General features: G+C 46.8%; 1 protein-coding gene across 1 annotated transcript; it reads right to left on the reverse strand.

Moving 5' to 3' along the window:
- Positions 1-32,943: 32,943 nt before the first annotated feature.
- On the reverse strand, positions 32,944-120,741 carry MXD4 (MAX dimerization protein 4). Its single transcript, XM_038745571.1, has 6 exons — positions 120,550-120,741; positions 116,560-116,659; positions 74,585-74,614; positions 44,987-45,101; positions 36,430-36,589; positions 32,944-33,115 (listed from the first exon to the last, which is right to left on the reverse strand). Exons 1-6 carry the CDS (start codon positions 120,611-120,613, stop codon positions 32,973-32,975), a joined length of 612 nt encoding a protein of 203 aa, XP_038601499.1. The 5' UTR covers positions 120,614-120,741; the 3' UTR covers positions 32,944-32,972.
- Between the last annotated feature and the right edge of the window lie 1,155 nt (positions 120,742-121,896).

Below are 121,896 nucleotides of genomic sequence, written 5' to 3' on the forward strand. Positions count from 1 at the left end.
CAGTTCTTATTTTCTGACCCAATTGCTTTAATATATGCTCTCAAAATACCTGGTACTTATCACATTTTTTCCATTTTTTTTTCTTTTTCCAATTTCTCTTCCTCCTCCTACAGCCCAGTCTGACCACGTCATTCCTTTAACCTTTTCACTTTGCCTCCATCTCATCTATCTTGCCGCCGGTCTCTCGCCCACCTCCTCCCTCTGGTCTGGAATCCCCTCCCTCCTCATATCAGACAGATAATTCAACTTGTACTTCTCAAGCGCTTAGTACAGTGCTCTGCACACAGTAAGCGCTCAATAAATACGATTGAATGAATGAATGAATGAATGAAGTGACTCGTCCAACATCACACAGCTGACAATTGGCAGAGCCGGGTGCTTTTTCCACCGAGCCACGCTGCTTCTCTATTTCTGCTACTTGTTTTGTTTTGTTGTCCGTCTCCCCCTTCTAGACTGTGAGCCCGTTGTTGGGTAGGGATTGTCTCCATCTGCTGCCGAACTGTGCTTTCCAAGCGCTTAGTAAAGTGCTCTGCACACAGTAAGGGCTCGATAAATACGATTGAATGAAAGTTAAAGCGTAGATCCGTGGTCCCGTCACACCCAGCTGCGGATGGCCGACAAGTCCCGGGGCCCAGTGCAGCCGGAGCTGCGGGAGCCCGGTTGTGCCCGGACCAAAAAGGGAATATTTTTCCGCAGGAAGGGTAACCGTGGCATTATTCAACCACAACAACAAATCTTTACAAGACAATAGGTCTTTGATTCATTTCATTTCCCGGGTCGGACTTGAAATGTTGGATGTGAAACTGCTTAAGGGTCACTCACTCTTTGCACGGTCTCCGCAACCGTCCGCCTCGACGGCCTCGGCTGAGCGCAGAGCCGACAGGATCCTCTGAGCGATGTCTGATAGAGGTGTCTCGCTGAGCTCCGAGCTTCTGCGCGCCCCGGAGTTTTCCATCTTTTTCAATTAAATCCTAAACACGAGGCAGGACCAAGGAGACACTGGGATCTCATGCCCAATAGGTTACATCACCATTATGTCTTCAAGTGCTCCATCTTTTGTCCCCAACCCGATCCTCCCCAATGCCCACAGAGGGTTGAGGGCTAACTTTAAAGCTGTCCATCCCCTCTCCCCCTCCTACTTATAATAATAGCGATGGCATTTATTAAGCGCTTACTATGTGCAAGGCACTGTTCTAAGCGCTGGTGAGGTTACAAGGTGATCTGGTTGTCCCACAGGGGGCTCACAGTATTAATCCCCATTTTACAGTTGAGGTAACTGAGGCCCAGAGAAGTTAAGTGACTTGCCCAAAGTCACACAGCTGACAATTGGCAGAGCCGGGATTTGAACCCATGACCCCTGACTTCAAAGCCCGGGCTCTTTCCACTGAGCCACGCTGCTTCTCTCCCTTCTACTTCACCTCCCTTCTCTCCTTCTCCAGCCCAGCCCACACCCTCCGCTCCTCTGCCGCCGCTAACCTTCCCACTGGGCCTAATTCCCGCCTGTCCCGCCATGGACCCCTGGCCCCCGTCCTGCCTCTGGCCTGGAACGCCCTCCCTCCTCAAATCCCATGGACAATTATTCTCCCCCTGCTTCAAAGCCTTATTGAAAGTACATTTTCATCATCAATCATCATCATCAATCGAATTTATTGAGCGCTTACTGTGTGCAGAGCACCGTACTAAGCGCTTGGGAAGTCCAAGTTGGCAACATATAGAGACAGTCCCTACCCAACAGTGGGCTCACAGTCTAAAAGTGGGTGACAGAGAACAAAACCAAACATACTAACAAAATAAAATAAATAGAAAAGATATGCACAAGCAAAATAAATAAATAAATAAATAAATAAATAGAGTAATAAATATGTACAAACATATATACAGGCGCTGTGGGGAAGGGAAGGAGGTAAGATGGGGGGGATGGAGAAGGGGACGAGGGGGAGAGGAAGGAAGGGGCTCAGTCTGGGAAGGCCTCCTGGAATAAATAAATAAAATTATAAATATGTACATATTTACTCAAGTTCTGTTTGGTGGGGAGGGGGGTAGAGCAAAGGGAGCGAGTCGGGGTGAGGTGAGGGGGAGCTGATTCATTCAATCATATTTGAGCGCTTACTGTGTGCAGAGCACTGTACTAAGCGCTTGGGAAGTACAAGTTGGCAACATATAGGAACGGTACATCTCCTCCAAGAAGCCTTCCCAAAGCAAACCCCACTTTTCCTCATCTCTCCCTCCCTTCTGCGTCGCCCTGACTTGCTCCCTTTTCTCTTCTCCCCTCCCAGCCCCACAGCACCTATGTACGTATCTGTAATTTTATTTATTTGTATTGAGGTCTGTCTCCCCCACTCTAGACTGTGAGCTTGTAGTGGGCAGGGACCGTGACTGTCTATTGTTGTAGTGTAGTTTCCCAAGCGCTTAGCACAGTGCTCTGCACACAGTAAGCGCTCAATAAATACAACTGAATGAATGAAACATTAGCCCCACTTCTCAGCCAAGTAAGGTGGCAGAGAGGCAGGCATTCAGACAAATAATAAATCATTCTTCTAAGACAGGAACGGGTATACCAACTCTGTTGAATGGTCCCCTTCCAAGTGCCTAGCATTTATTATTATTTAATATTCTCATGATTGTGTATTCATTCTCATTATACAATTGAGGAGCAGCGTGGCTCAGTGGAAAGAGCCCGGGCTTTGGAGTCAGAGGTCGTGGGTTCAAATCCCGGCTCCACCACTTGTCAGCTGTGTGACTTTGGGCAAGTCGCTTCACTTCTCTGGGCCTCAGTTCCCTCATCTGTAAAATGGGGATTAAGACTGTGAGCCCCACGCGGTACAACCTGTTCCCCTATTTATTTTATTTTGTTAGTATGTTTGGTTTTGTTGTCTGTCTCCCCCTTTTAGACTGTGAGCCCACTGTTGGGTAGGGACTGTTGCCAACTTGGACTTCCCAAGCGCTTAGTACAGTGCTCTGCACACAGTAAGAGTTCAATAAATACGATTGATTGATTGATTGATTGATTGTAACCTCCCCAGCGCTTAGAACAGTGCTTTGCACATAGTAAGCGCTTAATAAACGCTCTCATCTGTAAAATGGGGATGAAGCCTGTGAGCCCCCCGTGGGACAACCTGATCACCCTGTAACCTCCCCAGTGCTTAGACCAGTGCATTGTACATAGTAAGCGCTTAATAAATGCCATTATTATTATTATTGAGGAAACTGAGGAAGAGAGAACTAAAGTGTCCTGTCCAAGGTCGCAGGGAAATGGTGGAGCTGGGATGAGAACCCAGGCCTATTGAATCCCAGTCCTTTGCTCTTTCCACTAGGCTAAAAAGATTCTCCAAATCAATCAATCAATCAATCAATCGTATTTATTGAGCGCTTAGTGTGTGCAGAGCTCTGTACTAAGCACTTGGGAAGTACAAGTTGGCAACATATAGAGACAGTCCCTACAACAGTGGGGCCACAGTCTAAAATGTTCCCATTACCAGAAATGTACGTTTTAAGATATCAAATTAGCAGTGGAATTAGCGAACATCCAATCGTTGCCTCCAAACGTGGTAGCAGAAAAAACAATGGGCCTCACAGATGAACTTAAGCTCGGAAAAATCTCATTTTAAGGAGCATTTAATCTTCAACATTAAAGTGGATTCATCATGAGAGGATTATTTTTAATTCTCCATCTTTGAAAAATGAATCTCCAAACATAATTCTATTTGATGTTAGTCCCTTGTCCCCAAGGTGTTTCTCTGCCTTCAGGTCAGCAAGGATGCCTATCAGGAAAAGGTTTTGCTCTTTCCTGGAGAATCGACTGGAAACTGCAGTGCCAAATCATGGTTGTGGGTTCTAATCCTGACTTAATCCCCATTTTACAGATAACTGAGGCCCAGAGAAGTGAAGTGACTTGCCCAAAGTCACACAGCCGACAATTGACGGGGCCGGGGTTTGAACCCATGACCTTGGGCAAGATAACTGAGGCTCGGAGAAGCAGCGTGGCTCAGTGGAAAGAGCACGGGCTTTGGAGTCAGAGGTCATGGGTTCGAATCCCAACTCCACAACATGTCTGCTGTGTGACCTGGGGCAAGTCACTTAACATCTCTGCGACTCAGTTACCTCATCCGTAAAATGGGGATGACGACTGTGCGCCCCACGGGGGACAACTTGATTACCTTGTATCCCTCCCCCAGCACTTAGAACAGTGCTCTGCACATAGTAAGCGCTTAACAAATGCCATCATTATTATTATAATTATTTTTATTAAAATAGTGCTTGGCACATAGTAAGCGCTTAACAAATGCCATCATTATTATTATTATTTTTATTATTACAACAGTGCTTGGCACATAGTGCTTAACAAATGCAATCATCATTATTATTATTATTAGAACAGTGCTTTGCATGTAGTGAGCACTTAACAAATGCCATCATCATCATTATTATTATTAGAACAGTGCTTGGCACATAGTAAGCACTTAACAAATGCCATCATCATTATTATTATTATTAGAACAGTGTTTGGCACGTAATAAGTGCTTAACAAATGCCATCATCATTATTATTATTATTAGAACAGTGCTTTGCACATAGTACGTGCTTAACAAATGCCATCATCATTATAATGATTATTATTAAACAGTGCTTGGTACATAGTAAGCGCTTAACAAATGCCATCATCATTATTATTATTAGAACAGTGCTTTGCACATAGTAAGCACTTAACAAATGTCATCATCGTTATTATTATTAGAACAGTGCTGGGCACATAGTAAGCGCTTAACAAATGCCATCATTATTATTATTATTTTTATTATTAGAACAGTGCTTGGCACATAGTAAGTGCTTAACAAATACAATCATCATTATTATTATTATTAGAACAGTGCTTTGCACGTAGTGAGCACTTAAATGCCATCATCATCATTATTATTATTAGAACAGTGCTTGGCACATAGTAAGCGCTTAACAAATGCCATCATCATTATTATTATTATTAGAACAGTGCTTGGCACATAATAAGTGCTTAACAAATGCCATCATCATTATTATTATTATTAGAACAGTGCTTTGCACATAGTACATGCTTAACAAATGCCATCATCATTATAATGATTATTATTAAACACTGCTTGGTACATAGTAAGCGCTTAACAAATGCTATCATCATTATTATTATTAGAACAGTGCTTTGCACATAGTAAGCACTTAACAAATGTCATCATCATTATTATTATTAGAACAGTGCTGGGCACATAGTAAGCGCTTAACAAATGCCATCATTATTATTATTATTTTTATTATTAGAACAGTGCTTGGCACATAGTAAGTGCTTAACAAATACAATCATCATTATTATTATTATTAGAACAGTGCTTTGCACGTAGTGAGCACTTAAATGCCATCATCATCATTATTATTATTAGAACAGTGCTTGGCACATAGTAAGCGCTTAACAAATGCCATCATCATTATTATTATTATTAGAACAGTGCTTGGCACATAATAAGTGCTTAACAAATGCTATCATCATTATTATTATTAGAACAGTGCTTTGCACATAGTAAGCACTTAACAAATGTCATCATCATTATTATTATTAGAACAGTGCTGGGCACATAGTAAGCGCTTAACAAATGCCATCATTATTATTATTATTTTTATTATTAGAACAGTGCTTGGCACATAGTAAGTGCTTAACAAATACAATCATCATTATTATTATTATTAGAACAGTGCTTTGCACGTAGTGAGCACTTAAATGCCATCATCATCATTATTATTATTAGAACAGTGCTTGGCACATAGTAAGCGCTTAACAAATGCCATCATCATTATTATTATTATTAGAACAGTGCTTGGCACATAATAAGTGCTTAACAAATGCCATCATCATTATTATTATTATTAGAACAGTGCTTTGCACATAGTACATGCTTAACAAATGCCATCATCATTATAATGATTATTATTAAACACTGCTTGGTACATAGTAAGCGCTTAACAAATGCTATCATCATTATTATTATTAGAACAGTGCTTTGCACATAGTAAGCACTTAACAAATGTCATCATCATTATTATTATTAGAACAGTGCTGGGCACATAGTAAGCACTTAACAAATGCCATCATTATTATTATTATTTTTATTATTAGAACAGTGCTTGGCACATAGTAAGTGCTTAACAAATGCAATCATCATTATTATTATTATTAGAACAGTGCTTTGCACGTAGTAAGCGCTTAACAAATGCCATAGTCATCATTATTATTATTAGAACAGTGCTTGGCACATAGTAAGTGCTTAACAAATGCCATCATCATTATTATTATTATTAGAACAGTGCTTGGCATGTGGTGCTTAACAAATGCCATCATCATTATTATTATTATTAGAACAGTGCTTTGCACATAGTACGTGCTTAACAAATGCCATCATCATTATAATTATTATTATTAAACAGTGCTTGGTACATACTAAGCGCTTAACAAATGCCATCATCATCATTATTAGAACAGTGCTTTGCACATAGTAAGAGCTCAATAAATATGACTGATTGATTGATTAACAAATGCCATCATCATTATTATTATTAGAACAGTGCTTGGCACATAGTAAGCGCTTAACAAATCCCATCATCATTATTATTATTAGAACAGTGCTGGGTACATAGTAAGCACTTAACAAATGCCATCATCATCATTATTATTAGAACAGTGCTTTGCACATAGTAAGCACTTAACAAATGCCATCATCATCATTATTATTATTAGAACAGTGCTCGGCACGTAGTAAGCGCTTAACAAATGCCATCATCATTATTATTATTATTAGAACAGTGCTTGGCATGTAGTAAGTGCTTAACAAATGCCATCATCATTATTATTATTATTAGAACAGTGCTTTGCACATAGTACGTGCTTAACAAATGCCATCATCATTATAATGATTATTATTAAACAGTGCTTGGTACATAGTAAGCGCTTAACAAATGCCATCATCATTATTATTATTAGAACAGTGCTTTGCACATAGTAAGCACTTAACAAATGCCATCATCATTATTATTATTAAAACAGTGCTGGGCACATAGTAAGCGCTTAACAAATGCCATCATTATTTTTATTATTTTTACTATTAGAACAGTGCTTGGCACATAGTAAGTGCTTAGCAAATGCAATCATCATTATTATTATTATTAGAACAGTGCTTTGCACGTAGTAAGCACTTAACAAATGTCATCATCATCATTATTATTATTAGAACAGTGCTTGGCACATAGTAAGTGCTTAACAAATGGCATCATCATTATTATTATTATTAGAACAGTGCTTGGCACGTAGTAAGTGCTTAATAAATGCCATCATCATTATTATTATTATTAGAACAGTGCTTTGCACATAGTACGTGGTAAACAAATGCCATCATCATTATAATTATTATTGTTAGAACAGTGCTTGGCACATAGTAAGCGCTTAACAAATGCCATCATCATTATTATTATTAGAACAGTGCTGGGCACATAGTAAGCGCTTAACAAATCCCATCATCATTATTATTATTAGAACAGTGCTGGGTACATAGTAAGCACTTAACAAATGCCATCATCATCATTATTATTAGAACAGTGCTTTGCACATAGTAAGCACTTAACAAATGCCATCATCATTATTATTATTAGAACAGTGCTGGGCACATAGTAAGGGCTTAAAAAATGCCATCATCATTATTATTATTAGAACAGCGCTTCGCACAAAGTAAGCGCTTAACAAATGCCATCATCATTATTATTACTAGAACAGTGCTTTGCACATAGTAAGCGCTTAACAAATGCCACCATCATTATTATTATTAGAACAGTGCTTGGCATGTAGTAAGTGCTTAACAAATGCCATCATCATTATTATTAATAATAAATAATAATAATGGCATTTATTAAGGGCTTACTATGTGCAGAGCACTGTTCTAAGCGCTGGGGAGGTTACAAGGTGATCAGGTTGCCCCACGGGGGGCTCACAGTCTTCAACCCCATTTTACAGATGAGGGAACTGAGGCACAGAGAAGTGAAGTGACTTGCCCAAAGTCTCACAGCTGACAATTGGCAGAGGCAGGATTTGAACCCATGACTCCAAAGCCCGGGCTCTCCACTGAGCCATGCTTATTAGAACAATGCTTCGCACATAGTAAGCGCTTAACAAATGCCATCATCATTATTATTATTAGAACAGTGTTTGGCACGTAGTGAGCGCTTAACAATTTCCAGCATTATTATTGTTATTATTATTAGAACAGTGCTTGGCACGTAGTAAGCGCTTAACAAATACCCCCTGTCCATCCCCCCCATCTTACCTCCTTCCCTTCCCCACAGCACCTGTATATATGTATATATGTTTGTACAGATTTATTACTCTATTTATTTATCTTACTTGTATCTATTCTATTTATTTTGTTAGTATATTTGGTTTTGTTGTCTGTCTCCCCCTTCTAGACTGTGAGCCCGCTGTTGGGTAGGGACTGCCTCTATGTGTTGCCGACTTGTACTTCCCAAGCGCTCAGTACAGTGCTCGGCACACAGTAAGCGCTCAATAAATACGATTGATTGATTGATTATGATCCTATTATTATTACTACGATTGAATGTGAGCCCGCTGTTGGGTAGGGACCGTCTATGTTGCCAACTTGTACTTCCCAAGCGCTTAGTACGGTGCTCTGCACACAGTAAGCGCTCAATAAATACGATTGAATGAATGAACGAATGAGTGAATGAATGAGTGAATGAGTGAGTGAATGAGTGAGTGAATGAATGAATGAATGAGTGAGTGAGTGAATGAGTGAGTGAATGAATGAATGAATGAGTGAGTGAATGAGTGAATAATAATAATAATAATAATAATAATAATGTTGGCATTTGTTAAGGGCTTACTATGTGCAAAGCACTGTTCTAAGCGCTTGGGGGGGATACCAAGTGATCAGGTTGTCCCACGTGGGGCTCACAGTCTTAATCCCCATTTCACAGATGAGGTCACTGAGGCTCAGAGAAGTTAAGTGACTTGCCCAAGGTCACACAGCAGACATGTGGCGGGGCTGGGATTCGAACCCATGACCTCTGACTCCAAAGCCCAAGCCCGGGTTCTTTCCACGGAGCCACGCTGCTTCTTCTCTATGAATGAGTGAGTGAGTGAATGAATGAGTGAATGAGTGAATGAAGGAGTGAATGAAGTGCTTTGCACATAGTAAGCGCTTAACAAATGCCATTATTATTATTATTATTATTATTATGAATGAATGAACGAATTCCCTTCCTAACTCTCCCCCTCGTCCCCCTCTCCATCCCCCCATCTTCCCTCCTTCCCTTCCCCACAGCACCTGTATATATGTATATATGGTTGCACATATTTATTACTCTATTTATTTATTTATTTATTGTGCTTGTACATTTCTATCCTATTTATTTTATTTTGTTGGTATGTTTGGTTCTGTTCTCTGTCTCCCCCTTTTAGACTGTGAGCCCACTGTTGGGTAGGGACTGTCTCTATGTGTTGCCAATTTGTACTTCCCAAGCGCTTAGTACAGTGCTCTGCACATAGTAAGCGCTCAATAAATACGATTGATTGATTGATTGATTGAATGAATGAACGAATGAGTGAGTGAATGAATGAATGAGTGAATGAGTGAATGAAGGAGTGAAGTGCTTTGCACATAGTAAGCGCTTAACAAATGCCATTATTATTATTATGATGATGATGAATGAGTGAATGAATGAATGAGTGAATGAAGGAGTGAATGAAGTGCTTTGCACATAGTAAGCGTTTAACAAATGCCATTATTATTATTATGAATGAACGAATGAATGAATGAACGAATGAGTGAGTGAATGAATGAGTGAATGAATGAATGAATGAACGAATGAGTGTGTGAATGATTGATTGAATGATTGATTGATTGAATGAATGAATGAATGAATGAATGAATGAATGAATGAAGCCCGGGCAGGCCCCGCCCCCGGCCCGGTGTCCCCGGGGAGCCAGGCTGATGGACCGGAAACGACCCCCCCCCCCATCCAGTGGTGTTTAGGCGCTAACTACAGTACTCCGTCTGCCCCACAGATCAATGGGTTGGTAGGGGAGGCGCTCAGTACAGCCCACTCACCCAGGTTGCCCTCCCGAGCCCTAAAATGGCCCCCCTCGCGTTGCATTCTGGGAGGTGAAGTCCCCGCGGCCGGCCGCCTCAGCCAATGGGAGAGGGCCGGGGGCGGGCTCTCGTGCGCCCGCTCAGACCGCCGACCAATCAGAGGGGTGCGCGGCTGGCGGAGCGGTGCATTCTGGGAGTTGTAGTCAACCCTACGGCCCACCAGCTCGAACCAGCTCAGGCCGGCCCAGTCACGGCCCTGCTCAGTGGGGGCGCCGTCACCATGGTAGCCGCAATCAAGCAATCCCTGTCATTCATTCAATCGTATTTATTAGAGAAAAATAATGATAATAATAATGTTGGTATTAAGCAGCGTGGCTCAGTGGAAAGAGCACGGGCTTTGGAGTCAATCAATCAATCAATCGTATTTATTGAGCGCTTACTGTGTGCAGAGCACTGTACAGAACAGTGCTTTGCACATAGTAAGCGCTTAACAAATGCCATTATTATTATTATTATTACCAAGCGCTTGGGAAGTCCAAGTTGGCAACATCTAGAGACAGTCCCTACCCAACAGTGGGCTCACAGTCTAAAAGGGGGAGACAGAGAACAAAACCAAACATACTGACAAAATAAAAGAAATAGAATAGATATGTACAGGTAAAATAAATAAATGAATAAATAGAGTAATAAATATGTACAAACATATATACATATATACAGGTGCTGTGGGGAAGGAGGTTAGATGGGGGGATGGAGAGGGGGACGAGGGGGAGAGGAAGGAAGGGGGTCAGGGGTCAGAGGTCATGGGTTCAAATCCCAGCTCCACCAACTGTCAGATGTGTGACGGGTAGGGACCGTCTCTATATGTTGCCAACTTGTACTTCCCAAGCGCTTAGTACAGTGCTCTGCACACAGTAAGCGCTCAATAAATACAATTGAATGAATGAATGACTTTGGGCAAGTCACTTCTCTGTGCCTCAGTTACCTCATTTGTAAAATGGGGATTAAGACTGTGAGCCCCCAGTGGGACAACCTGATCACCTTGTAACCTCCCCAGCGCTTAGAACAGTGCTTTGCACATAGTAAGTGCTTAATAAATGCCATTATTATTATTATTAAGCATGGCTCGTGGGAAGAACCCAGACTTTGGAGTCAGAGGTCATGGGTTCAAATTCCCTCATCTGGAAAATGGGGATGAGGACTGTGAGCCCCACGTGGGATAAACTGATCACCCTGTATCTACCCCAGCGCTTAGAATAGTGCTTGGCACATAGTAAGCACTTAATAATAATAATAATAATGGCATTTATTGCCAGTCAATACCCACTTTACAGATGAGGGAACTGAGGCTCAGAGAAGTTAAGTGTACATATTTACTATTCTATTTATTTTATTTTGTTAATATGTTTTGCTTTGTTGTCTGTCTCCCCCCTCTAAACTGTGAGCCCGCTGTTGGGTAGGGACCGTCTCTATATGTTGCCAACTTGTACTTCCCAAGTGCTTAGTACAGTGCTCTGCACACAGTAAGTGCTCAATAAATACGATTGAATGAATGAATGAGTGAAATGCTGGCTCTGCCAATTGTCAGCTGTGTGACTTTGGGCAAGTAACTTAACTTCTCTGGGCCTCAGTTCCCTCATCTTGTAAAATGGGTATTGACTGGTAATAAATGTCATTATTATTATTATTATTATTATTATTATTATTATTATTATTATTATGTGCTTATTATGTGCCAAGCACTGTTCTAAGTGCTGGGGTAGATACAGGGTGATCAGGTTATCCCACGTGGGGCTCACAGTCTTCATCCCCATTTTCCAGATGAGGGAACTGAGGCCCAGAGAAGTGACGTGACTTGCCCAAGATCACACAGCTGACAAGTGGCAGAGCCGAGATTAGAACCCACGAACTCTGGCTCACCATCCCGGGCTCTTTAAGCAGCGTCGCTCAGTGGAAAGAGCCGGGGTTTGGGAGTCTGAGGTCATGGGTTCGAATTCTGGCTCCCCCACATTCATTCATTCAATCGTATTTATTGAACGTTTACTGTGTGCAGAGCACTGTACTAAGCGCTTGGGAAGTACAAGTCGGCAACAGATAGAAACGGTCCCTACCCAACACCGTGGGCAAGTCACTTCACTTCTCAGAGCCTCAGTTCCCTCATCTGGAAAATGGGGATTAATAATAAATAATAATGATGACATTTATTAAGCGCTTACTATGTGCAAAGCACGGTTCTAAGCACTGGAGAGGTTATGAGGTGACCAAGTTGTCCCACCGGGGGCTCACAGTCTTAATCCCCATTTTACAGATGAGGGAACTGAGGCCCAGAGAAGTTAAGTGACTTGCCCAAGTCACACAGCTGACAATTGGCGGAGCCGGGATCAGAACCCACGTCCTCTCCCCCTCGTCCCCCTCCTCATTTCCCCCATCTTTCCTCCTTCCCTTCCCCACAGCACCTGTATATATGGATATATGTTTGTACAGATTTATTACTCTATTTATTCATTTATTTATTTATTTATTTATCTTACTTGTACATATCTATTCTATTTATTTTATTTTGTTAGTATGTTTGGTTTTGTTGTCTGTCTCCCCCTTCTAGACTGTGAGCCCGCTGTTGGGTAGGGACTGTCTGTATGTGTTGCCGACTTGTACTTCCCAAGCGCTTAGTACAGTGCTCTGCACACAGTAAGCGCTCAATAAATAGGATTGATTGATTGATTGATTGATTGACCTCTGACTTTTAAGCCCGTGCTCTATCCACTGAGCCACGCTGCTTCAAGACTGTGTCAAGATTAAGACTGTAAGCCCCACGTGGGACAACCTAATCACCTTGTATCTCCCCTGCCCCCCGCAGCGCTCAGAACAGAAGGCCCTGCTGAGAGCTCACCTCCTCCAGGAGGCCTTCCCAGACTGAGCCCCTTCCTTCCTCTCCCCCTCGTCCCCCTCTCCATCCCCCCCGTCTTACCTCCTTCCCTTCCCCACAGCACCTGTATATATGTATATATGCTTGTACATATTTATTACTCTATTTATTTATTTATTTATTTATTTATTTATTTATTTTACTTGTACATTTCTATCCTATTTATTTTATTTTGTTGGTATGTTTGGTTTTGTTCTCTGTCTCCCCCTTTTAGACTGTGAGCCCACTGTTGGGTAGGGACTGTCTCTATGTGTTGCCAATCTGTACTTCCCAAGCGCTTAGTACAGTGCTCTGCACATAGTAAGCTCTCAATAAATACGATTGATTGATTGATTGATTGATTGATTGCTTCCCACATAGTATGCGCTTAACAAATGCCATCATCATCATCATTAAGCACTTACTGTGTGCAGAGCACTGTACTAAGTGCTTGGGAAAGTACAATACAACAATAAAGAGCGATGATCCCTGCCCACAATGAGCTCAATCATTCATTCAATCATTTATTGAGCACTTGCTGTGTGCAGAGCACTGGACTAAACGCTTGGGAAGTACAAGTTGGCAACATATAGAGACGGTCCCTACCCAACAATGGGCTCACAATCAATCAATCAATCGTATTTATTGAGCGCTTACTGTGTGCAGAGCACTGGACTAAGCGCTTGGGAAGTACAAGTCGGCAACATAGAGAGACGGTCCCTACCCAACAACGGGCTCACAATCTAGAAGGGGGAGACAGACAACAAAACAGGTAGACAGGTGTCAATACCGTCGGAATAAATAGAATTGGTGGGGAGACAGACATCAGTACAAATGAACAGACAACGATACAAATAAAGTGACAGATATGTACATAACTGCTATGTATATATACCTGTATATATGCATAAATGTTTGTACATATTCATTACTCTATTTATTTTACTTGTACATAATCAATCAATCGTATTTATTGAGCGCTTACTGTGTGCAGAGCACTGTATTAAGCGCTTGGGAAGTACAAGTTGGCAACATAGAGAGACGGTCCCTACCCAACAGTGGGCTCACAGTCTAAAAGGGGAAAAACCCAGGAGACAGCAATATAAAGATCCTTGTTGGAGAGAAGAATAGAATAGAATAGAATAGAATAGAATAGAATAGAATAGAATAGAATAGAATAGAATATCTATTCTATTTATTTTATTTTGTTAGTATGTTTGGTTTTGTTCTCTGTCTCCCCCTTTTAGACTGTGAGCCCACTGTTGGGTAGGGACTGTCTCTATATGTTGCCAACTTGTACTTCCCAAGCGCTTAGTCCAGTGCTCTGCACACAGTAAGCGCTCAATAAATACGATTGATTGATTGATTGACTGTCTCTATATGTTGCCAACTTGTACTTCCCAAGCGCTTAGTACAGTGCTCTGCACACAGCAAGCGCTCAATAAATATGATTGATTGATCAATCGATTGCTATGGGGCGGGGAGAGGGGGGAAGAGGAAAGGGAGCCAGTCAGGGTGATGCGGAAGGGAGAGGGAGATGAGGAAAAGTAGGGCTCAGTCTGGGAAGGCCTCTTGGAGGAGATGGGCCTTCAGTAAGGCTTTGAATGGGGGAAGGAGTGATTGTTTGGTGGATTTGAGCAGGGAGGACGTTCCCCTTCCTTCCTCTCCCCCTCGTCCCCCTGTCCATCCCCCCCATCTTACCTCCTTCCCTTCCCCACAGCACCTGTATATATGTATATATGTTTGTACATATTTATTACTCTATTTATTTATTTATTTTACTTGTACATATCTATTCTATTTATTTTATTTTGTTAATATGTTTGGTTTTGTTCTCTGTCTCCCCCTTTCTGACTGTGAGCCCACTGTTGGGTAGGGACTGTCTCTATATGTTGCCAATTTGTACTTCCCAAGCGCTTAGTACAGTGCTCTGCACACAGTAAGCGCTCAATAAATACGATTGATGATGATGATGATGATGAGGGCGTTCCCGGCCAGATGCAGGACATGGGCCAGGGGACGACGACGGGACAGGCGAGATGGAGGCCCAGTGAGAAGGTCAGCGGCACCAGAGGAGCGGAGTGTGCGGGCTGCGATGGAGAAGGACAGAAGGGAGGGAAGCCCTACTGAGAGCTCACCTCCTCCAGGAGGCCTTCCCAGACTGAGCCCCCTCATTCATTCATTCATTCAACCGTATTTATTGAGTGCTTAACTGCGTGCAGAGCACTGTACTAAGCGCTTGGGAAGTACAAGTCGGCAACATAGAGAGACGGTCCCTACCCAACAACGGGCTCACAGTCTAGAGGGGGGTGACAGGTAACAAAACATGTGGTCAGGTGTCATCAGAATAAACAGAAGTAAAGCTAGATGCACAGCACTGACAAACTAAATAGAATAGTACATATGTACAGGTAAAATAAATAGAGTAATAAATCTGTACAATCATATATACAGGTGCTGTGGGGAGGGGAAGGAGGTAGGGCGGGAGGGATGGGGAGGGGGAGAGGATATGTGCCGAACACTGTTCAAACTGCTGGGGGGGGGATACAAGGCGATCAGGTTGTTCCACGTGGAGCTCACAGTCTTAATCCCCATTTTCCAGATGAGGTAACTGAGGCCCAGAAGAGTGAAGTGACTTGTCCAAAGTCACACAGCTGACAAGTGTCCTTGAAGTGTCCCTTCAAGGCCCTACTGAGAGCTCACCTCCTCCAGGAGGTCTTCCCAGACTGAGCCCCTTCCTTCCTCTCCCCCTCTCCCCCTCTCCATCCCCCCGATCTTACCTCCTTCCCTTCCCCACAGCACCTGTATATATGTATATATGTTTGTACATATTTATTACTCTATTTATTTATTTATTTATTTTACTTGTGCATATCTATTCTATTTATTTTATTTTGTTAGTATGTTTGGTTTTGTTCTCTGCCTCCCCCTTTTAGACTGTGAGCCCACTGTTGGGTAGGGACTGTCTCTAGATGTTGCCAATTTGTACTTCCCAAGCGCTTAGTACAGTGCTCTGCACATAGTAAGCGCTCAATAAATACGATTGATGATGATGAAGTGGCGGAACCGAGATTAGAACCCGCGGCCTCTGGCTCCCAAACCCGGGCTCTTTCCACTGGGCCACTCCCCCTCCTCATCCCCCCGCTTTACCTCCTTCCCCTCCCCACAGCACCTGGATATATGTATATATGTTTGTACGGATTTATTACTCTATTTATTTGTACATATTTATTCTATTTATTTTATTTTGTTAATATGTTTTGTTGTCTGTCTCCCCCTTCTAATCAATCAATCAATCGTATTTATTGAGCACTTACTGTGTGCAGAGCACTGTACTAAGCACTTGGTGAGCCCGCTGTTGGGTAGGGACTGTCTCTATATGTTGCCAACTTGTACTTCCCAAGCGCTTAGTCCGGTGCTCTGCACACAGTAAGCGCTCAATAAATACGGTTGAATGAATGAAGGTAGGAGAGGGCAATGGTGAAGAGTTTTTGTTGAGCGCTTTTTTTTTTAGCACTTACTGTTTGCAGAGAGTAGTACTAAGCGCTTGGCAGGAGATAATCCAACAATAAAACAGACATATTCCCTGCCCACAATGAGCTTACAAGTCTACGTGGGGAGAGAGAGACATTAATATAAATCAATAAATTATGGCTAGGTTCAGAAGTGCTGGGATGAGGGGATAAAGGAAGCAAATCGGGGTGATGCAGAAGGGAGTGGGAGGAATAATAATAATAAAAATCATAATTCTGTTTTTGTTAAGCGCATTCTGTGTGCCAGGCACTGTACTAAGCACTAGGGTGGATACAGGCTAATTGGGTTGGACACAGTCCCTGTCCCACATAGGACTCAGAGCCTTAATCCCCATTCTAAAGATGAGAAAACTGAGGCACCCCGAAGTGAGCTGACTTGCCCAAGGTCACACAGCAGACAAGTGGCAGAGCCAGGATTAGAACCCACAACCTTCTGACTCCCAAGCCAGTGCTGGACGGTGGCCAGTGTGCCTCTGCCCTTCTTCAACCATTTACGTTCTTATCTTTATAGTCAGTTGCTCCACCTCTCTGTAACTTTTTTAAATGGTATTTGTTAATCAATCAGTGATTTTTTTGTGTGCACCCACTTTGTGCCCCGCACTGTACTAAGCACTGGGGTAAATCCAAGCTAATTATCTTGGACATAGTCCCTGTGCCACAAGGAGATGATCTCCATTTCTCAGATGAGGTAACTGAGGCATAGAGAACTTAAGTGACTTTCCCAAAGTCACACAACAGACAAGTGGCAGAGCCAAGATGCTGAGATTATTATTATTAGTAGTAGTATTAATAATCTCATTTATTAGGCACTTACTGTGTGATGATGATGGTATTTGTTAAGCGCTTACTATCTGCCAAGGACTGTTCTAAGCGCTGAATAATGATTATGGTATTTGTTAAACGCTCACTATGCGCCAAGCATTATTCTAAGCACTGGGGTGGATACAAGGTAATCAGGCTGTCCCACGTGGGGCTCACAGTCATAATCCCCATTTTCCAGATGAGGCACAGAGAAGTTAAGTGGCTCGCCAAAGGTCACACAGCAGACAAATGGCAGAGGCGGAATTAGAACCCACGACCTCTGACTCCCAAGCTGACTCTGACTCTTTCTGCTAAGCCATACTGGTTCGGGAGAGTTCACTATAACAACAAACAGACACATTCCTGCCCACAACAAGCTCACAGTCTAGAGGGAGTGACAGATATTAATACAAATAAATAAATAGATGAATAAATAAATTACAGATATATACAGATACAGAGACACCTGTCTACATGTTTTGTTTTGTTGTCTATCTCCCCCTTCTAGACTGTGAGCCTGTTGTTGGGTAGGAACGGTCTCTATATGTTGCCGACTTGTACTTCCCAAGTGCTTAGTACAGTGCTCTTGACACAGTAAGCGCTCAATAAATATGATTGAATGAATGAATGAATATATATACAATAACCACATCCTTCTGAGTCCCAGGCCCGTGCTCTATAATAAAATAATAATGATGGCATTTATTTATTACTCTATTTATTTATTTATTTATTTTACTTGTACATATCTATTCTATTTATTTTATTTTGTTAGTATGTTTGGTTTTGTTCTCTGTCTCCCCCTTTTAGACTGTGAGCCCACTGTTGGGTAGGGACTGTCTCTATATGTTGCCAATTTGTACTTCCCAAGCACTTAGTACAGTGCTCTGCACATAGTAAGCGCTCAATAAATACGATTGATGATGATGATGATGATTAAGTGCTTACTATGTGCAAAGCACTCTTCTAAGCCCTGGGGAGGTTATGGTCGGGTTGTCCCACGGGGGGCTCACAGTCTTAATCCCCATTTTACAGATGAGGGAACTGAGGCCCGGAGAAGCGTAGTGACTTCCCCAAAAGTCACACAGCTGACAGTTGGCAGAGGTGGGATTTGAACCCGCCACCTCTGACTCCAAAGCCCGGGCTCTTTCCACTGAGCCACGCTGCTTCTACTCAAGTGTGAAAATCTGTTTTTAGTATTTGTCTTTCCCTCTAGATTGTAAGCGCCTTGGGGGCTCACTTCAGTTGCTCTATTACACTCTCCTAAGCACTCAGTACAGCGCTCTTTTCTCAGTAGACATCCAATAAATAACATCGACGGACCAAGTCCTGTACTCGGCTACCGGAGCATTTCCAGCAGGCGGGATGGGATGTCTGAGATCCCTGGTTCGGAGTAACAGCTTGTATTTTCCCAGGGAAACACTTTGTTTCACAATATTTATAGTCTGCAGGAGTCGGAGCTTCGAAATAGCTTTTTGCGTTCGCTTTGTAAAAGCTGTGCTTCAGTTAAAATAATCCAGTTTCGGGAGGTGGTGCGGGGTTTTTGCGGGCTGCCTTAACTTTCATTTGAAACAGAAAAGACTTTTCTGCCCCATCATCATCATCAATCGTATTTATTGAGCGCTTACTATGTGCAGAGCACTGTACTAAGCGCTTGAGTAGTAGCCCCATCTGAGGGGGCTCCCCATCTTATGGAGCTACTGAGACATAACAGCTGACACAGATTCAGTCACTCCGGGCCTGCATTTTTGAAAGTCTGGGGTCACCTACCTTTTGGGTTCCTCCCTGCTTTAAATTCTCCCACCAGTCCTAGAAACCATCTCCTCCTCCCCTTCCCCCTGCCCTATCAATCAATCAATCGTATTTATTGAGCGCTTACTGTGTGCAGAGCACTGTACTAAGCGCTTGGGAAGTACAAGCTGGCAACATATAGAGACAGTCCCTACCCAACAGTGGGCTCACAGTCTAGAAGGGGAAGACAGAGAACAAAACCAAACATATTAACAAAATAAAATAAATAGATATGTACAAGTTAAATAAATAGAGTAATAAATATGTACAAACATATATACATATATACAGGTGCTGTGGGGAGGGGAAGGAGGTAAGATGGGGGGATGGAGAGGGGGATGAGGGGGAGAGGAAGGAGGGGGCTCAGTCTGGGAAGGCCTCCTGGAGGAGGTGAGCTCTCAGTAGGGCCTTGAAGGGAGGAAGAGAGTGTAATGAATGTGTGTAATGAATGAGTGAATGAATGCTTAGCATGTGCCAAGCACTGTATTAAGAGCTGGGTAGATACAAGCAAATCGGGTTCATTCATTCATTCATTCATTCAATCGTATTTATTGAGCGCTTACTACGTGCAGAGCACTGTACTAAGCGCTTGGGAAGTACAAGTCAGCAACATATAGAGACGGTCCCTACCCAACAACGGGCTCACAGTCTAGAAGGGGGAGACAGACAACAAAACAAAACATATTAACAAAATAAAAGAAATTGACTAGTAAATATGTACAAGTAAAATAGAGTAATAAATCTGGAAAAATATGGAACGCTTCATGAATTTGCGGGTCATCCCATATCAGTAGACACAGTCCCTCTCCCACGCGGACACGCTCCACGCTCACAGTCTCAATTCCCATTTTGCCGATGAGGTCACTGAGGCACCGAGAAGTGAAGTGACTTGCCCAAAGCCACGCAGCAGACAAAGAGCCGGGATTAGAAGCAGCGTGGCTCAGTGGAAAGACCACGGGTTTTCGAGTCAGAAGTCATGGGTTCAAATCCCGGCTCTGCCAATTGTCAGCTGTGTGACTTTGGGCAAGTCACTTCACTTCTCTGGGCCTCAGTTACCTCATCTGTAAAATGGGGATGAAGACTGTGAGCCCCCCGTGGGACAACCTGATCACCTTGTAACCTCCCCAGCGCTTAGAACAGTGCTTTGCACATAGTAAACGCTTAATAAATGCCATTATTATCATTATTATTGTTATTATTATTAGAACCCACGAACCCATGAATTTCTGATTTCTAGGCCCAGGCTCTGTTCACTACTTGTACCGTCTTGTACGTTCCCATGCGCTTAGTACAGTGCTCGGCCCATAGTAAGTGCTCAACAAATACCTTTGGTTGATTGATGCATGCAATGCATTGATTGATTGCTACTACTGCTACTACTACTACAGCTATTATTAATAATAATAATGGCATCTGTTAAGCACTTACTATGTGCAAAGCGCCTAAGCGCTGGGGAGGAAACAAGGTGATCAGATTGTCCCACGTGGGGCTCACAGTTTTAATCCCCATTTTACAGATGAGGGAACTGAGGCACAGAGAAGTTAAGTGACTTGCCCAAAGTCACACAGCTGACAAACAGCGGAGGCGGGATTAGAACCCATGACCTCTGACTCCCAAGCCCGGGCTCTTTCCACTGAGCCACGCTGCTTCCCTAATTACTACTACCTTAATTAGTACAGGAGCTGTAGACACTCCTTATTTCGGCAGCAAAATGAAGCACCCATGAACAACCTACCTGCAAACTCCCTTGAGCATCGTAACAGTTGCTGAGGAGATCCAAACTGGAAGACAACAACTAATAATAACAATAATGATGGTGTTTGTTAAGCGCTTACTATGTGCCAAGCACTGTTCTAAGCATTGGAATGGATTCAAGGTAATCAGGTTGTCCCACCTGGGGCTCACAGTCTTCACTTGACACCTGTCCACGTGTTTGGTTTTGTTGTCTGTCTCCCCCTTCTAGACTGTGAGCCCATTGTTGGGTAGGGACCGTCTCTAGATGTTGCCAACTTGTACTTCCCAAGCGCTTAGTACAGTGCTCTGCACACAGTAAGCGCTCAATAAATACGATTGTATGAATGAATGAATGAATGAATCCCCATGTTACAGATGAGGTAACTGAGGTACAGCGAAGTTAAGTGGCTTGACCAAGGTTACACAGCAGACAAGTGGCCGAGGTGGGATTAGAACCCATGTCCTCCCACTCCCAAGCCCCCGCTCTTTCCTCTAAGCCGCACCGCTTCTCATCAAATGAGATGCTTCTCAGTGCTTAGAACCGTGCTGGGCACATAGTAAGCGCTTAACAAATACCAACATTATTATTATTCTCATCTCAACCACGCTGATCTCTCATTTTATGTCACCGGAGTCAACATTCATTCATTCAATCCTATTTATTGAGCGCTTACTGTGTGCAGAGCTCTGTACTAAGCACTTAACATAATGGTGGCATTCCTTAAACCCTTCCTACGTTCCAAGCCCTGTGGTAGATACAAGGCTATCGGAGTGGACACAATTCCCGCCCCGCACAGAGCTCACAATCTTATTCCCATTAAGGACGAGGAAACCGGGGCCCAGAGAGGTCAAGTGACTTTCCCAAGGTCACAGATTAGGCCAGGTAGAACTAGGAAGTCACACAGCTGACACAGATGGCAGAAGAATCTAATCCAGGAAGTCAGGAAAAACGTAGTAATTATTATTAAATTTAATCCCGCTTTCCAACCCCAACCCCCCCCACCCCCATCCCCTCCGCACAGCACCTGTATATATGTTTGTACAGATTTATTACTCGATTTATTTTACTTGCTCATATTTACTATTCTATTTATTTTATTTTGTCAATATGTTTTGTTTTGTTGGCTGTCTCCCCCTTCTACACTGTGAGCCCGTTGTTGGGTAGGGACCGTCTCTATGTGTTGCCAACTTGTACTTCCCAAGTGCTTATTACAGTGCTCTGCACACAGTAAGCGCTCAATAAATATGATTGAATGAGTAAATGAATGAATGCAAAACCCAGATATCCTGACTCCCCATCCTGGGCCTTTTCTACTAGACCACGCCATCACCCCGAGAAGTCATTAAAGGAGATAGATAAACAGTGATGCTTCCCTTCTCTTTTCATTCATTCATTCATATTTATTGAGCACTTACACTAAGTGCTTGGGAAGTACAAGTTGGCAACATATAGAGACAGTCCCTACCCAACAGCCGGGCTCACAGTCTAGAAGGGGGAGACAAACAATAAAACAAAACATATTAACAAAATAAAATAAATAGAATGAAAATGTACAAGTAAAATAGAGTAATAAATCCGTACAAACATATATACATATATACAGGTGCTGTGGGGAGGGGAAGGAGGTAAGATGGGGAGGATGGAGAAGGGGACAAGGGGGAGAGGAAGGAAGGGGCTCAGTCTGGGAAGGCCTCTTGGAGGAGGTGAGCTCTCAGTAGGGCTTTGAAGGGAGGAAGAGAGCTAGCTTGGCAGATGGGCGGAGGGAGGGCATTCCAGGCCAGGGGAAGGACGTGGGCCGGGGGTCGACGGCGGGACGGGCGAGAACGAGGCACCGTGAGGAGGTGAGCACAGAGGAGCAGAGGGTGCGGGCTGGGCTGGAGAAGAAGAGAAGGGAGGTGAGGTAGGAGGAGGCGAGGTGATGGGCAGCCTTGAAGCCGAGAGTGAGGAGTTTTTGCCTGATGCATAGGTTGATTGGTAGCCACTAGAGATTTTTGAGGAGGGGAGTTAATATGCCCAGAGTTTTTCTGCACAAAGACGATCCAGACAGTGGCATGAAGTATGGATTGAAGTGGGGAGAGACAGGAGGATGGGAGATCGGAGAGGAGGCTGATGCAGCAATCCAGTCAGGATAGGATGAGAGATTGAACGAGCAGGGTAGCCGTTTGGATGGAGAGGAAAGGGTGGATCTTGGCAATGTTGCGGAGGTGAGACCGGCAGGTTTTGGTGACGGATTGGATGTGAGGGGTGAACGAGAGAGCGGAGTCGAGGATGACACCAAGGTTGCGGGCTTGTGACCCGGGAAGGATGGTAGTGCTGTCAACAGTGATGGGAAAGTCAGGGAGAGGGCAGGGTTTGGGAGGGAAGATAAGGAGTTCAGTCTTGGACATGTTGTGTTTTAGATAATGGGCAGACACTCAGATGGAGATGTCCTGAAGGTAGGAGGAGATACGAGCCTGGAGGGAGGGAGAGAGAGCAGGGGCAGAGATGTAGATTTGGGTGTCATCAGCGTAGAGATGATAGTTGAAGCCATGGGAGCGAATGAGGTCACCAAGGGAGTGAGTGTAGATAGAGAACAGAAGGGGACCGAGAACTGACCCTCGAGGAACCCCTACAGTAAGGGGATGGGAGGGGGAGGAGAAGCCCGCGAAGGAGACTGAGAATGAACGGCCCGAGAGATAAGAGGAGAACCAGGAGAGGACAGGGTCTGTGAAGGCAAGGTCGGATAGCGTGTTGAGGAGAAGGGGGTGGGCCACAGTGTCGAAGGCAGAGGTCAAGGAGGATTAGGATAGAGTATGGATTTGGCAAGCAGGAGGTCATTGGTGACCTTTGAGAGGGCAGTTTCCGTGGAATGAAGGGGACGGAAGCCAGACTGGAGGGGGTCGAGGAGCGAGTTGTTGTTGAGGAATTCTAGGCAGCGCGTGTAGACAACTCGTTCAAGGAGTTTGGAAAGGAATGGTAGGAGGGATATGGGACGATAACTAGAAGGTGAGGTGGGGTCAAGAGAGGGTTTTTTTAGGATGGGAGAGACATGGGCATGTTTGAAGGCAGAGGGGAAGGAACCAGTGGAGAGTGAGCGGTTGAAGATGGTAGTTAAGGAGGGGAGAAGGGATGGAGCGAGAGATTTAATGAGATGAGAGGGAATGGGGTCAGAAGCACAGGTGGCCGGAGCAGCACTTGAGAGGAGGGAGGAGAGCTCCTCTGAGGATACTGCTGGGAAGGATGGGAGAGTAGCAGAGAGTGTTGAGAGCCGGGGGGGATTGAAGAAGGGGGGGAAGAGACTTTGGGGAGGTCGGACCTGATGGATTTAATTTTGTCAATGAAGTAGGAGGCCAGATCGTTGGGGGTGAGGGAAGGAGGAGGGGGAGGAACCGGGGGCCTGAGAAGGGAGTTGAATGTACGGAAGAGCTGGCGGGGGCGATGGGCATGGGTGTCAATAAGGGAGGAGAAATAGTTGTGTCTGGCAGAGGAGAGGGCTGAGTTAAGGCAGGAAAGGATAAACTTGAAGTGAACGAGGTTGGCATGGTGTTTAGACTTTCGCCAGCAGCGTTCGGCAGCTCGAGCATAAGAGCGAAGGAGGCGGACAGTGGCAGTGATCCAGGGCTGTGGGTTAGTGGTGCGAGAGCGGCGAAGGGAAAGGGGAGTGAGGGAGCCTAGCTGAGTAGAAAGGGTACTTGTCAGCTGTGTGACTTTGGGCAAGTCACTTAGCTTCTCTGGGCCTCAGTTCCCTCATCTGTAAAATGGGGATGAAGACTGTAAGCCCCTCGTGGGACAACCTGATTACCTTGTATCCTCCCCAGCGCTTAGAACAGTGCTTTGCACACAGTAAGCGCTTAACAAATACCAACATTATTATTATTATTATGATAAAGTAAGGGTTCAACAAATACCATCATTATTATCTTTTTTAAAGGATTTTGTTATGGTTAACCACGTGCCAGGCACTGTATTAAGCGCTGGGGTGGATACAGGCAAATTGGATGGGACACAGTCCCTGTCCCACGTGGGGAACACATCTTAATCCCCATTTTATAGATGAGGTAACTGAGGCCCAGAGAAGTGAAGTGACTTTCCCAAGGTCACACAGCAGACAAGTGGCAGAGCTGGAATCAGAGCCTATGACCTTGTGATTCCCAGGCCTGGGTTCAATTCACTACGCCATGCCGCTTCCCATAAAAAAATCAATCAATCGTATTTATTGAGCGCTTACTGTGTGCAGAGCACTGTACTAAGCGCTTAGGAAGTACAAGTTGGCAACATATAGAGATGGTCCCTACCCAACAGTGGGCTCACAGTCTAAAAGAAGGACCAGAATACTGGCGAGAGTCTCTGGGATAGAGGGGCCATCAACTCTGTTGTTCTGTGTTGTTCCTTTTCGACTGTGAGCCCACTGTTGGGTAGGGACTGTCTCTATATGTTGCCAACTTGTACTTCCCAAGCGCTTAGTACAGTGCTCTGCACATAGTAAGCGCTCAATAAATACGATTGACTGATTGATTGATTCTGTGCTCTCCCAAGCACTTAATACAGTGCTCTGCACACAGTATAGAGAAGCAGCGTGGCTTTGTGGCAAGAGCCCGGGCTTAGGAGTTAGAGGTCATGAGTTCTAATCCTGCCTCCGCCACAGGTCAGCTGGGTGACTTTGGGCGAGTCACTTCTCCGTGCCTCAGCGACCTCATCTGTAAAATGGGGATTGAGACTGTGAGCCCCACATGGGACAACCCGATTACCCCGTATCTACCCCAGCGCTTACAACAGTGCTCGGCACATAGTAAGCGCTTAACAAATACCAACATTATTATTATTATTAGTGGTATAAGCACTCGATAAATACCATGGACTGATTGATTGAAGAGCCACTACTGGAGCTCTAAAGTTGGGAAATCTATCGGCTCCTCGCCTCTGATGCGACTGGGTCATTTGGGCTGGAGGTGGCTGCCCTTTTATAACATTATAATATAATATAATATAATATAATATAATATAATATAATATAATATAATAAATATAATATAATATAATTTAACATAATCTAATCTAATACAATATAATACAATACAATATAATATAATTCAATAATATAATAATATAATGCAATATAATATAATATAACATAATATTATATAATATAACATAATATAACATAATATAATATAACATAACATAATATAACATAATTATATAATATAAAATATAATATAATATAATACAATATAATACAATAAATATAATATAATATAATATAATATAATATAATATAATAATAATAATATAACATAATATAACATCCCCAGGGCTCCCCAGGGAAGAACTTTTCCTCCGTTTTCTGCCCTTGCCTGGAGCTGCCCCTGGAGTGGGGCAATCAGCCTGGAGAGACAGCAAGACTAGACGAGGGAGACTGAGAGACTGAGGAAGAGAGAGAGACACGGACAGAGAGGGGACAAGAGGAGGAAGAGAGAGAGAGAGAGGGAGGGAGAGAAAGGGACTGAGGCACAGAAATGGGAAAAGAGAGCAAGGCCGGGGCAGGAGCAGGATGGAGAGGGGCAGAAAGGGAGAGGATGAAGAGGGAGGAAGGGGGCGATTGGCCTCGCTTATGCCATTTGTCCCCATGAAGAAGTCAAAGCTCAAAGTGCCTAGGCCTGGGCCCACTTATTCCCGTCACCAGCTGCGGCAGGAGGAAGACGGAAACGTGACTTCCCACCATTAATGGTTCGCTTCGGTCCAGGCCACTCGCCCAAGCCCCGTCCCCCTTCCCCGGCCCCTCAACCCACTCACCCACCCGCCTCCGCTGGGCTCCTCAGGCCAAGGTCCCGCCCGGCGGAATTAGGGGGTCCGGCCGCTCTGATCCCCTCTGTTTTAGACTGTGAGCCCACTGTTGGGTAGGGACTGTCTCTATATGTTGCCAACTTGTGCTTCCCAAGCGCTTAGTACAGTGCTCTGCACACAGTAAGCGCTGGACTTCCCAAGCGCTTAGTACAGTGCTCTGCACGGAGTAAGCGCTCAATAAATACGATTGATTGATTGATATCTGATCTCCTTTCCACTTAGACTGAGAGCCTTGTGTGGGAAAGGGACTCTGTTAAATCTGCTTCTCCTTTATCTCATCCTTTCTACGTTTTTATTACCCTATTTTTTATTTATTTTACTTGCACATATCTATTCTATTTATTTTATTTTGTTAGTATGTTTGGTTTTGTTCTCTGTCTCCCCCTTTTAGACTGTGAGCCCACTGTTGGGTAGGGACTGTCTCTAGATGTTGCCAGTTTGTACGTCCCAAGCGCTTAGTACAGTGCTCTGCACACAGTAAGCGCTCAATAAATACAATTGACTGATTCAAAGCCTCACTGAAGGCCCATCTCCTCCAAGAGGCCTTCCCTGGCTAAGCCTCCCCCTTTCCTCTTCTCCCATTCCCCCTTCTAGACTGTGAGCCCGTTGTTGGGTAGGGACCGTCTCTATGTGTTGCCAACTTGTACTTCCCAAGCGCTTAGTACAGTGCTCCGCACACAGTAAGCGCTCAATAACTACGATTGAATGAATGAATGAATGAATAAATACGATTGATTGATTTTAGACTGTGAGCCCACGGTTGGGTAGGGACTGTCTCTATATGTTGCCAACTTGTACTTCCCAAGCGCTTAGTACGGTGCTCTGCACACAGTAAGCGCTCAATAAATACGATTGATTGATTTTAGACTGTGAGCCCACGGTTGGGTAGGGACTGTCTCTATATGTTGCCAACTTGTACTTCCCAAGTGCTTAGTACAGTGCTCTGCACACAGTAAGCGCTCAATAAATACAATTGATTGATTGATTGATTGATCCACGGTCATCCCCTCACCTTGTCTGTCTCTCCCTTCTAGGCTGTGAGCCCGTTACTGGGTAGGGACCGTCACTATATGTTGCCGACCTGTACTTCCCAAGCACTTAGTACAGTGCTCTGAACACAGTAAGCGCTCAATAAATACGATTGATTGATTGATTGATTGATCCACGGTCATCCCCTCACCTTGTCTGTCTCTCCCTTCTAGGCTGTGAGCCCGTTACTGGGTAGGGACCGTCACTATATGTTGCCGACTTCCCAAGCGCTTAGTACAGTGCTCTGCACACAGTAAGCGCTCAATAATACAATTGAATGAAAGAATGAACGGCCTCGGTGTGGGAGGACGGAGGGAGCGGCCTGCGGGGAGAGAGGGGGAGGCCCCCAGGGAGAGAACGGCAAAGCAACGCTGGACGAAGGGCAAGGCGGAAATCAAACTGGAGACCACCACGGACGTCTGAGGTATAAAAATTTGTATTTATATTACAACGAAAGAACGATACAACACAATCCTTCAGTGTGTGCGACAAGCCGCCACCAGCACCATGGACAGGAGAGTACAGATGAATTTTTACAGTATAATACATCTTACAAGCGTCGAAGCGTTCCTTTCCGGCTATAGACTCGAGACGTCTCTGGCCCGGAGCCCACCGGCACGGCTCTAGAGTTGCACCGGGAGGGAGAGGCCTCCTCGGCGGAGGGCTCCCCCGGCTCGCTCCACTCCCGCCCGCTCTCGCTCGGTGCCAACGACCTGCCGCGTGTGCATCGTGGGCAGTGCCACCCTCTTATTGCACCGACCCTCTAAACCACAAACGCCCGGTCTCACGCCTTACGTCTACCCGCAGGCCGCGGAGGCCCGGGACCTCTCCCCCTCTGGCTGCCCTACTGATGGGTGCGTGCTTGGCGACGGGGGAAATCTCCCGGGAAAATCATTTCCGGAGATGGAGACGGAGCCCCAGTGACCGAGGGGAGTCCGGACAGGTAACCGGCGTCCCCCAGGTGAAGCGGTCCGCTTCCGATTCCCATCCGTCAGTCACGCTGCTCAAAAGACACGTGGCTCACTCTCTTCCTGAACTGAACCGCCTTCCTTTTAGGTAGTGGGGCAGAAGAGGAAGAGGCGAGACTAGGGCCAATTTGCTGTTACCCCAATGGAGCTATGCTGCCTGCTCTCCCTACAGGGAGGAATGTCAGGACTGAAACCAGCCCGGGAGGAAGGAGAACTCAGACTCCATCCCACGTATCTTAAGTCATCGAGCAAAATTCTGCCTCCCGCCATAATGCTTTCCTGGCTACAGTTTGATTCGTCGGCACTTCCTTCATCCACATTGGGAAACCCAACGGCAGTCGGCCTGCCTTAGTCTGCAGACGTACTGTTGCCGATCATCCTGAAGGAAGATGATGGATTGAGCGAGACGGTACGTTCGCCTCGTATCCCGGCCAAGGCTGAGGACCTCGGCCCACCCCCGCTCCACGCTTGTCCACCACGGACTTCCGGGCCAGATGCCGTCCTCGGTCCCGGCTCGGGATACTACACACCTGAAGGACACACACACTCCTCTCTTTCTGTTTGATCATTTTTGGTCTTACGTACGTGTTAGTATTTTGGTTTTTTTTTAAAAAAAAAATACTAAAAGGAATGGGTTCGAGCACACTGATTAGGAGGACAGAAAGAATGTGGAAACCCTCCCGCTCCTCTTGGAAACTTTCTTTCCTTCTCTGTCCCCCTCCATCTCGGGTGGCTACTCCCACAGACCCGACTGCTCAAACGTCGCCAGAGTCTCGCCCGGTCGGGCTGCTGGCACCCCCGGCCTAAATGACCACGCGAGAACCGTCCCTCGACGCTCCCGTGGCCCTTCCCGGCTTTGAGCCGCGTGCTGGGGCGAGGCGTGCCTTCCAAAGCTAACGTCTGCTCGTCACCACTAAACTCCCGCCACCCTTGGCTCCCTCAGGGTCGAGCTGGAATCTTAGACGTGTGTTGGAGGGTTGGGAATTATCCCTGGGACAACCCCCTCCGAGTTGTTTCACGCCTCCTCACTGGAGCGGGCCCCGGCGGGATGCCGGCAGAGAAAACGCCCGTCTAAGCCGGGGGCCAACAGCCCGCCGCCGATCCCTTCGACGCCGACGGGACCGAGCGCAGAACCCTCATCTCCAACACCCTCAAACTGCTCCTCATGGAGAAGCGGAGGAGGAAGCGGGCACAGCACGGGAGAAGGAAGAGCAGATAGGGAGGGGATTCCACCCACGACTTCGAGCCAAAGCCGTGCCCGGAGAGACCTGCCCGGCGGGTCTCCTCTCCGTTGCGATTGCTCCACAGAGAAGCCGGGCCAAAAAAAAAATCAACTCTCAACTCTCTTTTCTGCCCTCGCTTTTTGGTCATCACGGCAAGAGTGAAAACTACCCAAAATTCAAAGAAGAAATAGCTGTCAGTGGAGCCTTTGGTGCCCAAGCCCCACGGGGGGGATGAGGTGGCCCTGAAGGGGAGGGTGGCAGATTTTGGAGTGCTCCTGCACGGTTCCCAGCACGCGGTGGAAGGGGAAGCTTTGGAGTTGGTGGTCACACTAAGAATAACTCTGTCATCTCCGGTGGCCCCCGAGGCAGCCCCCGGGATGGACCGAGAACGACCAGAGCGATGCCTCGGATAGAAAAGAGCCGCTCTTCCCGGACCGATAGGACCGGAGCCGTTCTTTACTGAAAATGGAAGGTCTGCAAATCCCTGACTATTCAACTTGGAAGACCTCCCGGAAAAACCACTCCTTTCGGAGAAGACGACTCCCGGCGGCCGTGAGGATGAGACAGATGGTCACCCTGAAACCTCGGGTCTCACCGAGATCCTGGTCTCCCTAATCAGCAGGTCCCAAACAAGAACTGCTTGTCATGAGAGAAGACGCCTTCCAATTATCCCTCACCTAAAGTCCAGCCGTCCCCGGGTCCTTCCCGCTAACAGTCCTGGGGTGACTTAGGGAAAACGCTTATTTTTCCAGGACGTGGAGATGGGTTCTAGATGCACCAGAGGAGCCACCGGCCGTTCGGCGGCGATGCAGAAGGGATCTATTGCTGTTTATCGTCCCTGACGACGAGCACTTTAGGAATGCACCGGATCCCCGAAACCCACCACCCCAGGAAAGGTTTTCTTCCTCGGCGCCCAGAGTCGAGGCCCCGGGAGGCGGCCCCCAGGGCCGGCTGGCGGACCTCGGGGCCCCGGCTTTCCTGCCGAGCCGGCTCCGAGCGGAAGGCGAGAGTGCGAGCCCGGGGTCTGAGCTGCCACGGGACGGGACTCGCATCTCGCCTTTCAGCAGGAGCGAGAGCCGAGACTCGCGGGCCGAGGGTCCAGAGAACAACCGAAGCTGCGGTTAGGGGGTGTGAGGGCAGGACGGCGACTTGTCGAAGGCTAAAAATGGCACCAGGGTTCAAAGTCCTATCACATTATACAGTACAGTACAAACTCCCAGGCCGCCGAGCCGGTTGCTCAGAGGTCCCGCCCCGCTAACTCCCCCTCCGCAGCTTCGCGGCCCATCAGACGGCGGTGAGGGGGGGAAACCACCCCAGAAAGATAGATGGTCCCGCATTAGTCCTTCCTGCCCGCCTCAGCCCCCCGATTCCCACCGCCGTCCCCACCACACCCCAAGACGACTTTTCCACTCTTCCCGGAACCGGGCGCGAGGTTTCGCGGGAGGGGAGCGGGGGCTTGGACGCGGACGAGGGGGGTCACAAAGGAACACGCTCCATTGACAAAACTTCGTCATCCTTTACACAACGACAAAGAGGGGAGGCAAACTGTCCGTAAATGGTCACCAAGGCACCATATGACAAAGGGGAAGGGAGTCGGGCCTGGCCGGCCCCCTCCCGATACAGGTAAATGAGAACATTTAGGAAAATAGAATACAAAAATCTCTTACAGGAAATATAGACTACACTGGCTAAAATCACTTACCTAAAAGTGTTTATAGCTTTTTTTTTTGTACTATTTTTTTTTTTCTTAAAAGGCCTTCTTTAACAGGTAAATAACGAAGACTGGTCCATTATTCCTCTTACCCGGTAAGTCAGGCTGAAATGACTTCCTTAAGCTGAAGTTGCACGGACAAACATCCTCATCGTATTGCTACAGCTCGGGTAAATATGTTAGGATCCGCCGGATGAATACTAAGTCAGTCGTGCTGTTTTACAGCATAAACTTTTTTTTTGCATTTTTTTCCGAAGGAGGGAGAACGCGAGGAGAGTGTGCGAAAGAAGAAAAACGATTAATGATCCTCTAGCCGAATACCGGGATTCTAAGCCATGCCTCTCCGTTAAAGCGTATTGGCCGCGGGGACTGGGGAAAAAAAAGAAAACAAGCGAATGGCGAGTTCACCGCCGGGACGAGGGAAGGTTGAGCTACGAAAGTCTGGGCCGTCTTGGGTTCCGCACGACGAACTCGAGAAGAAGCGAAAAAGGAAAAACTCCCCCAAACAGAACACTGAAAAGCTCCGCATCTCAGTCCGCGGGAGGCGGTGAACGGGCCGCGGTTTTAGGGTGGAAGGCACGGAAAGCCGAAGAAGCGCGGAGCCGTGATCGGGGGTGGCCTTCTCGCCCGGCGCCGAGTCCGGCCGTGGCCCACCGAGGCGGTCACCGGATGACGTGAGCTTCGCCTCGGCCTCGTGCCGGCCTCGACGGGGAGCGGACGCTTCGCCTCTTGGGTTGGCCGGGAAACGTCCTGAACCCCTCCGGGGTCGGGAACGGTTGCGGATCGGGGCGTCCTGCTTCCCTTCTCCCCACCGAGGAGCCGAGCGGAGGCCTCCGTCCCAGCGGATCCGCCGTTCCGGTCACGCTCTTCCGCCTCCGGACCGTCCTCTCTCTCGCTTGGCCGTCGTCGTCGAAGAGGGGGGGCGCGTGGAGGGGAAGGGAGGGGGCGGAGAAAAGATGGGAATACTTTTGTCTCATTAAACTTCTTACACCATCGGGTTTCCAGCATTCAGTTTAATACTTCTTGAATGGAATGATTATGATTTCATTTATACTTATGGCTACATCAAGCTAGCTCTCGTGTACCTCGGCCGGGGGCTCCGCGGTCAGACCAGGGTGGGCGCGGTCCGCGTCGGTGGCCACGGCGCGGGGAGCCGTGGGTGTGAGAGGCGTCCGCTCCGAGCGGGCGGAGGGGAAGGGTGGCGACCGGGGCCCGGCGGGCGACTTTTCAGGGATCTTCCGTGTAAGTGCTGCAGTTAGGCGGTCCTGAGTCGGGGGGGGATGGGGCGGGGAAGCGGGGGGGGGGCGGGAGGGCCGGGGAGGGGGGGCTCCCCGGGCCCTACGAGAGCCGGGCGTTCAGTCTGCGCGAGTGGGAATAGCCGCCGTCGCTGGAGCCGCTCTGCAACCCGTACGGGTCCTCGGCGTCGCTCCCCAAGCTGTCCATCTCGCCGGGCGGGAATTCCGTCCCTTCGATGTCCACTTCTGCGGACCGAGGGAGGGGGACGGAGAGAGGAACACGGTCAGAGCCGACAGCCGTGAGGGTCCCCGCCCCTGACTCGAGGCTTACCCGCTGCGGGACGCCTTCCCCATCCTTCTAATAATAGTAATAATAATAACGATGGCATTTATTAAGCGTTTACTATGTGCAATGCACTGCTCAAAGCGCTGGGGAGGTCACAAGGTGATCAGGTTGTCCCACGGGGGGCTCACAGTCTTCATCCCCAAGGTTGTGAGCCCACTTTTAGATTGTGAGCCCACTGTTGGGTAGGGACTGTCTCTATATGGTTGCCAACTTGTACTTCCCAAGCGCTTAGTACAGTGCTCTGCACACAGTAAGCGCTCAATAAATGGCATTTGTTAAGCACTTACTATGTGCAAAGCACTGTTCTAAGTGCTGGGGGGATACAAGGTGATCAGGTTGTCCCATGTGGGGCTCACAGTCTTAACCCCCATTTTCCAAATGAGGTCACTGAGGCTCAGAGAAGTTAAGCGACTTGCCCAAGGTCACACAGCAGACATGTGGCAGAGCCGGGATTCGAACCCATGACCTGCGACTCCAAAGCCCGGGCTCTTCCCACTGAGCCACGCCGCTTCTCGATTGATTGATTGATTGACTGTGAGCCCGTTGTTGGGTACGGACTGTCCCTATATGTGGCCAAATTGTCCTTTCCAAGCGCTTAGTACAGTGCTCTGCATTCATTCATTCATTGCTTCAATCGTATTTATTGAGCGCTTACTGTGTGCAGAGCACTGGACTAAGCGCTTGGGAAATACAAGTTTGCAACAGATAGAGATGGTCTCAACTCAACAGCGGGCTCACAGTCTAGAAGGGGGAGACGGACAACAAAACAAAACATACAAACAAAATGAAATAAATAGAATAAATATGTACAAATAAAATAGAGTAATAAATACGTACAAAGATATATACATAATATACAGGTACTGTGGGGAGGGGAAGGAGGTAAGGCGGGGGGGATGGGGGGGGGGAGAGGGGGAGAGGGGAAGAGTCCCCCTTTTAGACTGTGAGCCCACTGTTGGGTAGGGACCGTCTCTATATGTTGCCAACTTGTACTTCCCAAGCACTTAGTACAGTGCTCTGCACACAGTAAGCGCTCAATAAATACGATTGATTGATTGATTGATTGATTGATTGAGGGGGGCCTAGTGCACGGCGTAGTGGCTAGAGCCCGGACCTGGGAATCAGAAGGTCATGGGTTCTAATCCCGGCTCTGCCACTTGCCTGCTGTGTGACTTTGGGCAAGTCACTTCACTTCTCTGGGCCTCAGTTACCTCTGCACACAGTAAGCGCTCCATAAATACGACTGAATGAATGAATGAGTGAATGAATCCTTGCCCCACAACTCCGGGGGGCTGCAGGAGGGCTCCCTTCCCCAGCCCCGCACACCTCCCTGCCCTCCTCTAGACTATAAACCCCCTCCTCTGATAATTAATAATAATCATGGTGCCTGTTAAGCGTTCACTATGTGCACAAGCGCAAGCAAATCGGGTCGGACACAGTCCCTGTCCCACGTGAGGCTCCCAATCTCAATCCCCATTTTACAGATGAGGTCACTGAGGCACAGAGAAGTGAAGTGACTCGCTCAAAGTTACACAGATGACAGGCAGACACAGCAGACGGGATTAGAACCCATGACCTTCTGACTCTTCCTTCCTCTCCCCCTCGTCCCCCTCTCCATCCCCCCATCTTACCTCCTTCCCTTCCCCACAGCACCTGTATATATGGATATATGTTTATACATATTTATTACTCTATTTATTTATTTATTTTACTTGTACATACCTATTCTATTTATTTTATTTTGTTAGTGTGTTTGGTTTTGTCTCCCCCTTTTAGACTGTGAGCCCACTGTTGGGTAGGGACTGTCTCTCTATGTTGCCAATTTGTACTTCCCAAGTGGTTAGTACAGTGCTCTGCACACAGTAAGCGCTCAATAAATACGATTGATGATGATGATGATGATGATGACTCTGAGGCCCGTGTTTTATCCACTATGCCATACTGCTCTCATCTGCAAACTCATTACAGGCAGGGGAATGTGAGGGCTAATTCTGTTGTACTGTACTCCCTCAAGCGCTTAGCAATAATAATCGTGCTATTTATTAAGCGCTTACTATGTGCCAGCCACTGTACTAAGCACTGGAGTGGATACAAACCAGTCGGGTTAGACACTGTCCCTGTCCCACATGGGGCTCACAGTCTTATTCCCCGTTTGACGGATGAGTTTGACCCCATTTCCCGCCATTTGTGTATATGTGTTCATATCTATAATTCTATTTCTATAATTCTATTTATTTATATTGTGCTCTGCACAAAGTAAGCGCTCAATAAATACGCTCAATAAATACAATTGATTGATTATATTAATGCCTGCTTTACTGACGTGTATAGAAATCTCTAATTCTATTCTAATACTAATTCTAATTCTAATACTAATATAATAATAATAATAATAATAGCATTTATTAAGCGCTTACTATGTGCAAAGCACTGTTCTAAACGCTGAGGAGGTTACAAGGTGACCAGGTTGTCCCACGTGGGGCTCACAGTCTCAATTCCCATTTTACAGATGAGGTAACTGAGGCTCAGGGAAGTGAAGTGACTTGCCCAAGGTCACACAGCAGACATGTGGTGGAGCTGGAATTCGAACCCATGACCTCTGACTCCAAAGCCCAGGCTCTTATCCACTGAGCCATGCTGCTTCTCTAATATGAGAAGCAGCATGGCTCAGCGGCAAGAGCCCGGGCTTGGAAGTCATTCATTCAATCGTGTTTATTGAGCGCTTACTGTGTGCAGAGCACTGTACTAAGCGCTTGGGAACTACAAGTTAGCAACATATAGGGACGGTCCCTACCCAACAGTGGGCTCACAGTCTAGAAGCAGCGTGGCTCAATGGAAAGAGCCCGGGCTCTGGATTCAGAGGTCGCCGGTTCAAACCCCGGCTCCGCCATTTGTCAGCTGTGTGACTTTGGGCGAGTCACCTCACTTCTCTGGGCCTCAGTGACCTCATCTGTAAAATGGGGATTGAAACTGTGAGCCCCCCATGGGACAACCTGATCACCTTGTAACCTCCCCAGCGCTTAGAACAGAGCTTTGCCCATAGTAAGCGCTTAATAAATGTCATCATTATTATTATTGTGTGAGACATGGACTGTGTCCATCCTCGTTAACTTGTATCTACCCCAGCGCTTAGTACAGCGGCTGGCACATAGTAAACACTTGACAAATAGCATTTTAAAAAAGGAAAGGCCCCGCGGCCCGCCCATCCCGGTACCTTGCTCGGAGTCAGTGGATATCGTGGAGCCCATGCTGTCGGTGCGGGTCCGTTCCAGCCCCTGCACCGACAGCTGCTCCAATCGGCGTTTGAGGTAGCGATGTTCCCGCTGGAGCTGTTCCTTAATGTTCAGAGCTTTCCTGTCCTGCTCTTCCAATTTCTTGCGTCGGCCACGGGGGAGGGAGGAAAGACGGGAGGAAATCATAAATGAACGGGACGACGAGAAACCCGGCTCCGTCCCTCTCCCGGGCCCGCGCCGGCGTCATCCCGGCAGGGACGGAGGTGATGAGGACATGTTTTGTTTTGTTGTCTGTCTCCCCCTTCAAGACTGTGAGCCCGTTGTCGGGGAGGGACCGTCTCTATATCATCATCATCAATCGTATTTACTGAGCGCTTACTATGTGCAGAGCACTGTACTAAGCGCTTGGGAAGTACAAATCGGCAACATATAGAGACAGTCCCTACCCAACAGTGGGCTCACAGTCTAAAAGGGGGAGACAGAGAACAAAACCATACTAACAAAATAAAATAAATAGAATAGATATGTACAAATAAATTAAATAAAAAAATAGAGTCCCAAGCGCTTAGTACACAGTACAGTTCAGTACACAGTACAGTTTTCTGCACACAGTAAGCGCTCAGTAAATACGATTGAATGAGTGGATGAATGAATATGATTGAATGAATGAATGAAAAGGGCAGGCCCGAGGGTGGACCCATCCCCTGCCTCGCTAGCAAGAAGCAGCGTGGTCTAATGATGATAATGATGGCATTTATTAAGCGCTTACTATGTGCAAAGCACTGTTCTAAATGCTGGGGAGGTTATAAGGTTATCAGGTTGTCCCACCGGCGGCTCACGGTCTTCACCCCTATTTTGCAGATGAGGTAACTGAGGCACAAGAGAAATGAAGTAACTTGCCCAAAGTCACCCTGCTGACAATCGGCGGAGCTGGGATTTGAACCCATGACCTCAGACTCCAAAGCCCGTGCTCTTTCATTCATTCATTCAACCGTATTTATTGAGCGCTTACTGTGTGCAGAGCACTGTACTGAGCCATGCTGCTTCTGGACTGAGCATGGGCCTGGAATTCAGAAGGACCTGGGAACTAATCCCAGTTCTGACAGTTGGCTGCTCTGTGACCCTGGGCAACTCACTTCATTTCTCTGGGCCTCAGTTCACTCATCTGTAAAATGGGGATTGAGACTGTGAGCCCCATGTGGGACAGAGACTGTGCCCAACTTGAATTCATTCATTCAATCATTCATTTTCATTCATTCAATTCATTCAATCATATTTACTGAGCGCTTACTGCGTGCAGAGCACTGTACTAAGCACCTGGGAAGTACAAATCGGCAACATATAGAGACGGTCCCTACCCAACAATGGGTTCACAAGTCTAGAAAGGGGAGACAGACAACAATACAAAACAAGTAGACAGGTGTCAATATCATCAGAATAAATAGAATTATAGCTATATACACATCATTAATAAAATAGAGTAATAAATATGTACAAATATACACAAGTGCTGTGGGGAGGGGTAAGTGGTAGGGCAGAGGGAGGGAGTATGGTGACGGAGAGGGGAGGAGGAGGAGAGGAAAAGGGGGGGCTCAATCTGGGAAGGCCTCCTGGAGGAGCTGAGCTCTCAGTAGGGCTTTGAAGGGGGGAAGAGAGTTAGTTTGGCAGATGTGAGGGGGGAGGGCATTCCAGGCCAGAGGTAGGACGTGGGCCGGGGGTCGAAGGCGGGACAGGCGAGAACGAGGCCCAGTGAGGAGGTTGGCGGTGGCAGAGGAGCGGAGGGTGCGGGCTGGGCTGGAGAAGGAGAGAAAGGAGGGGAGGTAGGAGGAGGCGAGGGGATGGACAGCCTTGAAGCCAAGAGTGAGGAGTTTTTACTTTATGCGAAGGTTGATAGGCGACCACTGGAGATTTCATGCGATAATCCAGTCGGGATAGGATGAGAGGTTGAACCAGCAGGGTAGCGGTTTGGATAGAGAGGAAAGGGCGGATCTTGGCGATTTTGTGGAGGTGAGACCGGCAGGTTTTGGTGACAGATCGGATGTGTGGGGTGAACGAGAGAGCGGAGTTGAGGATGACACCGAGGTTGCGGGCTTGTGAGACGGGAAGGATTGTAATGCCATCTACAGTGACGGCAAAGTCAGAGAGAGGGCAGGGTTTGGGAGGAAAGATAAGGAGCTCAGTCTTGGACATGTTGAGTTTTAGATGGCGGACAGACTTCCAGATGGAGATGTCCTGAAGGCAGGAGGAGATACGAGCCTGGAGGGAGGGAGAGAGAACAGAGATGGAGATGTAGATTTGGGCGTCATCAGCGTAGAGATGATAGTTGAAGCCATGGGAGCGAATGAGTTCACTGAAGGAATGAGTATAGATGGAGAACAGAAGGGGACCAAGTACTGCCCCTTGAAGAACCCCTACAGTAAGGGGATGGGAGGGGGAGGAGGAGCCCGTGAAGGAGACTGAGAATGAACGGCCGGAGAGCTAAGAGGAGAACCAAGAGAGGACGGAGTCTGTGAAGCCAAGGTTGGATAGCGTGTTGTGGAGAAGGGGGTGGGCCACGGTACCAAAGGCAGCTGAGAGGTCGAGAAAGATCAGGATAGAGTAAGAGCCGTTGGATTTGGCAAGAAGGAGGTCATTGGTGGCCTTTGAGGGGGCAGTTTTGGTGGAGTGTAGAGACGGAAGCCAGATTGGAGGGGGTTTTAGAAGAGAGTTGGAGTTGAGGATTTGCTCGTCTTCACCCCAGTACTTAGTACAGTGCCTGGCACATAGTAAGCATGTAAGAAACACCATCATTATTACTACTTCACTTATCTGGGCTTCAGTCCCTCATCTGTAAAATGGGGATTAAGACAGTGAGCCCCAAGTGGGGCATGGACTGTTTCCAACCTGATTATCTTTTCTCCACTCCAGAGCTTAGTATAGTGCCTAGCACAGAGTAAGCACTGAACAAATACCATTTACAACAAGAATTACCCCTGCCTTGCTGCTGGAGATTGTTTGGGAGTTTGGGTTGGCCTAGGAGGGCAGCAGGGGATCAGGGCGATTTGGGGCTGGGGGGAATTTAGGGGGCTGCAGGAGGTCTGGGATTTGCAGTGATCCAGGCCTGCTCACAGCTGCTCAGGTTGGGCTCCCCGTCTCTGCTTCGCTCTAACGAGGAACAGGTCACCCCACAAAAATCAAAGCAGAGATTGAACAGAGAGCTGAACAGCTCTAGCCACTACACCATGCTGCTTCTCTTGTTAGGCACTCACTATGTTCCGGGCACTCTTCTAAGCGCTGGGATAGATACGGGCTAATCAGGTTGGACACTGTCCCTGCCCCACAAGGGGCTCACGCTCTTACCTCCTTCCCTTCCCCACAGCACCTGTATATATGGTTGTACATATTTATTACTCTATTTATTTATTTATTTATCTTACTTGTACATTTCTATCCTATTTATTTTATTTTGTTGGTATGTTTGGTTCTGTTCTCTGTCTCCCCCTTTTAGACTGTGAGCCCACTGTTGGGTAGGGACTGTCTCTATGTGTTGCCAATTTGTACTTCCCAAGCGCTTAGTACAGTGCTCTGCACGTAGTAAGCGCTCAATAAATACGATTGATTGATTGATTGATTGATTGTACATATCTATTCTATTTATTTTATTTTGTTAGTATGTTTGGTTTTTTTTTTTTTTTTCTCTGTCTCCCCCTTTTAGACTGTGAGCCCAATGTTGGGTAGGGACTGTCTCTATATGTTGCCAATTTGTACTTCCCAAGCGCTTAGTACAGTGCTCTGCACATAGTAAGCGCTCAATAAATATGACTGATTGATTGATTGATTAATCTCACCTTTACAACATCACCAAGATCCACCCTTTCCTCTCCACCCAAACCGCTACCGCTACAGTCTCTCATCCTATCCCGACTGGATTACTGCATCAGCCTCCTCTCTGATCTCCCAACCTCCTGTCTCTCCCCGCTTCAGTTTATACCTCACTCTCCTGTCCGGATTATCTTTGTACAGAAACGCTCTGGGCATGTCACGCCCCTCCTCAAAAACCTCCAGTGGTCGCCTATCAACCTTCGAGTCAAGCAAAAACTACTCACTCTCGGCTTCAAGGCCCTCCATCCCCTTGTCTCCTCTTACCTCACCTCCCTTCTCTCCTTCTCCAGCGCAGCCCGCACCCTCCGCTCCTCCGCCGCTAATCTCCTCACCGTACCTCGTTCTCGCCTGTCCCGCCATCGACCCCCGGCCCACGTCCTCCCCCTGGCCTGGAATGGCCTCCCTCCTCACATCTGCCAAACTAACTCTCTTCCCCCCTTCAAAGCCCTACTGGGAGCTCACCTCCTCCAGGAGGCCTTCCCAGACTGAGCTCCCCTTTTCCTCTGCCCCTCCGCCCCTTCCAATCGTCCCTACTCCCTCCCTCTGCTCTACCCCCTTCCCCACCCCACTGCACTTGTGTATATTTGTACATATTTATTATTCTATTTATTTTATCAATGATGTGTATATACCTATAATTCTATTTACCTATTTTGATGCTATTGATGCCTGTCTACTTGTTTTGTTTTGTTGTCTGTCTTCCCCCTTCTAGACTGTGAGCCCATTACTGGGTAGGGATTGTCTCTATCTGTTGCCAAATTGCACTTCCCAAGCACTTAGTACAGTGCTCTGCACACAGTCAGCGCTCAATAAATACGACTGACTGAATGAATAATCCTTAATACAATGCCTGGTGCCCAGTAAGCACTTAAAAGAGATTATTAAGAGAAGCAGCGCGGCTCAGTGGAAAGAGCACGGGCTTTGGAGTCAGAGGTCATGGGTTCGAATCCCGACTCCACCACATGTCTGCTGTGTGACCTTGGGCAAGTCACTTAACTTCTCTGAGCCTCAGTTACCTCATCTGTAAAATGGGGATTAAGACTGTGAGCCCCACGTGGGACAACTTGATCACCTTGTATCCCCCCAGCGCTTAGAACAGTGCTCTGCACATAGTAAGCGCTTAATAAATGCCATCATTATTATTATTATTATTATTATTAGGATATTATTAATAATAATAATACGTGCAATATCATTCATTCATTCAATCATATTTATTGAGTGCTTACTGTGTGCAGAGCACTGTACTAAGCGCTTGGGAAGTACAATATCATACCACACAGATGTAAATGGGGTATCTGCGCTCCTGCAGAGGGGATGTGGGCAAATCCCAATTAGTCGGCAATTATTCCCCAAATTCTCCTGGATCCAGATTTGTGGGAGACGGAGTGCCGAGGATCAACTGTTGGAAATCAATCAATCAATCAATCAATCATATTTATTGAGCGCTTACTGTGTGCAAAGCACTGTACTAAGCGCTTGGGAAGTACAAGTTGGCGACATATAGAGACAGCCCCTACCCAACAGTGGGCTCACAGTCATCATCATCATCAATCGTATTTATTGAGCGCTTACTATGTGCAGAGCACTGTACTGAGCGCTTGGGAAGTACAAATTGGCAATATATAGAGACAGTCCCTACCCAACAGTGGGCTCACAGTCTAAAAGGGGAAGACAGAGAACAAAACCAAACATACTAACAAAATAAAATAAATAGAATAGATATGTACAAGTAAAATAAATAGAGTAATAAATATGTACAAACATATATACATATATACAGGCGCTGTGGGGAAGGGAAGGAGGTAAGAAGGGGGGGGGATGGAGAGGGGGACGAGGGGGAGAGGAAGGAAGGGGCTCAGTCTGGGAAGGCCTCCTGGAGGAGGAGTCTAAACGGGGGAGACGAAATAACCGGGGGACTCAAAGCCTCTTTTTCACCCACCTCTTTCCCGGCTCATCCCCGACCAGAGCTGACGGGGAAGTAACACAGAGGTCTCCCTCCGGTTCCGTTTCACGCCTTTCCTTTCCTCTGCCCACCTACCTGATGGCAAACTGTGAAACGGCAAAATGGCTTGTAGCCAAAAGCATGGAATCCAGTACCCCAGGGGCTGGAAATCAAGACGGACAAGTTCCCAGTCCTCCCAGAGGCTAAAAATCAGCCCTGATTAATGGGGAGCAGGTACCCGCATTTCCCGGGGGCAAGAAATCGGGCCCGAATAATGGGGAACGCATCCCCAGATCCCCCACGGGCCAGGGACTCAGCCTTGAAGCAAAAGACATAGACATAAAACTCACGGTACAGCACCTGTATATATGTATAATAATAATAATAATGGCATTTATTGAGCACTTACTATGTGCAAAGCGCTGCTCTAAGCGCCGGGAAGGGCACAAGGTGATCAGGTTGTCCCACGGGGGGCTCACAGTCTTAGTCCCCATTTGGCAGATGAGGGAACTGAGGCCCAGAGAAGTGAGGTGACTTGCCCAAAGTCACCCAGCTGACAGTTGGTGGAGCTGGGATTCGAACCCATGGATATATGTTTATATATGTAAACATATGTATAGATTGTGAGAAGCTGCGTGGCTCGGTGGCAAGAGCACGGGCTTTGGAGTCAGAGGTCATGGGTTCGAATGCCGACTCCGCCACATGTCTGCTGTGTGACCTTGGGCAAGTCACTTAAATTCTCAGAGCCTCAGTTCCCCTTTCTGTAAAATGGGGATGAAGACTGTAAGCCCCGCGTGGGACACCTTGATCACCTTGTATCCCCCCCAGCGCTTAGAACAGTGCTTTGCACATAGTAAGCGCTTAACAAATACCATCATCATCATCATGTTTGTACGTATTTATTACTCTATTTATTTATTTTATTTGTACATATTTATTCTATTTATTTTATTTTGTTAATAAGTTTTGTTTTGCTCTCTGTCTCCCCCTTCTAGACTGTGAGCCCACTGTTGGGTAGGGACGGTCTCTATATGTTGCCAACTTGTACTTCCCAAGCGCTTAGTACAGTGCTCTGCACACAGTAAGCGCTCAATAAATACGATTGAGAGAGTGAGTGAGTGAAAAGAGGGGGCCTGTAGGTTAACTGGGGAACAAATGTTTCATCAATCAAAATTGCGTGGCTTAGTGGATAATGCACAGGTTGGAGGTCAGAGGACTTGAGTTCTAATCCCAGCTCTGTCTGCTGTGTGACCTTTGACAAGTCACTTCACTGCTCAGTTCCCTCATCTGTAAAATGGAGATTAAGAGTGGGAGCCCCAAGTGGGACAGGGACTGTGTCTACCCCAGCATTTGGAACAGTGCTTAACAAGTACCATAATTATTATTATTATTGTTAGGTAGACTATCTACCTATTCATTCATTCAATCGGATTTATTGAGCGCTTACTGTGTGCAGAGCACTGTACTAAGCGCTTACCACCACTGGGAAGGACTGAAAAATAGGAGAACTGAGGCTCGGAGAAGTTAAGTGACTTGCCCAAGGTCATACAGCAAACAAGTGGCGGAGCTGGGATTAGAACCCATGACCTCTGTGTCACCTTGGGCAAGTCACTACACTCCTCTGGGCCTCAGTTCCCTCACCTGTAAAATGGGGATTAAGACTGTGGGACAACCTGATCACCTTGTAATCTCTGGATTGCAAGGTCGTCGTGGACAAGGAAGGCCTCTACCGACTCCGTTATATTGGAAAGCGTCTACCGACTCCGTTATATTGTCCCACGCGCTTAGTGCAATGCTCTGCACATGGTAAGCGCTCAATCAATACAACTGATCGGTTGATTGGTTCCCCCACGTCAGACCGGAATGCAGGTCTCCCGATTCCCAGAGCCGGGATCTGTCCACTTGATCCTCTGCAGGATTCCAGGAAACTGAATGGAGAAGCTAAGAACCCCCCCTCCACAGGCCCAGTTCTGTCGAAAGCACACAGGGGACTTGGAAAACGAAAAACATCCTCCCTCGTGATAAACATCATCATCATCAATCGTATTTATTGAGCGCTTACTGTGTGCAGAGCACTGTACTAAGCGCTTGGGAAGGACAAGTTGGCAACATAAACATAAATTCCTCAGAATACAACCAGGGCGGTGGGGAGGGAAGGGGGAAGGAAGGGAAGCAGCGTGGCTCAATGGAAAGAGCCCGGGCTTTGGAGTCAGAGGTCATGGGTTCAAATCCCGGCTCCGCCACTTGTCAGCTGTGTGACTTTGGGCAATAATAATAATAATAATGGCATTTATTAAGCGCTTACTATGTGCAAAGCACTGTTCTAAGCGCCGGGGAGGCTACAAGGTGATCAGGTTGTCCCACGGGGGCTCACACTCTTCATCCCCACTTTACAGGTGAGGTAACTGAGGCACAGAGAAGTTAGCTGACTTGCCCAAAGTCACCCAGCTGACAACTGGCGGAGCCGGGATTCGAACCGGTGACCTGGGCAAGTCACTTCACTTCTCTGGGCCTCAGTTCCCTCAGCTGGAAAATGGGGATGAAGACCGTGAGCCCCCCGTGGGACAATCTGATCACCTCGCATCTCCCCCGGCGCTTAGAACAGTGCTTGGCCCATAGTAAGCGCTTAATAAATGCCATCATCATCAAGGGAAGGGTGGGAGGAGGAGGAGGGAGGGTGGGGAAGAAGGAGGGGGGCTGCAATATCAACTTGCTTTCAGTTTTTATTTTACCTTGATATGCATCTTGGCTCTTTTCAAGAGACTGAGAGTGGTATGCCTAGTGCTGTCCGGCCCCAGGGGCACGAGTTGTTTTAGCTGCTCCAAATATAGCCGGAGTTTAGCCCTCCTGAAACGATTCCAAAAAGACAGGGCTGTTGTTGCACGGCGTCGGCGGCTGTACAGGCCCCCTCCCATCATCATCATCGTCAATAGTATTTATTGAGCGCTTACTGTGTGCAGAGCATCAAGGCTGCTCTGCCCTCCCTAGCCCCCCAACGTCCTCTCCCGGGCCCCGACCCTTTCCTTGGGCCAAGCGACGCTGCTCCCAAGCCACACATTGGCCCCCCTGGACTACCCACCCATCCACCAACTGTCTGATCAATCAATCAATCAATCGTATTTATTGAGCGCTTACTATGTGCAGAGCACTGTACTAAGCGCTTGGGAAGTACAAATTGGCAACACATAGAGACAGTCCCTACCCAACAGTGGGCTCACAGTCTAAAAGACTGTCATCCACCGGTGGCATACTGTCTGCAGACCGCCGTACTAAGTGCCTGGGAGAGTCCCATTCAACAGAGCATTCATTCGTTCAACCGTATTTATTCATTCATTCACTCAATCGTATTTATCAATCAATCGATCAATCGTATTTATTGAGCGCTTGCTGTGTGCAGAGCACTGGACTAAGCGCTTGGGAAGCACAAGTCGGCAACACAGAGAGACGGTCCCTACCCAACAACGGGCTCACAGTCTAGAAGGGGGAGGCAGACGACAACGCAAAACATGTGGGCAGGTGTCGTCAGAATAAATAGAAATAAAGCTAGATCATCAATCATCAATCGTATTTATTGAGCACTTATTGTGTGTAGAGCACTGTACTAAGTGCTTAAGCTAGTTGCGCTAGAACTAAGCTAGATGCGCACCATTAACAAAATAAATACAACAGTAAATATGTACAAGTAAAATGAATAGACTAATAAATCTATTGAGCGCTTACTGTGTGCAGAGCACTGAACTAAGCGCTTGGGAAGTACCAGAGGTCATGGGTTCAAATCCCGGCTCTGCCGCTCCTCAAGCTGTTGACTTTGGGCAAGTCACTTAACTTCTCTGGGCCTCAGTTACCTCATCTGGGAAATGGGCATTAAGACTGTGAGCCCCCCGTGGGACAACCTGATCACTTTGTAACCTCCCCAGCGCTTAGAACAGTACTTTGCACATAGTAAGGGCTTAATAAATGCCATTATTATTATTATTATTAGAAGTCGGCAACATATACAGACGGTCCCTACCCAACAACGGGCTCACAGTCTAGAAGAGGAAGACAGACAACAAAACAAAACATGTGGACGGGTGTCAAGTCGTCAGAACAAATAGAAATAAAGCTAGATGGACATCGTTAACAAAATAAATAGAATAGTAAATATGTACAAGTAAAATAGAGTAATAAATCTGTCCAAACATATATACAGGGGCTGTGGGGAGGGGAAGGAGGTAGGGCGGGGGGGATGGAGAGGAGGAGAGGAAAAAAGAGGCTCAATCTGGGAAGGCCTCTTGGAGGAGGTGAGCTCTCAGTAGGGCTTTGAAGGGAGGAAGAGAGTAAGCTCCTTTTGGGCAGGGAACGTGTCCTACTAACTCGGTTATACTGTACTCTCCTGAACGCTTAGTACAGAGCTCTGCACATCATCATCATCATCATCATCATCAATCGTATTTATTGAGCGCTTACTGTGTGCAGAGCACTGTACTAAGCGCTTGGGAAGCACAAATTGGCAACATATAGAGACAGTCCCTACCCAACAGTGGGCTCACAGTCTAAAAGGGGGAGACAAAACCAAACATACTAACAAAATAAAATAAACAGAATAGATATGTACAAGTAAAATAAATAAATGAGTAATAAATATGTACAAACATATATACATATGCTTATATATGCACATAATAATGATGGCATTTGTTAAGTGCTTATTATGGGCCAAGCACTGTTCCAAGCGCTGGGGAGGACACAAGGTGATCAGGTTGTCCCACATGGGACTCACAGTCTTCATCCCCATTTTACAGATGAGGGAACTGAGGCCCAGAGAAGTGAAGTGACTTGCCCAAGGTCAAACAGCTGACAAATGGCAAGGCCAGGATTTGCACAGGGTAGGCGCTCAGTAAATACGACTGACTGATAAAAGAGTTGAAAGAGCCATTCCCTGCCCACGATGAGCTTCCAGTCTCGAGGGATTTCCTTCAGTCAGTCATTCAGTCGTATTTATTGAGCGCTTACTGGGTGCAGAGCACTGTACTAAGCGCTAGGAAAGAGCAATTCGGCAAAATACAGAGACGGTCCCTACTCAGCAACGGGCTCACAGTCTAGCAGCAGCGTGAGGCAGCGTGGCTCAGTGGCAAGAGCCCGGGCTTTGGAGTCCGAGGTCATGGGTTCGAATCCCGGCTCCGCCAACTGGCAGCTGTGAGACTTTGAGCAAGTCACTTCACTTCTCTGGGCCTCAGTTCCCTCATCTGTAAAACGGGGATTAAAACTGTGAACCCCCTGTGGGACAACCTGATCATCTTGTAACCTCCCCAGCGCTTAGAACAGTGCTTTGCACATAGTAAGCGCTTAACAAATACCATTATTATTATTAGAAGGGGGAGACAGACAACAGAACAAAGCAAGTAGACAGGATGATCCCAGCGGCTATGGATGGAGGCCGGCCCGGCCATCCCCTCCCCCTGAAGTTCCCACGCACGGCGAAACACCACAGTGTTTTGCACACGGGAGGGGCTCAGTATATGTCGGTGACTGACTAGACGGCAACATGAAAAAGAAGCCCGGGCCAAGGGAAAGCCTGTCATCATATTGGCCGGCATACATACTAACAAAATAAAATAACTAGAATAGATATGTACAGGTAACAATAATACAGATGGCATTTGTTAAGCGCTTACTATGTGCAAAGCACTGATCTAAGCGCTGGGGGGATACAAGGTGATCAGGTTGTCCCACATGGCGCTCACAGTCTTAATCCCCATTTTACAGATGAGGTGACTGAGGCTCAGAGAAGTGAAGTGACTTGCCCACGGTCGCACAGCAGACATGTGGTGGAGCCGGGATTCAAACCCATGACCTTTGACTCCAAAGCCCGGGCTCTTTCCACTGAGCCACGCTGCATCTCCATGCTCCCTGAGAAGTGCTCCCAGTGCTCCCTGGACCCGAGATGCCTCCCCCGGAGGTCCCAAAAGCTTCCCTCGTGGGGGAACACAAGAGAAAAACCCCAAAACAAAAGGGAAACCACAGCAGATGGGAGGGGCCGAAAAGTTCAGGAAAGTTCAGTTTGCACTTTCTGTGGCCTCGGGACCGCAGGGGGATTTTGGCACCGAGAAAGTCGGGTTGGTAAAGCCATCTGTGAGGCCCAGGCGAGGTGCTAGACGGCAGGCCGCTCGCTTGAATGAATGAGGCAGGGCATTCATTCATTCAATCGTATTTAATCAATCAATCAATCAATCGTATTTATTGAGCGCTTACTATGTGCAGAGCACTGTACTAAGCGCTTGGGAAGTACAAATTGGCAACACATAGAGACAGTCCCTACCCAACAGTGGGCTCACAGTCTAAAAGGGGGAGACAGAGAACAGAACCAAACATACCAACAAAATAAGATAAATAGGATAGAAATGTACAAGTAAAATAAATAAATAAATAGAGTAATAAATATGTACAACCATATATACATATATACAGGTGCCGTGGGGAAGGGAAGGAGGTAAGACGGGGGGATGGAGAGGGGGACGAGGGGGAGAGGAAGGAAGGGGCTCAGTCTGGGAAGGCCTCCTGGAGGAGGTGAGCTCTCAGCAGGGCCTTGAAGGGAGGAAGAGAGCTAGCTTGGCCGATGGGCAGAGGGAGGGCATTCCAGGCCCGGGGGATGACGTGGGCCGGGGGTCGATGGCGGGACAGGCGAGAGCGAGGTACGGTGAGGAGATCAGCGGTGGAGGAGCAGAGGGTGCGGACTGGGCTGGAGAAGGAGAGAAGGGAGGTGAGGTAGGAGGGGGCGAGGGGATGGATGGACAGCCTTGAAGCCCAGGGTGAGGAGTTTCTGCCTGATGCGCAGATTGATTGGTAGCCACTGGAGAGTTTTGAGGAGGGGAGTAACATGCCCAGAGCGTTTCTGGACAAAGATAATCCGGGCAGCAGCATGAAGTATGGATTGAAGTGGAGAGAGACACGAGGATGGGAGATCAGAGAGAAGGCTGGTGCAGTAGTCCAGACGGGACAGGATGAGAGCTTGAATGAGCAGGGTAGCGGTTTGGATGGAGAGGAAAGGGCGGATCTTGGCAATGTTGCGGAGCTGAGACCGGCAGGTTTTGATGACGGCTTGGATGTGAGGGGTGAATGAGAGAGCGGAGTCGAGGATGACACCAAGGTTGCGGGCTTGTGAGACGGGAAGGATGGTAGTGCCGTCAACAGAGATGGGAAAGTCAGGGAGAGGACAAGGTTTGGGAGGGAAGACAAGGAGCTCAGTCTTCGACATGTGGAGCTTTAGGTGGCAGGCGCTTACTGTGTGCAGAGCACTGTACTAAGCGCTTAGGAAATCCAAGTTGGCAACATATAGAGACGGTCCCTACCCAACAGCGGGCACGGAGAGGCTCCGTTGACGGGGGGGGCCAACGCCCTGGGAGGGACAAACCCCGGTGTCCTTTCAGGGAAGCGTTGGGAGGCCGCGGTTGGGCTCAGGCCTGCAGCCACCATTCATTTTCATTCAGTCGTATTTATTGCGCGCTTACTGTGTGCAGAGCACTGGACTAAGCGCTTCGGAAGTCCAAGTCGGCAACAGATAGAGACGGTCCCTACCCAACGTTCATTCATTCAATCGTATTTATTGAGCACTTCCTGTGTGCAGAGCACTGGACTAAGTGCTTGGGAAGTACAAGTTGGCAACAGATAGAGACGGTCCCTACCCAACATTCATTCATTCAATTGTATTTATTGAGCACTTCCTGTGTGCAGAGCACCGGACTAAGCGCTTGGGAAGTACAAGTTGGCAACAGATAGAGACGGTCCCTACCCGACATTCATACATTCAATCGTATTTATTGAGCGCTTACTGTGTGCAGAGCACTGGACTAAGCGCTTGGGAAGTCCAAGTTGGCAACAGATAGAGACGGTCCCTACCCGACATTCATACATTCAATCGTATTTATTGAGCGCTTACTGTGTGCAGAGCACCGGACTAAGCGCTTGGGAAGTCCAAGTTGGCAACAGATAGAGACGGTCCCTACCCAACAACGGGCTCACAGTCTAGAAGGGGAAGACAGACGACTAAACAAAACATGGAGACAGGTGTCAAAACCGTCGGAATAAATAGAATTATAGCTATATGCACATCGCTAACAAAATAAATAGAATAGTAAATATGTACAAGTAAAACAGAGTAATAAATCTGTACAAATATATACAGGTGCTGTGGGGAGGGGAAGGAGGAAGGGCGGGGAGGGGATGGGGAGGAGGAGAGGAAAAGGGGGGCTCAGTGTGGGAAGGCCTCCTGGAGGAGGTGAGCTCTCAGTAGGGCTTTGATGGGAGGAAGAGAGCGAGATTGGCGGATGTGCGGAGGGAGGCCATTCCGGGCCCGGGGAAGGACGTGGGTCTGGGGGTCGATGGTGGGACAGGCGAGAACGAGGCCCAGTGAGGAGGTCAGCGGCGGTGGAGGAGCGGAGGGTGAGGGCTGGGCCGGAGCAGGAGAGAAGGGAAGTGAGGTAGGAGGGGGCGAGGGGATGGATGGACAGCCTTGAATAATAATAATAATAATAATAATAATAATAATAATAATAATAATAATGGCATTTATTAAGCGCTTACTATGTGCAAAGCACTGTTCTAAGCGCTGGGAGGTTACAAGGTGATCAGGCTGTCCCATAGGGGGCTCACAGTCTTCATCCCCCTTTTACAGATGAGGTAACTGAGGCCCAGAGAAGTGAAGTGACTTGCCCAAAGTCACACAGCCGACAATTGGCAGAGCGGGGATTTGAACACACGACCTCTGACTCCAAAGCCTGTGCTCTTTCCACTGAGCCACGCTGCTTCTCCCGGAAGCCGAGAATGAGGAGTTTTTGCTTGATTCGTACGTTGACAGGCAACCACTGGAGATTTTCCATGCCCAAGCTGGGCCAATTTGGGGTTACGGGGTCCTACGGCTGATGCATCTATAGATTGATGCAGCGTGGCTCAGTGGAAAAGAGCAAGGGTTTTGGAGTCAGGGGTCCTGGGTTCAAACCCCGGCTCCGCCAATAGTCAGCTGTGTGACTTTGGGTAAGTCACTTCACTTCTCTGGGCCTCAGTGACCTCATCTGTCAAATGGGGATTAAGACTGTGAGCCCCCCGTGGGACAACCTGATCACCTTGTAACCTCCCCAGCGCTTAGAACAGTGCTTTGCACATAGTAAGTGCTTCATAAATGCCATTATTATTATTATTATTATTATTATTATTATTATTATTAATGGCCCAGATTCTGATTAACCGGTTGGGCCCAGCAGACCTACAGATCATTGATCATTAGAGGCCTTCCCAGACTAAGCCCCCCTTTTCCTCAACTCCTCCTCCCCTCCCCGTCACCCGGACTCCCTCCCTTTGTGATGCCAGTTTGTACTTCCCAAGCGCTTAGTACAGTGCTCTGCACATAGTAAGCGCTCAATAAATACGATTGATTGATTGATTGCTCTACGCCCCCTCCCTGCCCCACAGCACCTGTGTATCAATCAATAGTATTTATCGAGCGCTTACTGTGTGCAAAGCACTGTACTAAGCGCTTGGGAAGTACAAGTTGGCAACATATAGAGACGGTCCCTACCCAACAGTAGGCTCACAGTCTATAGATCTATAATTCTGTTTATATCGATGACTTACTTGTTTTGATGTGCATATATCTATAATTCTATTTATACTGATGCCTGTTTACTTGTTTGGATGTCCGTCATCCCCCTTCCAGACTGTAAGCCCGGTGGGGCAGGGGTTGTCTCTCTTTTTGCTGAACTGTACTTTCCAAGCGCTTAGTACAGTGCTCTAAGCACTCAATAGATAGGGTTGAATATATGTATAGATCTACAATTCTGTTTATATCGATGCCTTACTTGTTTTGATGTGTATATATATCTATAATTCTATTTATTTATACTGATGCCTGTTTACTTGTTTTGATGTCCGTCATCCCCCTTCCAGACTGTAAGCCCAGTGGAGCAGGGGTTGTCTCTCTTTTTGCCGAATTGTACTTTCCAAGCGTTTAGTACAGTGCTCTAAGCACTCAATAGATAGGGTTGAATATATGTATAGATCTACAATTCTGTTTATATCGATGCCTTACTTGTTTTGATGTGTATATATATCTATAATTCTATTTATTTATACTGATGCCTGTTTACTTGTTTGGATGTCCGTCATCCCCCTTCCAGACTGTAAGCCCGGTGGGGCAGGGGTTGTCTCTCTTTTTGCTGAACTGTACTTTCCAAGCGCTTAGTACAGTGCTCTAAGCACTCAATAGATAGGGTTGAATATATGTATAGACCTATAATTCTGTTTATATCGATGCCTTACTTGTTTTGATGTGTATATATATCTATAATTCTATTTATTTATACTGATGCCGGTTTACTTGTTTTGATGTCCGTCATCCCCCTTCCAGACTGTAAGCCCGGTGGGGCAGGGGTTGTCTCTCTTTTTGCTGAACTGTACTTTCCAAGCGCTTAGTACAGTGCTCTAAGCACTCAATAGATAGGGTTGAATATATGTATAGATCTACAATTCTGTTTATATCGAGTGTGAGAGTGGATTGACTGACATGGATTGGTCCCCTTAATCCATTGTTTGGGTCGGGCCAGAGAGGCCAACTGAAGGGCCAGATGAGCCCCAGATTCATTCATTCAATTGTATTTATTGAGCGCTTACTGTGCGCAGAGCACTGTACTAAGCTCTTGGAAAGTACATCTCTGCAATAGATACAATAATAATAATAATGATATTTGTTAAGTGCTTACTATGTGCCAAGCACTGTTCTAAGTCCCGGGGTAGATACAAGGTGATCAGGTTGTCCCCCGTGGGGCTCGCAGACTCCATCCCCATTTCACAGGTGAGGTAACTGAGGCCCAGAGAAGTTAATAGACTTGCCCAAAGTCAAGCAGCTGACAATCCCTGCCCACACCGGGCTTACAGTTTAGAAGGGGGAAGACAGACATCAAAACAAGTAAACAGGGATCAGTATAAATAAACAGAATTATAACAATAATAATAGTAATAATTTGGGTATTTTGTTAACCGCTTACTATAATAATAATAATAATGATGGCATTTATTAAGCGCTTACTATGTGCAAAGCACTGTTCTAAGCGCTGGGGAGGTGACAAGGTGATCAGGTTGTCCCCCGGGGGGCTCACAGTTTTAATCCCCATTTTACAGATGAGGGAACTGAGGCACGGAGAAGTGAGGTGACTTGCCCAAAGTCACACAGCTGACTCCTCCTCCCCATCCCCACCGCTCTACCTCCTTCCCCTCCCCACAGCACCTGTATATATGATTGTACAGATTTATTACTCTATTTTACTTGTACATATTTACTATTCTGTTTTTCTTAATGATGTGCATTTAGCTTTATCTCTACTTATTCTGATGACTTGACACCTGTCCACATGTTTTGTTTTGTTGTCTGTCTCCCCCTTCTAGACTGTGAGCCTGCTGTTGGGTAGGGACCATCTCTATATAATAATAATAATAATAATGGTATTTATTAAGCGCTTACTATATGCAAAGCACTGTTCTAAGCGCTGGGGAGGTTACAAGGTGATCAGGTTGTCCCACAGGGGGCTAACAGTCTTAATCCTCATTTTACAGATGAGGGAACTGAGGCCCAGGGAAGTTAAGTGACTTGCCCAAAGTCACACAGCTGACAAGTGGCAGAGCCGGGATCTGAACCCATGAGTTGCCAACTTGTACTTCCCAAGCGCTTAGTCCAGTGCTCTGCACACAGTAAGCGCTCAATAAATACGATTGAATGAATGAATGAAAGCAGCGGAGCCGGGATTTGAACCCACAACCTCTAACTCCCAAGCCCGGGCTCTTATAAATCTACACACATCAAGACAAGTAAACAGGCATCAATATAAATCAGTCGAATTACAGATATATACATATACCATGGCTGCTGCACTGTAAGGGGAACTGTAAGCTCATTGTGGGCAGGGAATGTGTCTGTTTATTGTTATATTGTACTCTCCCAAGCGCTTAGTACAGTGATTCTCACATAGTAAGCGCTCAATAAATTTGATTGAATGAATGAATGACTTCATAAGTGCTGTGGGGCAGGGAGAAGGGGGGCAGAGCAAAGGGAGCGAGTTGAGGTGACACGGAAGGGAGGGGGAGTTGAGGAAAAGGGGAATTTAGTCTGGAGGTTGAGCAGGTGAAGGGAGGCGGGCTTGGGTGCGAGGGCTGGGCCAGAAGGAGAAATCAGAAGGCCGGTGGAAGAGGGGGTGAGGTGCCAGATCATCAATCGTTATTTATTGAGCGCTTACTGTGTGCAGAGCACTGTACTAAGCGCTTGGGAAGTACAAGTTGGCAACATACAGAGACAGTCCCTACCCAACAGTGGGAGATGCCAGGGGCGGCTTTGCTCCCCCTCCCCATGCCCCCTGCCTTTCCTCCTCCCCCTTCCCACAGCACCTGTATATATGTTTGGACAGATTTATTACTTATTTATTTTACTTGTACATATTTACTATTCTATTTATTTTACTTTGTTAAAATGTTTTGTTTTGTTGTCTGCCTCCCCCTTCTAGACTGTGAGCCCGCTGATGGGTAGGGACCGTCTGTATACGTTGCCGACTTGTACTTCCCAAGCGCTTAGTACAGTGCTCTGCACACAGTAAGCGCTCAAGAAATACGATTGAATGAATGAAGGAAGGACCAGGGCCGCCAGGAGGCAGGAAGAGGGGCTGAGGATTATCGTGATATTTCATCAATCAATCAATCGTATTTATCGAGCGTTTACTGTGTGCAGAGCACTGGACTAAGCGCTTGGGAAGTACAAGTTGGCGACATATTAGAGACAGTCCCTACCCAACATTGGGCTCACAGTCTAGAAGGGGGAGACAGAGAACAAAACCAAACATATTAACAAAATAAAATATATAGACTAGATATGTACAAGTAAAATAAATAAATAGTGTAATAAATATGTACAAACATATATACATATTTACAGGTGCTGTGGGGAAGGGAAGGAGGTAAGACGGGGCGGGGGGGGATGGAGAGGGGGCCGAGGGGGAAGACGGTGAGCCCCCAGTGGGGCAGCCCGATCACCTTGTAATAATAATAATAATTGGCATTTGTTAAGCGCTTACTATGTGCAAAGCACTGTTCCAAGCACTGGGGAGGTGACAAGGTGATCAGGTTGTCCCATGTGGGGCTCACCGTCTTCAACCCCATTTTCCAGATGAGGTCACTGAGGCACAGAGAAGTTAAGTGACGTGCCCAAAGTCACACAGCTGACATTTGACGGGGCCCGGATTTGAACCCATGACCTCTGACTCCAAAGCCTGTGCTCTTTCCACAGAGCCACGCTGCTTCTCTAATAGGCTAGTGGATGGAGTCGATAAGGGCCCCGCTGTACACTCCCTTTTCATTTTCATGGTATTTGTATGTGCTCACTATATGTCTGGCACTGTACTAAGCACTGGGCTAGATATAATAGGCCAATCTGGTTGGACACAGTCCCTGTCCCACATGGGGCTCACAGTCTTAATCCCCATTTTACAGATGAGGGAACTACGGTTTAGAGAAGTGAAGTGACCTGCCCAGGGTCTCTCAGCAGACAAGTGGCAAGGCCGGGATTAGAACCCAGATCCTCCTGACTCCAAAGCCCGTGCTTTACCGGAGGACAAACTCTCCCGACAGCCGACGGCCACCGACCTGTGTTCTAATCCCAGCTTGGTCACTTGCTTGCTGTGTGACCTTGGGTGAGTCATTCAACTTCCCTGGTCCTCACTTTCTATAGCCATAATGGGAATAAAAATAACTGGTCTAAGCTTGTTTGCCCCGTGGGGGACAAGGACAGTGTCCAATCTGATTGTATTGCATCTGTCCCAGTGATCAGCACAAACCACAATTCCTTTTTCATTCTGAGTGGGGAAGAAAAACGCCCCCCAAGAAAGGTGGTGCCTTCTACATGTTGCCATCTTGTACTTCCCAAGCGCTTAGTACAGTGCTCTGCACACAGTAAGCGCTCAGTAAATACGATTGACTGATTGATTGATTGGTGGGCTGCGGCTGGGGGGACCAGGTGGTCCTCCTGGGGGACGCAGAGGGGGATGTCCATCTGACAGCGACACTCGCACTGGGGTCCGGGATGACAGGAAGCCACGGCCCCGCTTCCCGCTGGCGCGGAGGGGAGTGCTCGCTGTGGGCAGGAATGCTTCTGTTTGCCGTTATCCTGTACTCTCCCAAGTGCTTAGTACACAGTAAGCACACTATTATTCTCATTATATCATTGATAATTATATTAATTAATTATATCAATTTTAATATAACTGCACCATCATATTATTTATTTATTATTTATTATTAATCATTGTTATTAATTGATTACATTAATTAATTATATTGATTATAATGTTATATTGTTATTATATTATTATTACCATTAATTGATTAAATTAATTATATTGATTATAATATCACCGCTATTCTATTATCAGCATTATTATTAATCGATTAAATTAATTAAGTATATCGATTATAATATTATATTGTTATTATATTATTAGCATTATTATCAATTGATTAAATTAATTAATTATATCGATTATGATATTATATTGTTATTATATTATTATTAGCATTGTTATTAATTGATTGAATCCATTAATTATATTGATTATAATATTATATTGTTATTATATTGTTATTATTACCATTATTATTAGTAGTAGTAGTAAGTGCTCAATAAATATGACTAGACTGACTGACTGAGTGGGGAAACTGAGAGCCAGCATGTCCGGACAAACCCAGTGTCCTCAGTGCCTGCCTTGACTCGGCAAGACGATTTATTCACTCATTCATTCCACATAATAGTAATAACAATAATAATAATAATAATAATAATGGCATTTATTAAGCACCTACTACGTGCAAAGCACTGTTCTAAGCGCTGGAGAGGTTACAAGGTGATCAGGTTGTCCCACGGGGGGCTCACAGTCTTCATCCCCATTTTACAGATGAGGTGACAGAGGCCCAGAGAAGTGAAGTGCCTTGCCCAAAGTCACCCAGCTGACAATTGGCAGAGTCGGGATGTGAACCCCTGACCTCTTAGTACAGTGCTCTGCACACAGTAAGCACTCAATAAATACGATTGATTGATTGACTGACCTCTGACTTCAAAGCCCATGTTCTTTCCACTGAGCCATGCTGCTTCTCAAATTGTTGCCAATTTGTACTTCCCAAGCGCTTAGTACAGTGCTCTGCACATAGTAAGCGCTCAATAAATACGATTGATTGATTGATTGATTCTCTACTGTTCTCTATTCTCTATCGTTGTTTATTGTTCTATTGTACTCTCCCAAGCTCTTAGTACACAGTACATGCTCAATAAATACGACTGACTGACTGAGGGGAGAAACTGAGAGCCGGCATGTCCAGACAAACCCAGGGTCTTGAGAACCTGCCTTGACTGTGAGCCCGCTGTTGGGTAGGGACCGTCTCTATATGTTGCCAACTTGGACTTCCCAAGCGCTTAGTACAGTGCTTTGCACACAGTAAGTGCTCAATAAATACGACTGATTGATTGATTGACTCTGCAGGAGGATTCATTCATTCATTCATTCATTTCACATCCTTCCCCTGGCCCTGAATGCCCTCCCTCTGCCCACCCGCCAAGCTAGCCCTCTTCCTCCCTTCAAAGCCCTACTGAGAGCTCACCTCCTCCAGGAGGCCTTCCCACACTGAGCCCCCTGCTTCCTCTCCCCCTCCTCCTCCTCCCCATCCCCCCCCGCCCTACCTCCTTCCCCTCCCCACAGCACCTGAATATATGTTTGTGCAAATTTATTACTCTATTTATTTTACTTGTACATATTTACTACTCCATTTATTTTGTTAATGCTCTGCATGATGATGTATTGATGCAATGATCAATCATATTTATTGAGTGCTTACTGTGTGCAGAGCACTGTACTAAGCGCTTGGGAAGTACAAGTCGGCAACACATAGAGACAGTTCCTACCCAACAGTGGGCTCACAGTCTAGAAGTTGGGGAAGCAGCGTGGCTCTGTGGAAAGAGCCCGGGCTTGGGAGCCAGAGGTCGTGGGTCCTAATCCCCGTTCGCCACTTATTTTTTATTTTTATAATGGCATTTATTAGGCGCTCACTTATCAGCTGTGTGACTTTGGGCAAGTCACTTCACTTCCCTGGGCCTCAGTTCCCTCATCTGTAAAATGGGGATTGAGACTGTGAGCCCCACATGGGACAACCTGATCAGCCTGTATCCTCCCCAGCGCTTGGAACAGTGCTTCGCACATTAGAGAAGCAGAGTGGCTCAATGGAAAGAGCCCGGGCTTCGGAGTCAGAGGTCGTGGGTTCAAACCCCGGCTCCGCCAATTGTCAGCTGTGTGACTTTGGGCATGTCACTTCACTTCTCTGGGCCTCAGTTCCCTCATCTGTAAGCTGGGGATTAAGACTGTGAGCCCCCAGTGGGACAACCTGATCACCTTGTAACCTCCCCAGCGCTTAGAACAGTGCTTTGCACATAGTAAGCGCTTAACAAATGCCATCATTATTATTATTATAGCAAGCACTGTACAAATACTATTATTATTATTATTATCATTATTATGATGTGCCAGAAAAGACCACGTTCAGACCTCCCCACCCATTTCTTCCTCCTCCGCTCCTGCAGGCCCCCTCCCCGGAAAATCATCATCATCATCATCATCATCATCAATCGTATTTATTGAGCGCTTACTATGTGCAGAGCACTGTACTAAGCGCTTGGGAAGTACAAATTGGCAACATATAGAGACAGTCCCTACCCAACAGTGGGCTCACAGTCTAAAAGAAAATCTCCGGCTCCCCACCGGCAGGGCCCCTTGCTCAGGGGGCTCCTGGAGGGCGAGAAGCAGCGTGGCTCAGTGGAAAGAGCCCGGGCTTTGGAGTCAGAGGTCATGGGTTCAAATCCCGGCTCCACCCCTTGTCAGCCGTGTGACTTTGGGCAAGTCAATTCACTTCTCTGGGCCTCAGTTCCCTCATCTGGAAAGTGGGGATGAAGACTGTGAGCCCCCCGTGGGACAACCCTGTAAGCTTCCGAGCGCTTAGAACAGTGCTTTGCACATAGTAAGCGCTTAATAAATGCTATCAATCAATTGGGGTCACGGAGGAGACCCCAGCCCGGTCACCAGGGAGGGCCATGGGGAACTTGCAGGAACCATCTGGGATATTCCTGCAGGAATGGGTGGGGGGGCGGCGGAGAAAAGGAACAATGGCAGGAAGTGCCCAGAAAGTTGGAGACATTTTCCCTGAGAACTAGGGATTGGGAGGGTGTGGGTGCAGGAAGGAATAAAGGGCATTTTTCACCCAAAATCCAAGAACTTGAGGGTGTCCCCTTCCATGGGACCACCCCAATCCGGCTAGAACAACTTCCAGGGGGCTCAACAAATACCACAATTGTCGTTATTGTTATTATTAAAGCCAGAGTCAATCTGCTCGCATGTATAATAAGAATAATGATGGCATTTGTTAAGTGCTTACTATGTGCCAAGCACTGTACTAAGCGCTGGGGAAGACACAGGGTAATCAAGTTGTCCCATGTGGGGCTCACAGTCTTAATCCCCATTCATTCATTAATTCATCCATTCAATCATATTTATTGAGCACTTACTGTGTGCAGAGCACTGTACTAGGTGCTTGGGAAGCGCATTTTACAGATGAGGTAACTGAGGCCCAGAGAAGTTAAGTTAGCTTCCCCTAAGTTAGGGGAAGCAGCGTGGCTCGGTGGAAAGAGCACGGGCTTTGGAGTCAGAGGTCAGGGGTTCAAATCCCGGCTCTTCCAATTGTCAGCTGTGTGACTTTGGGCAAGTCACTTCACTTCTCTGGGCCTCAGTTACCTCATCTGTAAAATGGGGATTAAGACTGTGAGCCCCCCGGGGGACAACCTGATCACCGTGTCACCTCGCTTTGCACACAGTAAGCGCTTAATAAATGCCATTATTGTTATTATTATTATTAAGTGACTTTGCCCAAAGTCACACAGCTCTCACGTGGCGGAGCCAGGATTTGAACCCATGACCTCTGACTCCCAAGCCCAGGCTCTTTCCACGGAGCCACGCTGCTTCTCTAGTATTACTCCCTAGTAGTATCCCAAGTCTATGCCAAGATCAGCCTGGCACCCAGGCACAAATTCAAATTACCCATGGGGCGAGAGACCCGGCTAGTTGGCACCATGAGGAGCTGGGAATTTCTGCTTGTTCATTCATTCACTCATTCAATCGTATTTATTGAGCGCTTACTGTGTGCAGAACACTGTACTAAGCGCTTGGGAAGTACAAGTTGGCAACATAAAGAGACGGTCCCTACCCAACAACGGGCTCACAGTCTAGAAGGGGGAGACAGACAACAAAACAAAACATGTGGACAGGTGTCATCAGAACAAATAGAATTAAAGCTAAATGCACAGCATTAAGAAAATTAAAAGAATACTAATACATTCAATCGTATTTATTGAGCGCTTACTGTGTGCAGAGCACTGTACTAAGCGCTTGGGAAGTACAAGTTGGCAACATCTAGAGAAGGTCCCTACCCAACAGCGGGCTCACACTAGTCCCTTTGTACCCGGGAAAGCCCGTGCCAGTGTGCCCAGGCCGGGAGACCCTAGGCCGACATTCATTCATTCATTCAATCGTATTGAGCGCTTACTGTGTGCAGAGCACTGTACTAAGCGCTTGGGAAGTACAAGTTGGCAACATATAGAGAAGGTCCCTACCCAACAGCAGGCTCACACTAATCCCTTTGTACCCGGGAAAGCCCGTGCCAGTGTGCCCAGGCCGGGAAACCCTAGGCCGACATTCATTCATTCATTCAATCGTATTGAGCGCTTACTGTGTGCAGAGCACTGTACTAAGCTCTTGGGAAGTACAAGTTGGCAACATCTAGAGAAGGTCCCTACCCAACAGCGGGTTCACATTAATCCCTTTGTACTCGGGAAAGCCCGTGCCAGTGTGCCCAGGCCGGGAGACCCTAGGCCGACGTGCCCAGGCCGAGAGAGCCCAGATTAACCCGTCGTGGTGTGTGCCCGTCTACAGGGCCCTTGCCATACCAAACCCTGCAAAGAGTGCGAACGCTGGACCTCAAGGGATTCCCAGGGGTGCGAGAGGTGTCAAACGCCACAGTCATTTCCACACTGGTACGAACCAAGCATTTTCACACTTTCTAGTCAGGGTGGCCTGGGCCACCAAGTGAGGGGGGCGGAGCTCGGGTGGGGAGAGGGAGGGAGAGAGGTGAAAAGGGCATTTGAGGTTTTAAAAATAAAACCCAAGAGAGTCTGACAGGAAGAGAGAGATGGGAAATGAGGAAGCTGAGCTCCTTCTAGGAGGTCAGAGCCTCAGCCTGGGGGTCAGGAGTTCTAATCCCGGCTCTGCCACCTGCCTGGATGGGCAAGTCACTTCGCTGCTCTGGGCCATAGTTTCCTCATCTGTAAAATGGGGATAAGATACTTGTCCTTCCTCCCCTGTAGACTGTGAGCCCCCTGGCCTGGCCCGATTATCTTGAATCATCATCAATCGTATTTATTGAGCGCTTACTGTGTGCAGAGCACTGTACTAAGCGCTTGAATCTACCACAGCGCTTAGTGCTGTGCTTGGCACATAACCGACATCGCCAAGATCCGCCCTTTCCTCTCCATCTTTCCCAGACTGAGCCCCTTCCTTCCTCTCCCCCTCGTCCCCCCTCAATCCCCCCCATCTTCCCTCCTTCCCTTCCCACAGCACCTGTATATATGTTTGTACATATTTATTACTCTATTTATTTATTTTATTTGTACATATATATTCTATTTATTTTATTTTGTTAGTATGTTTGGTTTTGTTCTCTGTCCCCCCCTTTTAGACTGTGAGCCCACTGTTGGGTAGGGACTGTCTCTATATGTTGCCAACTTGGACTTCCCAAGCACTTAGTCCAGCGCTTAGAACGGTGCTTTGCACATAGTAAGCGCTTAATAAATGCCATTATTATTATTATTGGTACAGTGCTCTGCACACAGTAAGCACTCAATAAACACGATTGATTGATTGATTGATTGATCCAAACCGCTACCTTGCTGGTTCAATCTCTCATCCTATCCCGACTGGATGACTGCATCGACCTCCTTTCTGCTCTCCCATCCTCCTGTCTCTCCCCGCTTCAGTCTATACTTCACTCTGCTGCCCGGATTATCTTTCTACAGAAACGCTCTGGGCATAATAATAATGGGCATGTCACTCTCCTCCCCCAAAATCTCCAGTGGCTGCTGGCTGCCTATCAACCTTCACATGAAGCAAAAGCTCCTCACCCTGGGCTTCAAGGCTGTCCATCCATCCCCTCGCCCCCTCCTCCCTCCCCTCCCTTCTCTCCTTCTCCAGCCCAGCCCTCGCACTCCGCCCCTTGGCTGCCGCTAACCCCCTCACTGGGCCTCGTTCTCACCTGTCCCCACATCCTCCCCCTGGCCTGGAATCATCATCATCATCATCAATCGTATTTATTGAGCGCTTACTATTTGCAGAGCACTGTACTAAGCGCTTGGGAGGTACAAATTGGCAACATATAGAGACAGTCCCAACCCAACAGTGGGCTCACAGTCTAAAAGGGGGAGACAGAGAACAAAACCGAACATACTAACAAAATAAAATAAATAGAATAGATATGTACAAGTAAAATAAATAAATAAATAAATAGAGTAATAAATATGTACAAACATATATACATATATACAGGTATATACATATATACAGGAATGCCCTCCCTCCATGCATCCGCCAAACTAGCTCTCTTCCTTCAAGGCCCTCCTGAAAACTCACCTCCTCCAGGAGGCCTTCCCACAATGAGTCCCCTTTTTCCTCTCCTCCTCCCCATCCCCCCCGCCCTACCTCCTTCCCCTCCCCACAGCCCCTGTATATATGTTTGCACAGGTTTAACACTCTATTTATTTTACTTGTACATATTTACTATTCTATTTATTTCGTTAATGATGTGCATTTAGCTTTAATTCTAGTTGTTCTGACGACTTGACACCTCTCTACCTGTTTAATTTTGTTGTCTGTCTCCCCCTTCTAGACTATGAGCCCATTGTTGGGTAGGGACCATCTCTATATGTTGCCAACGTGTACTTCCCAAGCGCTTAGTACAGTGCTCTGTGCACAGTAAGTGCTCAATAAATATGAATGAATGAATGAAGTGGCGGAGCCGGGATTAGAACCCCTGACCTCTGACTCCAAAGCCCGGGCTCTTTCCACTGAGCCACGCCGCTTCTCTAATGAAATCTCACTTCCTCTAAGAGGCCTTCCTGATTAATTTCTCATCTCCCATCCTTCTCTCTTTCCCAACCCTAAGCACTAAGTACATCAATCAATCAATCGTATTTATTGAGCGCTTACCATGTGCAGAGCACTGTACTAAGCGCTTGGGAAGTACAAGTTGGCAACATATAGAGACAGTCCCTACCCAACATCATCATCATCATCATCATCAATCGTATTTATTGAGCGCTTACTATGTGCAGAGCACTGTACTAAGCGCTTGGGAAGTACAAATTGGCAACATATAGAGACAGTCCCTACCCAACAGTGGTCTCACAGTCTAAAAGGGGGAGACAGAGAACAAAACCAAACATACTAACAAAATAAAATAAATAGGATAGATATGTACAAGTAAAATAAATAAATAAATAGAGTAATAAATATGTACAAACATATATCCATATATACAGGTGCTGTGGGGAAGGGAAGGAGGTAAGATGCGGGGGATGGAGAGGGGGACGAGGAGGAGAGGAAGGAAGGGGCTCAGTCTGGGAAGGCCTCCTGGAGGAGGTGAGCTCTCAGCAGGGCCTTGAAGGGAGGAACAGAGCTAGCTTGGCGGATGGGCGGAGGGATTGGGGGCATTCCAGGCCCGGGGGAGGACGTGGGCTGGGGGTCGATGGCGGGACAGGCGAGAACAAGGTAGGGTGAGGAGATTAGCGGCGGAGGAGCAGAGGGTGCGGGCTGGGCTGGAGAAGGACAGAAGGGAGGTGAGGTAGGAGGGGGCGAGGGGATGGACAGCCTTGAAGCCCAGGGTGAGGAGTTTCTGCCTGACGCGCAGATTGATTGGTACATACACCTTGCCCTCTCCTACCTCCCCTCCCTCCTCTCCTTCTCCATCGCAGCCCGCACCCTCCGCTCCTCTGGTGCCGCTATCCTCCTCACTGGGCCTCCATCTCCCCCGTCCCGCCGCCGACCCCTGGCCCACGTCCTACCTCTGGCCTGGAACATCCTCCCTCCTGAAATCCACCAAACAATCCCTCTTCCCCCCTTCCAAGCCCTACTGAAGGCGCACCTCCTCCAAGAGGCCTTCCCAGACTAAGCCCCATTTTTCCTCAGCTCCTCCTCCCCATCGCCCCGACTCGCTCTCCCCAAAACCCGCGCCACAGCACTTATGTATATATGTACACATTTGTAATTCTACTTATTTCTACGATGACTGTTTACTCATACTGATGTCTGTTTTAGAGAAGCAGCGTGGCTCAGTGGGAAAGAGTCTGGGCTTTGGAATCAGAGGTCATGGGTTCAAATCCCGGCTCCGCCAATTGTCAGCTGTGTGACTTTGGGCAAGTCACTTCACTTCTCTGGGCCTCAGTTCCCTCCTCTGTAAAATGGGGACTAAGACTGTGAGCCCCCCGTGGGACAACCTGATCACCTTGTAACCTCCCCCGCGCTTAGAACAGTGTTTTGCACATATTAAGCCCTTAATAAATGCCATTATTATTATTATTAATAAATATGACTAACTGAATGAATGAATCTAATCTCCCCCTCCTCCCCATCCCCCCCGCCTTACCTCCTTCCCCTCCCCACAGCCCCTGTATATATGTATATGTTTGTACATATTTATTACTCTATTTTATTTGTACATATTTATTCTATTGATTTTATTTTGTTAATATGTTTTGTTTTGTTCTCTGTCTCCCCCTTCTAGACTGTGAGCCCACTGCTGGGTAGGGACCCTGTCTATATGTTGCCAACTTGGACTTCCCAAGCGCTTAGTACAGTGTTCTGCACACAGTAAGCGCTCAATAAATACGATTGAATGAATGAATGAATGAACGAATGAATATTGATGTCTGTCTGCTCCACCTCTAGACTGGGAGCCTGTTGTCGGCAGGTTTGCCACTCTTTATTGCTGTACTGTACTTTCCAAGCGCTTAGTACAATGCTCTGCACACAGTAAGCACCTCAATAAATATGACTAACTGAACTCATCCTGCCTCCCACAGCCCTTATCATCAACATCGTAGAGAAGCAGCGTGCGGCTCAGTGGAAAAGAGCCCGGGCTTTGGAGTCAGAGGTCACGGGTTCAAATCCCGGCTCCGCCAATTGTCAGCTGTGTGACTTGGGGCAGGTCACTTCACTTCTCTGGGCCTCAGTGACCTCATCTGGAAAATGGGGATGAAGGACTGTAAGCCCACGTGGGACAACCTGATCACCTTGTATCCTCCCCAGCTCATAGTAAGCGCTTAATAAATGCCATCATCATTAGTATTACTATTGTTATTCTCTGGGCCTCAGTGACCTCATCTGTCAAATGGGGATGAAGACTGTAAGCCCACGTGGGACAACCTGATCACCTTGTATCCTCCCCAGCTCATAGAACAGTGCTTTGCACATAGTAAGCGCTTAATAAATGCCATCATCATTAGTATTATTATTGTTATTCTCTGGGCCTCAGTGACCTCATCTGTCAAATGGGGATGAAGACTGTAAGCCCATGTGGGACAACCTGATCACCCTGTATCCTCCCCAGCGCTTAGAACAGTGCTTTGCACATAGTAAGCGCTTAATAAATGCCATCATCATTATTATTATTATTATTCTCCTATATCTATCCTTACAAGCAGAGCACGGGGGTGGGAGTTGGAAGGTCATGGGTTCTATTCCTGGCTCCACCACGTGTCTGCTATGTGACCCTGGGCAAGTCACTTCACTTCTCCGTGCCTCAGTTCCCTCATCTGTGAAATGGGGGTGGAGACTGTGAGCCCCCCGTGGGACAGGGGCTGTGTCCAACCCGACTGGCTCGTATCCACCCCAGCGCTTAGGAAAGTGCCTGGCACACAGTAAACACTTAACACTGTACTAAGCGCTTAGTACAGTGCTCTGCACACAGTAAGTGCTCAATAAATATGATTGATGATGATGATGATGATGCACTGAGCGCTGGGGAGATTACAAGGAGCTCAGGTTGCCCCACGGGGGGCTTACAGGGGGGTTCTAGACTGTGAGCCCACTCTCCATCCCCCCATCTTACCTCCTTCCCTTCCCCACAGCACCTATATATATGTATATATGTTTGTACATATTTATTACCCTATTTATTTTACTTGTACATACCTATTCTATTTATTTTATTTTGTTAGTATGTTTGGTTTTGTTCTCTGTCTCTCCCTTTTAGACTGTGAGCCCACTGTTGGGTAGGGACTGTCTCTATATGTTGCCAACTTGTGCTTCCCAAGCGCTTAGTACAGTGCTCTGCACACAGTAAGCACTCAATAAATACGATTGATTGATTGATTGATTAACAAATACTATACCTGGTGGCCGGGCCACCCTGACTAGAAAGTGTGAAAATGCGATGTTTGGTTCGCGGGTGGGGAAACGCCAGTGTGGAAATGACTGTCTTTTAGACTGTGAGCCCACTCTTTTAGACTGTGAGCCCACTGTTGGGTAGGGACTGTCTCTATATGTTGCCAACTTGTACTTCCCAAGCACTTAGTACAGTGCTCTGCACACAGTAAGCGCTCAATGAATACGATTGATTGATTGATTGATTGACTGTGGCGTTTGACACCTCTCTTGCCCCTGAGAATCCCTTGAGGTCCAGTGTTCGCACTCTTTGCAGGGTTCGGTACAGCAACGGCCCCGTAGATGGGCGCACACCACAACAAGTTAATCATCATCATCATCAATCGTATTTATTGAGCGCTTACTGTGTGCAGAGCACTGTACTAAGCGCTAAGTTAATCCGGGCTCTCTCGGCCTGGCATGTCGGCCTAGGGTCTCCCGGCCTGGGCGCACTGGCACGGGCTTTCCCAGGTACAGAGGGGATTACTATCCTATTAATTTAATCAATCAATCAATCAATCGTATTTTATTGAGCACTTACTGTGTGCAGAGCACTGGACTAAGCGCTTGGGAAGTACAAGTTGGCAACATATAGAGACAGTCCCTACCCAACAGTGGGCTCACAGTCTAGAAGGGGGAGACAGAGAACAAAACAAAACATATTAACAAAATAAAATAAATAGAATAAATATGTACAAGTAAAATAAATAAATAGAGTAATAAATATGTACAAACATATATACATATATACAGGTGCTGTGGGGAAGGGAAGGAGGTAAGATGGGGGGATGGAGGGGGGAGGAGGGGGAGAGGAAGGAAGGGGCTCAGTCTGGGAAGGCCTCCTGGAGGAGGTGAGCTCTCAGTAGGGCCTAAACTAATTTAGTTAATGATGTGCACTTAGCTTTAATTCTATTTATTCTGACGACTTGACACCTGTCCACGTGTTTTGTTTTGTTGCCTGTCTCCCCCTTCTAGACTGTGAGCCCGCTGTTGGGTAGGGCCCATCTCTAGATGTTGCCAACTTGGACTTCCCAAGCGCTTAGTAAAGTGCTCTGCACACAGTAAGCGCTCAATAAATACAATTGAATGAATGAATGTGAGACCGCTGTTGGGTAGGGCCCGTCTCTATATGTTGCCAACTTGGACTTCCCAAGCGCTTAGTAAAGTGCTCTGCACACAGTAAGCGCTCAATAAATACGATTGAATGAATGAATGTGAGCCCGTTGTTGGGTAGGGCCCGTCTCTATATGTTGCCAACTTGTACTTCCCAAGCGCTTAGTCCAGTGCTCTGCACACAGTAAGCGCTCAATAAATAAGATTGAATGAATGAATGTGAGCCCGTTGTTGGGTAGGGTCCGCCTCTATATGTTGCCGACTTTTACTTCCCAAGCGCTTAGTCCAGTGCTCTGCACACAGTAAGCGCTCAATAAATACAACTGAATGAATGAATGAAATGAATTATTATTATTATTATTATTATTATTATTATTATTATTATTATAGTGCCTGGCACATAATAAGCGCTTAACAAATACCATAAAGGCGAACAAATAAAGCAAGATTTTCCAACCACACAGTCCCCCTGGGACAGGAGGCTCAGAGCACTGCCTAGCTCGTGGGGTGCCTCACTGCACCTGCCTACCCTTCGCTACCCTCGGGCGCTAATCAATTAATACTAATGGCAATAATAATGATGGCATTTATGATAGCATTAATAATAATGCTGGTATTTGTTAAGTGCTTACTATGTGCCAAACACTATTCTAAGCGCTGGTGGAGATATAAGGTAATCGGGTTGTCCCACATAATAATAATGATAATGACGGCATTTGTTAAGCGCTTACTATGTACAAAGCACTGTTCTAAGTGCTGGGGGGGAGACAACGTGATCAGGTTGTCCTACGTGGGGCTCACAGTCAATCCCCACTTTACAGATGAGGTAACAGGCTCAGAGAAGTTAAGTGACTTGCCCAAGGTCACACAGCAGACATGTGGGGGAGCCGGGATTCGAACCCATGACCTCTGACTCCAAAGCCCGTGCTCTTTCCACTGACCCACGCTGCTTATGGAGAGCTTACTGTGTGCGGAGCACTGCACTAAGCACTCGGGAGAGTACATTACAAGCGCGTTGGTAGACACGTTACCCGCCCACCAGGAGCTTAAAGATTAGAGGGGTGGAGGGAGACAGATCTTAATATAAATAAATAATGAATATAATAATAATAATAATAATGGTATTTGTTAAGCGCTTACTATGTGCAAAGCACTGTTCTAAGCACTGGGGAGGTTACAAGGTGATCAGGTTGCCCCACGGGAGGCTCACAGTTTTAATCCCCACTTTACAGATGAGGGAACTGAGGCACAGAGAAGTAAAGCAGCTTGCCCAAAGTCACACAACTGACAATTGGAGGAGCCGGGATTTGAACCCATGACCTCTGACTCCAAAGCCCGGGCTCTTTCTGCTGAGCCACGCTGCTTCTCCGTAAGTGCTATGGAGTTGGGAATGGGGTGAAAATCAGGTGCTTACAGGGTTCAGGTCTAAGGGCCACGGGGACGCAGAAGGGAGTGGGAGAAGAGGAAATGAGGGCTTCATCATCATCATCAATCGCATTTATTGAGCGCTTACTGTGTGCACAGCACTGTACTAAGCGCTTGGGAAGTCCAAGTTGGCAACATATAGAGACAGTCCCTACCCAACAGTGGGCTCACAGTCTAAAAGGCTTCGATCGGGAAGGCCTCTTGGAGGAGGTGGTATTGGAATACGGCATTGAGGAGGATTCAGCTCAACTGCGGAAAGGAGGGAGAGACAGAGGGAAGGAAGGGGGAGAAAGTATCTCTCCATTTTTTTAAAAAAAAATACCATTTGTTAAAGCGCTTCCTACGTGCCAGGCACTGTACTGAGCACTGGGGTAGATCCAGACTGTGAGCCCCACACATGGGACAACCTGATGACCTTGTATCATCCTCATCATCAATCGTATTTATTGAGCGCTTACTATGTGCAGAGCACTGTACTAAGTGCTTGGGAAGTACAAATTGGCAACATATAGAGACAGTCCCTACCCAACGGTGGGCTCACAGTCTAAAAGGGGGAGACAGAGAACAAAACCAAACATACTAACAAAATAAAATAAATAGAATAGATAGGTATCTATCCCAGCGCAGGCACTGCACTGAGCGCTGGGGTAGATACAGACTGTGAGCCCCACATGGGACAACCTGATGACCTTGTATCCATCCCAGCGCTTAGAACAGTGCTTGGCACATAGTAAGCGCTGAACAAATACCATCATTATTCATTCATTCATTCAACTGTATTTATTGAGTGCTTACTGTGTGCAGAGCACTGTACTAAGCACATTCCCTCTCCCCCTCCTCCCCATCCCCCCCACCTCACCTCCTTCCCCTCCCTACAGCACCTGTATATATGTATATATGTTTGTACGGATTTATTACTCTATTTTATTTGTACATATTTATTCTAATTATTTTATTTTGTTAATATGTTTTGTTTTGTTCTCCGTCTCCCCCTTCTAGGCTGTGAGCCCACTGTTGGGTAGGGACTGTCTCTAGATGTTTGTACGGATTTATTACTCTATTTTATTTGCACATATTTATTCTAATTATTTTATTTTGTTAATATGTTTTGTTTTGTTCTCTGTCTCCCCCTTCTAGACTGTGAGCCCGCTGTTGGGTAGGGACCGTCTCTAGATGTTTGTACAGATTTATTACTCTATTTTATTTGTACATATTTATTCTAACTATTTTATTTTGTTAATATGTTTTGTTTTGTTGTCTGTCTCCCCCTTCTAGACTGTGAGCCCACTGTTGGGTAGGGACCGTCTCTAGATGTTTGTACGGATTTATTACTCTATTTTATTTGTACATATTTATTCTATTTATTTTATTTTGTTAATATGTTTTGTTTTGCTGTCTCCCCCTTCTAGACTGTGAGCCCATTGTTGGGTAGGGACCGTCTCTAGATGTTTGTACGGATTTATTACTCTATTTTATTTGTACATATTTATTCTAATTATTTTATTTTGTTAATATGTTTGGTTTTGTTCTCTGTCTCCCCCTTCTAGTCTGTGAGCCCGCTGTTGGGTAGGGACCGTCTCTATATGTTTGTACGGCTTTATTACTCTATTTTATTTGTACATATTTATTCTAATTATTTTATTTTGTTAATATGTTTGGTTTTGTTGTCTGTCTCCCCCTTCTAGACTGTGAGCCCACTGTTGGGTAGGGACCGTCTCTAGATGTTTGTACGGATTTATTACTCTATTTTATTTGTACATATCTATTCTAATTATTTTATTTTGTTAATATGTTTTGTTTTGTTCTCTGTCTCCCCCTTCTAGACTGTGAGCCCGCTGTTGGGTAGGGACCGTCTCTATATGTTGCCGACTTGTACTTCCCAAGCGCTTAGTCCAGTGCTCTGCACACAGTAAGCGCTCAATAAATGCGATGGATGAATGAATGAATGAATGGGAAGAACACAGGCTTGGGAGTCACAGGTTCTTATCCCACTTCCACCACTTGTCTGCTGTGTGAACTTGGGCTAGTCACTTCACTTTTCTGTGCCTCAGTTACCTCACCTGTAAAAATGTTTTGTTTTGTTGTCTGTCTCCCCCTTCTAGACTGTGAGCCCGCTTTTGGGTAGGGACCGTCTCTATATGTTGCCAACTTGGACTTCCCAAGCGCTTAGTACAGTGCTCTGCACACAGTAAGTGCTCAATAAATGCGACTGAACGAATGAATGGGAAGTCCAAATTGGCAATATATAGAGACGGTCCCGACCCAACAATGGGCTCACAGTCTAGAAGGGGGAGACAGACAACAAAACAAAACACGTGGACGGGTGTCAAGTCGTCAGAACAATCTGTACCATCTAATCCGGCTGGACACAGTCAATTGTCCCACAAGAGGTTCACAGTCCTAATCCCCATTTTCCAGATGAGGCAACTGAGAAGGGAAGCTGACTCGCCCAAGGTCACACAGCAGACAAGTGGCAGAGCCGGGATTAGAACTCGGGTCCTCCGACACCCGGGCCGTGATCTTTCCCCCCGGAAGTCTCAGAACGCACCCATCCTGCGGAGATGGAGCGGGTGAAATTCAGTGCGTCACTCGCAACCCGCCGACACACACGCAAACGCACAAGGACACACACCATTCATTCCTTCCATCGTATTTATTGAGCGCTGACTGTGTGCAGAGCACTGTACTAAGCGCTTGGAAAGTACAATTCAGCAAAAAGATAGAGACAATCCCTTCCCAACAACAGGCTCACAGTCTAGAAGGGGGAGACGTACAACAAAACAAAACAAGTGGACAGGCATCAATAGCATCAGACTAAACAGAATTACAGAAATATAAACATCATTAACTCATTCATTCAATCGTATTTACTGAGCGCTTACGGTGTGCAGAGCACTGGACCGAGTATTAATAAAATAGAGTAATGAATCTGTACAAATATACACAAGTGCTGTGGGGAGGGGAAGGTGGGAGGGGAGATAGCGATACCATCAGAATAAATGGATTTATCGAAATATAAACATCATTAACTCATTCATTCAATCGTATTTACTGAGCGCTTACGGTGTGCAGAGCACTGGGCCGAGTATTAATAAAATAGAGTAATGAATCTGTACAAATATACACAAGTGCTGTGGGGAGGGGAAGGTGGGAGGGGAGAGAGCAATGCCATCAGAATAAACGGAATTATCGAAATATAAACATCATTAACTCATTCATTCAATTGTATTTACTGAGCGCTTACGGTGTGCAGAGCACTGGACTGAGTATTAATAAAATAGAGTAATGAATATGTACAAATATACACAAGTGCTGCGGGGAGGGGAAGGTGGGAGGGGAGATAGCGATGCCATCAGAATAAATGGAATTACTGAAATATAAACATCATTAACTCATTCATTCAATCGTATTTACTGAGCGCTTACGGTGTGCAGAGCACTGGACCAAGCATTAATAAAATAGAGTAATAAATATGTACAAATATACACAAGGGCTGTGGGGAGGGGAAGGTGGGAGGTGAGAGAGCGATGCCATCAGAATAAACGGAATTATCGAAATATAAACATCATTAACTCATTCATTCAATTGTATTTACTGAGCGCTTACGGTAAGCAGAGCACTGGACCGAGCATTAATAAAATAGACTAATAAATATGTACAAATATACACAAGTGCTGTGGGGAGGGGAAGGTAGGAGGGGAGATAGCGATGCCATCGGAATAAACGGAATTATCGAAATATAAGCATCATTAACTCATTCATTCAATTGTATTTACAGAACGCTTACTGTGTGCAGAGCACTGGACCGAGTATTAATAAAATGGAGTAATAAATATGTACAAATATACACAAGTGCGGTGGGGAGGGGAGATAGCGATGTCATCGGAATAAATGGAATTATCAAAATATAAACATCATTAACTCATTCAATTGTATTTACTGAGCGCTCACTGTGTGCAGAGCACTGGACCGAGTACTAATAAAATGGAGTAATGAATCTGTATAAATATACACAAGTGCTGTGGGGAGGGGAAGGTGGGAGGGGAGATAGCGATGCCATCAGAATAAATGGAATTATCGAAATATAAACATCATTAACTCATTCATTCAATCGTATTTACGGAGCGCTTACAGTGTGCAGAGCACTGGACCGAGTATTAATAAAATAGAGTAATGAATATGTACAAATATACACAAGTGCTGTGGGGAGGGGAAGGTGGGAGGGGAGAGAGCGATGCCATCAGAATAAATGGAATTATCGAAATATAAACATCATTAACTCATTCATTCAATTGTATTTACTGAGCGCTTACGGTGTGTAGAGCACTGGACCTAGTATTAATAAAATGGAGTAATAAATATGTACAAATATACACAAGTGCTGTGGGGAGGGGAAGGTGGGAGGGGAGATGGCGATACCATCAGAATAAATGGAATTATCGAAATATAAACATCATTAACTCATTCATTCAATCGTATTTACGGAGCGCTTACGGTGTGCAGAGCACTGGACCAAGTATTAATAAAATGGAGTAATAAATATGTACAAATGTACACAAGTGCGGTGGGGAGGGGAAGGTGGGAGGGGAGATAGCGACTTCCCTTCCCCACAGCACCTGTATATATGTATATATGTTTGTACATATTTATTACTCTATTTATTTTACTTGTACATCTCTATTCTATTTATTTTATTTTGTTGGTATGTTTGGTTCTGTTCTCTGTTCTCTCTTTTGTTCTCTTTTAGACTGTGAGCCCACTGTTGGGTAGGGACTGTCTCTATATGTTGCCAATTTGTACTTCCCAAGCGCTTAGTACAGTGCTCTGCACATAGTAAGCGCTCAATAAATACGATTGATGATGATGATACCGTCGTAATAAACGGAATTATCGAAATATAAACATCATTAACTCATTCATTCAATCGTATTTACTGAGCGCTTACGGTGTGCAGAGCACTGGACCAACTATTAATAAAATGGAGTGATAAATATGTACAAATATACACAAGTGCGGCGGGGAGGGGAAGGTGGGAGGGGAGAGAGCGATGCCATCGGAATAAATGGAATTATCGAAATATAAACATCATTAACTCATTCATTCAAACCCCACACAAACCCCCAACAGCCTGGGGATCTCCGACCGCCCAAGCGCTTAGTACAGTGCTCTGCACACAGTAAGCGCTCAATAAATACGATTGATGATGATGATGATGGTACTCACCTATGTTTTTCGAGCTCGTTGTGTGAAGACCTGTTTCGAGAGAGCAAAGAGGACAGTCAGTAACCACTTTCCACAGAAACCCCCCTTCCCGACATACTCTGACCTCACTGTGCGCAGAGCACTGTACTAAGCGCTTGGGAAGCACAAGTCGGCAACATATAGAGACGGTCCCTACCCAACAACGGGCTCACAGTCTAGACGGGAGAGACAGACAACAAAACAAAACACGTAGATGGGTATGCTCTGCCATTTTTCGCGGTTAACAAATAGTAGGCCTTGATTTTAGTAATTTACAGCTATTTAAAATACTTGGGTTCCATTTCTTATTCTTTGAAAATCCACAGGATAAATACTTTACTACAATATACTTTGTTAGTATCATCATCATCATCAGTCGTATTTATTGAGCGCTTACTACGTGCAGAGCACTGTACTAAGCGCTTGGGAAGTACAAATTGGCAACATATAGAGACAGTCCCTAACCAACAGTGGGCTCACAGTCTAAAAGGGGGAGACAGAGAACAAAACCAAACATACTAGCAAAATAAAATAAATAGAATAGATATGTACAGGTAAAATAAATAAACAGAGTAATAAATATGTACAAACATATATACATATACACAGGTGCTGTGGGGAAGGGAAGGAGGTAAGATGGGGGGATGGAGAGGGGGAGGAGATGGTTAGTATGTTTGGTTTTGTTCTCTGTCTCCCCCTTCTAGACTGTGAGCCCGCTGTTGGGTAGGGACCGTCTCTATATGTTGCCAACTTGTACTTCCCAAGCGCTTAGTACAGTGCTCTGCACACAGTAAGCGCTCAATAAATACGATTGAATGATTGATTGATATCTCAGTGCTTAGTACTAGCACTCAGAAATCACCACCACTATCATCATCATCGATCATAATAATGATGATGGCATTTATTAAGCGCTTACTATGTACAAAGCACTGTTCTAATCGATCCATCAAGCATATTTATCGAGCGCTTACTGTGCGCAGAGCACTGTACTAAGCGCTTGGGAAGTGCAAGCTGGCAACATAAGCGTTGGGGCAGTTAGAAGGTGATCAGGTTGTCACACGGGGGGCTCACAGTCTTCATCCCCATTTTACAGATGAGGTAACTGAGGCCCAGAGATGATAATAATAATAATAATAATAATGATAATGGCATTTATTAAGCGCTTACTATGTGCAAAGCACTGTTCTAAGCACTGGGGAGGTTACAAGGTGATCAGGTTGTCCCACATGGGGCTCACAGTCTTCAGCCCCATTTTACAGATGAGGGAACTGAGGCCCAGAGATAATAATAATAATAGTGGCATTTATTAAGCGCTTACTATGTGCAAAGCACTGTTCTAAGCACTGGGGAGGTTACAAGGTGATCAGGTTGTCCCACGGGGGGCTCACAGTCTTCATCGCCATTTTACAGATGAGGGAACTGAGGCCCAGAGATAATAATAATAATAATAGTGGCATTTATTAAGTGCTTACTATGTGCGAAGCACTGTTCTAAGCACTGGGGTGGTTACAAGGTGATCAGGTTGTCCCACGGGGGGCTCACAGTCTTCATCCCCATTTTACAGATGAGATAACTGAGGCCCAGAGATAATAATAATAATAATAGTGGCATTTATTAAGTGCTTACTATGTGCAGAGCACTGGTCTAAGCACTGGGGAGGTTACAAGGTGATCAGGTTGTCCCACGGGGGGCTCACAGTCTTCACCCCCATTTTACAGATGAGGTAACTGAGGCCCAGAGCTAATAATAATAATAATAATAATAATAATAATAATAATGGCGTTTATTAAGTGCTTACTATGTGCAAAGCACTGTTCTAAGCACTGGGGAGGTTACAAGGTGATCAGGTTGTCCCACGGGGGGGGCTCACAGTCTTACTCCCCATTTTCCAGATGAGGTCACTGAGGCCCAGAGATGTGAAGTGACTTGCCCAAAGTCACCCGGCTGACAGTTGGGGGAGCCGGGATTTGAACCCATGACCTCTGACTTCAAAGCCCGGGCTCTTTTCCACTGAGCCACGCTGCTTCTTGATTTACACAGACAGAGCTGACCTGTCTGACGAGCGACACTGGCACTACGAGCGTGCAAGTCTACCTGTCCCGCCATCGACCCCCGGCCCACGTCATCCCCCGGGCCCGGAATGCCCCCAATCCCTCTGCCCATCGGCCAAGCTCGCTCTCTTCCTCCCTTCAAGGCCCTGCTGAGAGCTCACCTCCTCCAGGAGGCCTTCCCACACTGAGCCCCTTCTTTCCTGTCCCCCTCGTCCCCCTCTCCATCCCCCCATCTTACCTCCTTCCCTTCCCCACAGCACCTGTATATATGGATATATGTCTGTACGTATTTATTACTCTATTTATTTATTTATTTATTTTACTTGTACATATCTATTCTATTTATTTTATTTTGTTAGTATGTTCGGTTTTGTTCTCTGTCCCCCCCCTTTTAGACTGTGAGCCCACTGTTGGGTAGGGACTGTCTCTATATGTTGCCAATTTGTACTTCCCAAGCGCTTAGTACAGTGCTCTGCACATAGTAAGCGCTCAATAAATACGATTGATGATGATGATGATGGGAGTGGGCTCACCACATCACCTTAACCGAGCAGCCCCGGAAGGGCACTAGCAAAGAAAAACAGAAAATGCAAAAGTGCCCGATCCCCAGTGGAGGCCAGGAAGAAGTCCAATCACTCATCCGATCCCCCCATCTTTCCTCCTTCCCTTCCCCACAGCACCTGTATATATGTATATATGTTTTTACATATTTATTACTCTAGTTATTTATTTATCTTACTTGTACATATCTATTCTATTTATTTTATTCTGTTAGTATGTTTGGTTTTGTTCTCTGTCTCCCCCTTCTAGACTGTGAGCCCACTTTTGGGTAGGGACTGTCTCTATGTGTTGCCGACTTGTACTTCCCAAGCGCTTAGTACAGTGCTCTGCACACAGTAAGCCCTCAATAAATACGATTGATTGATTGATTGACTGGATTAACGCTTCAGCCTCCTCTCTGATCTCCCATCCTCCTGTCTCTCCCCACTTCAGTCCATACTTCACTCTGCTGCCTGGATTATCTTTCTACAGAAATGCCCTGGGCATGTCACTCCCCTCCTCAAAAATCTCCAATGGTTGGCTTATCCACCTCTGTATCAAACAAAAACTCCTCACTCTCGGCTTCAAATCAATCAATCGTATTTATTGAGCGCTTACTGTGTGCAGAGCACTGTGCTAAGCGCTTGGGAAGTACAAGTTGGCAACATATCATCATCATCATCAATCCTATTTATTGAGCGCTTACTGTGTGCAGAGCACTGTACTAAGCGCTTGGGAAGTACAAGTTGGCAACATATAGAGACAGTCCCTACCCAACAGTGGGCTCACAGTCTAGAAGGGGGAGACAGAGAACAAAACCAAACATACTAACAAAATAAAATAAATAGAATAGATATGTACAAGTAAAATAAATAGAGTGATAAATATGAACAAACACATATACAGGTGCTGTGGGGAAGGGAAGGAGGTAAGATGGGGGGATGGAGAGGAAGAGGAAGGAGGAGGCTCAGTCTGGGAAGGGCTCCTGGAGGAGGTGAGCTCTCAGTAGGGCCTTGAAGGGAGGAAGAGAGCTAGCTTGGCAGAGGTGGGATGTGGGCTCACAGTCTTCATCCCCATTTTACAGATGAGGTAACTGAAGCCCAGAGAAGTTAAATGACTTGCCCAAAGTCACCCAGCTAACAATTGGCGGAGCAGGGATTTGAACCCATGACCTCTGACTCCAAAGCCCGGGCTCTTTCCATTGAGCCACGCTGCTTCTCTAACGAATGAACGAATGAAAGATGTGCTGGGTTTGAGGAGAGAAGGCCCTCGGTCCAGTGACTAGCGGAGGGGAAACCCTTGAGGAAGAGAGGCCCGGAGAAAGCTGACCGCCCGCTCAGGGGGGAAAGAAAAAAACCCGACAAAACATCCCACGACAAAAGAGAATAAAACCAAGTCGGAGGCCATTTAATCAGTGCAAGAAACTGTAAGACAAAACTCAGCGTGCTCAAAGCCAAGCACGAACCAAGAGCCAAAGGAGCGGCGTCTGCCGAGCCCAACGTGCGAGGGATGAAAACCGGTTCGGAAGGCAGCCGGGAGGCCAGAAAGGGCAAGTGAGAATCAATCGATCGTATTTATTGAGCCCTTACTGTGTGCGAAGCACTGTACTAAGCGCTTGGGAAGTACAAGTTGGCAACATCTAGAGACGGTCCCTACCCAACAGTGGGCTCACAGTCTAAAAGGGGGAGACGGAGAACAAAACCAAACATACTAACAAAATAAAATAAATAGAATAGATATGTACAAGTAAAATAAATAAATAAATAGAATAATAAATATGTACATATATACATATATACAGGTGTATATATATACATATATACAGGTATATATATACATATATAGATATATATACATATATAGATATATATACACACATATATACATATATGTGTATATATACATATATATGTGCATATATCTATATATGTAGATATACATATGTGTGTGTATATATACATATATATGTGTATATATATACATTTATGTATATAAATATGTACAAACATATATACATATATACAGGTATATATATACATATATACAGGTATATATATACATATATACATATACACATATATATACACATGTATATATATACACATATATGTTTATATATACATATGTATGATTATATATACCTGTATATATGTATACACACACATATATATGTTTATATCTATCTATCTATCTATCTAGATGGATAGATAGATGGATAGATAGATAGATAGATAGATAGATAGATAGATAGATAGATAGATAGATAGATAGATAGATAGATACAGAGAAATGACTGCACAAGCCCCGCTGTCACTCTGGACAGAGCTGGGGGCTACTGAGAGGGGAGAAAGGGCAAGCAGGAAATAATAATAATAATGGTATTTGTTAAGCGCTTACTATGTGCCAAGCACTGTTCTAAGCACTGGGGGAGATACAAGGTGATCAGGTTGTCCCACGGGGGGCTCACAGTCTTAATCCCCATTTTCCAGATGAGGGAACTGAGGCCCAGAGAAGTGACGTGAGTTGCCCCAAGTCACCCAGCTGCCAAGCGGCGGAGCCTGGATGAGAACCCACGACCTCTGATTCCCAAGCCGGGGCTCTTGCCACTGAGCCACGCTGCTTCCCCTAAATAAATAATGCTGGGGGAGATGCAACCTAATCAGGTTATCCCACGTGGGGCTCTCAGTCTTCATCCTCATTTCACAGTTGAGAGATCTGAGGCCCAGAGAATCAATCAATCAATCGTATTTATTGAGGGCTTACTGTGTGCAGAGCACTGTACTAAGCGCTTGGGAAGTCCAAGTTGGCAACATATAGAGACGGTCCCTACCCAACAGCGGGCTCACAGTCTAAAAGAAGTGACTTGCCCAAGGTCACACAGCTGACAAGTCGGGGAGCCAGGATTAGAACCCACAACCTCTGGCTCCCCAGCCCAGGCTCTTTCCACTGAGCCACGCTGCTCCTAAATCATCATCATCATCAATCGCATTTATTGAGCGCTTACTATGTGCAGAGCACTGTACTAAGCGCTTGGGAAGTCCAAATTGGCAACATATAGAGACAGTCCCTACCCAACAGTGGGCTCACAGTCTAAAAGGGGGAGACAGAGAACAAAACCAAACATACTAACAAAATAAATAGAATAGAATAGATATGTACAAGTAAAATAAGTAGAGTAATAAATCTGTACAAACATATATATATATATACAGGTGCTGTGGGGAAGGGAAGGAGGTAAGATGTGGGGACGGAGAGGGGGAAGAGGGGGAGAGGAAGGAAGGGGCTCAGTCTGGGAAGGCTTCCTGGAGGAGGTGAGCTCTCAGTAGGGCCTTGAAGGGAGGAAGAGAGCTAGAAAGAGAAGCTCCCAAGGAGGAGGGAGCAGCAGAAAGGAAACAGGGAAGAGACCGTCAGCGGAGAACAGTTCAACCAACTCTGCTCCATTTTACTTTTCCCAAGTACGGGGCTCTGCCCACAGTGAGCGCTCAATAAATATCATCATCATCATCATCAATCATATTTCCCGTGCTCTTTCCACTAGGCCGTGTCAGTTTGGTGACCCGCCATATGGCTGCCTCCACTGGCTTCACACTCCCCCGGGGCCCCGTTCCGTGCCTGTTTCTATCTCTCTGTCCCTCTGTCTCCCTCTTCCTCCTCCTCCTCATCATCAATCGTATTTATTGAGCGCTTACTATGTGCAGAGCACTGTACTAAGCGCTTGGGAAGTACAAATTGGCAACATATAGGGACAGTCCCTACCCAACAGTGGGCTCACAGTCTAAAAGGGGGAGACAGAGAACAAAACCAAACATACCAACAAAATAAAATAAATAGAATAGATATGTACAAATAAAATAGAGTAATAAATATGTACAAACATATATACATATATCCAGGTGCTGTGGGGAAGGGAAGGAGGTAAGATGGGGGGGATGGAGAGGGGGACGAGGGGGAGAGGAAGGAAGGGGCTCAGTCTGGGAAGGCCTCCTGGAGGCCTCCCTCTCCGTCTCTCCCTCCATCAGCAGGTATCCTGCCTCAGGAATTGAAGGATGGCATTCCCGCCCTGGTCCGGAGAGCGGGAGACAGCAGGGACTACTACTACTACTACTACTCCTCCTCCTCCTCCTCCTCCTCCTACTACTACTACTACTACCAGCATTTATTCATTCATTCATTCAATCAATCGCATTTATTGAGCGCTTACTGTGTGCAGAGCACTGTATTAAGCACTTACTACGTGCCAAGCACTGTTCTAAGTGCTGGGGAGGTTGCAAGGTGATCGGGTTGTCCCACGGGGGGCTCCCAGTCTTCATCCCCATTTTACAGATGAGGTCACCGAGGCCCAGAGAAGTGAAGTCAGTTGCCCAGAGTCCCACAGCTGACAACTGGCGGGGCCGGGATTTGAATCCATGACCTCTGACTCCAAAGCCCGGGCTCTTTCCAACTTGTACTTCCCAAGCGCATAGTACAGTGCTCTGCACACAGTAAGCGCTCAATAAATATGATTGATTGATTGATTTCCACTGAGCCACACTACTTCTCTAGGAGGTAGAGGAGGAGGAGGAGCAGGCAGAAGAGGAGGAAAAGGAGGGGAAGTAGCACAGCCTAATAATAATAACTGTGATAATAATAATAATAACGATGGCATTTATTAAGTGCTTACTATGTGCAAAGCACTGTTCTAAGCACTGGGGAGGTTACAAGGTGATCGGGTTGTCTCACGGGGGGCTCACAGTCTTCATCCCCATTTTCCAGATGAGGTAACTGAGGCCCAGAGAAGTGAAGCAACTTGCCCAAAGTCACACAGCTGACAATTGGCAGAGCCGGGATTTGAACCCATGACCTCTGACTCCAAAGCCCGGGCTCTTTCCACGGAGCCACGCTACTTCTCTAGGAGGGAGAGGAGGAGGAGGAGCAGACAGAAGAGGAGGAAAAGGAGGGTAAGTAGCACGGTCTAATAATAATAACCGTAATAATAATAATAATAATAACGATAGCATTTATTAAGTGCTTACTATGTGCAAAGCACTCTTCTAAGCGCTGGGGAAGTTACAAGGTGATCATCAATCGTATTTATTGAGCGCTTACTATGTGCAGAGCACTGTACTAAGCGCTTGGGAAGTACAAATTGGCAACATATAGAGACAGTCCCTACCCAACAGTGGGCTCACAGTCTAAAGGTGATCAGCTTGTCCCACGGGGGGCTCACAGTCTTCATCCCCATTTTACAGATGAGGTCACCGAGACCCAGGGAAGTGAAGTCAGTTGCCCAAAGTCACACAGCTGACAACTTTTGGAGCCGAGATTTGAACCCATGACCTCTGACTCCAAAGCCCAGGCTCTTTCCACGGAGCCACGCTACTTCTCTAGGAGGTAGAGGAGGAGGAGGAGCAGACAAAAGAGGAGGAAAAGGAGGGGAAGTAGCACGGCTTAATAATAATAACTGTAATAATAATAATAATAATAACGATGGCATTTATTAAGCGCTTACTATGTGCAAAGCACTGTTCTAAGCGCTGGGGAGGTTACAAGGTGATCAGGTTGTCCCATGGGGGGCTCACAGTCTTCATCCCCATTTTCCAGATGAGGGAACTGAGGCCCAGAGAAGTGAAGCGACTTGCCCAAAGTCACACAGCTGACAATTGGCAGAGCCGGGATTTGAACCCATGACCTCTGACTCCAAAGCCCGGGCTCTTTCCACGGAGCCACGCTACTTCTCTAGGAGGTAGAGGAGGAGGAGAAGCACACAAAAGAGAAGGAAAAGGAGGGGAAGTAGCATGGCCTAATAATAATAACTGTAATAATAATAATAATAACGATGGCATTTATTAAGTGCTTACTATGTGCAAAGCACTGTTCTAAGCGCTGGGGAGGTTACAAGGTGATCAGGTTGTCCCGTGGGGGGGGCTCACAGTCTTCATCCCCATTTTACAGATGCGGTAACTGAGGCCCAGAGAAGTGAAGCGACTTGCCCAAAGTCACACAGCTGACAATTGGCGGAGCCAGGATTTGAACCCATGACCTCTGGCTCCAAAGCCCGGGCTCTTTCCTCTGAGCCACGCTGCTTCTGATCCTAGGTCAGCTCTTACTTGCCTGGGCTAGTCCGGGCTTCGGACAGATGGTAACTCAGTCCCCTCATCTGGGTGAGTCTGGGCTCTGGACGGAGCAGCGGGGCTTGTTGGAAAGAGCCCGGGCTTTGGAGTCAGAGGTCATGGGTTCAAATCCCGGCTCCGCCACTTGTCAGCTGTGTGACTTTGGGCAAGTCACTTCACTTCTCTGGGCCTCAGTTACCTCACCTGTGAAATGGGGATTAAGCCTGTGAGCCCCATGTGGGACAATCTGATTACCTTGTACCTACCCCAGTGCTTAGAACAGTGCTTGCCACATAGTAAGCATTTCCCAAATAACATTATTATTATTAATAATATTACAATATATTAATATATATTATATATTATTATTAATTATAATAATTATTATTATTATAAATATGATAATTAATTATTATTAATAATAAATATTAATAATGTCTCCCCCTTTTAGACTGTGAGCCCAATGTTGGGTAGGGACTGTCTCTATATGTTGCCAATCTGTACTTCCCAAGCGCTTAGTACAGTGCTCTGCACATAGTAAGCGCTCAATAAATATGATTGATTGATGATTGATTATTATTCCATCATATTCTGTCTCCCCCTTCTAGATTGTGAGCCCACTGTTGGGTAGGGACCGTCTCTATACGTTGCCAACTTGTACTTCCCAAGCGCTCGGTACAGTGCTCTGCGCACGGTAAGCGCTCAATAAATACGATTGAATGAATGAACGAACGAAAGCGCTCAGTATAGTGCTCTGCCCACGGTACAGGGTCAGTAAATATCACTGATTCGTGGACTGGTGAAACCAAAGACCCTCGTTCATTCACTCAATCGTATCTATTGAGCGCTTACTGTGCGCAGAGCACTGGACTAAGCGCTTGGGAAGTACAATGCAGCAACAAAGAGAGACAATCCCTGCCCACAATGGGCTCACAGTCTAGAAGGGGGGAGAGAGACAGCAAAACAAGTAAATAGGCATCAGTAGCATCATTATAAATGAACAGAATTACAGATCTATACACATCATTAATAAAAATCAGCGTGGCTCAGTGGAAAGAGCCCGGGCTTTGGAGTCAGAGGTCATGGGTTCAAATCCCAGCTCCGCCACTTGTTGGCTGTGGGACTTTGGGCCAGTCACTTCACTTCTCTGGGCCTCAGTTCCCTCATCTGGAAAATGGGGATGAGGACTGTGAGCCCCACGTGGGACAATCTGATCACCTTGTAACCTCCCCAGTGCTTAGAACAGTGATTTGCACGTAGTAAGCACTTAATAAATGCTACAAAAAAATGGGTTCAAATCCCAGCTCCGCCACTTGTCAGCTGTGGGACTTTGGGCAAGTCACTTCACTTCTCTGGGCCTCAGTTCCCTCATCTGTGAAACGGGGATGAAGACTGTGAGCCCCCCGTGGGACAACCTGATCATCTTGTAACCTCCCCAGCGCTTAGAACAGTGCTTTGCACGTAGTAAGCGCTTAATAAATGCTACAAAAAATGGGTTCAAATCCCAGCTCCGCCACTTGTCAGCTGTGGGACTTTGGGCAAGTCACTTCACTTCTCTGGGCCTCAGTTCCCTCATCTGTAAAATGGGGTTTAAGACTGTGAGCCCCCTGTGGGACAACCTGATCACCTTGTAACCTCCCCAGCGCTTAGAACAGTGCTTTGCATGTAGTAAGCGCTTCATAAATGCTACAAAAAAAATGGGTTCAAATCCCAGCTCCGCCACTTGTCAGCTGTGTGACTTTGGGCAAGTCACTTCACTTCTCTGGGCCTCGGTTCCCTCATCTGTAAAATGGGGATGAAGACTGTGAGCCCCACGTGGGACAACCTGATCACCTTGTAACCTCCCCAGCACATAGTAAGCGCTTAGTAAATGCCATTAATATTATTATTCTGCACACAGTAAGCGCTGAATAAATACGACTGATTGATTGATTAAAAATAAACAGAATTATAATTTTCAATATGTACATATATATGCAAGTGCTGTGGGGTGGGGAGAAGGGGTGTAGAGTAAAGGGAGCAGGCCGGGGTGTTGGGGAGGGGGTTCAACAGTGCAACAGTGACTCCAACCCCCTGTGAGTTTAAGGGTGCCATCCCCTCATTCATTCACTCATTCAACCGTATTTATTGAGCACTTACGGTGTGCAGAGCACTGTACTAAGCGCTTGGGAAGTCCAAGTTGGCAGCATATAGAGACGGGCCCTACCCAACAAAGGGCTCACAGTCTAGAAGGGGGAGACAGACAACAAAACAAAACATGTGGACAGGTGTCAACTGAATGAAGCAATCAGTGATAGACTGTAAGGTTGTTGCGGGCAGGGAATGTGTTCAAAGCCCTCCTGAGAGCTCACCTCCTCCAGGAGGGCTTCCCAGACTGAGCCCCCCTTTTCTTCTGCTCCTACCCCCCAAATCGCCCCGACTCCCTCCCTCCCTCTGCTCTAACCCCTTCCCCTCCCCACAGCACTTGTGTACATTTATACATATTTATTACTCTTTTATTAATGATGTGTATCTAGCTATAATTCTATTTATTTTGATGCTATTGATGCCTGTCTACTTTTTGTTTTGTTGTCTGTCTCCCCCCTTCTAGACAAGTGCTTAATAAATGCCGTTTATTATTATTATTATTATTATTACTTCACTTTTCTGGGCCTCAGTTCCCTCATCTGTGAAATGGGGATGAAGACTGTGAGCCCCCCCCCCCCCCCCGCCCCCCACGGTGGGACAACCTGATCACCCTATAACCTCCCCAGAGCTTAGAACAGTGCTTTGCACATAGTAAGCGCTTAATAAATGCCATTATTATTATTATTATTATTAGACTGTGAGCCCATTGTTGGGTAGGGATTGTCTCTATCTAGAGAAGCAGCGTGGCTCAGTGGAAAGAGCCCGGGCTTTGGAGTCAGAGGTCATGGGTTCAAATCCCCACTCCGCCAATTGTCAGCTGTGTGACTTTGGGCAAGTCACTTAATTTCTCTGTGCCTCAGTTCCCTCATCTGTAAAATGGGGATTAATACTGTGAGCCCCCTGTGGGACAACCTAATCACCTTGTAACCTCCCCAGCACTTAGAACAGTGCTTTGCACATAGTAAGCGCTTAATAAATAGAAGCAGCATGGCTCAGTGGGAAAGAGCCCGGGCTTTAGAGTCAGAGGTCATGGGTTCAAATCCCTGCTCTGCCACTTGTCAGCTGTGTGACTTTGGGCAAGTCACTTCACTTCTCTGTGTCTCAGTTCCCTCATCTGTAAAATAGGGATGAAGACTGTGAGCCCCATGTGGGACAACCGCATCACCTTGTATCCTCCCAGCGCTTAGAACAGTGCTTTGCACATAGTAAGTGCCTAATAAATGCCATCATTATTATTATTATTAATAATAAATGCCATTATTATTATTATTATTATGAGACTGTGAGCCCGTTGTTGGGTAGGGATTGTCTCTATCTAGAGAAGCAGCGTGGCTCAGTGGAAAGAGCCCGAGCTTTGGAGTCAGAGGTCATGGGTTCAAATGCCGACTCCACCAATCGTCAGCTGTGTGACTTTGGGCAAGTCACTTCGCTTCTCTGGGCCTCAGTTCCCTCATCTGTAAAATGGGGATTAAGACTGTGAGCCCCCCGTGGGACAACCTGATCACCCTGTAACCTCCCTAGCGCTTAAGAACACTGCTTTGCACATAGTAAGTGCTTAATAAAATCCATTGTTATTATTAAGTCATTATTATATATGTTGCCAATTTGTACTTCCCAAGCGCTTAGTACAGTGCTCTGCACATAGAAGCGCTCAATAAATACGATTGATGATGATTAAGTCATCAAAATAAACAGAAGTAAAGCTAGATGAAAATAAATAGAATAGTAAATATGTACATAGAGTAATACATCTGTACAAACATATATACAGGGGCTGTGGGGAGGGGAAGGAGGTAGGGCCGGGGGGGATGCAGAGGGGGAGAGGAAGGAGGGGGCTCAGGGAGCTGCCCTTCCTCCCTCTCTCTGTCTGAACTCGCACTCGTTACCCATCTTTCCCCTCCTGCCTGAAAAAAGAAACCTGCCTCGCTATCGGCGTGAGGCCATCCCTTCCAACAGGAACCAGACTACCCACCAAGATTATCTTCGCGCTTCAGGGGATCCGAGCTCCCCAAACCTCAATTCTCAGACCTTTCGATCAATCAATCAATCGTATTTATTGAGCGCTTACTGTGTGCAGAGCACTGTACTAAGCGCTTGGGAAGTCCAAGTTGGCAACATCTAGAGACGGTCCCTACCCAACAGCGGGCTCACAGTCTAGAAGGGGGAGACGGAGAACAAAACCAAACGTACTAACAAAATAAAATAAACTCCTCCTGTCGGGGCGAAAACCTTCCTGAATGGCAGCCGCGGCAGCTGTCAGGACGCCCGTCGCGTTTACTGAGCGCTTACCGTGTGTGGAGCACTGCACTGAGCGCTTGGGAGAAGACAACAGACGCACGCCCTGCCCTCGACGAGCTTACAGTCTAGAGGGGGAGACAGGCATTAAGAGAAATGAATAAATTGCAGATTTGCAATTTGCAGATTTTAGACTGTGAGCCCACTGTTGGGTAGGGACCGTCTCTATATGTTGCAACTTGCACTTCCCAAGCGCTTAGTACAGTGCTCTGCACACAGTAAGCGCTCAATAAATCATAATCATCATCATCAATCATATTTATTGAGCGCTTACTGTGTGCAGAGCACTGTACTAAGCGCTTGGGAAGTACAAGCTGGCAACATATAGAGACAGTCCCTACCCAACAGTGGGCTCACAGTCTAAAAGGGGGAGACAGAGAACAAAACCAAACATACTAACAAAATCAAATAAATAGAATAGATATGTACAAGTAAAATAAATAAATGGAGTAATAAATATGTACAAACATATATACATATATACAGGTGCTGTGGGATAAATACGATTGATTGATTGATTTGGACAGATGGAGAGTTCCAGCTGCTCAGAGCCTCCCAGTACAGTGCTCTGCACACAGTAAGCGCTCAATAAATACGACGGAATGAAAGGAACAACTTTGGCTAGTAATAATGATGATAATAATAATAATAATAACAATAATAATGATAATTGTGGTATTTGTTAAGCGCTTACTGTGTGTTCCCGCGAGCCACTCAGGGTGTCCTTGTGCCTCCTAGGGAATGACTTCAGCTAATAATACTACTACTAATAATAATGATGGCATTTATTAAGCGCTTACTATGGGCAAAGCACTGCTCTAAGCGCTGGAGAGGTTACAAAGTGATCAGGTTGTCCCACGGGGGGGCTCGCAGTCTTAATCCCCATTTTACAGATGAGGGAACTGAGGCCCAGAGAAGTGAAGTGACTTGCCCAAAGTCACACAGCTGACGATTGGCGGAGCCAAGATTTGAACCCATGACCTCTGACCCCAAAGCCCGGGCTCTTCCCTCTAGGCCTCACTGCTCTAATGTGGTCACGGCAGCTCTTCTATGTGGCGGCTGGAAGCCGCTCCCTGCCTTGGGCATGTCACTTCAGTTCTCTGGGACTCAGTTACCTCATCTGTAAATTGGGGATTGAGACTGGGAGCCCAATATGGGACAGGGGCTGTGTCCAACCCAAGTTACTTTTATCTACCCCAGCATTCATTCATTCAATCGTATTTATTGAGCGCTTACTGTGTGCAGAGCACTGTACTAAGCCCTTGGGAAGTACAAGTACAGTGCCTGGCACATAGTAACCACTTAACAAATACCCTTATTATTATTACTACTAATAATTATTATTATACACTAGGAAGCGGCGTGAGTCAGTGGAAAGAGCCTGGGCTTTGGAGTCAGAGGTCATGGATTCAAATCCTAGCTCCACCAATTGTCAGCTGGGTGACTTTTGTCAATCAATGGTATTTATTGAGCGCTTACTGTGTGCAGAGCACTGTACTAAGCGCTTGGGAAGTACAAGTCCCTTAGCTTTTCTGGGCCTCAGTTCCCTCATCTGGAAAATGGGGATTAAGACTGTGAGCCCCCCGTGGGACAACCTGATCACCTTGGTACCTCCCCAGTGGGGGTGACTTTGGGCAAGTCACTTAACTTCTCTGGGCCTCAGTTCCCTCATCTGTAAAATGGGGATGAAGACTGAGAGCCCCAAGTGGGACAACCTGATTACCTTATATCCACCCCTGCGCTTAGAACAGTGCTTGGCACATAGTAAGCGCTTAACAAATGCCAACATTATTATTATTAGAACAGTGCTTTGCACATAGTAAGCACTTAATAAATGCCATCATCATTATTCAATCAATCGTATTTATTATTCTTATTATTATTCTTACATTATTATTACATTATTCTTACATTATTATTACATTGTTCTTATTATTACTATTTTATCCCCATTTTGCAGTTGAGGAAACTGAGGCCCAGAGATGTTAAGTGACTTATGCTGCCAACTTGTACTTCCCAAGCGCCTAGTACAGTGCTCTGCACACAGTAAGCGCTCAATAAATACGATTGATTGATTGATTGACTTGCTCAGGGTCACACATCTGGCAAGTGACAGGGCCGGGATTAGAAGTCCAGTTCTCTGGTCCACTGGGCCACGCTGCTTCCCGACCCGGCTGACGCCACGCCGAGCCCCCCGCTCCCCCGCAGAAAACACCGTTCCCATCTTTTGTGTCTCAATCCTTCCGGCTGAAAAGCAGCGTGGCTCAGTGGAAAGAGCCTGCGATTTGGAGTCAGAGGTCCTGGGTTCAAATCCTGAGTCTGCCACTTGTCCACTGTGTGACTCTGGGCAAGTCACTTCACTTCTCTGGGCCTCGTCTGTAAAACAGAGATGAAGACTGTGAGCCCCCTGTGGGACAACCTGATCACCTTGTCACCTCCCCAGTGCTTAGAACAGTGCTTTGCACAGAGCAGGCGCTTAATAAATGCCATTATTATTATATCTCAGCCACAAAACTGAGATGATTATTATTATTATTCTATCGTGCATATGGCTTTAATTCTATTTGTTCTGATGGTTTTGACACCTGTCCACAGGTTTTGTTTTGGGGCTCAGTGGAAAGAGCATGGGCTTTGGAGTCAGAGGTCATGGGTTCAAATTATTGTTATTATTATTATTATTATTATTATTATTATTATTATTATCTCAGCCACAAAACTGATATTATTAGTAGTAGTAGTAGTATTCTATCGTGCATATAGCTTTAATTCTATTTGTTCTGATGGTTTTGACACCTGTCCACATGTTTTGTTTTGTGGCTCAGTGGAAAGAGCATGGGCTTTGGAGTCAGAGGTCATGGGTTCAAATCATTATTATTATCATTATTATTATTATCTCAGCACCGGGGGATTTGGGTCAGAGCCGGGGGCGAAGGCAGCGGAGCCTGCCGGAAGGCGCACAGACTAGACGCCCACGCTGGGATCCGGTCGCCAGGCTCCTGGGGGGAGGAGGCTGGACTCGGGCCTGTGTCCGGCATCGCCCCTTGTGCTTTTTAGACTGTGAGCCCACTGTTGGGCAGGGACTGTCTCTATATGTTGCCAACTTGTACTTCCCAAGCGCTTAGTACAGTGCTCTGCACACAGTAAGCGCTCAATAAATACGATTGATTGATTGATTGATTGATTGTGATGCCCATTCAGTTCCCTCATTCGTAAAATGGGGGTGAAGACTGTGAGCCCCCTGTGGAACAACCTGATCACCTTGTAACCTCCCCAGCGCTTGGAACAGTGCTTTGCACATAGTAAGCGCTCAATAAATGCCATTATTCGTTCATTCATTCCATTGGCTGACATAGCTTTAGTTCTATCGGGCATATAGCTTTAATTCTACTTGTTCTGACGATTTTGACACCTGTCCACATGTTTTGTTTTGCGGCTCGGTGGAAAGAGCATGGGCTTTGGAGTCAGAGGTCATGGGTTCAAATCCCAGCTCCGCCACGTGTCAGCTGTATAGCGTGGCTCAATGGAAAGAGCACGGGCTTTGGAGTCAGAGGTCATGGGTTTGAATCCCGACTCCACCACGTCTGCTGTGTGACCTTGGGCAAGTCACTTAACTTCTCTGGGCCTCAGTTACCTCATCTGTAAAATGAGGATTAAGACTGTGAGCCCCACGTGGGACAACTTAATCACCTTGTATTCCCCCCCAGCGCTTAGAACAGTGCTCTGCACATAGTAAGCGCTTAACAAATGCCATTATTATTATTATTTATTCTCTGTGCCTCAGTTCCCTCATCTGTAAAATGGGGATGAAGACTGTGAGCCCCCTTTGGGACAACCTGGTCACCTTGTAACCTCCCCAGCGCTTAGAACGGTGCTTTGCACATAGTAAGCGCTTAATACCATCATTATTATTATGGCCCCACGTGGGACAACCTGATCACCTTGTATCTCCCCCAGCGCTTAGAACAGGGCTTTGCACATAGTAAGCGCTTAACAAATACCATCATTTTTATTATTCTCTGGGCCTCAGTTCCCTCACCTGTAAAATGGGGATTAAGACGGTGAGCCCCCCACGGGACAACCTGATCACCCTGTATCCTCCCCGGTGCTTAGAACAGTGCTTTGCACATAGTAAGCGCTTAACAAATACCATCACTTTTATTATTTTCTGGGCCTCAGTTACCTCATCTGTAAAATGGGGATTAAGACGGTGAGCCCCCCACGGGACAACCTGATCACCCTGTAACCTCCCCGGTGCTTAGAACAGTGCTTTGCACATAGTAAGCGCTTAACAAATGCCATTATTACTATTATTACCATACAACAGAATAAGCGGGCATGTTCCCTGCCCGTAACAAGCTGACTGTCTGGAGGACGAGATGCAGTCCTTGCCCCGATCAAGCCGGGCTACTTACTGATTGCAGGGCACTGTACTAACCACTTGGAAGAGTACAGTTCATTACAGCGGGTTGCCACGATCCCTGCCCACATGGAGTTCACAGTCTAGAGGGGGAGACAGACATTGATTACAGCTGGGGGATACAAGGATGATGATGACGGCATTTATTAAGCGCTTACTATGTGCAAAGCACTGTTCTAAGCACTGGGGAGGTTACAAGGTGATCAGGTTGTCCCACGGGGGGCTTACAATCTTCATCCCCATTTTCCAGATGAGGTAACTGAGGCCCAGAGAAGTGAAGTGACTTGCCCAGAGTCACACAGCTGACAATTGGCGGAGCCGGGATTCGAACCCATGACCTCTGACTCCAAAGTCCGTGCTCTTTCCACTGAGCCACGCTGCTTCTCACAGGATATGCACAGCGGTGCTGAGGGGCTGCCTAAGCGGTTAGTACAGTGTTCTGCACACAGTAAGTGTTCAATAAAATGCCCGTTCTCCCTCCTAATAATAATAATAATTGGGATATTTATTAAGCGCTTACTGTGTGCCAAGCACTGTTCTAAACAATGGGGTAAAGACAAGGTAATCGGCTTGGATACAGTAACTTTCGCTGCTTTTGGGGAAGTAGCGTGGCTCAGTGGAAAAAACTCCTCACCCTGAGCTTCCAGGCTGTCCAACCCCTCGCCCCCTCCTCCCTCCCCTCCCTTCTGTCCTTCTCCATCGCAGCCCGCACCCTCCGCTCCTCCGCCGCTAATCTCCTCCCCGTACCTCGTTCTCGCCTGTCCCGCCGTCGACCCCTGGCCCACGTCCTCCCCCGGGCCTGGAATGCCCCCAATCCCTCTGCCCCTCCACCAAGCTCGCTCTCTTCCTCCCTTCAAGGCCCTACTGAGAGCTCACCTCCTCCAGGAGGCCTTCCCACACTGAGCCCCTTCCTTCCTCTCCCCCCTCGCCCCCCCTCTCCATCCCCCCCATCTTACCTCCTTCCCTTCCCCACAGCACCTGTATATATGTATATATGTTTGTACAGATTTATTACTCTATTTATTTATTTATTTTACTTGTACATATCTATCCTATTTATTTTATTTTGTTAGTATGTTTGGTTTTGTTCTCTGTCTCCCCCTTTTAGACTGTGAGCCCACTGTTGGGTAGGGACTGTCTCTATATGTTGCCAATTTGTACTTCCCAAGTGCTTAGTACAGTGCTCTGCACATAGTAAGCGCTCAATAAATATGATTGATGATGATGATGATGATGGGCTTTGGAGTCAGAGGTTAGGAGTTCAAATCCCGGCTCCGCCAATTGTCGGCTGTGTGACTTTGGGCAAGTCACTTGACTTCTCTGTGCCTCAGTTCCCTCATCTGTAAAATGGGGATTAAGACTGTGAGCCCCCCGTGGGACAAGCTGATCACCTTGTAAGCTCCCCAGCGCTTAGAACAGTGCTTTGCACATAGTAAGCACTTAATAAATGCCATCATTATTATTATTATTATTATTATTTCCCAAATGGGGCGCAGTCTTCAGCCCTCTTTTACAGATAAGGTAACTGAGGCCCAGAGAAGTGAATAACAGCAATAATAATAATGTTGGGTAGGGACCGTCTCTATATGTTGCCCACTTGTACTTCCCAAGCGCTTAGTACAGTGATCTGCCCCTTCCAGACTGTGAGCCCGTTGTTGGGTAGGGACCGTCTCTATATGTTGCCCACTTGTACTTCCCAAGCGCTTAGTACAGTGCTCTGCCCCTTCTAGACCGTGAACCTGTTCATTCATTCATTCAATCGTATTTATTGAGCGCTTACTGTGTGAAGAGCACTGCACTAAGCGCTTGGGAAGTACAACTCTCCTGATATCCATAATAGACTTACACATCCAAATAGTGGAATGCCAGTCAACTAACATTTATTATGTACTATATACTTAGCATTGAACTAGGCTCGATAGGTAAAACGACACTAACCCTGCTTGCAGAGTTTGCGATCTAAAGGCAGAAGGGAAAGAGTATGTGCAGGACTTTGACATGGGTTCTAATCCTGCCTCCACCACATGTCTGTTGTGTGACCTTGGGCAAGCCATTTAACTTCTCTAGGCCTCAGTTCCCTCATCTGTAAAATGGGGATTAAGACTGGGAGCCCCACGTGGGACAACCTGATTACCTCGTATCTACCCCAGCACTTAGAACAGCGCGTGGCACATCGTAAGAGTTTCGCAAATACCACAATTATTATTATGAATATAAATAAGTTACTGATCTGGGCATAAGCAGCAGCATGGAGCAGTGGATAGAGCATGAGCCTGGGAGTTGGAAGGTCATGGATTCTAATCCCAACTCCACCACTTGCCTGTTCTGTGACCTGAGCAAGTCACTTCACTTCTCTGTGCCTCAGTTGCCTCATTTATGAAATGGGGATTGTGACTGTGAGCCTCACGGGAGACAGGGACTGTTTCCAACCCCTTTTGCCTGTATTCACCCCAGTGCTTAGTACGGTTCCCGGCACATTGTTGGGTAGGGGCCGTCTCTATATGTTGCCGACTTGGACTTCCCAAGCGCTTAGTACAGTGCTCTGCCCCTTCTAGCCTGTGAGCCCGTTGTTGGGTAGGGACCGCCTCTATATGTTGCCGGCTAGTACTTCCCAAGCGCTTAGTACAGTGCTCTGCACACAGTAAGCGCTCAATAAATAAGACTGAATGAATTCATTCATTCAATCGCATTTATTGAGCGCTTACTGTGTGCAGAGCACTGTACTAATCAATCAATCGTATTTATTGAGCACTTACTATGTGCAGAGCACTGTACTAAGCGCTTGAATGAATGAATACCCCAGCGCTTGGCACATAGTAAGCGCTTAAATACCAAACAAACAAAACAAACAGACAGACTTGCCCTCTGGTCCCCAGGGCCCCTAGAAGGGCCCTGGCCCACGTCTGCTCCTTCACTGCCTTTCCCAAAGACGCATGGATAAATCCACACCATCCCAACTTGTACTTCCCGAGCGCTTAGTACAGTGCTCTGCACACAGTAAGCACTCAATAAACATGACTGATTGATTGATTTATTACTCTATTTATTTTACCTGTACATATCTATTCTATTTATTTTATTTTGTTAGTATGTTTGCTTTTGTTCTCTGTCTCCCCCTTCTAGACTGTGAGCCCACTGTTGGGTAGGGACCGTCTCTAGATGTTGCCAACTTGTACTTCCCAAGCGCTTAGTACAGTGCTCTGCACACAGTAAGCGCTCAATAAATACGATTGATTGATTGATTGGGCACTTCTGAAAGTGAAATTGTAAGAGTCGATTGCATTTGTTGTGTGCGGCGGACCGTAAGGAGCATTTGGAAGGGCACGATACGCTAGAGCTGGTAGACACGTTCCCTGCCCACAGTGAGCTTACGGCCTAGACGGTTAATCGAAACAATAATAATAATAACGAGGGGGAAACTGAGGTTAATCGAAAGAATAACAATAATTATGGGCTTACTATGCGCCAAGCACTGTTCTAAGCACTGGGGTAGATACAATTTAGTCAGGTTGGACACCGTCCCTGTCCCATGTGGGGCTCACGCTCTTAAGCGGCGCGCGTGGCTCAGTGGAAAGAGCCCAGGCTTTGGAGTCAGAGGTCATGGGTTCGAATCCCGGCTCCGCCAACTGTCAGCTGTGTGACTTTGGGCAAGTCACTTCACTTCTCTGGGACTCAGTTCCCTCATCTGTAAAAATGGGAATTAAGACTGTGAGCCCCCCGTGGGACAACCTGATCACCTTGTATCCCCCCAGCGCTTAGAACACTGCTTTGCACATAGTAAGCGCTTAACAAATATCATTTTTTTAAATATTATTATTATTATTAAGCCTCATTTTCCAGATGAGGTAACTGAGGCCCTGAGAAGTGAAGTGACTGGCGCCAGGTCACTCAGCAGACAAGGGAGAAGCAGCATGGCTCAGCGGAAAGAGCACAGGCTTTGGAGTCAGAGGTCATGGGTTCAAATCCCGACTCCGCCAACTGTCAGCTGTGTGACTTTGGGCAAGTCACTTCACTTCTCTGGGCCTCAGTTCCCTCATCTGTAAAAAGGGGATTAAGACTGTGAGCCCCCCGTGGGAAAACCTGATCACCCTGTATCCCCCCAGGGCTTAGAACAGTGCTTTGCACATAGTAAGCGCTTAACAAATACCATCATTATATTATTATTATTATTATTATTATTATTAAGCCTCATTTTCCAGATGAGGTAACTGAGGCCCTGAGAAGTGAAGTGACTGGCGCCAGGTCACTCAGCAGACAAGGGAGAAGCAGCATGGCTCAGCGGAAAGAGCCCAGGCTTTGGAGTCAGAGGTCATGGGTTCAAATCCCGGCTCCGCCAATTGTCAGCTGGGTGACTTTGGGCAAGTCACTTCACTTCTCTGGGCCTCAGTTCCCTCATCTGTAAAATGGGAATGAAGACTGTGAGCCCCCCATGGGACAACCTGATCACCTTGTATCCCCCCGGCGCTTAGGACAGTGCTTTGCACATAGTAAGCGCTGAACAAACACCATCATTATTTTATTATTACTATTATTATGATTAAGCCTCATTTTCCAGATGAGGGAACTGAGGCCCCGAGAAGTGAAGTGACTGGCCCCAGGTCACCCAGCAGACATGGGGCGGAGCTGGGATTAGAACCCGTGACCTTTTGTCTCCCAGGCTCCGTGCTCTATCCACTAAGCCACGCTAAAATAAATATATTATGGATGTGGACGTCAGTGCTGCGGAGGCTGAGGGAGGGGTGTATAAAGGGAGAAGACCCAAATAATGGGCAACCATTGGCTTTAGAGAAGCAGCGTGGCTCAGTGGAAAAGAGCCCGGGCTTTGGAGTCAGAGGTCATGGGTTCAAATCCCAGCTCTGCCAATTGTCAGCTGGGTGACTTTGGGCAAATCTCACAAGCCCGCAACCTTGGTGTCATCCTCGACTCCGCTCTCTCATTCACCCCTCACATCCAAGCCGTCACCAAAACCTGCCGGTCTCAGCTCCGCAACATTGCCAAGATCCGCCCTTTCCTCTCCATCCAAACCGCTACCCTGCTAATTCAAGCTCTCATCCTATCCCGTCTGGACTACTGCACTAGCCTTCTCTCTGATCTCCCATCCTCGTGTCTCTCTCCACTTCAATCCATACTTCATGCTGCTGCCCGGATTATCTTTGTCCAGAAACGCTCTGGACATATCACTCCCCTCCTCAAAAACCTCCAATGGCTACCGATCAATCTGCGCATCAGGCAGAAACTCCTCACCCTGGGCTTCAAGGCTGTCCATCACCTCGCCCCCTCCTACCTCCCCTCCCTTCTCTCCTTCTACTGCCCAGCCCGCACCCTCCGCTCCTCCACCACTAATCTCCTCACTGTACCTCGCTCTCGCCTGTCCCGCCATCGACCCCCGGCCCACGTCATCCCCCGGGCCTGGAATGCCCCCAATCCCTCTGCCCATCCGCCAAGCTAGCTCTCTTCCTCCCTTCAAGGCCCTGCTGAGAGCCCACCTCCTCCAGGAGGCCTTCCCAGATTGAGCCCCTTCTTTCCTCTCCCCCTCGTCCCCCTCTCCATCCCCCCGCCTTACCGCCTTCCCCTCCCCACAGCACCTGTATATATGTATATATGGTTGTACATATTTATTACTCTGTTTATTTATTTATTTATTTATTTATTTTACTTGTACATTTCTAGCCTACTTATTTTATTTTGTTGGTATGTTTGGTTCTGTTCTCTGTCTCCCCCTTTTAGACTGTGAGCCCACTATCGGGTAGGGACTGTCTCTATGTGATGCCAATTTGTACTTCCCAAGCGCTTAGTACAGTGCTCTGCACATAGTAAGCGCTCAATAAATACGATTGATTGATTGATTGATTGATTGAAATCACTTCACTTCTCTGGGCCTCAGTTACCTCATCTGTAAAATGGGAATGAAGACTGTGAGCCCCCCGTGGGACAACCTGATCACCTTGTAATAATAATAATAATAATGTTGGCATTTGTTAAGCGCTTGCTACGTGCCAAGCACTGTTCTAAGCGCTGGGGGGGGGGATACAAAGTGATCAGGTTGTCCCATGTGGGGTTCACAGTCTGAATCCCCATTTTACAGATGAGGTCACTGAGGCTCAGAGAAGTGAAGGGACTTGCCCAAGGTCACACAGCAGACATGCGGCGGAGCTGGGATTCAAACCCATGACCTCTGACTCCAAAGCCTGGGCTCTTTCCACTGGGCCACGCAGCTTAGAATGGTGCTTTGCACATAGTCTTCTAGACTGTGAGCCCACTGTTGGGTAGGGACTGTCTTTATATGTTGCCAATTTGTACTTCCCAAGCGCTCAGTACAGTGCTCTGCACATAGTAAGCGCTCAATAAATACGATTGATGATGATGATAGTAAGCGCTTAATAAATGCCATCATTAATTTAAAGCAGTCGGTCAGTTGGCCCCCTCCTACCTGGCTTCACGGGTCTCCTAATCCAGCCCAGCCCGCACACTCCGCTTCGCTAGCCAGTTTCCTCCTCACCCGATTCATTCATCCGTTCTTTCAGTCGTACTTATTGAGCGCTTACTGTGTGCAGAGCGCTGTACTGAGCGCTTGGAAAGTCCAATTCGGCCACAGAAAGAGACAATCCCTACCCAGCAACGGGCTCACAGTCTAGAAGGGGGAGACAGACAACAAAACAAAACAAGTAGACAGACATCAATAGCATCAAGATGGATAAACAGAATTATAGCTGTATGCACGCCATTAATAAAATAATAATCATAATAATGATGGCATTTATTAAGCGCTTACTATGTGCAAAGCACTGTTCTAAGCCCTGGGGAGGTTACAAGGTGATCAGGTTGTCCCACGGGGGGCTCACAGACTTAATCCCCATTTTAATAATAATAATAATAATAATGGCATTTATTAAGCGCTTACTATGTGCAAAGCACTGTTCTAAGCACTGGGGAGGTTACAAGGTGATCAGGTTGTCCCACAGGGGGCTCACAGACTTAATCCCCATTTTAATAATAATAATAATGATGGCATTTATTAAGCGCTTACTATGTGCAAAGCACTAAGCGCTGGGGAGGTTACAAGGTGATCGGGTTGTCCCACGGGGGGCTCACAGATTTAATCCCCATTTTAATAATAATAATAATGATGGCATTAAGCGCTTACTATGTGCAAAGCACTGTTCTAAGCGCTGGGGAGGTTACAAGGTGATCAGGTTGTCCCACGGGGGGCTCACAGACTTAATCCCCATTTTAATAATAATAATAATAATGATGGCATTTATTAAGCACTTACTATGTGCAAAGCACTGTTCTAAGCGCTGGGGAGGTTACAAGGTGATCAGGTTGTCCCACGGGGGGCTCACAGACTTAATCCCCATTTTAATAATAATAATGGCATTTATTAAGCGCTTACTAAGTGCAAAGCACTGCTCTCAGCGCCGGGGAGGTTACAGATGAGGTAACTGAGGCCCAGAGAAGTGAAGTGACTTGCCCAAGGTCACACAGCTGACAACTGGCAGAGCTGGGATTTGAACCCGTGACCTCTGACTCCAAAGCCCGGGCTCTTTTCCACTGAGCCACGCTGCTGTGTGCACAGCACCATACTAAGTGCTTGGGAAGTACAAATCAGCAACATAATTATTATTATATACTATCATTATTATTAATTATTGTCAGCTGTGTGACTTTGGGCTAGTCACGTCACTTCTCTGGGCCTCAGTTACCTCATCTGTAAAATGGGGATTAAGACTGTGAGCCCAACGTGAGACAACCTGATCACCTTGTATCTCCCCCAGAGCTTAGAACAGTGCTTGGCACATAGTAAGCGCTTAACAAATACCATTATTATTATTATTATTATTATTATTATTATCATTCCCTCTTCCAGGTCCCGCCCACATTGCCCGGAGCCAACTGTCTAAGCGACCTCCTGTAGCTGCTGCCTTCTTCCACCTGTGACTGACCACCCCCCTGCCAGGCCCAGGTGATGGCAAGTCCCTTCACTTCTCTGGGCCTCAGTTCCCCCATCTGTAAAATGGGCATAATAATGGCATTTATTAAGCGCTTACTATGTGCAGAGCACTGTTCTAAGCCCTGGGGAGGTTACAAGGTGATCAAGTTGTCCCACGGGCGGCTCCCAATCTTCATCCCCACTTTCCAGATGAGGGAGCTGAGGCCCAGAGAAATGAAGCGACTTGCCCCAAGTCACCCAGCTGACAATTGGCGGAGCCGGGATTTGAACCCATGACTTCTGACTCCAAAGCTCGGGCTCTTTCCACTGAGCCACGCTGCTTCCCCACAAGGCATGAAGACTGTGGGCCCCACATGGGACAACCCGATGACCTCGTATCTACCCCAGCGCTTAGAACAGTGCTTGGCACATAGTAAGCTTTTAACAAACACCATCATTATTATTATTATCCCACGCCTGCAGGATTTCCTCTGTGACCTGGAGGAGATTCTTTTTCCAACTCACTCCCCGTGCCACGGGGCGCCGGAGTTTAGGGCCCATAGGTTCATCCGCCAAGCTCGCTCTCTTCCTCCCTTCAAAGCCCTACTGAGAGCTCACCTCCTCCAGGAGGCCTTCCCAGATGGAGCCCCCTTTTTCCTCTCCTCCTCCCCATCCCCCCGCCTTACCTCCTTCCCCTCCCCACAGCACCTCTATATATGTCTGTACAGATTTATTACTCTATTTATTGTACTTGTACATATTTACTATTCTATTTATTTTGTTAATGATGTGCATCTAGCTTTAATTCTATTTGTTCTGACAATTTTGACACCCATCTACATGCTTTGTTTTGTCGTCTGTCTCCCCCTTCTAGACTGCGAGCCCGTTGTTGGGTAGGGACCGTCTCTATATGTTACTGACTTGTAGTTCCCAAGCGCTTAGTATGGTGCTCTGCATCATCATCATCATCAATCGTATTTATTGAGCGCTAACTGTGTGCAGAGCACTGTACTAAGTACTTGGGAAGTACAAGCTGGCAACATATAGAGACAGTCCCTACCCAACAGTGGGCTCGCAGTCTAAAAGGGGGAGACAGAGAACAAAAACAGTAAGCGCTCAATAAATACAACTGAATGAATGGATTTGCTCATTTGATTGTATTTAATAATAATAATAATAATGATAGCATTTATTAAGCGCTTACTATGTGCCAAGCACTGTACTAAGCACTGGGGAGGTAACAAGGTGATCAGGTTGTCCCACAGGGGGCTCACAGTCTTCATCCCCATTTTACAGATGAGGCCCAGAGAAGTGAAGTGACTTGCCCAAAGTCACACAGCTGACAACTGGCGGAGCAGGGATTTTACTATTCTATAGTAAGTCCTATAGCATATTTACTATTCTATTTATTTTATTTTGTTAATATGTTTTGTTTTGTTGTCTGTCTCCCCCTTCTAGACTGCGAGCCTGTTGTTGGGTAGGGAACGTCTCTAGATGTTGCCCACTTGTACTTCCCAAGCGCTCAGTACGGTGCTCTGCACACAGTAAGCGCTCAATAAATATGACTGAATGAATGAATTCGCTCATTTGATTGTATTTAATAATAATAATAATAATAATAGCATTTATTAAGCACTTACTATGTGCCAAGCACTGTACTAAGCGCTGGGGAGGTAACAAGGTGATCAGGTTGTCCCACGTGGGGTTCACAGTCTTCATCCCCATTTTACAGATGAGGCCCAGAGAAGTGAAGTGCCCCAAGTCACCCAGCTGACAATTGGCAGAGCCGGGATTCGAACCCATGACCTCTGACTCCAAAGCCCGGGCTCTTTCCACTGAGCCACGCTGCTTCTCTGTATTTCTCTGTATTTCTTGAGCGCTGACTGTGAGTCTTTTAGACTGTGAGCCCACTGTTGGGTAGGGACTGTCTCTATATGTTGCCAATTTGTACTTCCCAAGCGCTTAGTACAGTGCTCTGCACATAGTAAGCGCTCAATAAATACGATTGATGATGATGATGACTGTGTGCAGAGTACCGTCCTAAGCGCTTGGAAAGTAAAGTTCGGCAACAGACAGAGGCCGTCCAGACATCCGCCGTGCAGTGGAAAAAAGAGACCGTCTTGTGATGACCATCAGACTGCAACATTTAGCTTCAATTCTATTTATTCTGACGACTTTCTAGTCTGTGTGCCCATTGTTGGGTAGGGACTGTCTCTATATGTTGCCAGCTTGTACTTCCCAAGCGCTTAGTACAGTGCTCTGCACACAGTAAGCGCTCAATAAATACGATTGATTGATTGACTTGACACCTGTCCACATGTTTTGGTTCGTTGTCTGCGTCCCCCTTCTAGATGGTGAGCCCGCTGTTGGGTAGGGACCGTCTCTCTATGTGTCCAACTTGCACTTCCTAAGCGCTTAGTACAGTGCTCTGCACACAGTAAGCGCTCAATAAATACGATAGATTGATTGATTGATTGACTTGACACCTGTCCACATGTTTTGGTTCCTTGTCTGCATCCCCCTTCTAGATGGTGAGCCCGTTGTTGGGTAGGGACTGTCTCTCTATGTCGCCAACTTGTACTTCTTAAGCGCTTAGTACAGTGCTCTGCACACAGTAAGTGCTCAATAAATACGATTGATTGATTGACTGATTGACTTGACACCTGTCCACATGTTTTGGTTCGTTGTCTGCGTCCCCCTTCTAGACGGTGAGCCCATTGTTGGGTAGGGACCGTCTCTATATGTCGCCAACTTGTACTTCCTAAGCGCTTAGTACAGTGCTCTGCACACAGTAAGCGCTCAATAAATACGATTGATTGATTGACTTGACACCTGTCCACATGTTTTGGTTCGTTGTCTGCGTCCCCCTTCTAGACCGTGAGCCCGCTGTTGGATAGGGACCGTCTCTATATGTCGCCAACTTGTACTTCCTAAGCGCTTAGTCCAGTGCTCTGCACACAGTAAGCGCTCAATAAATACAACTGAATGAATGAATGAATGAACATTGGAGTTGGGAGCGATTCCGGAACACCCTGTGTTAAACCAGTGGAAAGAATCCACTGGGCCAAGACACTCAGAGCGGCCCGGAATCTGGAACAAATAAACCTCTTAATGCCGCGGCCCTCGAGAGGTCTCACAAATCTGTTCCGACTTCCCAAGCGCTTAGTACAGTGCTCTGCACACAGTAAGCGCTCAATAAATACAATTGATTGATTGATTGATTGACCCAGATGAGCAGCGGCCTTGCAGCGGCCTGGGGGGCCGAGGCGGGGAGAGGCCAGTACGTTTTCCAAGCCGGCGTCTGGTTGCTCCGGCCCGCCGGTGTTGGGAGCTGCCAAGGGGATGGAAAAATCATCCGAACCGGGGGCATAATAATAATAATAATAATGACAGTGGCATTTATTAAGCGCTTACTATGCGCAAAGCACTGTTCTAAACGCTGGGGAGGTTACAAGGTGATCAGGTTGTCCCACGGGGGGGCTCACAGTCTTAATCCCCATTTTGCAGATGAGGTAACTGAGGCCCAGAGAAGTCAAGTGACTTGCCCAAAGTCACACAGCTGGCAACTGGAGGAGCCGGCATTTGAACTCATGACTCCTTCCCTTCCCCACAGCACCTGTATATATGTTAGTACATATTTATTACTCTATTTACTCTATTTACCCTAAGAAGCAACGTGGCTCAGTGGAAAGAGCACGGGCTTTGGAGTCAGAGGTCATGCGTTCGAATCCCGGCTCCACCACACGCCTGCTGTGTGACCTTGGGCAAGTCACTTCACTTCTCTGAGCCTCAGTTCCCTCATCTGTCAAATGGGGATTTAGACTGTGAGCCCCGCGTGGGACAACCTGATCACCTTGTATCCCCCCAGTGCTTAGAACAGTGCTTTGCACATAGTAAGCGCTTAACAAATGCCATCATTATTATTATTATTATTATATTTATTTTACTTGTACATATCTATTCTATTTATTTTATTTTGTTAATATGTTTGGTTTTGTTCTCTGTCTCCCCCTCCTAGACTGTGAGCCCACTGTTGGGTAGGGACTGTCTCTATATGTTGCCAACTTGTACTTCCCAAGCGCTTAGTATAGTGCTCTGCACACAGTAAGCGCTCAATAAATACAATTGATTGATTAATTGATTGACCTCTGACTCCAAAGCCCGGGCTCTTTCCACTGAGCCATGCTGAAGAATGTACAAATCGGGAACTTAGCCGATTTGTGCTTCCCAGGTGCTTAGTACAGTGCTCTGCACACAGTAAGCACTCAAAAAGCGCTTAGTACAGTACTCTGTACACAGTAAGCACTCAATAATAATAATAATAATAATGATGGCATTTATTAAGTGCTTACTATGTGCAAAGCACTGTTCTAAGCGCTGGGGAGTCTACAAGGTGATCAGGTTATAATGCCATTTATCAGGTTGTCCCACGGGGGGCTCACAGTCTTCATCCCCATTTTACAGATGAGGGAACTGAGGCCCAGAGAAGTCAAGTGAATTGCCCAAAGTCACACAGCTGACAATTGGAGGAGCCGGGATTTGAACTCATGACCTCTGACTCCAAAGCCCGTGCTCTTTCCACTGAGCCATGCTGAAGAATGTACAAATCGGGAACTTTGCCGATTTGTGCTTCCCAAGTGCTTAGTACAGTGCTCTGCACACAGTAAGCACTCAAAAAGCGCTTAGCACAGTGCTCTGCACACCGTAAGTGCTCAATAAATAGAATTAAATGAAAAAATACAATCAAATAAATGAATGAAGAAACCACAGCCGAACCCAAACGCCCCTTGGCTTCCTGACCACTTGTCTTGAAAATCATCCCCGAGAGATTAATTCATTGAAAAAAAATTTTTTAATGGTATTTGTTAAGCGCTTACTACCTGCCAAGCACTGTTCTAAGCGCTGGGGCAGGGGATACAGGTGATCACGTTGTCCCACGTAGGGCTCACGGTCTTAATCCCCATTTTACAGATGAGATAACTGAGGCCCAGAGAATAATAATAATGATGATGGTATTTATTAAGCGCTTACTATGTGCAAAGCACTGGTCTAAGCGCTGAGAAGTTAAGTGGCTTGCCCAAGGTCACCCAGCTGACAAGTGGCTGAGCCGGCATTCGAACCCATGACCTTCGGACTCCCAAGCCCGCGCTCTTTCCACTGAGCCACGCTGCTTCTCTGAGGATTAATGAGAATTAATGAGATCACATACACACCCCCAAGTACAACTGTAATCAATCAATCGTATTTATTGAGAAGCAGCGTGGCTCAGTGGAAAGAGCTCGGGCTGTGGAGTCAGAGGTCATGGGTTCAAATCCCGGCTCCGCCAACTGTCAGCTGTGTGACTTTGGGCAAGTCACTTCACTTCTCTGTGCCTCAGTTCCCTCAGCTGTAAAATGGGGATTATGACTGTGAACCCCTTGTGGGACAACCTAATCACCTTGTAACTTCCCCAGCGCTTAGAACAGTGCTTTGCACATAGTAAGCGCTTAATAAATGCTATCATTATTATTATTGAGCACTTACTGTGTGCAGAGCACTGTACTAAGCGCTTGGGAAGTACAAGTTGGCAACATATAGAGACGGTCCCTACCCAACAGTGGGCTCGTGGACAGGGAGCGTTTCTACCAACGCTGCTATATTGTACTCTCCCTGGTACTGCGTTGTGCCCGCAGGAAGCGCTCAATAAATACCACGGATTGATCCCAGGAAGCCAAGGCTGAAGTTTTCCGGCTTGGGCAAACAGGAGCGGAAAGTTCTCGAAACGGTGCTGGGGGGGAAATGGGGGAATTCGATCCCCGTTCCCAAATTTACTGGCATTTTCGGCCCGTGAGCTGGGCCAACTTTGGAAGATTTATGCCTAGAGGAGCAGCGTGGCTCGGTGGAAAGAGGCCGGGCTTCGGAGTCGGAGGTCATGGGTTCAAATCCCGGCTCCGCCAATTCACTCACTCATTCATTCAATCATATTTATTGAGCGCTTACTGTGTGCAGAGCACCGTACTAAGCGCTTGGGAAGTGCGGGTTGGCAACGTGTGTGCCCAACGGTGGGCTCACAGTCAGAGGAGTCAAGTTATGGGCAAGGAACATGTCCACTAACTCTGTCATATTATACTCTGTCAGGTGCTTAGTACAGTGGTCTGCGCACAGTAAGCGCTCCATACATTTATTCTATTTATTTTACTATTTACTTATTTACTACTAACCACTGTCATTATTAGCCTCCACCAACACTAACTCCAGCACTTACAATAGTGCTTGGCACGAAGCAGCGTGGCTCAGTGGAAAGAGTCCGGGCTTTGGAGTCAGAGGTCATGGGTTTGAATCTCGGGTCCGCCACAAGTCTGCTGTGTGACCTTGGGAAAGTCACTTAACTTCTCTGAGCCTGTTACCTCATCTGGATAATGGGGATTGACTGTGAGCCCCATGAGGGACAACCTAATCACCTTGTATCCCCCCCCCCCAGCGCTTAGAACAGTGCTTTGCACATAGTAAGCGCTTAACAAATGCCATTATTATTATTATTATTATTGGGAAGTCCAGGTTGGCAGCATATGGAGACGGTCCCTACCCAACAGCGGGCTCACGGTCTAGAAGGGGGAGACGGATGACAAAACAAAACATATTAACAAAATAAAACAGAATAAATATGTACAAATAAAATAAATAGAGTAATAAATCTGTACAAACATATATACAGGTGCTGTGGGGAGGGGAAGGAGGTACGGGGGGGGGGATGCGGAGGGAAAGTGGGGGAGAGGAAGGAGGGGGCTCAGTCTGGGAAGGCCTCCCATGGTCAGCTGTGTGACCTTGGGCAAGCCACTCAACTTCTCTGTGCCTCAGTTCCCTCATCTGTAAAATGGGGATTAATCAATCAATCAATCAATCGTATTTATTGAGCGCTTACTGTGTGCAGAGCACTGTACTAAGCGCTTGGGAAGTACAAGTTGGCAACATGTAGAGACGGTCCCTACCCAACAGTGGGCTCACAGTCTTTTAGACAACCTGATCACCTTGTATCCCCCCAGCGCTTAGAACAGTGCTTTGCACATAGTAAGCGCTTAAATACCATCAATATTATTATTTATGGAGAAAAAAAAAGAAAAAAGTGCCCAAGTTTGGGTTTTAACCCCCCAAACATGTGGCTTGTTTGTCCGGGGGCGGGGGTAAGAAGGTTTCTCTCCTTTCTCTCCACCCTGTCCTGGTGCCTCTGAGGAGCACTAAGGTCCATTCATTCATTCAATCAATCAATCAATCAATCGTATTTATTGAGCGCTTACTGTGTGCAGAGCACTGTACTAAGCGCTTGGGAAGCCCAAGTTGGCAACATATAGAGACGGTCCCTACCCAACAGTGGGCTCACAGTCTAGAAGGGGGAGACAGAGAACAAAACCAAACATATTAACAAAATAAAATAAATAGAATAGATATGTACAAGTAAAATAAATAAATGAATAGAGTAATAAATCTGAACAAACATATATACATATATACAGGTGCTGTGGGGAAGGGAAGGAGGTAAGGTTGTGGGGTGGAGTCTTTTAGACTGTGAGCCCACTGTTGGGTAGGGACTGTCTCTATATGTCGCTCTATTTATTGAGCGCTTACTGTGTGCACAGCACTGTACTAAGCACTTGGGAAGTACAAGTTGGAAATACGATTGATTGATAAATACGATTGATTGATGTTGCCAACTTGTACTTCCCAAGCGCTTAGTACAGTGCTTTGCACACAGTAAGCGCTCAATAAATATGATTGATTGATTGATTGGAGAGGGGGAGGAAGGGGAGAGGAAGGAGGGGGCTCAGTCTGGGAAGGCCTCCTGGAGGCCTTCGTCTTTATTGAGCGCTTACTGTGTGCAGAGCACTGTACTAAGCGCTTGGGAAGTCCAAGTTGGAAGAGGCCTCCAGGAAGAGGCTGGCCCGTTCCCAGCTCCATGCCACTGTCTCTTTAATAATCATAATAATAACGGCATTTGGTCAGCGCTTACTAGGTGCCAAGCACTGCTCTAAGCACTGGGGAGGATACAGGGTGATCAGGTTGTCCCACGGGGGGCTCACAGTCTTCATCCCCCTTTTATAGATGAGGGAACTGAGGGCCAGAGAAGTGAAGTGACTTGCCCAAAGTCACACAGCTGACAACTAGCTCTCTTCCTCCCTTTAAAGCCCTACTGAGAGCTCACCTCCTCCAGGAGGCCTTCCCAAACTGAGCCCCCTTCTTCCTCTCCTCCTCCCCATCCCCCCCGCCCTACCTCCTTCCCCTCCCCACAGCACCCGTATATGTTTGTACAGACTTATTACTCTATTTATTTTACTTGTACATATTTACTATTTATTCTGTTAATGATGTGCCTTAATTCTGTTTGTTCTGATGGTTTTATATGTTGCCAACTTGTACTTCCCAAGCGCTTAGTACAGTGCTCTGCACACAGTAAGCGCTCAATAAATATGATTGATGATGATGATGATTGTTTTGACACTTGTCTCCCAGTTTTGTTTTGTCGTCTGTCTCCCCCTTCTAGACTGTGAAGCCGTTGTTGGGTCGGGACCCTCTCTAGATGTTGCCGACTCGTACTTCCCAAACGCTTAGTACAGTGCTCTGCACACACTGAGCGTTCAACAAATACAATTGAATGACTGTATGAAAGTGGCTGAGTAGAATTCGAACCCACGACCTCTGACTCCCAAGCCTGCACTCTTTCCACTGAGCCACGCTGCTTTAAAAGAAAAAACCTTCCGCACACACACACAAATCAGCATCAGCAGCAGCCCACCCGAGCTCACTCTGCCAGGCCGGGGAAACAAAGTCGCCCGCAGTCTGCGGGGCCCAGAGCACTGGACTAAGCGCTTGGGAAGTACAAGTCGGCAACATATAGAGACGGTCCCTACCCAACAATGGGCTCACAGTCTAGAATAATAATAATAATAATAATAATGATGGCATTTATTAAGCACTTACTATGTGCAAAGCACTGTTCTAAGCGCTGGGGAGGTTACAAGGTGATCAGGTTGTCCCACGGGGGGCTCACAGTCTTCATCTCCATTTTACAGAGGAGGGAACTGAGGCCCAGAGAAGTGAAGTGACTTGCCCAAAGTCCCACAGCTGACATTTGGAAGAGCCGGGATTCGAACCCATGAGCTCTGACTCCAAAGCCCGGGCTGTTTCCACTGAGCCACGATGCTTCAAGGGGGAGACAGAAAATAATAGTAATAATAATGGCATTTATTAAGGGCTTCCTATGTGCAAAGTACTGTTCTAAGCACTGGGGAGGTAACAAATAATAATAATAACAATGATGGTATTTGTTAAGCGCCTACTATGTGCAAAGCACTGTTCTAAGCGCTGGGGGGGATACAAGGTGATCAGGTTGTCCCACATGGGGCTCACAGTCTTAATCCCCATTTGACAGATGAGGGAACTGAGGCCCAGTGAAGTGACTTGCCCAAAGTCACACAGCTGACAATTAGCGGGGCCGGGATTTGAACCTATGACCTCTGACTCCCAAGCCCGGGTTCTTTCCACTGAGCCACGAACAAAGTAATCAGGTTGTCCCCCGGCGGGCTCACAGTCTTCATCCCCATTTTACAGATGAGGGAACTGGGGCACAGAGAAGTGAAGTGATTTGCCCAAAGTCCCACAGCTGACAATTGGTGGAGTCAGGATTTGAACCCATGACCTCTGACTCCAGAGCCCGGGCTCTTTCCACTGAGCCACGCTGCTTCTCAACTAAACACCGCTCCTCTCCTCACCGCCCAGCCTGGCACAGGAACCCTCCTGGGGGCCCGGCCTTGCCCGGGTACCATTCATTCATTCATTCGATCGTATTTATTGAGCGCTTACTGTGTGCAGAGCACTGTACTAAGCGCTTGGGAATCAACCAATCAATCAATCAATCGTATTTATTGAGCGCTTACTATGTGCACAGCACTGTACTAAGCGCTTGGGAAGTACAAATTGGCAACACTTAGAGACAGTCCCTACCCAACAGTGGGCTCACAGTCTAAAAGTGGGAGACAGAGAACAGAACCAAACATACCAACAAAATAAAATAAGTAGGATAGAAATGTACAAGTGAAATAAATAAATAAATACATAGAGTAATAAATATGTACAACCATATATACATATATACAGGTGCTGTGGGGAAGGGAAGGAGGTACAAGTTGGCCTGGGGTCTGGAAGTGCCCTGCCATCCCCAGGATCGGGGAGTGTGAGCCCACCGCTGGGTAGGGACCGTCTCTATATGTTGCCAACTTGTACTTCCCAAGCGCTTAGTACAGTGCTCTGCACACAGTAAGCGCTCAATAAATACCATTGATTGATTGATTGATCAGGAGAAGCAGGGGTTCCAAAGCGCGGGCTCTTTCCACTGAGCCACACTGCTTCTCCCCCTGTGCCATGGTGTTTCCCTCCCCAACTTTCTTGCTTTTTTTTTTTTTTACCAGCCCCGGCCCCCAACCACACATTCATTCATTCATCCAATCGTATTTATTGAGCGCTTACTCCGCCGATCGTCAGCTGTGTGACTTGGGGCAAGTCACTTCACTTCTCTGGGCCGCAGTTCCCTCACCCGTAAAATGGGGATGAAGACCGTGAGCCCCCCGTGGGACCACCTGATCACCTTGTAACCTCCCCAGCGCTTAGAACAGTGCTTGGAGCATAGTAAGCGCTTAATAAATGCCATTATTATTATTATTATTATTGCCTGCTAGGTCACCTTGGGTAAATAATAATAATAATGATGGCATTTATTAAGCGCTTTATTAAATCACTTCATCATCATCATCATCAATCGTATTTATTGAGCGCTTACTATGTGCAGAGCACTGTACTAAGCGCTTGGGAAGTACAAATTGGCAACATATAGAGACAGTCCCTACCCAACATTGGGCTCACAGTCTAAAAGGGGGAGACAGAGAACAAAACCAAACATACTAACAAAATAAAATAAATAGAATAGAAATGTACAAATAAAATAAATAAATAAATAGAGTAAAAAATATGTACAAACATATATACATATATACACTTCAATTCTCTGCGCCTCGGTTCCCTCCTCTGGAAAATGGGAATTGAGACTGTAAACACCACATGGGACAGGGATTATGTCCAACCTGATTATCTTGTATCTACCCCAGTGCTTAGTACAGTGACTGGCACACAATAAGCACTTAATACCATCGTTATTAATACCGTCTGCTGTGTGATTTGGGGCAAGTCACTTGACTTCTCTGGGCCTCAGTTCCCTCATCTGTAAAATGGGGATTGAGAGTGTGAGCCCCATGTGGGTCAGAGACTGCGTCCAACCCGATTAGCTTGTATCTACCCCAGCGCTTAGTACAGTGCCTGGAACACAGTAAACGCTTAACAAAAAACATTATTATTATTATTGTCAGCTGTCTGACCTTGGGCAAGTCGCTTCACTTCTCTGGGCCTCAGTTCCCTCATCTGTAAAATGGGGAATGAGACTGTGAGCCCCTCCTGGGACAGGGACTGTGTCCGATCCAATTTGCTTGTATCCACCCCAGCGCTTAGTACAGCGCTTGAGAAGCAGCGTGGCTCGGTGGAAAAGAGCCCGGGCTTTGGAGTCAGAGGTCATGGGTTCAAATCCCGGCTCCACCACTTGTCAGCTGTGTGACTTTGGGCGAGTCACTTCACTTCTCTGGGCCTCAGTGATCTCATCTGGAAAATAGGGATGAAGACTGAGCCCCATGTGGGACAACTGGATTACCTTGTAACCTCCCCAGCGCTTAGAACAGTGCCAGAGAAGCAGTATGGCTCAGTGGAAAGAGCCCAGGCTTTGGAACCAGAGGTCATGGGTTCAAATCCCGGCTCCACCACTTGTCAGCTGTGTGACTTTGGGCGAGTCACTTCACTTCTCTGGGCCTCAGTGACCTCATCTGTAAAATGGGGATTAAGACTGTGAGCCCCACGTGGGACAACCTGATTACCTTGTATCTGCCCCAGTGCTTAGAACAGTGCTTCGCACATAGTAAGCGCTTAATAAGTGCCATCATTATTATTATTAATAATGTCTTCTAGACTGTGAGCCCGCTGTTGGATAGGGACCGTCTCTATATGTTGCCAACTTGTACTTCCCAAGCGCTTAGTCCAGTGCTCTGCACACAGTAAGCGCTCAATAAATACGATTGAATGAATGAATGTAATAATAATAATTCATTCCTTCAATCGTTTGGACTAAGCGTTTGGGAAGTACAAGTTGGCAACATATAGATGGTCCCTACCCATCCATTCATTCATTCATGAATGAATGAATGCGCTTAGTACAGTGCTCTGCACACAATAAGTGCTCAATAAATACGATTGAAGGAATGAATTATTATTACTACATAGTAGGCGCTTAATACATACCATTGCTATTATTATTTTATTATTCATTCAATCGTATTTATTGAGCGCTTTACTGTGTGCAGAGCACTGGACTAAGTGCTTGGGAAGTCCAAGTTGGCAACATATAGAGACGGTCCCTACCCGACAGTGGGCTCACAGTGTTTATTACAGTGCCTGGCACAGAGTAAGTGCTAAACAAATAGCGCTATCATTATTATTATTATTATTATTATTATTATTATTATTATTATTATTAAAGTGCAAGACCCAGAGATGAGGTTCCTTAGCTGGGAGGAGGTGAGGGGAGGAGGAGGAGGATAAAAGGGAAAAAGATGAAGAGGAGGAGAGAAGGAAGGAGATAATTACTAATAATAATAATTCATTCCTTTAATCGTATTTATTGAGTGCTTACTGTGTGCAGAGCACTTGGGAAGTCCAAGTTGGCAACATATAGAGATGGTCCCTACCCGACAGCGGGCTCACAGTCAAGAAGACATTATTAATAATAATAATAATAATGATGGCACTTATTAAGCGCTTACTATGTGCCAAGCACCGTTCTAAGCACTGGGGCGGATACAAGGTAATCAGGTTGTCCCACATTAATCCCATTATACAGATGAGGGAACTGAGGCCCAAAGAAGACAGTCCCTACCCAACAGCGGGCTTACAGTCTTTATTACAGTGCCTGGCGCTAAGTGCTACACAAACTGTGTTATTATTATTATATCATTATTATTATTAAAGAGTAGGACCCAGAGGTGGGGTTCCTTAGCTGGGAGGAGGAGGAGGATAAAAGGGAGGAAGAGGAGGAGAGAAGGAAGGAGATAATTATTAATAATAATTGTTGTATTGAGCGCTTACTGTGTGCAGAGCACTGTACTAAGCGCTCGGGAAGTCCAAGTTGGCAACATATAGAGATGGTCCCTACCCGACAGTGGTCTCTCTGTCTTTATTACAGTGCCTGGCGCAGAGTAAGTGCTAAACAAATAGCATTATTATTATTATTATATTATTATTAAAGTGCAGGACCCAGAGATGGGGCTTCTTAGCTGGGAGGAGGAGGAGGATAAAAGGGAGGAAGAGGAGGAGAGAAGGAAGGAGACAATTATTAATAATAACTGTCGTACTTATTGAGTGCTTACTGTGTGCAGAGCACTGGACTAAGCGCCTGGGAAGTCCAAGTTGGCAACATATAGAGACGGTCCCTACCCGACAGTGGGCTCACAGTCTTTATCACAGTGCCTGGTGTAGAGTAAGAGCTAAACAAATGGTGTTATTATTATTATTATATGATTACTGATATTAAAGTGCAGGACCCAGAGGTGGGGCTCCTTAGCTGGGAGGAGGAGGATCAATCAATCAATCAATTGTATTTATTGAGTGCTTACTGTGTGCAGAGCACTGTACTAAGCACTTGGGAAGTGCAAGTTGGCAACATATAGAGACGGTCCCTACCCAACAGTGGGATAAAAGGGTGGAAGAGGAAAAGGAGGAGAGAAGGAAGGAGATAATTATTAATAATAATTGTACTTATTGAGCGCTTACTGTGTGCAAAGCACTGGACTAAGCGCTCGGGAAGTCCAAGTTGGCAACATATAGAGACGGTCCCTACCCGACAGCGGGCTCAGCATCTTTATTGCAGTGCCTGGTACAGAGTAAGAGCTAAACAAATAGCATTATTATTATTATTATTATTATATTATTATTATTATTAAAGTGCAGGACCCAGAGGTGGGGCTCCTTAGCTGGGAGGAGGATAAAAGGTAGGAAGAGGAGGAGAGAAGGAAGGAGATAATTATTAATAATTGTCATATTTATTGAGCACTTACTGTTGGCAACATATAGAGATGGTCCCTACCTGACAGTGGGCTCACCGTCTTTATCACAGTGCCTGGTGCAGAGTAAGAGCTAAACAAATAGTGTTATTATTATTATTATATGATTACTGTTATTAAAGTGCAGGACCCAGAGATGGGGCTCCTTAGCTGGGAGGAGGAGGAGGAGGATAAAAGGTAGGAAGAGGAGGAGAGAAGGAAGGAGATAATTATTAATAATAATTGTCATACTTATTGAGTGCTTACTGTGTGCAGAGCACTGGACTAAGCGCCTGGGAAGTCCAAGTTGGCAACATATAGAGACGGTCCCTACCCGACAGCGGGCTCACAGTCTTTATTACAGTGCCTGGAGCAGAGTAATAATAATAATAATAATGATGGCATTTATTAAGCGCTTACTATGTGCAAAGCACTGTTCTAAGCGCTGGGGGGTTCCAAGGTAATCAGGTTGACCCACAGGGGGCTCACAGTCAACCCCCATTTTCCAGATGAGGGAACTGAGGCCCAGAGAAGTGACTCGCCCAAGGTCACCCAGCTGACAATCGGCAGAGCCGGGATTGGAACCCAGGACCACTGACTCCTAAGCCCGGGCTCTTTCCACTGAGCCACGCAAGTGCTAAACAAATGGCGTGATTATTATTATACGATTATTATTGTTATTAAAGTGCAGGCCCCAGGGGTGGGGCTCCTTAGCTGGGAGGAGGAGGAGGAGGAGGAGGAGGATAAAAGGGAGGAAGAGGAAGAGGAGGACGGTGAGAAGGAAGGAGCGGGCCGGAGATGCTGGTGTACGCGTGGCACTGTTTAGATGAGACATCCAAACAGGCCACACCAGCAAGGCCCTGCCCGGCCAGCGGTCCGGCCATCGGGCCTGGCAAGCGGGGCCACCACATGGGGCCACTTGGGGCCCCCCAACACACACACACACACACACACACACACACACACACACACACACACACACACACACACACACACACACACACGCGCGCCTGCCTGCCCCGGCCGGCCTCCTCTCCCTTCCCCTTTCCCGGCCTTTCCCGGCACCGCGGCCCAGGCACCCACACCCGCCTGCGCACACAACACACACACACACCACAAACATCACACACACAACACAAACACACAGCCCGCCCAGTACACACACACCACAAACACCCAGCACATCCAGCACACACACCACACACAGCATAAACACCCAGCACACACACCACAAACACCCAGCCCACCCAGTACAAACACACCACACAGACCCCAGCACATCCAGTACACACACACCACACACACCCAGCACATCCCCTCCACACACAATACGAACACCCAGCATACACACCACACACACACACAAACACCCAGCCCACCCAGTACACACACCACACACAGCATAAACACCCAGCACAAGCACCTCACCCACCCAGCCCACACACCACCCCCCTCACACAGCAGAAGCACCCAGCCCACCCAGTACACACACATCCCACACAACGCAAACACCCAGCCCACCCCATACACACAGACCACACATCAAGCACACACACACCACAGACCCCAGCACATGCAGCGCACACACACACACACACACACACACAACCCCAGCACATCCAGCACATACACACACCACACAGACCCCAGCACATCCAGTACACACACACACAACCCCAGCATATCCAGTACATACACACACACCCATCCCTAGCACATCCCCCACACACAATACAAACACCCAGCATACACACCACACACACACACACACACACACACACAACCAGAACACACAGACCACACACACCACACAGACCCCAGCTCATCCAGTACACACACACACCCCCCCCCCCCCACATCCAGGACATCCCCCCCACACAATACAAACACCCAGCATATACGCCACACACACACACAAAAACACCCGGCCCACCCAGCACACACATCTCACCCACCCAGCTCACTCCCCCCGCACACACAGCAGAAACACCCAGCCCACCCAGCCCACACACATCCCACACAACACAAACACCCGGCCCACCCCATACACACAGACCACACACCCAACGCACCCACAACACCCAGACCCAGCCCACTCACCGCACACACACCACACAAACCCAGCACACACACACCTCACAGGCCCACACACCGCACACAACACAAACACCCAGCACACGCATCACACTCACCAAACACACACCCAGCACACACACCAAACACGCAACACATGCGCCCAGCACACATAAGCCAAACACCCAGCTGCCCCAGGAGCACAGACAACCCCCCCCAACCAACACACACACGCACAACACGTAGTGTGGCGAGCCGTGGGGCCTTTACCTGTTATTCTGGGGTTTCCTAGCCAGGGCAGCTGCTTTGGTTTTCTTTCTGGAAAAGTCAGTGTCGAAGGGCAGGACGGAGGCATAGCCGTGCTCCGCTTCTGGGGGACAAAAGGCCCAGTGGTTAGGGACGGATGGGGACGGGAAAAAAAGGATGCGGTCCTCCCCCCTTTCCCCTTCCTCCTCCTCCTCCTCATCTCCCCCATCCTCAGGACGGCCATCACCAGGCCCCGCTGGACCTGCTCACCTAAAACCCAACAACAACAAAAACCGCCCGGCCTCCACCCGCGGAAAACCAAAATAAAACCAATCAATCAATCAATCGTATTTATTGAGCGCTTACTGTGTGCAGAGCACTGGACTAAGCGCTTGGGAAATCCGAGTTGGCAACATCTAGAGACGGTCCCTACCCAACAGCGGGCTCGCAGGCTAGAAGGGGGAGACGGCCAACAAAACCAAACATATTAACAAAATAAAATGGAATAGATATGCACAAGTAAAATGAATAGAGTAATTCCCTACCCAACAGTGGGCTCACAATCAGTCAATCAATCGCATTTATTGAGCGCTTACTGTGTGCAGAGCACTGGACTAAGCGCTTGGGAAGTACAAGTTGGCAACATCATCATCATCATCATCAATCGTATTTATTGAGCGCTTACTGTGTGCAGAGCACTGGACTAAGCGCTTGGGAAGTGCAAGTTGGCAACATCATCATCACCATCATCAATCGTATTTATTGAGCGCTTACTGTGTGCAGAGCACTGGACTAAGCGCTTGGGAAGTCCAGGTTGGCAACATCTAGAGACGGTCCCTACCCAACAGCGGGCTCACAGGCTAGAAGGGGGAGACGGAGAACAAAACCAAACATATTAACAAAACAAAATAAATAGAATAGATAGGTACAAGTAAAATGAATAAATAAATAAATAGAGGAATAAATATGTACAAACATATATACATATATACAGGTGCTATGGGGAAGGGAAGGAGGTAAGATGTGGGGATGGAGAGGGGGATGAGAGGGAGAGGAAGGAGGGGGCTCGGTCTGGGAAGGCCTCCTGGAGGAGGTGGTGGTATCTGTTAAGCGCTTACTACGTGCAAAGCACTGTTCTAAGCGCTGGGAGGATACAAGGTGATCAGGTTGTTCCACAGGGGGCTCACGGTCTTAATCCCCATTTTCCAGATGAGGGAACTGAGGCACAGAGAAGTTAAGTGGCTTGCCCGAGGTCACACAGCTGACAAGTGGCAGAGCCAGAGCAAAGCAAAGTTATTTCTCCCCCAGCGGGGAGAAAGTCCCACCACTGGATCGACCATCTTCATCATCACCCCGTCAATCAATCGATCGTATTTATTGAGCGCTTCCTGTGCGCAGAGCACTGGACTAAGCGCTTGGGAAGTCCAAGTTGGCAACATAGAGAGACGGTCCCTACCCAACGGTGGGCCACGGCCTCACCCAGACCCCCGATACACTGTGCGGGATTTGGGGCTGAAGAGGGGAGAGTAAAAACAGACACGGTGAGCTGGATCACGCAACGGGGTCGTTCCAGCGCTCAGTACAGTGCCTGGCACGAAGTAAGCAACTTAAACACCATCAGCATCATCACAGTTGTCAGCTGGGTGACTTTGGGCAAGTCACTTCACTTCTCTGGGCCTCAGTTACCGCATCTGTAAAATGGGGATTAACACTGGGAGCCCCCCCCCCCCGGGACAACCTGATAACACTAATAGTAATAATGGCATTTATTAAGCGCTTACTATGTGCAAAACACTGTTCTAAGCGCTGGGGAGGTTACAAGGTGATCAGGTTGTCCCGGGTGGGGCTTACAGTCTTAATCCCCATTTTACAGATGAGGTCACTGAGGCCCAGAGAAGTGAAGTGACTTGCCCAGTCACACAGCTGACAAGTGGCAGAGCCGGGATTTGAACCCACGACCTCTGACTCCAAAGCCCGGGCTCTTTCCATTGAGCCATGCTGCTAACCTGATCACCTTGTAACCGCCCCAGCGCTTAGTACAGGGCTTTGCACATAGTAAGCGCTTAATAAATGCCATCGTATCGTATTATTATTCATTCATTCAATCGTATTTATTGAGCGCTTACTGTGTGCACAGCACTGTACTAAGCGCTTGGGAAGTACAAGTTGGGAATATATAATATTATGACATCACTATGATTATAGTGGGCGCTTCGCAAATAGCAGAATGAGGACGATTAGAGTAGGGGCTTCGCAAATAGCAGAATGAGGATTATTATAGTGGGCGCTTCACAAATAGCAGAATGAGGATTATTATAGTAGGCGCTTCGCAAATAGCAGAATGAGGATGATTAGAGTGGGCACTTGGCAAATATAAGGAGGATGATTATTGTGGGCGCTTGGCAAATAGCAGAATGACGATGATTATAGTGGGCGCTTCGCAAATAGCAAAATGACGATGATTACAGTGGGCGCTTTGCAAATAGCAGAATGAGGATTATTATAGTGGGCGCTTCGCAAATAGCAGAATGAGGATGATTATAGTGGGCGCTTCGCAAATAGCAGAATGAGGATGAGTACAGTAGGCTCTTCGCAAATAGCGGAATGAGGATGATGATTATTATTATTGTAGTAGGGGCTTCGCAAATAGCAGAATGAGGATGATGATAGAAGGCGCTTCACAAATGGCAGAATGAGGATGATTAGAGTAGGCGCTTCACAAATAGCAGAATGAGGATGATTACAGCTGGCGCTTCGCAAATAGCAGAATGAGGATGATTACAGTGGGCGCTTCGTAAATAGCAGAATGAGGATGATTATAAAGTGGGCTCTTTGCAAATAGAATGAGGATGATTATAGTGGGCGCTTCGCAAATAGCAGAATGAGGATGATTATAGTGGGCGCTTTGCAAATAGCAGAATGAGGATGATTATAGTGGGCACTTTGCAAATAGCAGAATGAGGCTGATTACAGTGGGCGCTTCGCAAATAGCAGAATGAGGGTGATTATAGTGGGCGCTTCGCAAATAGCAGAATGAGGATGATTAGAGTGGGCGCTTCGTAAATAGCAGAATGAGGCTGATTACAGTGGGCTCTTCGCAAATAGCAGGAGGATGATCATAGTGGGCGCTTCGCAAATAGCAGAATGAGGATGATTATAGTGGATGCTTCGCAAATAGAAGAATCAGGATGATTAGAAATAGAATGAGGATGATTAGAGTGGGCGCTTCGCAAATAGCAGAATGAGGCTGATTACAGTGGGCGCTTCGCAAATAGCAGAATGAGGCTGATTAGAGTGGACGCTTCGCAAATAGCAGAATGAGGATGATTAGAGTGGGCGCTTCGTAAATAGCAGAATGAGGCTGATTACAGTGGGCGCTTCGCAAATAGAATGAGGATGATTATAGAGGGCGCTTCGCAAATAGCAGAATGAGGATGATTACAAATAGAATGAGGCTGATTATAGTAGGCGCTTCGTAAATAGCAAAATGAGGCTGATTACAGTGGGTGCTTCGCAAATAGCAGAACGAGGATGATTAGAGTGGGCACTTCGCAAATAGCCAAATGAGGACTATTGCGGGAACTGGAACAGACCCGACATTGTTAGAGACGAGCAAAGCGCCCGACCCCACTCGCTTTTGCTAAGACACTGGCTTCTGGGGCGCTGGCTTTTTAGGGGTGGGTGAGCCCACTGTTGGGTAGGCCCCGTCTCTCGATGTTGCCAACTTGGACTTCCCAAGCGCTTAGTACAGTGCCCCGCACACAGTAGGCGCTCAATAAGTACGATTGACTGATTGTTTTTCCTCTGCTCCTTTGCAACCAAACCTCCTCCCCTCCACCCAACCCCGGATCCTGGGGGATGCAACGGGGGGGGGGGGGGGTATTAATAATAATAATAATAATGATGATGATAAAGAGGTGGAGTCCCCCCCACTGCCAGCGGCTCCAGGGCGTCGGGAAAAACAGGGCACAACAAAGAGAGGGGAAGGAAAAAGTGGCTCAGAGCGGCCAATACCTCGGTCTCTTCTCTCCAAATATTCAGCGGCCTCCAGGAGGATTAACAGAGAGTTCAACTCCATTATGATTGGGATTATTATTATTATTATTGTTGTTATTATTGTGATGCTGATTAGGGGTGTCCCGGCAACCCCAGCTCCTACCCCCCTTAGCAACAGCAGGCGGCAGCTGGGCCTCCAGAGGCGCCTCTCGCAGCGCCTCAAATTGACACTTCGCCCTGACTGACGTCCGCGCCGGCCAATCGTCGCGGGGCGGGGGCGGGCCCCGCGCAGCGCCTCGGCCAATGGCGGGCGCCGACACGCCCGCGCCCCGGGCCGTTGGGGGGGGGGCGGCTGTTGACGGCTCAGCCGGGGCCGCCGATTGGCCGCCGGGGGCCAGGCCGAAGCTTAGCAACAGCACGTGGCGGCCCGGCCCCCGAGCGCGCCGAGTGGCCGGCTCCGTGCATGTTAAGCAGGCGGCGGGCGCTGATTGGCGGGGGGGCCGGTATGCAAATGAGGCGGCGGGCCAATGGCGGGGCCGGGAGAGGCCGCGCGGGCGCGTTGCTGAGAGGAAGGGAAGGGAAGGGCAGAAGAACCGGCGGGCGGCGGGACCCAGCGGACGCCTCGGGACCGGCCCTGGGCCTCCCACAGCCTGGAGCCTCCCTGCGGGCAGGCCGAGCGCTTACAACAGTGCTTGGCACGTAGTAAGCGCTTAATAAATCAATCAATGGTATTTATTGAGAGATTACTGTGTGCAGAGCACTGTACTAAGCGCTTGGGAAGTCCAAGTTGGCCACAGGTAGAGGCGGTCCCTACCCAACAGTGGGCCCACAGTCTAGAAGGGGGAGACAGACAACAAGACAAAACATCTGAACCAAATAAAATAAATAGAATAAATATGGACAAGTAAAATAAATAAAAAGTCATAAACAGTGTTGTTCTCTGTCTCCCCCTTTTAGACTGTGATCCCACTGTTGGGTAGGGACTGTCTCTATATGTTGCCAATTTGTGCTTCCCAAGCGCTTAGTACAGTGCTCTGCACATAGTAAGCGCTCAATAAATACGATTGATTGATTGAAACAGTGCTTGGCACATAGTAAGCGCCTAATAAATCAATCCATCGTATTTATTGAGCGCTTACTGTGTGCAGAGCACTGTACTAAGCGCTTGGGAAGGCCAAGTCGGCAACCTACAGAGACGGTCCCTACCCAACAATCAATCAATCAATCAATCGTATTTATTGAGCGCTTACTTTGTGCAGAGCACTGTACTAAGCGCTTGGGAAGTCCAAGTTGGCAACATATAGAGACGGTCCCTACCCAACAGCAGGCTCACAGTCTAGAAGGGGGAGACACAGAACAAAAACA

Source organism: Tachyglossus aculeatus, chromosome 4 (genome assembly GCF_015852505.1).
Source record: "Tachyglossus aculeatus isolate mTacAcu1 chromosome 4, mTacAcu1.pri, whole genome shotgun sequence".
In the NCBI taxonomy this organism is placed as follows: Eukaryota; Metazoa; Chordata; class Mammalia; order Monotremata; family Tachyglossidae; genus Tachyglossus; species Tachyglossus aculeatus.

What these genes read in the sequence shown, in the direction of transcription:
- MXD4 (XM_038745571.1), bottom strand. Translation starts at nt 120,613, where the DNA reads ATGGAGTTGAACTCTCTGTTAATCCTCCTGGAGGCCGCTGAATATTTG. An exon ending in TTTGGAGAGAAGAGACCGAG is followed by an intron (nt 116,660 to 120,549) that starts GTATTGGCCGCT and finishes TTTGTCCCCCAG; the next exon opens with AAGCGGAGCACGGCTATGCC. An exon ending in AGGAAACCCCAGAATAACAG is followed by an intron (nt 74,615 to 116,559) that starts GTAAAGGCCCCA and finishes CTCTCGAAACAG; the next exon opens with GTCTTCACACAACGAGCTCG.